This window comes from Nothobranchius furzeri, chromosome 11 (genome assembly GCF_043380555.1).
Source record: "Nothobranchius furzeri strain GRZ-AD chromosome 11, NfurGRZ-RIMD1, whole genome shotgun sequence".
NCBI classification, from domain to species: domain Eukaryota; kingdom Metazoa; phylum Chordata; class Actinopteri; order Cyprinodontiformes; family Nothobranchiidae; genus Nothobranchius; species Nothobranchius furzeri.
In genome coordinates this window covers 33,792,585-33,934,863 of record NC_091751.1, presented here as the reverse complement: position 1 = coordinate 33,934,863, position 142,279 = coordinate 33,792,585, and the positions used below count along the sequence as shown (strand labels likewise).

General features: G+C 44.5%; 6 protein-coding genes across 11 annotated transcripts in view; 1 reads left to right on the top strand and 5 right to left on the bottom strand.

Moving 5' to 3' along the window:
* The window catches only part of LOC107397119 (cadherin-7), a 42,430-nt gene extending 31,756 nt beyond the window's left edge, over positions 1–10,674 (bottom strand). Inside the window, exons 1-5 of one of the 2 annotated variants that reach the window (XM_054737786.2) lie at positions 9,311–10,674; positions 5,814–6,108; positions 5,136–5,255; positions 315–482; positions 45–232 (exon numbers count right to left, since the gene is read on the bottom strand). In XM_054737786.2, coding sequence (XP_054593761.2) covers positions 45–232; positions 315–482; positions 5,136–5,255; positions 5,814–6,108; positions 9,311–9,649 — 1,110 coding nt within the window. In that variant the 5' untranslated portion in view covers positions 9,650–10,674. Of the gene's footprint in view, positions 1–44; positions 233–314; positions 483–5,135; positions 5,256–5,813; positions 6,683–9,310 lie in introns of those variants that run through there. The other variant, XM_070541500.1, reaches the window with a different exon arrangement.
* A 19,613-nt stretch (positions 10,675–30,287) lies between these two features.
* LOC107397116 (inositol monophosphatase 1) lies at positions 30,288–81,651 on the bottom strand. 3 transcript variants are annotated; one of them, XM_070541497.1, is made up of 10 exons: positions 81,530–81,595; positions 56,072–56,250; positions 44,788–44,866; positions 43,392–43,525; positions 32,548–32,652; positions 32,419–32,464; positions 30,951–31,059; positions 30,731–30,839; positions 30,509–30,660; positions 30,288–30,441 (listed from the first exon to the last, which is right to left on the bottom strand). In XM_070541497.1, the coding sequence occupies exons 2-10, from the start codon at positions 56,176–56,178 to the stop codon at positions 30,314–30,316; spliced, it is 969 nt and encodes a 322-aa protein (XP_070397598.1). In that variant the 5' UTR covers positions 56,179–56,250; positions 81,530–81,595; the 3' UTR covers positions 30,288–30,313. The 3 variants fall into 3 exon arrangements, with proteins under 3 accessions (XP_070397598.1, XP_070397599.1, XP_070397600.1); XM_070541498.1 differs by lacking the exon at positions 56,072–56,250 and having other exon boundaries at positions 81,530–81,651; XM_070541499.1 differs by lacking the exon at positions 56,072–56,250 and having other exon boundaries at positions 81,499–81,575.
* A 2,070-nt stretch (positions 81,652–83,721) lies between these two features.
* riok1 (RIO kinase 1 (yeast)) lies at positions 83,722–117,818 on the bottom strand. The gene is made up of 17 exons (XM_015956473.3): positions 117,675–117,818; positions 112,204–112,384; positions 111,944–112,022; positions 111,657–111,726; positions 111,530–111,572; positions 111,370–111,462; positions 94,726–94,838; positions 94,565–94,645; positions 94,406–94,492; positions 94,193–94,330; positions 94,014–94,117; positions 91,384–91,490; positions 89,309–89,374; positions 89,117–89,233; positions 88,414–88,467; positions 84,022–84,138; positions 83,722–83,940 (listed from the first exon to the last, which is right to left on the bottom strand). The coding sequence occupies exons 1-17, from the start codon at positions 117,728–117,730 to the stop codon at positions 83,830–83,832; spliced, it is 1,617 nt and encodes a 538-aa protein (XP_015811959.3). The 5' UTR covers positions 117,731–117,818; the 3' UTR covers positions 83,722–83,829.
* Positions 117,819–117,924: 106 nt separating this feature from the next.
* rpp40 (ribonuclease P/MRP 40 subunit) lies at positions 117,925–121,229 on the top strand. 2 transcript variants are annotated; one of them, XM_015956507.3, is made up of 8 exons: positions 117,925–118,115; positions 118,392–118,533; positions 118,634–118,702; positions 118,776–118,871; positions 119,847–119,969; positions 120,355–120,520; positions 120,588–120,722; positions 120,792–121,229. In XM_015956507.3, exons 1-8 carry the CDS (start codon positions 117,999–118,001, stop codon positions 120,988–120,990), a joined length of 1,047 nt encoding a protein of 348 aa, XP_015811993.1. In that variant the 5' UTR covers positions 117,925–117,998; the 3' UTR covers positions 120,991–121,229. The 2 variants fall into 2 exon arrangements, with proteins under 2 accessions (XP_015811993.1, XP_015811994.1); XM_015956508.3 differs by lacking the exon at positions 117,925–118,115 and adding an exon at positions 118,162–118,299.
* A 543-nt stretch (positions 121,230–121,772) lies between these two features.
* Positions 121,773–133,883, bottom strand: cdyl (chromodomain protein, Y-like). Its single transcript, XM_015956470.3, has 7 exons — positions 133,699–133,883; positions 132,494–133,220; positions 123,017–123,270; positions 122,693–122,865; positions 122,410–122,620; positions 122,196–122,339; positions 121,773–122,118 (listed from the first exon to the last, which is right to left on the bottom strand). The coding sequence occupies exons 1-7, from the start codon at positions 133,720–133,722 to the stop codon at positions 121,960–121,962; spliced, it is 1,692 nt and encodes a 563-aa protein (XP_015811956.3). The 5' UTR covers positions 133,723–133,883; the 3' UTR covers positions 121,773–121,959.
* A 1,872-nt stretch (positions 133,884–135,755) lies between these two features.
* LOC107383720 (protein disulfide-isomerase tmx3a) lies at positions 135,756–141,519 on the bottom strand. 2 transcript variants are annotated; one of them, XM_054743965.2, is made up of 16 exons: positions 141,420–141,519; positions 141,170–141,227; positions 140,492–140,534; positions 139,906–140,029; positions 139,788–139,833; positions 139,537–139,617; positions 138,752–138,851; positions 138,611–138,688; positions 138,471–138,537; positions 137,811–137,909; positions 136,844–136,901; positions 136,719–136,772; positions 136,536–136,592; positions 136,341–136,470; positions 136,195–136,263; positions 135,756–136,119 (listed from the first exon to the last, which is right to left on the bottom strand). In XM_054743965.2, the coding sequence occupies exons 1-16, from the start codon at positions 141,451–141,453 to the stop codon at positions 135,934–135,936; spliced, it is 1,284 nt and encodes a 427-aa protein (XP_054599940.1). In that variant the 5' UTR covers positions 141,454–141,519; the 3' UTR covers positions 135,756–135,933. The 2 variants fall into 2 exon arrangements, with proteins under 2 accessions (XP_054599940.1, XP_054599939.1); XM_054743964.2 differs by having other exon boundaries at positions 138,611–138,851.
* Between the last annotated feature and the right edge of the window lie 760 nt (positions 141,520–142,279).

Here is a 142,279-nt window from a genome sequence, read left to right as displayed (position 1 = left end):
TAAACACCAGAACATTCCAAGCAGCCGCCCAGATAAACCAGTACCTTCTGCAGTGTGACCAATCCTTCCTGAGAGCTCAGATCAGTAAATATCCTGAAGGTTCCAAGTTCATCTGAATCCAGAATCCTGAAGTCCACCTCGGCATTTGGACCCAGGTCCTGATCCAGGGCTCTGATCCTTGCTACCACAGAAGAAGCCATAACTGACTCTGGAACAGTGAACTGGTAACTCTCTGTGGGACGTAGTCAGATATCTGGTCTGGATGATGTCACAGATCATATCCATGATGTCAATAATACCAAAGTCAAACTCACTGCGCAGGAAGCGAGGCGGGTTGTCGTTGACATCTGTGAGCTTCACAAAGACGGTCGTGGTTCCTGACAAAGCTCCAGCCTGACCCATCATGTCTTTGGCCTGAACGACCAGCAGGTAACGGTCTTTAACCTCTCGGTCCAGGCCGGGCAGAGCAGTACGCACCACACCTGCAGCACAGGTGAGAAGTCCAGGACATCAAAGCTTATCGTCGGGATCAGAAATCATTCAGGAACCTTAGAGACGGGCCTCGCTCATAAAGCTGCTCACGCAACTACAGCTTTGTGATCCATGCAGGAAAACCAGGGGAACAGCCAGGGGTGGAGTTAGTATTGAGAATATTCGGGGCTTAGCCCAGATGACAGACACATATTTATCTTTCTTTTAAGATGTATAAATGTCAACTTTCAAATTCTGAGCTGAAGGCAGATAAATGGTTACGTTGGTTTTTCCTCTCGGTAGATTAAGATGAATCTGAGCCACACTCATGTGTTCACTCCTACCCTCCCATCATGTAGTCACCACCTCATGTAGTCACCACTAACACCTCATGAAGTCACCACCTCATTTAGTCACCACCTCATGTAGTCACCACTAACACCTCATTTAGTCACCACCTCATGTAGTCACCACTAACACCTCATTTAGTCACCACCTCATGTAGTCACCACTAACACCTCATTTAGTCACCACCTCATGTAGTCACCACTAACACCTCATTTAGTCACCACCTCATGTAGTCACCACTAACACCTCATTTAGTCACCACCTCATGTAGTCACCACTAACACCTCATGTAGTCACCACTAACACCTCATGTAGTCACCACCTCATGTAGTCACCACTAACACCTCATGTAGTCACCACTAACACCTCATTTAGTCACCACCTCATGTAGTCACCACTAACACCTCATGTAGTCACCACTAACACCTCATGTAGTCACCACCTCATGTAGTCACCACTAACACCTCATTTAGTCACCACCTCATGTAGTCACCACTAACACCTCATGAAGTCACCACCTCATTTAGTCACCACCTCATGTAGTCACCACTAACACCTCATTTAGTCACCACCTCATTTAGTCACCACCTCATGTAGTCACCACTAACACCTCATTTAGTCACCACCTCATGTAGTCACCACTAACACCTCATTTAGTCACCACCTCATGTAGTCACCACTAACACCTCATTTAGTCACCACCTCATGTAGTCACCACTAACACCTCATGTAGTCACCACTAACACCTCATGTAGTCACCACCTCATGTAGTCACCACTAACACCTCATGAAGTCACCACCTCATTTAGTCACCACCTCATGTAGTCACCACTAACACCTCATTTAGTCACCACCTCATGTAGTCACCACTAACACCTCATTTAGTCACCACCTCATGTAGTCACCACTAACACCTCATTTAGTCACCACCTCATGTAGTCACCACTAACACCTCATGTAGTCACCACTAACACCTCATGTAGTCACCACCTCATGTAGTCACCACTAACACCTCATGTAGTCACCACTAACACCTCATTTAGTCACCACCTCATGTAGTCACCACTAACACCTCATGAAGTCACCACCTCATTTAGTCACCACCTCATGTAGTCACCACTAACACCTCATTTAGTCACCACCTCATGTAGTCACCACTAACACCTCATTTAGTCACCACCTCATGTAGTCACCACTAACACCTCATGTAGTCACCACTAACACCTCATGTAGTCACCACCTCATGTAGTTACCACTAACACCTCATGTAGTCACCACTAACACCTCATTTAGTCACCACCTCATGTAGTCACCACTAACACCTCATGTAGTCACCACTAACACCTCATGTAGTCACCACCTCATGTAGTCACCACTAACACCTCATTTAGTCACCACCTCATGTAGTCACCACTAACACCTCATGTAGTCACCACTAACACCTCATGTAGTCACCACCTCATGTAGTCACCACTAACACCTCATTTAGTCACCACCTCATGTAGTCACCACTAACACCTCATTTAGTCACCACCTCATGTAGTCACCACTAACACCTCATGTAGTCACCACTAACACCTCATGTAGTCACCACTAACACCTCATGTAGTCACCACTAACACCTCATTTAGTCACCACCTCATGTAGTCACCACTAACACCTCATGTAGTCACCACTAACACCTCATGTAGTCACCACCTCATGTAGTCACCACTAACACCTCATTTAGTCACCACCTCATGTAGTCACCACTAACACCTCATGTAGTCACCACTAACACCTCATGTAGTCACCACTAACACCTCATGTAGTCACCACTAACACCTCATGTAGTCACCACCTCATGTAGTCACCACTAACACCTCATTTAGTCACCACCTCATGTAGTCACCACTAACACCTCATGTAGTCACAGTGGCTACCTGGAGCCCACTGGCTGATTGTAGACACACGTGATGCTGACTGTGGACACATCTTGAACTAACACTTTCTATGGGTACCATCATTTTTCCAGGCCTATTCTATGAGTTTGTTTTTTTAAATAACTTGAAGCATGGTTAAAAACTAGGGATGCAACGATACCACTTTTTTCCAAACTGATACAATACCGATGCTTGGATCTGAGTACTCGCCGATACCGATAGTTCTACCACACAAAGAAATGCAATGCTTTGGAGTACAGATTTTATTTTCTTCTCTGCTTTCAACAGGAAAAGACTGTGAGGTAGATAAAAAGTAAAATATATGAATGGAAATCATCACAAAACTAAAATATTAGGTGAACAGAAATGACAAGTTACTGTGAAGCCATTTTCAAGCAACTGCATTGGTATTGGTTCCTGGTAACGGTTAACTTTTACCAATACTTGCCTTGATACTGGTATCGGTATCGGTGCATCCCTATTAAAAACCAACAGCTGACTTTCGTTGGTTAAATTTCATAGAATTTTCATTTCTTATTACTTTTGTCAGTTTCAAGTTATTTCTGTGACCATTGTGACGACGTCTGTATGTCATGCACAAGTGCCTGGATTTCAGTCTCAGTTGCCATAGTTACCTATGAAATTCCACCAATTAGCTGGCTTAACAAATCCTTTTTTTCTTCTTTTCTTACACAATTTAGTAAAAACTTGTTTTTACCTGACAAGTTTCAGCTAGTACCTCTACCATCATCATCATCTCCGGTGATGGTGGCGCCACTTCCTTTTAAACGCGGTCACAGAGGATGCTGCGTATGTTGAGTTGCTGTTGTATTTTTTCTGTTATGACTTTGATAAATGGGTTAGGGTTACCGGTTTTGGGTCTTTCTTTTCTATTGTTGCTAGTTCTCCTTTTCTTATCGCCCATGCCGGGTTTCTGCAGGTTTTTATTGCGCTAGCGGAAACATGTCAGGTAAAAAACTAAAACTGTGTAGTAAAAGAACAAAAAATGGATAACAAAGATAAACACAGAATTAACATACAAAAGAGTATTTATAACATAGTTGTAGTGTTGGGAATGTTCAAAGTTATTTTTCCACTGTAATCTCAGAGGTCACTAGACCACAGACTGCTTCATCGGTGCACCAAGGGTTAACTGTGTGCTTTCCACCGCAAGACACGGGCTCTATGACTCTCTTTTCTGCCACTATTTACAAAAAGCTGCAACTCCAAGGTCCACGCAGAAGACGAGACCCTTACTCCATTTAATAAAATGATAGTTTGGTCTCATGAAATAATTTCTTTCAGTCTAGAGGTTTAAGATCATGTTCTGTGTTAAAAAATTAACGTGTAACAGATTTACTCCACATTAAGTGGAACCAGGCTCTTCTGAGTGTCTGAGGGCCATGGTGAACACCTAGACATGTTTATCACATCTGGTTGGTCAAAGATTAAAAAACAACCATTTAATTAAAAGTGAATCACTTCCTACGTTCCCCAGTTCAGCCAGAGCTCCGAGTTCATCCAAAACTCACAGCTCATGCTAAATGACCATCCTATGGGGATTAAACCAGATTATTTAGTGGAATAAATTTAGCAGCATATGAACCATCCTTTTTTAGATCAGTCTATTGACTCAATCCATCATCCACTCATCAGACATGAAAGTGTCCACCAGAGCCACCTGGGAAGTATCTTCTGACCAGCTGTGTTTGCTGAGGGTGTCTACGATCTTCAGTGGTGTCAGAGTGGTTGATATTAGTCTGTTAACTTGTTAAATTACATCAAACATCCAGATTTATTTTATAAAACAGACATCACCCTTTCTGAGTCACTTAGAAAACACACCAGGTCATGTTTCATCAGAGTTCACTCATCGTCTCATTTAACATCAACTGTGTCACCATTTATACTCATCATCGTTAATATAGTAATAAATACATTTTTATAAACTATATTTTTGTCTCTGTGTTAAATAATTATAAAGTGTTGTTTCCCTGGATTAACCAGAGAACCTAGTTTCATCATCGAATATTAAAGGTTCAATAATACTGATAATCCATGTTTTTATGGAGTATTACATTTTATTGAATAACTTCATATTCTATTGATACTTTATTAAAAGTACCCACCTACAGATCAATACATAGATATTATTGTCTGTTTATGACAGAAAGTGGGTGTGTAGGAGGGATGTGATCCAGAAACACCTGAGCTCGTGGAGGACAGGTGTAGTTAATAAAGCAGGAAGTGATTTTATAGGTGGGATTGTTGGTTTGTGCTGAACTTAAGAAGAGCTTCAGTCCATGTTTTATAAATGAGGCCCCTGATCTGTACTGGTTTCTATACTGGTCTAAACAGACGGTGGTTCTGGAGCTAGCTCAGGTCTTGTCTCACCTGTCCTTGGCTCAATAGAGAAGTATGGCTGACCCTGCAGGAGGCTGTAAACCATTCTGGCAGAGTTCCCATAAGTGGGATCATCAGCATCTGTTGCCTCCACTGTAACGACTGAGGTACCTGGAGACAAACACAGGACAAACACCTGTCGTTAGCTGAAGAGGACAGGGGAAATGAAATGGTCCAACAGAGCTGACAGGGACTGACACCTGAGGGAAACCTCGATCATTTAGACATAAAACACATGGATTTCATTTATTCATACAAATCAGTGTGGCCAAAGAGGGTTGTGACTTACTAACTTCATGTTGGTGATCCTCAGCCCAACTAAGCTCAACCTTTATTTATAAAGCACCTGACAGGTACGACATGTGTCACCAAGGTGCTGTACGGCAATAAGAATTAATTCTGGATCTGGAGGGCCGGTATCCAGCACGTTTTAGCTTTTACCTGCTTTTATGCACTTGATTTCAATCAGCAGGTGACTAACCCTAACCAAGAAATGGATCCGTCAGTGAAAGCTCAAATGGAGGTTGAGTGGATGAGACTTAGGACTGCTTCTGGACTCTGGGTTTGGATCATGTTAGGTGTAGGTGTGGTCCTGTGGGTCAGAGGCTCAACTCTTTATTTTATTTTTGTTCTCAGCTACACTAACAGCAGCAACTCATCCAGACCCACCTACAGGAGACCTCTCAGCTACGTGGGCAGTGTACGGGCCATTCAGGAATCTGGGTGCGTTGTCGTTGATGTCCTGGACTTTGATGATGAACTGGGACTCCGGTTCCACAGGCAGGTTGGTGTTCCAGTCTCGAGCTTGAGCTTTCAGAGTGTAGAAGGTCTGCTGCTCGCGGTCTAGCCGCCTGATGGCATGGATGTCCCCCGTCTGCTCATTGATGCTGAAGATGGATGTCGCTCCTTCACCACTCAGGTAATACTTGACTTGACCGTCACCTTTATCCATGTCTGAGTGGAGCTGCAGGACCAGAACAGAAATCAGTCACTCTGATTGCTTATTTAACATCTCAGATTATCTAGACTCTCGTAAAGGTCACAGATCTGTCGACAAGGTGCGTTAATCCAAGAGATTTGCTGAGTACAGAGGAACCAAAGGCACAACACAAATAAAAATAAACGGTGGAAAAATAGTAAATGGCCTGAATTTGTGCTCCATATGTGCTCTTGGCATCAGGATACCTTAGGCCGCAGCTCGATGATCGACTGTTGTTGTTTTGTCTGACCTGCGGCCGCATGTCTTGGTCACTCGGGTGAAGAGAGGGGAGGAGCTGTCAACTGGCCACTACCCGGTGGTGAGTTGGCTCAGATGGCGGGGGAGGATGCCGGTCAGACCAGGCAGGCCCAAACGTATCGCAAGGGTCTGCTGGAAACGTCTGGCAGAGTCTCCTGTCAGAAGGAGCTTCAATTCCCACCTATGACAGAACTTCCAAAATGTTCCGGGGGAGGCGGGGGACATTGAGTCTGAATGGACCCTGTTCCGTGCCTCCATTGTTGAGGCGGCCGACCGGAGCTGTGGTCGCATGATCGCCGGTGCCTGGCGTGGTGGCAACCCCCGAACCCGCTGGTGGACACCGGTGGTTAGGGATGCTGTCAAGCTGAAGAAAGCGTCCTATCAGGTCTTTTTTGCCTGTGGGACTCCAGAGGCAGCTGACGGGTACCGGCAGTCCAAGCGGAACGCGGCTCGGATGGTCACTAAGGCAAACACCCGGGCATGGGAGGAGTTCGGTGATACCATGGAGCAAGAATTCTGTACGGCTTTGAGGAGATTCTGGTCCACCATCCGGTGCCTCAGGGGGGAAAGCAGTGTGCTACCAACACTATAGTGGGAACGGTATGCTGCTGACCTCTACTCAGGACATTGTGGATCGGTGGACAGAATACTTCGAAGACCTCCTCAATCCCACCGACAAGCCTTCCAGTGAGGAAGCAGAGCCTGGGGACTTTGGGTTGGCCTCTCAAATCTCTGGTGCTGAGGTCACTGAGGTGGTGAAAAAGCTCCTCTGTGGCAAGGCTCCAGGGGTGGATGAGATCTGCCCGGAGTTCCTTAAGGCTCTGGATGTTGTGGGGCCGTGTTGGCTGACGTGGCTCTGCAATATCGCGTGGACATCGGGGGCAGTCCCACTGGACTGGCAGACTGGGGGGGTGGTCCCCTTGCTTAAAAAGGGGGGCCGCAGGGTGTGTTCCAACTACAGGGGGATCACACTCCTGAGCCTTCCTGGTAAGGTCTATTCAGGAGTTCTGGAGAGGAGGGTCCGTCGGATTGTTGAACCTCAGATTCAGGAGGAGCAATGTGGTTTTCGTCCTGGCCGTGGAACACTGGACAAGCTCTATACCCTTAGGGGGATCCTGAAGGGTGAGTGGGAATTTGCCCAACCAGTCTACGTGTGTTTTGTGGATTTGGAGAAGGCGTTTGACCGCGTCCCTCAGTGGGCCCTGTGGGGGGTACTCCGGGAGTATGGGGTACCAGGCCCTCTGATTCGAGCAGTTAGGTTCCTGTATGACCGGTGTCAGAGCTTGGTCCGCATTGCCGGCAGTAAGTCGGGCTCATTCCCAGTGAGAGTTGGACTCCGCCAAGGCTGCCCTTTGTCACCGATTCTGTTCATAACCTTTATGGACAGGATTTCTAGGCGCAGCCAAGGTGTGGAGGGCATCCGTTTTGGTGGCCTGAGGATCAAGTCTCTGCTTTTTGCAGATGATGTGGTCCTGTTGGCTTCATCAGAACGTGATCTTCAGCTTTCGCTGGAGCAATTCGCAGCAGAGTGTGAAGCAGCTGGGATGAGAATCAGCTCCTCTAAATCTGAGACCATGGTCTTGATTCGGAAAAGGGTAGAGTGCCTTCTCCAGGTCAGGGATGAGGTCCTGCCCCCAAGTAGAGGAGTTTAAGTATCTCTGGGTCTTGTTCATGAGTGAGGGAAAACTGGAGCGTGAGATCGATAGGCGGATTGATGCTGCATCTGCAGAGATGCGAGCGTTGTACCGGTCTGTCGTGGTGACCATGGTTCTTGAGCGGAAAAGGGTGGCTTGCCAACTCCGGGTCGGGAGAGAGGTCCTACCTCAAGTGGAAGAGTTTAAGTATCTCGGGGTCTTGTTCACGAGTGAGGGTAGGAAGGATTGGGAGATCGACAGGCGGATTGGTTCAGCGTCTGCAGTGATGCAGACGCTGAGCCGATCTGTCGTGGTGAAGAGGGAGCTGAGTCAGAAAGCCAGGCTCTCGATTTACCAGTCGATCTACGTTCGTACCCTCACCTATGGTCATGAACTTTGGATAGTGACCGAAAGAACGAGATCGTGGATAAAAGCGGCCGAAATGAGTTTTCCCCAAAGAGTGGCTGGGCTCTCCCTTAGAGATAGGGTGAAAAGCTTGGTCATTCGGGAGGGGCTCGGAGTAGACCCGCTGCTCCTCCACATCGAGATGAGCCAGTTGAGGTGGCTCGGTCATCTGGTCAGGATGCCTCCCTGGTGAGGTTTTCTGGGCACTTCCAACCGGGAGGAGACCTAAAGGTAGACCCAGGACATGGTGGAGGGACTATGTCTCTCACCTGGCCAGGGAACGCCTTGGGATTCCCCCAGAGGAGCTGGCCCAAGTGGCTGGGGAGAGGGAAGGCTGGGCCTCTCGCCTTAGGCTACTGCCCCCGTGACCCGACTCCGAATAAGCAGATGATAATGGATGACAATGGATGAATGGATGGATGGATGGATGGATGGATGGCCTGAATTTTATATAGCACCATCTAGAGTTCTACAACCCCCCAAGGCACTTTACAACACATTGAGTAATTTACCCACACACACACACTGGTGGTGATGAGCTACATGGAGGCCACGCTGAGGCAAGGCTGCCATGCACCAGCCTCTAACCCTAACCCCACTCGTGCATGCAGCAGCCAGCATTCTGGATTGGACAGCAAGTGTCCAAGAATGTCCTCCCCCTCCTGGTACACGTCATGCTCACGCGCAGATGTGGATGTGTTTGGGAAACAGGAGTTTAGACATACTCTTCACCTCTTGGAGCAACTTTAAACAGGGTTTAGTGTCCACACCGGGGTCTGTTAAAGGGCTGAGACAAATTAGATTGTACTTGTCACACCGTCCCACTGAGACAGACTCTTTTACTTGTTCGACATGGATTTCAAGGTCATCATAAGTTTATTTTTTGTTACCTTTCCAACATACAGAGGTTCATCTCCTGTGAACTCCTCCAGAACAAAGAACTGGTTCCATACCCAGCTCCTCCCCTTTCTCCTCAGGTGAACCTCAACTCCTCCCTTTCGTCCTGATTCTTCACTTGACCCTTGGCGGAGGATCACCGAGTTTATCAATGTTGCCCCACAGTTTGGTTCCTCCCATAAAAAAAAGACAAAGACACTGAGCATGCCCAGGACACAGAGATACTTCATGTCCAGGACAGAAATCAATTTCTCTCTGGGATTAATAAAGTATTTTTGAATTTGAATTTGAAGATGTGTCAAAAAAAAATCAACAAATAACCATCTCACCATCCAGCAAAAACGTCTGAGTCCAACTGAATGGTCTCCAACCTCCCCAGAAAAAAGATTAACCCCATGGTTATGTCCAAAAGGGAAATGTCCGTGATGTCCATTCAGGTCAAACAGAAGTAAAATAACTGCCTCAGAATTCAGACAACATCTGAACCAGTGAAGACCAGATCCACCTGGTCCAGGTTCTTCTGAAGGTTGATGGCATCTAAAAGAATTAACCTCAATAATCCGAGGGGAACGTTGGTTCCTTGTGTCCAGCAGGATCCTGATGTTGGTGTGTCGGTGTGAAGCCAGCTGTTAGGTGTTGTCCCATTTTCAGGATGTTCACAGCTGGAATGATGTTAATCTGGTGATAAAGCAGGAACTAATCCTGTTAATCTGCTCCAGTAATCAGGAGGGATGTGTGACTCACACATATTCTCGTTATGCGTTTGTTGTGAGGACCGTCATTCACTTACATTCATTTTGGTGACTGGATTGTGCCTAACTCTGACCAGTTTGCTCCTAACCTTAAATAAAACTTCATTCCCACCACACCTCTAAAACTAACCAGTAGAGCTCTGGAACATCGTACCAAAGTGAGGACCATCAACTTATAAAAATATGGACATAGCCTGCCCATTGCCCTGCGGGTGGAAAGTCGAAGCCAAAATGGGAGGTTCCCACCTGCTGATGTCGTTAGGTCCATTATACAAAATATTGCTAAGCCCTCCTGTTGTTCTGGCTGCATTTTTTTCCAATTACTTTTTTTTTATTATCAAAATTGTGCAGATATTAATTCAATTCAATTCAATTCAAGTTTATTTATATAGCGCCAAATCACGACAAGAGTCGTCTCAAGGCACTTCACATAATAAACATTCCAATTCACAGTTCAGTAAGCCAATCAGAAATAATGTGTCCTATATAAGGAACCCAGCAAATTGCATCAAGTCACTGACTAGTGTCAGTGACTATACAGCAATCCTCATACTAAGCAAGCATGCAGCAACAGTGGAGAGGAAAACTCCCTTTTAACAGGAAGAAACCTCCAGAGAATCCTGGCTCAGTATAAGAAGCCATCCTCCACGACTCACTGGGGATCGAGAAGACAGAGCAGACACACACACACACACACACACACACACACACACACACACACACACACACACACACACACACACACACACACACACACACACACACACACAAGTAATGTGTCTATAGTTATATTGTGATGTCTTAGTAAATATTGTATTTGGTGAAAGATAAACTTTATTGTATTTATCCTAGTGGATCTATAATTAAACGGATAAACTAGTATTAGCACATCAAAAGTCAATGAAAACAAAAAGTTATTATCAGGAGAGAGAGAATGTATTAGTGGTTAACAGCAGTGTGTGCTAGTCGATGGCCCCCTCCATGAGGCCACCACAGCTCAGCAGAACGTCATTGTAGCTTCTTCTGGGGAGAAAAACACTTACAGAGAAAATAACACACAATGACGACACCTGTGTGGCAGTAGCAGTCGGGAGAAATGGGAGATTTCCCGCTGGCCTGGCCGTTAAACTGGCCCACTCAGTGGTTGCCGACATTCATGACTTGCATGATATCTAAATGAGCAATCCGTCAAGCAGCTCATCAGAGCATCTGCTCACCTGACGCTCACACAAATGGAGAAAATTGGGCACAAAAACACCCCCTCCTCTCACTTTCTCGGGTCTGCCATCCATATTTGGCACGCACTCCATTAAGGGCATAGGGTGCATCACTGCCGTGAGGCGCTCCCCAATTCACCATTGGCTCAGACAGAGGAGAGAAAAATGGGAAGAGTTTTCCGACACCATGCACATTTCCGCAATGACTGACTGAACAAAATGCTCCGACATGCAGATCCATGGAGGAGGAGAGACAAACGCAAGTATGTGTTGAGGGTCTGACCTCATGAGGAAATTACTATGCAGTGATTTTCTCCAAAATGACTGTGCTTAAATTGCTCTGAAAAGCAAATAATCACATAAGCGCCAAGAAACTTCATTTCCCATGATGCTTTGCACACGGAAGCATTGTGATGACGTCACCGCCTAATACCAGAAACACATTCTGTGCATGTGCGGGAGTCACGGAGCTTTCCCGCGAACTCAGACTATAAATCATCAGGAAAGACAAAGGAACCTCGTTCTTTTGCCCAGGATACCTGGCGGTAAGGACACGCTTGTCGAACGCTCCGACTCCCTTGAGCATGCGGAAGCTCTAAGTGCCCAAGTTGAGCCACGCAACCGCTGGAAAGCCACTCCAACTCTATCAGGACCTGACTGGGAACGAGCGGAGCTCCATCCAGCTCTCAGAGACGCTGTAAGTTGTCAAACTCAGCACAAAAGAAACTTCGTTCTCTTTGTGTCCAGCCCGTTGGAGAAACACTCGTGGGGAGAAACAACGGAGAAAACCATCAAACCGACGGACGACGCCAAACTGCGGAGAAACACGGAGAACCGTCAAATCAAACAGTGAGGAGGGACGCTTCACTGTTCTGGTGATCAGAAACTCATCTCCTTCTCTCTCTTTCCTTCTTCCGTTTCCTCTATAGTCCAGAATAAGCAATAAAACCGCGCTATTGCTTAAAAAGTAGCTTCGTGTTTTCCTCTTTCGCTCCCAATACGTCCGTCGGGTCATTTTGAAAGAATAAACTGCTTATTGATCATTGTTTGGTATCTTTAAATGTTTTCTGCTTGGCCACGTGGTTAAACTAAAAGATATTATTCGTGATTAATCTTTTGTGTTGTTTCATGATCCTTTGAAATGTTTTGAGTGAATTTAAGGTTAAGTTACTTATGATTCTAAGTGCCTTGGAAGTTAAAGTGCAAGTTGCCACCCACACTTTAGCCAGACAAAGGGGTCAGCCATCTTGTATACAGGCTCTATTTTAGAAACACACACACACATACATACACACAAAACACCTTGAACATTATTTTGAATATACATCCTTTTATTATATCACATAGTTATTATTCATTTATGCCACTGTTTATTCATTTGACAAATTGTTAATTAAACGTTATAAAATTCAGATTTTCGTCTCCAGTAGCTTTGTTGTGTCGAAGAGAAGTCTCTGCTCCAAGGATTCTACGAACTTCAAGAAAGACTGATAAGAGTTTTGGATTCAATTTTTCCCCGGTAGAACGGGGTGGTGCCCCATAAGATACGTAAGAGTATCTTAATTAATTAATACATCGGTAAATATTCCCATATTTACAGAATTTATTGAAGAATCCAAAAGTAAGTTAAAGCTTACGAATTGTTCGCTCCTAATAACCCCAACATATGGATTGTGAGAAAACACAAGAGATAAAATGTCAAAAGAGGAGTGTGCTTCACTTGAAAGTGGGTATGATGTTGGACAACAACTTTGTGAGCATAAACAAACTACTGAGAGACAGCGAGAGATTAGATCCATCCATCCATCCATCTATTCTCTTCCGCTTATCCAGAGTCAGGCAGAGCTTGGACAGAGTACCTGCGATCTCGTTCTTTCGGTCACTACCCAAAGCTCATGACCATAGGTGAGGGTAGGAACGTAGATCGACTGGTAAATCGAGAGCTTTGCCTTCTGGCTCAGCTCTCTCTTCACCACAACAGACCGGTACAACGCCCGCATCATTGCAGACGCTGAACCAATCTGCCTGTCGATCTCCCAATCCTTCCTACCCTCACTCGTGAACAAGACCCCGAGACACTTAAACTCCTCCAGGACCCCCCAAGGGTATAAAGCTGGTTCAGTGTTCCACGGCCAGGACGAAAACCATATTGCTCCTCCTGAATCTGAGGTTCGACAATCTGACGGACCCTCCTCTCCAGAACCCCTGAATAGACATTACCAGGGCAGGTCAGGAATGTGATCCCCCTTTAGTTGGAACACACCCTGCGGTCCCCCATAGGGGGAAACAGCGCCAACAAAAACAAAAAAACTTGGGATCTTGTAGGCTTGGCGGTGGAATTTCAGCCGTGGCGGCCCGCCACGGCTACGCCTATGTAAGGGAAACCCTGGACACTATTTACTCTGTTACATGTGGAAAGGTCTCAGTAGAGCCTCGGTCTGGCTAGGAAACTGCTCCGGGATTTTGAGTCTCTGTGTTTGTGTATTCTTTTTTGGATATTTTTTGTGCAATTGTTGGACAAAATGACTTGATGTGGCATTAGTTGCACTAATAGAGCGTCCAAGGCAAGGGCGTCAGTTTATTTTCAGAATTGCTGGGGACAATAACCATACACTTGAGTGGGGCTTAAAAATTGCTGGGGACAATAAAGTAGGCTAGCACAGCGGTCGGCAACCCGCGGCTCTTCCATCCATCTGATGTGGCTCTCTGTACTTTTAAAATAATGAATGGATATTTAAATAAAATGCTGTATATTTTACTGCATTAATTTTACATCTGTATGCCAATTCTAAATGTAAAGATTGTCTGTAAACCTGAACAGGTCCAACCCGGTCGTACTGTGAGACCGGGTTGACGCGTCACGCTTGTGCGTAATCATGCGCTTCTGAGCTGCTTTCTGACCTTCCCCACCTACAAAGTTTAATTACAACAATCAAACGTGACAGAGCCTGGATTTGTATTCTGAACAGTCTAAACACGTTTTAAAAAGAAACGTATGACAAAAGTGGCACCTGCTCAGTAAAACCACCAACAGGGTGAAAAATACCAAAATATTGTAGGCAGAGACGGGCTACAACTTCTGGATCATCTTTATATAAATCGTTTTATTGATTATCTTCTTACGAAAGATAACTTTGACGTACACGAGCGACCAGGCGCGTTGCAAGCTTTTCAAAAGTGTGGGAGATGTTGTCTGTGCCTAAAATAAGTTCATGTTATTCATCTTGTTAGTTTAATTTCCATAAGAGCGGAGCAGGTACGAATTTTAGACGCGTCACGCACGTCTCCGTTTTAAACATGTTTAAACTGTTCAGAATACAAATCCAGGCTCTGTCTCGTTAGATTGGTACAACTAAAGTTTGTACTGAATGAAACTTTACATTAAACCATGTTGAAAAGAAAAGGATCCGATTAAATCGTTTCCCCTCACTTACAGTCAGTACAGCGCAGTGCGCGTGGCTCTGGGGTTAATCAGGTTTAATTGTTTCTCTTTGCAACAATCTTCACAAGAAGGCAAAACAGTTAAATGACAGGTTACAGATATTTCCATTTGACTGTTTATTTTGACGGATAAACTCAAGGATGTTGGTTGATTTCCTCCCACTGAAGCGGTCTGGAAACCCGGTCTCTCTGAGGGATGTGTCACTTGGAAAAAAGTTATTTTTATGAAATTATTAAACTTTGGCTGAACAGCGCTTGTTCCCGTCTCTAATATGGAGACGCATGACGCATCCAGTCTGAGGCAGAATCGCCTCTTCAGCTCAGAAAGCACCTGTAGAGACATTTGATTACGCACAAAGTTTATGTGGAGCAGAAGCGGTCGGGCCACGGCAGGTGAAATGTTCCTAGCCTACATGAAGTGAAACTGTTTAATTGTAACATTAATATGTTACTGGACACGCTGGTCTGGTTGGTTAGACCAGTGTTTGATGTGGAAAACACACACACACACACACACACACACACCAATTAACATAATGCTGATAGCGTGGACTAGAAGACAGGTGATGGTTTACGTATTTAAATGATGATCAGGCTGCTGTAAAATGTAATCTCCATCCACATCCAGACACAATTATCCTCTATTCTTTCTCTAGTTGCTCTGCTCTTGTCTGGGCTGACAGCTGACAGTGCGCGCGGTGCGCCTAGTGGCTGTGATGCACATTTTACGCATTTGGAGAGGTGGGCTGGATGCTGGAAGATGGTCCACTTAACGCACGGGTGTAGACTACATATTAATGACAAATGAATGAAAATTAAATTGTGAGTTTTTACTTCATATTTTAGAAATAAAAATGACGGGGGAACACATTTATGACGTGTTTTTAAACGAGATTTTCTGGCGCGACCTGCCTGCTTCACTTAAGTCACTGCTTATTAAGGTCCGTCCAGAATTACCGTGGCCCACCCAAAAATGAAAACCTGGCGCTGTGCCTGTTATAAACCTCTGCAAATTATTGTTCTTCACTTGATCAAACTCAGACTTTGTACAGCTAATGTCAAGATGTAAAATTATGAATTCAGTCGAGCTCTTCCGTCCCTCTCTCTCCTGCTCTCCTTGAACCCGACATCGGCTGTCAGAAAAGGGGAGGTGAAGAAGGAGATGAGGCAAACAGAGTGAGTGCGACCTAAAGAAACCAGACTGGTGTGGAGGTGAGCAAAACAGCTGGAAAAGTGTGGGTGTTGAATCCCCCACGGGTGCGACGCCCATGGTACCGGCTGCTGTCACCTGTTGTGAGCAGCTCTCTGCTGTCTGAGGGTAGGCCCCGCCCACAACGCTGCACTGCTGTGGCTCCCAGTGTTTTCATTACTGTGGGAAATGGGTAATAATGGCTCTTTGATGGGAACAGGTTGCCGACCCCCGGTATAAGATCTGAGCTGGTAAAACAAAAATCCTCATCAGCAGGCTTTTTTGAAAGTGGGGGGGGACACAGCTGCCAATCACAAATTTTGCCGGGGACAAGTCCCCGGCGTCCCCGGTTAAAATGACGCCTATGGTCCAAGGAGTCTCCACTTCATTTTTTTCGGTAAGTAAAATTATATTTATGTACTTTAGGTGACTGACGAGCTGAGCTTAGATTTTAACATGTACTGTTTAACCATGAAATTTAAATGTAATAGGGTAAAACCCAGTGCATTTAACATAATGCTGCACTTTAGAAAATGGGTTGAAATATAACATGTTGGATTGAGTGTCTACAGGTGTAAGTTATAATGAATGAACTCATGTCAGAATAAAAGGACGGGTAAGGCTCCACCCACTATGTGGAAAAGGACTGTCTGTCACAAGCGGTAGCAGATGGCGGAGGTGCAGTGGTGGAGTCCCCCGTCATGAAAGAAGACTGTATGATTCTCTCATTTATTACCACTCAAATTCCAGTACAAGGGCGCAGCCCAAAAGCGACTCTGCTAACATAACAATTTGGTGGAGCTGGGTTCCAACTATCGGCTTGGGGAGATCTCGGGAGACCGATGTTTTCCACCCGTTCTCCCCTCCCCGCAGCTCGGCGCATCTCTGTCTGATCGCGGCTTCTATTTGCTGCGCGGGCTGATGGCTTGTGGAGCTCTGGGATGGAAACCTTTCCACCCAGTTCTCCACAGCGGCAGCTCTGCGCATCTCAGATCGCAGCGGCGCTTGTCTGCTGTGCGGTTGCCGGCTTGTGGAGGTCTCGGAGACCTCTGTGTTCCACCCGGTTTTACCCAGCGGTCAGCCCTGCAGATCTGGTGTTGTGCACAGTTAACTCCAGTTGTAGCTAGGTTGCTACCTCCGTTAGCTTAGCTCCCACCTCCGCATTAGCTTTGGGTTAGCTTCAGGTTAGCTTGTAGCTAGTTCGACCGGGTGTCATCACTTGATCCCAGCCTTACAGCCCCACCCTCAGCTCCACCTCTCTTCCCTTTTTTAGAATTGTCTGTTGCCTTTACGGAACCTGTGACATGGTCAAAATGGCGGTGGTGGCCACCTCCCATTTTAGTACAAAAACGTGATATTTGAGCCTATGGAAAGGAGATGTCCAGTATATTTATGTCGATGAGCTGCACCAGAGTCCATACACGCAAACTCAGCCTAGCCCACTGACTTCTTCTGTTTTTGTTTTTCAGCTTTATCGCAAACTAACCTGACCCACATGAATTACGGCTGTTACTAGTTTACAATTGTTAATGCTTTGTTCTATGCTCCAATTAAACAAGAAAAATATAACTTGCTACATGACAAAGCCTGAATATATCCCGAAATGAAAAGGTTTTTTTTAGCGAATATCTGCCCATAGCTGCTCTAACACAAATGGCATACAACAGCACTTATCACTATTGACTGGGTTCTGGTAGTCCAGTGGCAAGATCATTTCCCTAAAGTTTTGCTTTCCCCTCTGCTGATGCTGGTTCGACTCTCGGTGGGGTCGGCAGCAATCTATTCAGCCAGCTGAAACATTTAATTTGTTTATATTTTAGTTGTAATGTTTATTTTCAGCAAAATATTTATGTCTCGAAAAGTTCTTTGAATTTTGTCATTCCTAAACAGCATTTTAGTTTAAACTCTGCTCACAAATGGACTCACACTGGCTAAATAAACGAATAAATAAATAAAAAACACATTGGTCATTATATTTTAAACGGTATACCAATAAATTGTTGTAAACATAGTACTGGCAAGTGTAGCTAGAAAAGAAGGAAAAAGGTTTTAAACTACCTTCTACTTCCGCTACTGGGAGGCGAACCTGTGCAAAACTACATGTCAGTCTGACACCACAACCACTTCACCTGATATAACAAGTGGCATTACATGTAATTGTGCCATCCAGTGTGTCTTTGTGGATGGGATGTATGTTTATTCCGCCGGTGTCTCAGTAGAAGTCATTTCAGAAATAATTTGTCATAAAATTCACAGAACATCCAAATTTGAGAACCAAGACCAGACCCACTTCGGGGGAGGAGACCAAATTGAAGCTTAGATAGGAGGAAAATGCATGAATGAGGCAAAGTCTCTGCAGGCTGGACCGGGGGCAAAGTCTCTGCAGGCTGGACCGGATACGGTGCGACCTCCGGAACCACCACTGGAACTGGAGACGTCTGAGACGTCGGACTAGAGGGCTCGTCGACCTCTGGACTGGAAAGAGCGTCGACCTCTGGACTGGAAAGAGCGTCGACCTCTGGACTGGAGAGAGCGTCGACCTCTGGAATGGAGAGAGCGTCGACCTCTGGACTGGAGAAAGCGTTGACCTCTGGACTGGAGAGAGCGTCGACCTCTGGACTGGAGAGAGCACCGACGTCAGATGAGGCGCCGACTTCAGATGAGGCGCCGACTTCAGAGGGGGCGTTGACTTCAGAGGAGGCGTCAACTTCAGATGAGGCGCCGACTTCAGAGGAGGCGCCGACTTCAGAGGGGGCGTTGACTTCAGAGGAGGCGTCAACTTTAGAGGAGGCGTCGACTTCTGGCCCAGGGGCGTCGACTTCTGGCCCGGAGGCGTCGACTTCTGGCCCAGGGGCGTTGACCCTTGGACTGGAAGAGGCGTCGACCCTTGGACTGGAAGAGGCGTCGACCCTTGGACCGGAAGAGGCGTTGACCCTTGGACCGGAAGAGGCGTCGACCCTTGGACCGGATGAGGCGTCGACCTCTGGAGTGGATGAGGCGTCGACCTCTGGAGTGGATGAGGCGTCGACTTCAGAACACGAGGAGGCGTAGACTTCAGAACACGAGGAGGCGTCGACTTCAGAACACGAGGAGGCGTCGACTTCAGAACACGAAGAGGCGTCAACTTCAGAACACGAAGAGGCGTTGACTTCAGACCGGTCCGCCTGCTTCCGGACCGGTACCGTCAGCTTCTGGGCCGGAGGCAGAGCGGCTGCGGGAGGGGCTGCCTGGACAGGCTGGACCAGATGCGGTGCGACCTCCGGGACTACCGCTGGAACTGGATGCGGTGCGTCCACTGGGCCCACCGCTGGAGCAGGCTGTGACAGAACGGGTGGTACTGGAAACTGTGAGAGCAGGGAGGACAGACCGTCCAGCTGAAACTCTTTGAGGCTGAGCGTCCGATGGAGCTCGACCAGCTCAGCCCGGAGACAGGCGAGCTTTGCTGGGTGAACCCCGGGCTCACTCCTCTGGCCCTGAGATGAGGAGGATAGAGCATCCAGGCGGGATTCCTGGAAGCTGATGAGCTGGCGGAACCGGCCGAGCACCGCCTGGAGACTGACGAGCTCTGTCAGCTGGGCTGCGGCCAACGCTCCTCCGCCTATGGATGACGGAGGCGCCGATTGGGCCGGAGACAAAACTGCTGGTCTGACCGGGGGCGTGTCCAAGCTGCTGCGCTGAGCAGGGGCAGCGGCTTGCTCACAGCTCCGTCCCGGAACACAGGACTGCGGTGGAGCCCAGCGTCTCTCCCCACGCCGTGGACCAACCCCGGGGGAGCACACAGCCAGACGGGTGCCCACGTAACTGGAGTGATCCGAGTACGGCTCTCGATCCGATCCTCCATCAGGCACTGGGAGGGTGGAAAGGACAGCCGAGGGTGCAGGTCGGCGCCGCCGTCCGCGGCGAGGCGGAGCTGGAGCTGGAGAAGCCGGTTGGTGGCTCGGAGTGAGCCACCGGAGCAGGTACTCCCACGGAAGAATCTCCCCGCTAACGGGTCGGTCCATTCTGTCACGGAGTGTGGGTGAGATGAGCGGAGGTGAGGCGAGGATCCAAACACGAGGAGGATGACAGACAGACAGGTACGACGTTTAATCATAAACTTTAATAAGACATGCAGGACACTGAAACAATGGACCGACACAAGACACAGAACAGAAGGGGTTTAAATACATGAGGGTCAGGAGCTAAGGTGATTGGGAAACAAGAGGCAGGTGGGAGCAATAAACGAGACACAAGGCTGAACCAAAACGGAGAGACAGGACAAGGTGTGACAGTTAGGGTAAACGCTAAGAATTGTCCCCCATTCAACCAGCGAACCATTAGCGAGAGAAAATGCGGTTGAGTGACTCCAAAGTAAAGCAGCATCAACTAAAAAAAACTGTGGTGTTTCTGTGATCTACCTGAGAAATCCACAAGTGACCAGCATGACTACAGCCTCACATTGGAGTCGGTCCAGGCGTGGGCTGCCCCGGGATATGGGAACAGCCAGCCACCTGCTCTAGCAACTGTTCCCAGGCAGGAGCCAGAAGAAGGGCATTTGCTCAAGTTTCTTATCCAGTAGCAGCTCAACTAACATGTCTGACCAAGCAGTTAATGACACAGCACCCCCCCACCACCACCACCACCACCCACACACACACACACACACACACACACCCCACACACACACACCACCCACATTCAACCAGCGAATTAAAGTTCAGAAATATAATTTTACTTACTGATAAAAAGAAGCAGAAACTACTTGGATGATTGGTGCAGTCAATAACAACAGTTCACCGTTTTGTCCAACTAATCTCATGATTAACATCCAAACACAGACACACCTAAGAAACTAAAGTTCAGAGAGTTGAAATGGCCAAACTTCTATTAATGTGAGGCTGAGGCCTTTCTCTGGAGCTAGCTCTGAAGTCAGGTGGCTCTGATGCTAATTAATTATTCAGAATTTTAAGCATTTAATTCCACTAAACTATCAGGCACAGTGCTTGGCTGGTTCCAATCCTAACTCAAAGACAGGGGCTATGTTGTCTCTATTAGGGACTACCAATCAAAGTGGATCACCATGACATGTGGGGTTCCCCAAGGCTTAACTCTAGGACCACTACTCTTTAATCTCTATGTGCTCCCCCTGGGTCACGTCGTCGTCGTCGTCGTCTTCCGCTGGTCCGGGTCACGGGGGCAGCATCCCAGCTAGAGAGCTCCAGACCGTCCTCTCCCCGGCCACCTCCACCAGCTCCTCCTGTAGCACCCCAAGGCGTTCCCGGACCAGACAGGAGATGTAACCTCTCCAACGTGTCCTGGGTCGACCTGGGGGCCTCCTGCCGGCAGGACACGCCCGAAACACCTCCCCAAGAAGGCGTCCTGGAGGCATCCTGACCAGATGCCCAAACCACCTCAACTGACTCCTTTTGATCCGGGGAAGCAGCGGTTCTGCTCCGAGTCCCTCCCGAATGTCCGAGCTCCTCACCCTATCTCTAAGGCTGAGCCTGGCCACCCTGCGGAGGAAACTCATTTCGGCAGCTTGTATCCGCGATCTCGTTCTTTCGGTCACTACCCAAAGCTCATGACCATAGGTGAGGATTGGGACGTAGATCGACCGGTAAATCGAGAGCCTGGCTTTCTGGCTCAGCGTCCGCCTCACTGCAGACGCTGAACCAATCCGCCTGTCGATCTCCCAATCCCTCCTATCCTCACTCGTGAACAAGACCCCGAGATACTTAAACTCCTCCACTTGAGGTAAGACCTCTCCCCTGACCCGGAGTTGGCAAGCCACCCTTTTCCAGTCGAGAACCATGGTCTCAGATTTGGAGGTGCTGATCCTCATCCCAGCCGCTTCACACTCGGCCGCAAACCTACTCGGCAAGAGCTGAAGGTCAGAGCTGGATGAAGCTAGGAGGACCACATCATCCGCAAAAAGCAGAGACGAGATTCTCCTGCCACCAAACTCGACACACTCCACACCACGGCTGCGCTTAGAAATTCTGTCCATAAAGGTAATGAACAAAACCGGTGACAAAAGGCAGCCCTGGTGGAGTCAGACCCTCACCGGGAACAGTTCCAACTTACTACCGGCTATGCGGACCAAACTCACGCTCCTCTGGTAAAGGGACTAAATGGCCCTTAACAGAAAGCCACCCACCCCATACTCCTGGAGCGTCCCCCACAGGGTGCCCCTGGGGACACGGTCATAAGCCTTCTCCAAATCCACAAAGCACATGTGGATTGGTTGGGCAAACTCCCATGCCCCCTCCATCACCCTTGCAAGGGTATAGAGCTGGTCCACAGTTCCACGGCCAGGACGAAAACCACATTGCTCCTCCTCAATCTGAGAGTCAACTATCGATCGAACCCTCCCCTCCAGTACCTTGGAGTAGACCTTTCCAGAGAGGCTGAGGAGTGTGATCCCCCTATAGTTGGAACACACCCTCAGGGTACCCTTCTTAAAGATGGGGACCACCACCCCGGGCTGCCACTCCACAGGAACTGCCCCTGATGACCACGCAATGTTGCAGTGACGTGTCAACCACGACAGCCCTACAACATCCATAGCCTTGAGATACCCAGGACGAATCTCATCCGCCCCTGGGGCTCCGCCGCTGTGTAGTGTGAACAACTCACAGCTGCTCTTGATGAACATAACATCTATGATGGCTTCCAGTCAGGTTTTCGTAGAGCTCATTCTACTGAAACAGCTCTTCTTAGAGTCTCTAATGACCTTCTGAATCACAGTGATGCAGGGGACTGTTCTGTTCTGGTCCTGCTGGACCTGACTGCAGCCTTTGACACTGTTGACCATCACCTGCTACTGGAGAGGCTGAGAGACTGGGTAGGCCTATCAGGATCTGCTCTGGAGTGGTTCTCCTCTTATCTCTCTGAGCTCTCCTTTTCTGTGGCTGTCTCCAAATTTGGGTCTTCCACCACCTCTCTTACCCATGGTGTCCCACAAGGTTCTGTGCTGGGGCCTCTGCTCCTCCTCCTCTATCCTCGCGTGGTCGACTGTGTCAAAGGCTGCCGTCAGATCTAACAACAGAAGCACCACAAATGTACCCTGATCTAGTGATAGATAGATGTCATTTAGGACCCTCAGTAGAGCTGACTCTGTGCTATGGCCAGAACTGAACCCTGATTGGAAAACCTCAAACAGATCAGAGTCAGCTAAATGTCAGACCAGCTGAGTGGACGCTGGCACATTTGGCTGCCGCTGCTCTCTGGTCTTTCCTGTCCGTTTTTAACTTAGACGGTCTTTATCTGATTTTATTTTTTATCTGTCTTTATTTTTTATCTGTTTTTAATCTCTTATCTGGATATCGGTATTTTTCTTTAATTAGTTTTTTGTACCAGTGGCCTCTTGCTCCCTGTACCACCTGGACAACGCCCTAGCAACCTCATCCACTGTGCAACAGATGCTCTGAGTCACTAAAATCTGACTACTTCCTGAACTATTCTTGGCTTCAACACTGACTTTACAAACACTGCACCGTATCCCTGTGGCCTGCTCTACTCACCATACCGAGGAATTCAGGGATCTTGCGGTCAGCCTATCCGCTGCATGCCCAGACTCCCACCGACGACTGGATCAAGCCGCAATGTGGGCCACCAAGATCGTCGCTCTGTATATATTCCTCTTCGTCCTTCTCCCTGACTGTCTTCGCCCGGTGTCCGGCCTGTACCAGTATGTGGCCGCAGAGATCCTCAGACTCCAGTCCTCACACGCTGGTCCTCCACCTCCTGGGCTGCTGCTACATCCCGACATCGTTCTCCCTCCTCGGCGGAGATACACACACCGGGGGGCCTGGAGAAGCTACAACATCAACGGAAATAAACCTCCATATTCCATCTGGTCTGTTACACGTCACCCTTCCAGGAGGCCTCCACGCTCCGTCAACCACTCTGCAATAGCTTACCCAGCTAGGACGGCTAACGCTCCGGCTGGCCAACAGCCCTCCGTCGCCAACTTTGGCCTCCTCAATACCCGCTCCCTGACGAACAAGGGCCACCATATTCACAACCTCCTCTCCGATAATAACCTGGACTTTCTCTGCCTGGTTGAAACGTGGCAACATCCCAATGACTTCTCCTCGCTCAACGACGCTACTCCTCAGGGCTATGTTTACACATCTAAATCCCGCGGTCTCGCTGTAATTCATCGCAAGAGTTGGAAAGTCCTCTCCGTGCCTGTCCCTCCGCTCAGCTCTATGGAGTGTCTGGCGCTTCAGCTCCCTGGACCCACTCCCACCATCATTGCTGTTATTTACTGTCCCCCTAAACCGCATCCTGACTTACTATCCCAGTTTGCTTCACTCCTAGCCCATTTATTCACTCTGTCATCCAAAATAATGCTGCTGGGTGACTTCAATATTCACATGGACAATAACACGCTCCCCATCAACAAGGACTTTTCTTCATGTCTCCATAGTCATGGATTTCACCAACACATCAATATTCCGACCCACAACAAAGGACTTAATCTGCTGCTCCGGTCTCACTCCTCTCAACTGCTTAGCTACTGATCTCCACATATCCGACCACTTCTTTCTTTCATTTTCTCTCCAACTACCTGTTAGCCGTACTAAGACACCACGTCTTATTCATTTTAGGAAAATCAACGACATCAATCTAGACACTCTCTCTTCACATCTTTCAACTATTAACTTCACCGACAAACTCTCCTCTCCCGATGAACTGACTAACCACTACAATTCCAGCCTACAAAACATCCTTGACACCTTGGCTCCATTAAAAACCCATACTGTCTGTTTTTCCACCTCTGCCCCCTGGTTCACATCTAACCTCAGAACATTAAAAGCTGAAGGACGCCAGCTGGAGCGCCTCTACAAGAGAACGGGCCTCTCTATACACAAAGACCTGTACATCGCCCACCTAGCCCGTTATAAGGATTCTATTTCTCACACCAAATCAGATTACTACTCCAGTATCATCAACTATAACAACGGAAACTCCAAAACTCTTTTCTCAGTCCTCCATAAAATTTTCAATTCTCCCTCTATACTACCCCCTCACTTCTACTCCACTGACACCTGTAATAGCATCCTTTCCTTTTTTAACCATAAAATCACCCAAATCCACCAGAGTCTTAGCCCGGCTGACCCCCACATATTTCCCCCTGACGATCTCACGTTCTTTGAATCCTTCTCAGACTTCTCAGTTCCTGATGCCTTTTATATCTCAGATTTAATATGCAAATCCAAGCCCACCACCTGTCAGCTTGACCCACTCCCATCTTCCCTGGTTAAATCCTGCCTCTCATCCCTGTTACCCTTCATTTGCTCCATCATCCATGCCTCCCCCCGGACTGGAATCGTTCCCTCAGCCTTTAAAACTGCAGCTCTAACCCCGTTTCTCAAAAAGCAAGACCCAAACAATTTTAATAACCTTCGCCCCATCTCCAACTTACCATTTATCTCTAAGATACTTGAAAAAGTTGTTGCTAACCAACTACACTCTCATCTATCCAGCAACTCCCTCTATGAAGTCTTCCAGTCTGGTTTCCGCCCCCACCACAGCACAGAAACGGCTCTGATCAAAATCACAAACAACCTCCTTCTTGCAGCAGACTCAGGCCAGATTTCCATTCTCATCCTACTCGATCTCAGTGCAGCATTTGACACCATCTCACACACAGTTCTACTCCATAGACTATCCACCATCGGCATTTCAAAAACTCCTGGTTTTCTTCTAACTTTCTACAGCTCAACAGTAATAAGACTGAGATCCTCCTCACTGGCACCAAGTCATCTCTATCCAAGACCAGTTCATTCTCACTCAGCTTCAACAACACCACACTTCTCCCCACCGCCAAAGCTAAGAGCTTGGGTGTCATCTTAGACAACACCTTATCTTTCATTCCTCATATTATCAACACAATAAAAACTGCTTATTTTCATCTTTGCAATATCAATCGGCTCCGCCCCTCCCTCAGTCAGCACTCCACTGCTATTTTGGTCCACAGCCTGGTCACCAGTCGCATTGATTACTGTAAAGCCTTCCTCTCCGGTCTCCCTCTAAAATCACTCAACAAGTTACAGTTAGTCCAAAATTCAGCTGCCCAGATAATCACTAAGACCTCCACTTTTGATCACATTACCCCTGTCCTGCAAAAACTTCACTGGCTCCCTGTCAAATACAGAATTGACTACAACATACTTCTTCATGCCTTTAAAGCCATCCATAATCTCGCTCCCCCATATCTTTCTAATCTCCTCCACATTGTCACTCCCACTCGCTCTCTCCGATCATCATCTTCACCTTCCCCGTCTGTTCCTCGCACTCGTCTTAGTACTATGGGAGCCAGAGCTTTCAGCCACTCAGCTCCAAAACTCTGGAACACTCTACCGCCTGACCTCCGCAATATAAACTCCTTCTCAACCTTCAAGTCTCAACTCAAAACTCACATGTTCCGCCTGGCTTACTCACTGTAACTGTCCTCCTGCCATCTACTCTTTTTAGTCTATTATCCATCGCACTGCTCTGACTCTACCCTTGGGAATTTATTTTTAATTCTCTACTTTTAGCATTTATTTCTTGTTGTTTGTATTGCTTGCTTGTTATATTTTGTCCTGTACAGTGACCTTGAGAGCTTTGAAAGGCGCTTGAAATAAAATGTATTATTATTATTATTATCTATCTGCTTCCTCTTCAGCACATCCTGAGCTCCTTCAAAGGAATCTCCTACCATCTTTATGCAGATGGCATCCAACTGTACATCTCCTTTAAGCCCCATGAGATGTCTAAGCTGCAGCTGTTACACACCTGCTTAGACTCTATCAAAACCTGGATGGCTGGGAGCTTTCTTCAGCTGAATGAAGATAAGACTGAGATCCTCATCTGTGCCCCAGACAAGCTGGTTCCCAAAGTCAGAGACTCTCTTGGTCAGCTTGCTTCTCACACCAAACCTTCTGTCAGGAATCTTGGCGTGACCTTTGACCCAGCTCTCACCCTGGATTCTCATGTCAGTTCTCTTGTTCACTCTTCCTTCTTCCATCTCAGGAACATTGCTGAGTCCCATTCTGTCCCGCTCTGAACTTGAGACAGTTCTCCACACCTTCATCTCCTCACGCTTAGACTACTGTAACTCTCTTTTCACGTGTCTGAGCAGAACCTCCCTGAACCGTCTACAGGTGGTTCAGAATGCCTGTGCTCGGCTTCTGACCAAGTCCTCCAAACACACCCACATCACCCCGCTTCTCCTCCAGCTTCACTGGCTGCCAGTCAACTTCAGGGTTCATTTCAAGATCCTGGTTCTGGTCTATAGGGCCTTACATGGACAAGCACCATCTTACATTGGTGATCATCTTAGTCCCTACACACCCAGCAGGTCCCTGAGGTCCAGTGATCAAAGCCTACTGGTTGTGCTATGCACCAGGCTAAAGACCAAAGGTGACAGATCATTTGCTGCTGTAGCCCCCAGACTCTGGAACTCTCTCCCCCTGAGCCTGAGATCAGTGGACTCAGTGGTCTCATTTAAAAAGCAGCTGAAAACTCACTTGTTCAAAGTGGCTTTTGTATGACCTGCTTCACATATTTTTTCTTTATTCTGCTCTCCGCACCTATTCCACCTTCCTCAGGATCCACTGATTTCCGTCTTTCCTATTCACTCTCTCTCTTTCTTAACGTTTTTTAATCACAATAGTATATTTTTTGCTCATTTTAAATATATATTTTTAACCATTTTCTAAATTCTTTTTTTATATTTTTACATTTGTTTTTGTGAAGCGCCTCGTGATTTTTATCTTGAGAGGCGCCATAGAAATGATGTTTTCTTCTTCTTCTTCTTCCTAGTGTTGTTTAAAACAAAACATAAACATACTGCTCCAACAGCCGTGAGTGGACTGGAGACAGAGGCTAAGCTATGCTATGTAGCACAATGTGACTATACCATTAAAGTCGGGAGAAAACTGGTGTACTGGTCAGCCATGCCAATGCTTCCTTATGGGAAGCAAAGGGCCTGGTAACACTCCCATTCAAATAACCCCGCCCCCTGAGAATACTTACCGAGCCAATCAGCGCTGAGCAGCTTATGTCACCCACTGCAATGCTCAGTTTCTCATAAACAACGAAGATGGTGTAGCGAAACCTACATTTTATATCCTCAGCACGAAGGAGAACATAACTATTTTCACAAAGTTTTCCTCTCACATTTAGTAGAAGAAAATAAAAAGGGGAATTTGAAACTGGCCCGCAGTTTGAGCATTCTGGTTAACTCCTACATTTTTCTCCCAGGAACGTAAATTTTACCAAGTAACTTGTTAAGCCGGACATTATCAGGACTTGGTCTGTCTTACCTCAACTTGCCAATAACTGACTCTTCCCCCAAGGCCGGGTGCTCGTAAGACTTCTCAAGGGACTGGAAGATTCCAGGATCTCGCTTTTATCAAAACCCTGGTATTTTTCTGTTTATCTATAATCAAAGAAGGTGTTTAGGTTGTTCAACCTTAAAACAGAAATCAAGATGCTCTAAGTTAAAATCTTATCAGCCACAGACCTAAACAGTTTGTTTTGAGTTTTCTTTTATGTTAAACCCCTGTCATTTGGTGTTTCTCCAGTTAAAATTCATGCTAGTGGTAAAACTGTTCAGTTTTAAGACATGAATTTTATTCTTTCCCATTTAAATGAATACTTTGATGCTAAAGTAATACTTTTTGAGGCTTTATATGAATAACTGTGTTAAATTGTGATCATGGACTTTCCATCTTGGAGAAGGTAGAGTTTATTTGAAAGAGCCACAGTGCCCTCCAGTGGTTTTTGAGTAGGATACAGGTGGGCGTGCCCAAAAGGTTACATAAGCACCCATCCGAACCTCGTGGCGGCAGTTTAGAACAAAGGATGCCTTAAGCTCATTCCCTGCTGGCTGTTTTCCATCTGGCCTAGCAGAACCCGGTGCTTTAAAGTAATTAGCTCTCAAAAGTTACAGTAAAAACTTAGAAGCAACTCCGTTGTTTTGTTTTGACTTCCTACATGAAACCGGAAGTCTGCGTTTTCGTCAAGTTTTCATATTAAGAGTTAGAGCAATTTGGAACAGTTTGATGATTCGGCTCCGTTTGGAATAATTTGGGCCCGCGATATGAATTCCACGTTTCGAGGCCGCTGAAGTGAAGGAACCTAAAGTCCAGCCACACTCGGGGAATGAGATTCTCCTGAACCACAGACACCGTTGACCTAAGCTGAGGTGCCAAAAAGTCCTAGGGCCCCTGAAGGCCGCATTCAAGCTTCTGGACCGGCTGAATCAGCCCATAGGACACCTCTTTTGGCGACGGAAAAAGGTCTTTGAAACATCTCATCTGGCTGACTTCTGTGCTAAGCCCGATTAGTGGATTCAGAGTAGTCCATTTCTTTATGGTGTGTTTTTATTTTGATCCCAGATTCATATTAGCCTTCAAGATCCCCTTTCTTCTGCCATAACGAGCCCCCTGACCGCATTCACACACACACACACTCCTGTATTCCTATACCCATAAGGCACACACACACACACACACACACACACACACACACACACACACACACACACACACACACACACACACACAGACACACACACACACACACACACACACACACACACTAACTTGTTCTCCTTACAGAAGTTGTTCCTAATATTTACTATAATCCTATGTGTCACCAAAGTTCCACTTTTATTACAGACTAGTTATGTCATAGCACTGCCATAAAGCCTTGTGTTTATCCACTTATTCTCATGCATGAAACAATAAGCTGTGTTTGGTTCTCTTTGTCAAGTGTCACAAATGATGTTTGTAATAAATTCACAAAACTTAAATCATGCCTGATTATTGCCTAGCGATCTCGAGAATAGCCAGCGCATTCTGACAAGAACTCAGCTTTCAGATTAAAATGTGGTGTTAACTTTGAGAAGATATAAATATTAAATCCAGTGTCCCAGTTCACACAGACAAAACTGGGTGGTGCCCCAATTATTTAATATAAGATCAAAAACAAGCTAAATCTACACCACATTTGAAATATAGATATAAATCTATATGTATCGCTACAATGGCGTCGGAAGCGGAGTTTGCTGTGGCTCTTTCCTTCATTCTAAACGACTCGGACACATCTTTAAAACAACAACAATTTTCTCCTTTTTTCTGATTGGTTATTTTTGAGCTGGCTAGCCCCGTCCCTCATGGTGCTGTCTGGCTCTGGTATCCAGACTCGTCCTCTGTGTAGAATAGACAGAGGACAGACTAGGTGTTTACAGCCAGATATGTGAAATGTAACAAATCCCACTCAACCAGTTCAGTCTGGAACCAACACCCCCCAGGTGTGGAAGGGATTCAGCAGTATGGTCGTCACCTGTTTTCACACTTGAATCGGTCAAGTGAGGGAAGGAAAAAGCACCTTTTAAATAAAATTGAACTTTATTGATTATTGTTTGTGATCTAGAGCATCGTCCCTGGGGGGTCTGAAGAGGACAATCTCCTTCACTATTTTCTCTGCAATGCTTCTGTTGTTGGCAGCAAGCACTCTCCTGGACATCAGGTCTACTTGTCCTCCTGAACACAGAAACATTATTTAGGACCAAGTGAGAGGTTAGAGTAGGTGCTGTCAGAGCGTTCTCACCATCCACGTCCAACACAAGTCCTCCGGCCTCAGACACGATCAAAGACCCGGCAGCAATATCCCACACGTGCATCCCTATCTCGTAGTAGGCCTCCACACAGCCAGAAGCCACCAGACACATGTTGATGGCTGCCGTCCCGGCACTGCGCACACTGAAGACATGCTGTTAAATTTCCACAGGGTCAGAAAAAACCAGTTAATCATGTGGTTCTGATGTGATACCCATGCACTGGCAGTTTCAGGACATTCTTCATGCTGCAGAATATTTTGTCAACAACTTCCGGGTCTCTGTTTGACCCAAACTCTGTGGCGATAATCGACTGATGGACATCTGATGACATCAACAGCATAAAGAAGATCAATGACATCATTAACTACATCACAAATTCCATCTCAGGCTACATCCAGTAGAGTATTGGTAACCTGTAGATCCACCACTGACCTGTCTGCTCAGAAACCTGCAGCGGCTCTCCGTTACAGAATGCTCCTCTCCCCCGCCTCGCCGTGAACATCTTGTCTTCTAGACAGCTGTAGACCACTCCCACCTCCACCTATTCATGGACACATTGAAGGTATTAAGTTCCCAGGAACTAGAACTATGCCCTTGTTTGTTGCCCATTTGAATAAAGCACTTTTTGAATTAGAAGAGAGCATGCAACAATCTTACATGAAGACACAACTTTTCTCCGTGAGCATGTATCGTTATCACAAGCTCTGAAAGTTGGCATCTTTTACGCAAATGATGTCACTATGGTAACATAAACGAAAGCCTCCCTTGAGCAAGTGTGTGTGTGTGTGTGTGTGTGTGTGTGTGTGTGTGTGTGTGTGTGTGTGTGTGTGTGTGTGTGTGTGTGTGTGTGTGTGTGTGTGTGTGTGTGTACCGGTCGATACATCAAAGTGAAAACAACAAAATTTGTGTACCTGCAAACTGCGGATATTTTGCTGGTCTTCACTTTGGTAAATATGTCAAAAACCTCACGGAGGTTTGGTGTGGGTTAAGGTTTACGTAAGGTTAGAGTTAGGAGTGGACTGGTCACGGGATCGGGTTAGACACAATCCAGTCACTAGAACGAATGGAAGTCAATGACGGCCCTCACAACACATGCTGAACTACAGTGTGTATGTTTTTATGTATGTACACTACAGTGTGTGTGTGTGTGTGTGTGTGTGTGTGTGTGTGTGTGTGTGTGTGTGTGTGTGTGTGTGTGTGTGTGTGTGTGTGTGTGTGTGTGTGAAAGTCTGGGCAGGCTTGTTAATCTTCATGATTTTCCTGAATAAATTGTTGGTTGTTACAATAATAAATGACCCGCACTTGTATAGCGCCTCTCAGAGTAAGGACTCCAAAGCGCTTTACACTACAGTGTATCATTCACCCATTCACACACACATTCACACACTGATGGTGCGAACTACAATGTAGCCACAGCTGCCCTGGGGCGCACTGACAGAGGTGAGGCTGCCGAGCACAGGCGCCACCGGTCCCTTCGACCACCACCAGCAGGCAAGGTGGGTTAAGTGTCTTGCCCAAGACAACAGCAGAATTCTCTGTCCGGAGCCGGGATCGAACCTGCAACCTTCCGACTACTGGACAACCCGCTCAACCTGTTGAGCTACTGCTGCCCCCTAATAAATCACATAGGAGACATACACAGTGATGTTTGAGAAGTGAAGCGAAGCGAGTAACACCCAAATCAAGTTTAACTGCTGATAACCTGTGTGGATGGGTGTCTAGTAGTGCTGTAGATGGGAAAAAAAGTGTATAGGATTTACAGAAAGTGTGCAATCATTGTTTAAACAAAATTAGGCAGGTGCATAAATATGGGCATTACAAAAAATTAATTTGTAGATCCTCCTTTTGCAGAAACAACAGTCTGCCCCTTGTGAGGTGGTATGGTGAAATGTCAGCTCACCTGTTTGTTTACAGAGAATCCAATAGAAACGGCCACAAACGGAAACCTTTAAACAAACAACATGTCACACAGTTGTGGAGGTCCAAGGGAACATGTCTGCTTAGCTAAGAAACATTAAGAAAAACTCACGAGTGAACAAAGTTAGTGGTTCCATCGATGGGGTCTATGATCCAGGTGGGTTCGTTGGTCAGCTCACAAGCCTCACCTGCAGCGACTGACTCCTCCCCTATGAACCTGATGCACAAAAAAGCAATCATCACCATCATATTTCATCACCATCACCACTATGTTCCTAATCATCCACATCATCATCACCACCATTATTATCATCGTCGTCATTGTCTATATCATAATCTGTATCATAATCATCATCGTCATCCTCATCATCATCACCATCATCATCACCATCACCATCATCACCATCAATATCATCATCATCATCATCATCAACATCATCATCACCATCATCACCATCAATATCATCATCATCATAATCATCATCATCATCACATCAAGATCATCATCACCATCACCATCGTAGTCATAGTCTATATCATAATCATCATCCTCATCATTCCCATCTTCGCTACCACCATCATCATCACCATAATCATCGTCATCATCACCACCATTATTATCATCATCGTCCTCATCGTCTATATCATAATCTGTATCATAATCATCATCATCATCCTCATCTTCACTACTACCATCATCACCACCATTATTGTCATCTTCATCATCATAATCATCATCATCATCCTCATCTTTACTATCATCATCATCATTATTATCATTATCGTCGTCATAGTCTATATCATAATCATCATCATCCTCATCTTTACTATCATCATCATCATTACCATTATTATCATCATCGTCATCATCGTCTATATCATAATCTATATGATTGTTATGGACAAATTTATGTTTATTAATTCTTGATCATGGACTCAATCAACTGAATGTAAATGTATTGCTCTATGCCTCTCTGCATGCTCACTTATTCAGACACACCCACACAAGACACACACATTCTTGACTTCCCACACACAGACACAATCTCTTCTCTCTCTCTCCACTCCCATCTCTATGTAAATAAAGTCTGTGACCAGATGTTCGGGGCATTTTGCCTCATGCATTATGTCACATTTATAACCGTTTGACTTGTCTGCTCATTGTCTCCTTCTCTCTTCACTATAGGAAATGGGTTATCGATAAACATATTGATAAAATCCATGACAATCATAATCATCATCTTCACCATCACCAACATCATCATCACCATTATTATCATCATCGTCTATATCATAATCTACATCATAATCACCGTCATCCTCATCATCATCATCTTTACTATCATCATCACCATCACCATCATCATCGTCACCATCAACATCATCATCACCATCACTGTCACTATCGTCATCATTACCATTTTCATTGTCATCATCATCATCATCATCATCACCATCACCATCATCATCGTCACTATCACCATAATCATCATCACTATCCCCATGATCATCATCATCACCATCAACATCACCACCACCATTATTATCATTCAAGTTTATTTATAAAGAGCCAAATCAGGACCAGAGTCGTCTCAAGGACCTTCACACAGTAAACACTCCAGTACAGTTCAGGTCATTAAACCAATCAGTAACAAGTTTCCTATATAAGGAACCCAGCAGGTTGCATCGAGTCACTGACTAGTGTCAGAGTATTTACAGCAATCCTCATACTAAGCAAGCATGCAGCAACAGTGGAGAGGAAAACTCCCTTTTAACAGGAAGAGACCTCCAGAGGATCCTGGCTCAGTATAAGCAGCCATCTACCACGACTCACTGGGGATGGAGAAGGCAAATACTTCGTGAAACATACAGTGTCTTCGTATGAAGATACTTCTTCAGGCATAGACAATCTTGATGGAAAAAACATCAAATGGCTGCCATTCAGCTCTCAAAACTGATATGCCATATTTTTAATATGTCTATTTTAAGTGGTACTTTTCTGGATCTCTGGAAACAGTTAAAAACTATTCCTCTGCTCAAAGATGCAAAGGCAGGCTTCACTGGATCTAATAGTAGACCAACCAGTTTACTGCCAGTGTAGCATGGAAAGAAAATGTGCAATTCATTCCACCAAAAATCCCTAATTTTATTTAATTAACTTATTTAATTATTTATTTTACTTACCCCAAACAAATGTTTAACATTCAAGATTCTCATTTAAATGTATATTTTTAGACATTTTGAGAAAAGTTTGTTTGGGTCTTTTATTTTGAAAAGCCTCGTTCTGTGACACACTTCCTCCAGCTCCAGTCTGTTTGGAGCGGTAATGGAGGTCACGGAGCTCCTGCTAATTTACTGTTTAAAAGTTGCACTAAAGGACAGGATGTTGTATAACATTTTAGCTAACATGTTTATGAGATGTTTAACTACTGTTGCACAGTTTGATGGCGAATGGGACGGTTTCATCAAGGTTATATCCTCACAGTCGCAGCATACGTGTGAACGAGCCGACGCAGTTTTTCCCGCGCTACGCAGCAGCTCTTCGTGTGATTCTTTTATCATTGACAGATGAGCTGAGATCGGCTACATGATTTTCACTGCTGCTGAACTGTGTGTTATCCCATTCTATGCAGCTGGAGAATAGAAACGCCATCAGTTGGGTTGAACCTGAACCTGAGTCATTCGTCATTTACACAATGCTGAACGTTTCTTAAATGGACGAAGCAGTGCGGCTGACTCGGTTAAAAACTCCGGATTTCATCGTGGATCAACAACAGCTTGGTCACCGAAGGTCGCGGCTCATCAACTTGAGGTTCACTTGAAGAAGCTAACATTAAACCTGTTTTAACAAACAGTTGAAAGGACAAAAAAAAATAAACAAATAAAAGGGATTGTATTTTTGTGTTCAGTTCTATTCCTGTTGTGAAACGGCAATTTCGAGTTGCTACTTTTTAAAGACTGCTAACTTCTCTATAATACAGAGATACATTTTTCAAGATGGCTTCCGGCCATTTTTAACACTATTGAATGCAGATCAAAGGGAAGTAACGGCATTCTCTGACAGAACTTAAAAACAACATTCAGGAGGTTTAACTTTGAAATGCAAATTTGGCTGCAACATCTAACAGAAATAAAAAAGTGCCCGTTTTGTTTTGTGGCTTAAAATAAAGTATACAAAATTAGATGTCCCAGGCACTGTCATTTCACTTTCACACACAAGAATAACTGTGATTTATAACTCGGTCATGTCCTTGTCCTTGCAAGAAAAACCAGCATGTTAACATGCAGTTTGAGAGAGGATCTGAGAGGAGTGACAACATTTCCAGCGACACTAAAAACCCTCTCGGATGGTGCGCTTGTTGCGCAAATACACATGTACTTGCGTGCGACTTTGGAGAGCAATGGAAATCTCATGGTTGTTGCGCCACCATGTCAGAGGGTTTTCATTAGGGTCAATGGGTTCCTCCTGCAGGTAGCGAGTGAGCTCCAGCTCGGCTCTAATTCTCTTCAGGGTGGTTGCAGAAGACATGCTTGTCCGTGACTTCAGCAGGTCTCCAAGTGTTTTTTTTTTCTTTGCCGCTTTCCTCGTTTTACTTGAACCGTTTTGCCGCAGATTTTACTGACTGCCTCATTTAAATTCTCTGGCACCCCCTTTTCATTTGGCTGAAAGCCGAAATGTTCTCAAAGGGGCAAAGTAACATTTCGTTTTGATACCAGTGCAGCCATCCTTCTCAGCATGCGCTGTCGCGAGATTTAATCAAGTGCGGTAATGGTGGTGGCACGTCATGCAGCGCGGTGCGTTTCTTAATATCGCGATATTTCTTCTTGCGGTTACTGCGACAGCCCTAGTCTACACAGTCATTGACAAAGATCCTAAAACACACATATACAAGTTGGAAGACGATGGAGGGAACACCAAAGTAGTTCACCATAGCCTCATGTTGAACATCAGCTTTCTGCCAGTTGTATCTGCTGATGAGGACAGCAATGAAACTGTGCAACTTTGATGAGTCTGAGGCTGGGCCTTTTATGGTGGATACCATCGGCTCCATGGAGGAAGTGGATTCCGGAGACACAACCAGTGTGTCAACACACAGTGACACATGGGATGTCAGTGCTGGTGAGCCAGAGGAGAAGCAGCCATGTCAGAAATAAGCCGAAGGCACTGGCAAAGGGTCACATGGTGGGGAGTGTGAACGTATGAACAGCTAAGTGTTTGAGATAGAAGCTTCTAGTCCGACAGATTGTGATGGTTTAGTTGAAAAGCCATCAGCAGAATCAGACAACAGATGTTACAAGTACAGTGGTCGTAGATATAGATCAGGGTTCGACGGGTGAAGCTCTTCAACAGCAGATGCCCCAAGTGTAGTGACAACACGTGTTGGTAGGGTTGTTAAAAAGGTTGACCGTTTAGTAGAGTCTATGGCTCAAAAGTCATTCAACCTCAGACAGTTTACCAGTTCACTTGGCAAGAAATCACATGCTCTCCTCACGTTATTCTAGTGTGGTTGTTTTGATTTATTTGATTATATATATATATATATATATATATATATATATTAGTGTTGTCAAAAAAATCGATACCTAGATATAAATCGATACTAAAAGTGGTATCTAAATGAGATATTCCATCCCTGTGGTATCGATATTATGGACTATTATACACAGCCTTCTTCAAGTACACCGACACGCACGACAGCCAGATGCCGTAAAGCAGCCTCCGCCTCCCAGACAAACAGAAGAAGAAGACGCCGCATGGCTACATTGCAATTTCCCACGTGAGTTGTCTCCGATCCAAGTTTTGTCTGCCAAATAAATAAACAAAAACATAAACAGCGAATTTGGGAGGCGCTCCACAGCCCAACTTAATTAGCATACCAAGTCCGACACGTAGTTGTATATTCATGCTTATGTGCTTAAAGGACACTCCCGTTTATTGCAACCTGGACTTCATTTCTAGCATGCAGTACGTTTGTTTACTCACGCTGACAACTTTGGTGCTACTTAGATTGCCCGGGGTATTTAGATCCATCGGCGAATCGCCGTCAGTGTATATCCATATAACCGGTGCGGACGGGCACCCATGGTGCAGCCTCGAAATAAGACATTATCTGCACCAAAACATCTCAATGTCGAAAGGTTTTGTTAGGAATCATTAACATGATTCCCCTGTTCGTTTGGAGCAAGTCTGGGATTTCTAGGCGTAAACAGACTAGCCGCGGCTAATTAACCGGCGCTTTTAATGACGTCACTGCCGTGCGCCAATCTGTTTTTATTAAGATTACCGGTAGATGTACCTTTGTCCTACTGTGGAGAAATTCGTTTTCTCCCTTTATTGACCAACAGAATTGTTCAAAAGTACAGAACAAAACATATGGCATTACAGCTTATGACAAAAATGCACCTTAAACAGAGTTTAAGCAGCAAAACATCACTCTGCAAATAGTGTATATATAGTGAGACAATTCATGATTTAAAGTGTTAACTTTCGCCAGTTTTTGTATGCACGTTTTAAAAAATGCTGATACTTGAAAGGTTTAAGCACTTTACACACTTAATTCTTAACATTTAATTTTTGCAATATAAATTCAGGAATGTTATTTTTTGAATAAACTTGTTCAATAAATTGGTGTTTTTAAATAGTATCGAAATCGAGTATCGAGTTTTTTTTCCAGTATTGAATTGAGTTTGAAATTTTAGTATCGTGACAACCCTAATATATATATATATATATATATATATATATATATATATATATATATATATATATATATATTATATATATATATAGCAGTTGTTTGGGTCCACTTTTATTTTCTATATATATAAATGATCTTCCATATGCTGCTGGCAATGCTAGTGTGGAAATGTACGCTGATGATGTCACTCTCTCCACTGCCACATCGATAATACCTGAACTGAATGAGCGTTTACAGCAAGAGGTACACAGTACTGGACAGGGTGAAGAAGAATTAATTGGTATTCAACATCTCCAAAACTAAGTGTATGACATTTTGCAGCAGCCACATGTTACCAAGGTGGGGCAGGTCACCAAATTTAAACTGTTGGGCATTAGAATAGACAACTTATTGTCCTGGTCGGATCACATTGACCATATAGTCAATATGATGGGCCGAGGAAACTTTATGTCAAGAAAGTGCTCTGCATATTGTTCAACCACTGTATTGAAAAATGTTCAAAGTCCTGTTTTATCTCATTTACAGTACTGTACAGTAGTTTGGTCCAGGGCGGCCCAGAAACGTCTAAGAAAACTGCAAATATCCCGAACAGAGCAGCCAGAGTAGTTTTGAACTGTCCTCTTTGAACTAATGTGCACGAGACGCATCTCAAGTTGTCGTGGTTAACTGTGGAGGCAAAAGTAAAATATAGTCTTCTGATGTTTATGCAAAAAGCTATGACTAATTTTACTCACCATCGTTTGAAAGAAAGAATATTACTTAGTGGATATTGCCATGAGTACGTAACACGCCTGGTAAGCAATAACATGGTTATAGTTCCAAGACCTAGAAGTCATTTTATGAAGAAAACCATTCTGTATAGAGAGACTGTTGAGTGGAATACACTACCATGTTGTGTTAGGGAAATCCGAAACCAGAGTACTTTTAAGAAGACCATAAAAAAGGCTAAGCATTGTCTGTTTTGTTCTCTCAGTTGTGATAGTACGAGAAGAAAGGTGTTTTCAGACAGCAATGTAAGTTAAGGGTATCTTGTCGATGGTATTGGTTGGTCACAACAGCTTTTAAAATCCTAATGTAATAATTTATAACATTTTAATCATATGTATTGTTAAATGTATTTTGTATTTTGAAAATGGACCCCAGGAAGATTAGCAACCACTGCTGTGGAAGCTAATGGGGATCCAAATAAAGCAATTAAGCAATCATCACCATTATCACCATCATCATCGTTGCCATCACTATCACTATCAACACCACCACCATCATCACCATCTTACAAAGCCCCTCCCATCCACTGCATTCCACTGTGGAGACCATGGACAGCTCCTTCAGAGGCAGACTGAGACATCCCAGATGTAAACAGAATGCTACCGTAGGTCATTCATCTCCTCTGCAGTAAGAGTGTAGAACTCCTCAGTTTAAAGTCTCTTTCTGGAGTATTTCTCTCATCCGGGGTCACCATCTAATGGCTGACAGGCATATCACACAAATAATTTCTTCAGTTATTTCAAGATGGCGACTTCACGTTTCTAGTTTATTTATGTCTTTTTGTAGCTGACAAACAGATAAAACACGTTGTTTTACAAGTATTATGCTCATGTCATGCTGTGTTCTCATATATTTATATTTTAGAGATTTACTTGTCCATGAAAAGTTCATCAACTCTGCATCAGCTGAGGTATTCCTTACATTTGAAGCACGTAAGCGGTAGTTTAACACTATTGGTTAGTTCTTGTCGGCGCTCAGTTTCCTATTGCACGGAGCTCTGCGGGGCAGGGGGCGTGGTTAGCAAAAAAACTAAAAATAAAAGACGTATTGCTTAAATTAAATCACAGTACAGTCAGCCTAAAGTTTTGAGAATGACACAAATATTAGTTTTCACAACGTTTGCTGCTGAACTGCTTTTAGATCTTTGTTTCAGGTGTTTCTGTGATGTACTGAAATATGATTACAAGCACTTCATATGTTTCAAAGGCTTTTCTTAACAATTACATGACATTTATGCAAAGAGTCAGCATGATACATGTGACAGACCCATCTAGTGGACAACTTTTGTTTCTGCGCATACCTGTAGATATCGTCCATTTATCGTTATTGAGGTGAAATCCTCAATATATAGTGATATTGATTTTAGAGCTCCAAGTCCCAGAGTCCCCCTTCTCGAGAGGTGTAGAGGAATGCCCCAGGGGGTCACAACCAGCAGCCGGCAGAGTCCCGGGAGATATCAGTGGCAAGCCCACAGGCCCGCCCGCAGCCCCACACCTCCAAGCCGGCCGAGCCTGGAACCCAGCGACCCGGTACCCAGGGGCAACCAGCCCCGCCGGGGACCCAGCAGAGGCCGGGGACTCAGATCCCACCAGGCAGATGCCAAAAATCTTAAACCCCCTGACCCGGTAGCCACAAACATTCAGGCAGACCAAGGCAGCACACTCTACACCAAATGTGGCAGGGGGAGGGTAGGCAAAGATGTGTAGTAGCACAAGAAGTCCCAGGCGAGGGGAGGAGTCCAAGACCCCACCTGACATATACAGCCATACACAAACACAGTCACACACTCCCTCCCTCATGCTCACACATACACATACAACCAAAGACTTACAAAAATGCACGCCGGACATCCACTCATGCTCCCCATACACACCCTATTCACTCTGGTCCCGGTACTGCTGCACATGGGGGACAACCATCACCGGTTCCCAGAGTTCGACCCTTTCTGCTGGAGTGCTGATGAGCAGGCTCCCCCGCCCAACGCTGAGCAAAGCAACCCACCACCCCAGACCCCAACATGACGGCCAGCTTCCCCTCCTAACCTCTCTCCCCGGAAAGCCAAGCGACAACAGAGGTGTGCTAAGACCACTAGTCTCCCTCCGCTTGCTCCAATACAGTGTTAGTGCATGTTGATGAGGTGTATTCCATGGCTGTGGTGAGCAGGCAGTGCAGGCATTGTCTGGCCTATGCCAGCTGATGCAACCACACAACCACACTTCCCCCCACAGCCCTCTGTGTCTAAGTGCAGTTTAAAATTGGAAGTGGGCACCAGCACTCGAGATGAGGCTGAAAGATCCCCTTGCCAAATGCCGTTAAGTATGCTCACTCCCAAAGCCCTAAGGGGGTGTTTGCGTGGAATGTCGTTGATGGAAGTGTTTAAGGTGCAAATAAAATTGGGGGGCAGGTTGCCACAGGAATGCGGAAATGGGATCCATACCCGCACCCCTGACTTGCCCACCCCCCAAGGTCTTATTGGCATGATTGTGTGTTGACGTGAAGGAGCAGGAGGAGAAAAATGTATGGGGATGGGGAGGAATGGCTGGTTGGCCTAAGCCCTCCAGGAAGCCAGCTCCCCCACTGGCCCCAATAGCTACCTCCGTTCCCAAAATGCCCCCCAGGGCACAGAGACCCCAGCCCATCTCGCCAGGACCCAAAGCAGCAGCATCGCAGAGCCCCACGAAGTCCAAGGGCTCCAACCCAGCCCCACCCCAGCAGAATATCTACTCCCATCCTTGCATTTGAACAACTTCCAGAATATGTAAGACATGAGACATCCAGGTAAGGTTGGGTCCTCCCCCTCCTGGACATCCACCTCTCCCGTGATGGGACAGAGTTGTTATTATTCCAGAGGAGCCAAGGTCCACCTGAGGCCCTTGAGCCTGGGCCATGCACTGCCGCTTGCTCCTGCCTTCCTCCCGGCAGCTTACGAGTCAGGACCTAATCCCTAAGTCCCCGCCCAGATCCCCACACGGGGCCTGCCACCCTCACATTTCGAGTCCCCAGGCCCCCACCCAGACCTACTCAGAAGCAATGCAACCACTGTATATCTGTGTCTCCTGCAGTATGCTGCATTGTGTTGGAACCAAAGTTTTTTTCCTTTTTTATTCGTGGGTTTTAGTGGTCGAAGGGTACAATACTAGACTACTGCCTATGTGTACACATGTACCTTTGTTAATATTCTCTTAAGTGTTGGTGCTGCTGTAACAAGTGTATTACCCCACTGTGGATCAATAAAGTCTATTCTATTGTATTCTACTCTGTGACAGATACTGTCACTTTCTGGCCTCTAGAGGGCCTCAGTACTCTGCCTGCACAGCTGCAGGCAATTGGGTTCATGGAGCCTCCCTGTTAAAAGGGAGCTCTCAGAGTCATTCAGGGAGAGATGTCAGATGGGCGTTGGTGCGGAGGTGTTAATTCTCCTCTCTCTCTCCTCGGTTAAGACGTTAAAGTCTCCGTTTGTTACCTGAGTGGTATTTCTTGTTTTGACACCTAAGTGGTAGTTCTCGTTTCGTGACCTGAGTGGTATTTGTGTTTATATTTATAGTAGTTCGTGTGTCCTCATTTCATGAGAGACTTAGCTCACCTTTTTGGTGCAGATTTTGTGTTATTTCGTTTAGCTTCATTTCCAGCCCTTTCGTGCTGCGCCTTCAGTTTGTTAGAATTTATTGAGTTATTTAGAAACCCCTTTCGTTTATTTATTCCCAGTAATTGGATGACCCTTTTGTTTCCTTTTTCAGCCCAGAGCGCTGTTTGTGTAATAAACTTCCTTCTAAGAGTTTTAATTTGGTTTGTTTCATTCACGTACATATTTTCTTTACTCCCTTAAATCACAACGTGCTCCTAGCGAAGCCAAGGGACGTAAAATACTCTTAACACAAGTAAAACTCCACGACTGACTCATTATTCGCATCACACACATTTCACTGTAACATCCAGTTGTTGGCCAGCTTGAAATATTTTCAGAGCAGTCAATTTGCTTCTAATTCACTGTTAGCATTGTTAGCTGAACGTTAGCCTCTAGCCTGCTTCACTCAATACCATAGTAAAACCAAAAGATGCAGTGGCTTCTTAGGGGTACAAGAAATAACTTCTGGGTCGCTCCTGTTTACTGGCTTGGCTCTGGAGCTTTTAGCCTGCTGGTGTTGAATTACAAATGCTGGCACTGCTGCCTTTGCTTGGGTTAGGGTTGGGGAATCTCAGAAACCCACAGATTATAAACTACGTCTGTTTTATTTTTGTTGAATGAAGAAAAACTGGCAACCCCCCCAGCTGTTTCATTACAACGTTTCTTCCAACATGCCCGAGACATTAGACTCTTTTCTGATTATGTCACAAGAGATTTCTAACTTATTGCTCTTTTAAATGTTTCCGTAGCAACTAGTCAGTGTGACATCATCGTCTCCACCGTAAAAACCAACAAACTGCATCCTGAAGTCTTTACAACACGAGCAAAACCAACAGATCTCCCAGCCATCTTCAAGTTTTGTACCTGTGTGTGGGGAACTTCTCCTTCACTGATTGGATAATGAGTTTCTCCACCTTCTGGTCAGTTTGAGTCACCAAATCCACGGCTGAACTTTTCGTCATCACCTTCCTGTCACCAGCCAGGGCCGTCTGCACCACCTAATCAATGCATGAGTCAATAAAAACACCAAGGTTCATTGTTATGACATAGAAACAGCAGGGAAGTCCTAGTTTACAGTTCTCCATCACGCACAAAGACCTTTTCCTTTGTACTTCTTCGAAGCGTTTTACCATTAGTGCGAGGAAATTATAGCAGGATCTCGTAGTAATGATGTATAAAAGTAATTTCAACAAGAATGTTTGAAATAGCATGTTTAACATCTCGTAATAATCAGATTGTTCTATAGTGTGAAACACGGATGTTTGAATCTTTGTCCAGAAGAGACAAAGGAAGGAAACAGAGTCAGGGACAGCCTCTTTATGCCTTTTTAAGAAAAGCAACAAGTCAGAGGATCACATTCATGCAGGCCGAACATGAGAATAGTCTCCTACACCTATCTCCTGCTCTAGCTTCTGATAGAAAACAGACGGTGAAACTGCAGGATAGAAAATCCTGACAGATTTACATCACACTGTCACTAACATTCATGGACTCAACCATCTGGACTCACGACGGGGAAGGCTGTTGTTGGTTTAGCGTCCAGGAAACAGCAGAGAATGCCTCGGCTAGTAGAAGCTAACTTTTAGCATTAGCAACTCCACCACACAGCAGAACTCCTCCAGGCTTGTGTTATTGGTGGAGATGAAACATCAACGTTGCAGAGCAAACAGAGTCAGTGGTAGAGTCGTGTTGCTGTTAGCCAATCAGAGGAGAGATGTCCACATCCCGCTGTGTGAAGCTACTGTCTCCTCCAGCGGATATCTGAAAGCTTGTAAACACATATCCACTTGGTTGTCATTGAGCTGGAACTGAATTCATCCAGAATGAAGGAGACTGAATGTCTGTTCAGTCTGTCAATCGCAGATGTGAGTGCGCTCTCCATCACTTTTATAGTTAAAATTGGGCTCTACTCCGTCCGTCCTAGCGTGCCCGTCTGAGGCGCTTGCATCAACGGATCATGGCGCTGTGTGAAGTATAAACTGGGATTAAGGAGGATTCGCCTTGTGTTCGTGTTGAGGATGGTCTCAGCCTCAGATGTGCTGGACAATGGGTTTCTTCCTAAAACCAATCTACACTACAGCTGCAGTAACAACGAATCTCTGGAATCGGAACAACTGCTGAACCTCTGCAGCAGCACACGTGCGATGCATGAGCGCCTGACAAGGAAGCACAGTCCTGGAGAAGGTGTCCATCAGCAGATCACTGAACTCTATTTAAACAGAAATACAACCGGGGAAGGGGGGGGGGGGGTTCATCTTACCTCACCAGCTTTTCGTGCGACAGCAACTGCATAATCCATGACGGTCTGGAGGGAGTCAGCCATATTGGAAGGGTGGCTCCTGTAAGGGGACAAGCTCAGGTCAGCTTTCTAGCAGAGGGAAGTTGTTAATTAATAAGCATCAGAGCCACGTGAGCTAGCTCATGTTTATAGAGGCTGAAGGTCACAATAATAGCTTACAGCCTTTGTGTGTTTACAAGTTCTCTTTTTGGCTCTTCCTTCTTCCATCTCAGGAACATTGCTAAGCTGAGTCCCATTGTGTCCCACTCTGAACTTGAGACTGTTCTCTACACCTTCATCTCCTCACGCTTAGACTACTGCAACTCTTTTTCACTAGTCTGGGCAGAACCTCCGTGAACCGTCTACAGGTGGTTCAGAATGCCTGTGCTCAGCTTCTGACCAAGTCCTCCAAACACACCACATCACCCTGCTTCTCCTCCAGCTTCACTGGCTGCCAGTCACCTTCAGGGTTCATTTCAAGATCCTGGCAGGGGCAGATTTAGCAATTTGGGGGCCCAAGGCGAACACAGACATGGGGCCCCTTACACAAAATTTTCGACAATCTTACCTTCAGCTGGATTTGCGAAACTCTCCCCTCTTCTGACATGAGTTATTTTCCCTTTTTATTAGTCCTCTTTTTTTCTGTTTTCCCTCCCTTTGAGCACTTTCAATATTTACTCTGCTTTCTTTTTCCTGTCAGTGCTCCTGTGCTTTTGCCTTTTTTTTTTTTCATTTTGATCTATGTTTTCCTCCCTTAAAACATTTTCCATTGTCTTTCCTTTCTGCTTCCTTTTGATGTTTACATCAAAAAACGACGTCACTTTCAGAAGTGAAAATAAAAGCTTTTATGAAGCATGCTGCTTTTTCTCTTAAGCTGGGCGGACACTGTGCGACTTTTTCACTCGTAACACTCAGCTTCAGCTCAAACTGTACGACTTCCTCGCAGGGCAGATCTCACGAGTCATGTGCTCACACTGTACGACCCCGTTCTCGGATGCGACCTGACTGCTCACACTGTACGTCTGGTAGCAACACGTCGGCCCTAAAAATATGCTAAAAATAGCAGTTTTTACACAACACGTCAGACTTTTTTGTCTTGTTTTGCCTGTTGTCCTTCGGGAGTGCTGCAGGAGGACACAGGGGTTTATGGGGGTTGGATGAGGAAAACAAAATAAAGAAAGTAAATCTGTGTTTTGTGATCAGTTTAATTTGACATGAACACGACAAACATGCTTTCTTGACAATCCTTGTCACTGTGTGTAAAAAAAAAAGTGTAGAAATAAAACGAACAACGTGTGTTATTAGGGAAATAGCGGGTGAGCGGCGTTGATGCATGATTGCGCATGCGCCGTGAGCGGTTCTGGTACTTTTTGGGTTGCAGCTGCTCGCTGCACCGCTTCAACCCTCACGAGGAACGAGCAAAATATCAAACACTCCAGAAGTCCGTGCAAGCTCACGACTGCTGATCGGTAGCTGGTCACGTGGTGTTAATCGCCTCTCGTAACCCCCTGTACACTACACGACGCTCAGTGCAAAACTCGCCCCGATCTTGTGGATTCTCGCACGAGTGGAAAATCAGCTCAAAAAAGTGAAAAAGTCGCACAGTGTACGCCCGGCTTTATTGGAGCCACTAGGATAACTTCATTTCATGCTTAATGTTTTGACTATCGCATTGAGTTTGTTACGAACGCTCCCACCTCTCTTCTTTTTCTGCTTTCTCTTCTTATTATTTGTGGTCTTATGGCACTTGGCAAACAACAATTTGGTGCATTACCGCCACCAACTGGATATGAGAGGAATGACTACCACTCACTTCACGTGTGTGCATCACCATCTTAACCATAACCCCTTATGACCGTAATTATAACAGGGCCACCTGGTTCTTTTTTTTATCTTATGGCTGTAAAATAGTAATAAAAGTACAAAGTGTGTGTAACTCTTCTCCTTTTTTCTGAAGAAACTCAGCTTTCAGTGTATGGTTTGTATGCGCTCTGGTTCTGCGACGCGCTCCAAGCCCCTCTCCACATCTTCAGCTCGCTGTGTACCTTATGTAGTGCACGCTGACAGCGAGCTGCGCTGAGCAGTGTCCAGCTCAGATGTTCAGATGGGAATCTTTTCTTGAGCGATTCAGCTACATCTGCGATTTGCGTGGAATAAAATATGTTTGTCTGCATGCGTCGGGGTAATTCATTCTCCGTCAAAATAAACGGTCAAATACGGGAACTGTCCGATCAGCACAAGCCCTGCTTTTAACTGTTCTGTTTTCTTGTGAAAATAGATAAAATTAAACTTGATTACCACCAGAGCCAGGTGCACTGCGCCGTTATCTCCGTCACTGTAAATGAGGGAAAAACAAATTGATCGGATCCTTTTCTGACCTTCCCCACCTACAAAGTTTAATTACAACAATCAAACGTGACAGAGCCTGGATTTGTATTCTGAACAGTCTAAACATGTTTTAAAAAGAAACGTATGACAAAAGTGGCACCTGCTCAGTAAAACCACCAACAGGGTGAAAAATATCAAAATATTGTAGGCAGAGACGGGCTACAACTTCTGGATCCACTTTATATAAATCGTTTTATTGATTATGTTTTTATGAAAGATAGCTTTGACGTACACGAGCGACCAGTACTGGCTGCTGTCACCTGTTGTGAGCAGCACTCTGCTGTCTGAGGGTAGGCCCCGCCCACAACGCCGCGGCTGCTGTGGCTCCCAGTGTTTTCTTTACTGTGGGAAATGGGTAATAATGGCTCTTTGATGGGAACAGGTTGCCGACCCCTGGTTTAAGTGTTTCAATTTTTTTTTTTATGAATTCGATTAAAAATAAAGGTGCCCGGCCCGGCCCGTGTCCGAGGTAATTACACAGTCGTTGGCCTGAAGCCCGGCCCGAGGGCCTAGGGCTTCAGTGCAGGGCTCTAGCCCATAGCATTTGCTGGCAGTAGCTTTAGCAGCAGAGAGTGAGGTAGTGCCAACTCAGCGACTTTGTCACTGTTCCTACCGCCTAGTGATGAACCTAGCTACATTCATGAGGACCCTTAGCTACTTTCTTCTAGATATTTCCTGCAAATTAGCAACAAAATAGCCATTTTCGCTGTGAACCGTTCTTTGAACGTTGTTTCAGCTGTCATCAAGGATATAAATGTTACAGATACAAAAGACGTTACTGGCGCTTTAGCTCATCTAGGACGACGGACTCCGGAGCAGAAGATCCGGGTTCGAATCTAGATGTGAACATAATTTATTTAGAGTTTATTTTTTACATTAATGATATATTTTTTTACAGTAAGATGCCCAAATTTTTATTTGAGACTCGCATTGAATTCACAGATAAAAAAGATGTGGGTTCAACTTTCATTTTGAACAATTTTTCAAGCAAGGGAAGGGAAGCTCTGTGAAGCTGACGGACTGACCCATCTTAAACCTTTGTCGGCTGTGCTGAAGAGAAAGGTACAGAACCAAATTATTTAATTAATTAGCTGCAGGTTCTCCCGTCCTCTGTCCTCCGGGCCACACACACACACGGGACTGTCTCAGCTGTTATTTTCGTTAAGGAGTGTGCACGTACAGCATGCGCGCCTCATGCACGAGCCTACTATTGAAGCTGCCGTTACGCTTTTTGCCTGAGGGGGATATTGCGAGCATAAAAATTCAAAACTCCGTAAAGTCCCTTTAAACAACATTTTTATGTCTCTACATTCATCTTTTATGATGATTAGTTCTGTAATGTATTTTAATTTTTTTCGCCCTAAATGTTCTTGATCTTTAAATTCAAGTACATATTTGTATGCTTGCTTTGCAGATGATAGCAGATCTGTCACAAGTCGAAACAACAGAACAAACTCCTGAAGTAGCTGCATCTCCTGTGACACAATGTGACAAGATGGATGACTGCATGTCTGGTCACAAACACTCCTCTACCACAGTGAATCGTGCAACACAGTATGGATTCAGACAGCTCATTCCTTATCGTTCTACAGGTAAACTATAACATGCAGAGCACAAAATGTCTTCACAATTTAAAATTTCCAAGATTTCCACAAAACTGTTTGATTCACAAACTACGTTGTGATGGCTAATGTAACACAAAATCATTACATTAAAAAATGTCTATTCTCAGCAACACAGGTTGACCTACATCCATCCACCAGGGACATGGGGACTCAGTATGAGGAGAGTGATGTGTTGTGGCACTCAACACCGTTATCATCGCCAGTATCGGCACTTGAGCCCCTAGATGACCAGGATGAGAGCTACGATCCATTTGGTGAATCTGAACCACCCACCCTCCACTGGTAGGACAGGACCGGAACAAACAATGGCTAATTCCAGGTACCTGATGGACACACCCTAGGAGAAGTTATATAATTATGTGTGATTTATTTCAATGTATCTTTCGGTGACCGACAGGATCAAGTGCAGCAGTTAAACTGGAACAAGTAGCATGCCAGCCGTTGTTTGTGAAAGATGTCAGACAGCTGTCACCACAGCATCAGACATATTCACTCGAAGCATTCCACTCCCTGATCCTGAAATTTGCTCCGAAGCATACAGGGTTCTCGTTCCTGGTCATGTACACTAGGCAAGCATTATTGAGCGCGTGTGTGTGTGTGTGTGTGTGTGTGTGTGTGTGTGTGTGTGTGTGTGTGTGTGTGTGTGTGCGTGCGTGCGTGCGTGCGTGCGTGTGTGTGTGTGTGTGTGGGCTTGTGACTATGTTTTCTGTTCCAGTTTCTCTATTTCAGATTGCTGCTGGCTGCTCTCCATTGTAACAGCAATGGCAACAGAGACATGGCCAGAACCAAGGCTGGTGTGGACAGATATGCAGTGCGCTATCTGCGCTTTAAAAAAGGTGGATGGTCTGTGCAGCCAGTCAAAGATAAACCGACTTATGGTAAAAAAAAAAAAAATTTGTTTAGTAAATATTCCGTTTATATATAACTGATTCTTAAATTATTTTGATTACAGAGTATGCCACAGCTCTGCAGCAGGCTGCAGGAGAACTACAACAAGAACCCTCAGCTACCGAGCTCCTCAGTAACTACAATGAGGGCTGCAGATCCTGGACCCTGGCAGCTCTGTGTGACAGAGTAGAAAAGCACGAGGCTGTTGGGCAGTACATCAGGAAGTCAAGGTTTTCAAAACAGGTAGATTTTAAATTCAATGTATTGACCTAAGTTGTTTTTTTTGGATAATTTGCAGTCGAGTAAAATTTCCAAAAGTACACTTGTTACGGTCTCTGTAGTTTGCTCCAGCCCTCCGGTCAAAAAAAAAAAATCAAAATCAACTTTATTTATATAGCACTTTTCATACAAAAAATGCAACTCAAAGTGCTTTACAGATTAAAATGGCCCCATAGATCCCACATTCCCATCCCAGCCCCCCTCCCCAAGTATAAAACAATTAAAAATTACAGTTCCCCTCCCGCACCCAATTTCCAAAGTGGACATACAATCACCCGCACACTCGTCCATGCACACACACACACACACACACACACACACGCACACGCACACACTCGTGAACACCAGAGTAAACAATAGGCTGAGTTCAGATGGGTCAGGTAATGAACGACACATCATCAGCAGAGCCATCTGCCCTGGCAGCAACAGATCCACGGCAGCAGCCAAGACACCGGCCCATGACGCCCAGTGGCGTAGGGCAGAAACCCCCACCAGTGCCCGGGCACTACCCGAGGAGCACCCCGGCCGCCGCCGCCCCTGACCACCGGCCCCAAGGCAGAGGGCTCCGCAGAGGAAACACTGGAGGATTTAAGATATATAACATATAAAATAATAAAAGCTAATAATGATAAAAAGTAACTGATAAAAAGTGATTATAAAGATAGTAAAAGAAAACATAATCATGTAAAAACACTAAGATGTAGATAAAATGTTAAAATAATAAAAGAGATAAATACCATAAATCCTCTAATACAGGCCGGTATTCAATTAAAAGCCTGGTCTCCAATTTTGGCCGGTGTCGGAGTTAGCGGAAGTAAATAATGGCCGGTCTCTTATTGTGGCCGGATGGAATGTGGTGACAAGCAAGTACAGCGTCCCAGCGGCAGAGTTATAGTCCCCAAATCAACCAGCAGGAGGCGGTAGGGATTCACACATACCTTTATTAGGCTTTTTCTTCAACGCTTTGTAACGCTACAGACACGATCCTCTATCACGCTCCTACCACACAGAGTCACGGTGTCAGTTAACCATGCTAATTCAAGCCGCTCCACAGAACACACATCACCTTCCCTGTGGCTTACATAACACTCACACAACACGCAAATCAACACATAGGAACTAGCAGAACGATAGGAAACACATATAACACAATACCCAGAATGCACCTGGCTTACAACCCCAGCCAGGTCATTACACTATCAAGTTCAAGGAGAACGTGCTGATTATGCTGCAGAACACTCTGGAGAGCAGCAGTAGGGGGTGTATGAACTACAGTAATCCCTCGTTTATCGCGGTAGATGCGTTCCAGACCTGGCCGCGATAGGTGAAAATCCGCGAAGTAGGGACTCCCAGCATGCCCCTCGCGGGGATTCCCTCCACGTCGCACCTACGTCACAAACCGCGGCTATAAACGGAAGTCGCCTTTCCAGCTCACCACTCAGTCATCGTTTCTTCAGATTCATGATCAGAGTTTCCAACCTACCAATCAATCCAACGAACTATCAGCTCATAGTAAGTTATCTTACTTACTTCTGGAAAGCCCGGCATTTCCGTGTCACTTCGTTGACGCTCAAACGCTCGGGGGTTTCCTAGAGCAGCCGGCGTTTCACCGACGCTATCACTTCCGCGTCTGCGAAACCACGCTCCCTATTGAATTATCGTATGATCACATTCTCTGTGATCAGCAACGCGCTGTGCCAGACCGTAGGTACTGACACGCGATCGTTGATGTCGGTTCATTTCCTTTAATGTTTTCTGTCTTTTATATGCGCCTGATGTGTATCGCTGCTGTGGAGCGGGGCGCATCAACTTGTCCTCCGACGCACAGATCACTGATGCGGCCGGCAAGCAGGGAGCGCTTCGCTGTTTTCGCGGTCGGTAGATCTGCCTCCTGAGCACGGCCACAGTAACAATCAGGTGTCGCCACCTCAAAAACTAATTTAACACGCGATCGTTCATGTCAGTTCATTTCCTTTAATGTTTTCTGTCTTTTATTTGCGCCTGATGCGTTTCGCTGCATGCTGTGGAGCGGGGCGCTGCGGGCATCACCTTGTCCTCCGACGCACTGATCACTGATACGGCCGCCAAACAGCAAGCGCTCCGCTGTTTTTGTGCTCGGTAGATCTTTTAGAACTGCAGTTCAAAGGTAACTCATAAGGTGAATATATATGAACCCAGGCAGCAGTTTTTCTTTAGGATTGAGAGGAGATGCAGGAAGATAATAAACAGACAGGACAGAAAAATAGTCAAATAAAAACAAGTTAGTTTTTGTACCTGGTGGTTGCAACAAACAGACACCATTGAAGGTAATCAGAAGTGAGGAACAGAAAATGAAATAATTATTTTAATGTTTAGAGCAGCAGGAACTCCGAGAGGCTGCAGGCGCATCAGTGAGTTTGCGGCTGCAGCGCAGGGGGAGGGGGGAGAGAGCTGAAGCAGAAACTACCGTTGTTAAAAGAAATGTGTTTAACTTTGAAAATGTGGGCGCAATTTTAATTGTCAAAAACTCCAGCGAACCATTAGTTCATTTTGCTCAAATAGAAATAGAGGCCTGCCTCTAATACTGGCCCTCCTTCCAATAAAGGCCTGGAGCTTGATGAGCTTGAGTCAAATACAGGCCCGGGCCTGTATTAGAGGATTTACGGTATGTATTTATAGATAAATAGTGATCAGTTAAAAGCTAAGCTAAAAAGGTGGGTCTTGAGCCTATTCTTAAAAGCCTGGATGTTCCCTTCGGACCTGAGGTCCTCCGGCAGCCCGTTCCAAAGGCGAGGGCCGTAATACTTGAAGGACGCCTCGCCGTGGGTGTGAGTCTTAACTTTAGGGATAACTAGGAGACGGCTGCCAGAGGAGCGCAGAGACCGCGAGGGTTTATACAGTAAAAGCAGTTCTGAAAGATAAGAAGGCCCAAGACCATTAAGACACTTAAAAACCGTTAAAAGAACCTTAAAATCGATCCTGAAACATACGGGGAGCCAGTGCAGTGATTTCAAAACCAGAGTGATGTGCTCCCGCTTCCTGGTCTTCATCAGGACACGTGCTGCTGAGTTTTGTAAAAGTTGTAAACCTGAGATGCTCTTTTAGGGAAGACCAGAAAGCAGGGCATTGCAGTAATCAATTCTACTGGTTATAAAAGCATGCATCAGCGTCTCCGTATTGGCCCGAGAGAGAATGGGTCGGACTCTGGCGATGTTCTTAAGATGGTAAAAACCTATTTTTGTGATGTTTTTAATGTGGGGGACAAAAGTCAGCTCAGAGTCGAAAATAACGCCCAGATTCTTCACTTGTAGTGATGGATAAAAAGACATTGACTGTAGTTTAGGTAAAAGTTTCTCTCTCTGGGCCTCAGGACCGATGACTAAAACTTCAGTTTTGCCCTGGTTGAGCTGGAGAAAGTTTTCAGTCATCCATGATTTAATATCTAAAATGCAATTAAAAAGTGTTTCCATTGGCTGTGCGTCATCAGGAGACACGGAGATGTACAACTGTGTATCATCAGCGTAACTGTGGAAATTCACCCCATGTCTCCTGATGACACTGCCCAGAGGGAGCATATAGAGGTTAAAAAGCACTGGGCCTAGAATTGAACCCTGAGGCACACCGCATGTGATGCTGTGGACCCCAGAGGAACAGGTATCCAGACTCACCATAAAAGTCCTGTCTGTGAGGTAGGAAGTGAACCAACTGTGAACAACACCAGAGAGGCCGATCTGTTTTAAACGGGTTAAAAGAATAGTGTGGTCTACTGTATCAAAGTCAGCGCTTAGATCCAGCAGAACCAACACTGTTGCCCTCCGAGCATCATAATTTGTTCTAAAATCATTTAAAATCTTCAGAAGGGCCGTCTCAGTGCTGTGGTTCACCCTAAAACCAGACAGAAATTTCTCTAGGACATGTTGGTGGTTGATGAAATCATTAAGTTGTATTAAAACAAGCTTCTCTACCATTTTGCTTAAAAATGGTAAGTTGGATACCGAACGAAAATTGTTAAAGTCATTAAAATCTAAATTGCTCTTCTTCAACAGGGGCCTGACCACCGCCCGTTTAAAAGCAGCAGGAAAGACCCCCGTCTGAAGGGAACAGTTCATCAAAGTTAAAATCTCATCTCTAAAAGAGTCATAAAATTGTTTAAAAAACCTTGTGGGAATAGGGTCCAGAACACATGTGGTGGGCCTCACTGAGAAGAAAACTTTATCAATAATCTCAGCTTCAACCAAGACAAAACTGTCCAGTGTTTCCTCAGGTAGACACACACTCTCAGATTGATCGGGAGCAGCATGACATTGGGAGGATAAAATGTTACGTCTGATGGTGTCTACCTTCCCTCTGAAGTGGGCTGCAAACTCCTCACAGAGAGCATCCGAGGGGGTTTTCTGGAGAGAACTAAATTCACGACCCAAAATATTTGTGACTGTAGAAAACAGAATTTTGGGATTATTTTTGTGTTCCGAGATTATTTTAGAAAAGTAATTATTTCTGGAATTTCTAACAGCTTTGTTGTATGATTTTAATAATTCTGTGTATATTTGTTTATTAATTGTGTTCTCAGATTTCCTCCATTTTCTCTCTGCCGCCCTGCAGGATCTTTTCAAGATTTTTAAGTTTTCATTGCTCCAAGGGGAAGCCGGTTTTGGCTGTAGCTTTTTAATCTTAGGTGGAGCGAGCAAATCCAGAGTAGATTTAAGTCTGCTGTTAAAATCATTGAAGATAAAATCACAGGGAGCATTTGAATTAATAGGAGGGATCTTTTTAAAAGTTTCCAGAAAACCAGCAGCCACTTCAGGGGTTAGATGGCATTTCATTACAGTTCTCACAGAGGTCTCCTGCTGAATTATGCTGGTAATGCCAAAAAACACACAGAAATGATCTGAGATCATTAAATCCACGACAGAGGACACACCGGTGGACAGACCATACGTGATGACCAAGTCCAGGGTGTGTCCTCTGTCGTGGGTTGGTTGTGCAACATGTTGTGTAAAATCCATATAACTCAAAATGTTTAAAAATTCAGTGGTAAAAGGGTCTGCAGGGTCATCTATGTGTAAATTAAAATCACCAGCTAAAATAATACTATCAAAAGAGTTGTGCACAATTGATAAAAACTCGGAAAATTCCTGTATAAAAAGTGCACTGTGCCTTGGAGGCCTATAAACAGTAACACATAAAATCTGAAGATCGCTGAAAATGGCTGCACAATATTCTAATGTGGTGTAGTTATCAAATAAAACATGTTTTGCGGAAAGTGTGGAAGAGCTTATAAGAGCAGTTCCGCCTCCCTTTTTCCCATTTCTTATTGAATAAGTAAAATTAAAGTTTGGTGGGGAGGCCTCTGTGAGAACAGCAGGAGCATCTGAACTCAACCATGTTTCTGTCAAAAATAGACATTTAAGGTGATTATCTAAAATGAGGTCATTTACAATAAAAGTTTTGTTCAGCAGAGAGCGAACATTTAAAAGAGCCATATTGATAGTAACTAAAGATGGAGTGACTGTGTGATTGACTGGGGGTGAGATTATTGACAACTGTTTAAGATTATTAAAATTAGACAGGTTAGTTTTATGTTTATGTGATCGCTCTCTGCTGATGACAGGAATGTGAGAGGTGTGCAAGGGTCCAAGTCCGATATGTGGGTTACTGTTAAAATCATAACTGGGTTCATAGGCTCCTGGACCAGTGGGACATCATGATGTGGGGAGAGGAGGTTGGGGCGTGGGGGCAGCTGGGGGTGGTGTGGTGGGTAAAGGTGGTCGTGGGCAGGCCAGGCTCATTTTAAGTGTATGGGTACCCTGTCTATTTAGATGGAGTCCGTCAGGCCCAAACAGATGCTTCCTGCCCCAAAAAATGTTAAAATTGTCAATAAAAGCAATGTTGTGCTGCACAGTGACAGAAGAAAGCCAGGTGTTCAAAGATAAAATTCGGCTAAAGCGTCCAATTCCTCTGTCAACCGTGGGGATGGGGCCAGAGATAAAAACACACAGATGGGTGCTTTTTAACAAGTTAAAAAGATGAATAAAATCACGCTTGAGGAGTTCAGACTGCTGCATGCGGGTGTCGTTGGTGCCAGTGTGGATTATTATTTTACTCACTGTTGGGTGATTGTGGATGAGCTCTGGGATCCGTTTGGCAATGTCCATGACTTTCGCTCCGGGAAAACTGTGAAAGCTGGTGCTGTTTCCTCCCATTTCCCTGTCATTCAGCCCCAGTCACAGCTCCAGTTCCTCCATTCCTCCTCTCAGCCGGTTCATCACCAGAGCGAGAGCCACACCTAGGAGCAGCAGCAGCAGCGGTGCTACATCACCAGATCAGCAGCCTTCACCTCGGGCATAATTAAGTAGAGCAATTCAGGGAGACACAGTCCGAATCTGGTGATCTCCTTAGCTGTGACTGTTTGAAATTTAGTCATTGATCTAGATTGTAGATCTTTAGTCTGTCATTTGGAGTTTGTTTATAGTTATTGAGCTGTGGGCCTTTTTTTTTTTTTTGCTTTAACAGTTTTCATATTTAAATTTAGGTTAGTTTGTTTACACACCCTCGTTTATCAAGAGGGAGTTGTTATAACATTTTGTATGAACTTGTATATGTAAGCCTTTTGTAAAATAAAACATTCATACCATCACTAAACACCTCATTATTTTGCTCACACTGTGTAACTAACCCTAAAATGACATCTTCTTTTGCTTGTATTTTAATTTGGCACAACTTGCCTTTATTTATAATCCGTTTTTATCAACTTCCTGTTCGAATGAAATGCTTTTATTTTGAAGGGTCTATTTCCTGTTCTAACAGTTAATGCAAGCTAGCTTAACAGCGATAAAACGGCCAAAGCAGCTTTGACGGAGATCTAACATGGATTTTGCTATTAGCAGCCCCCTTGATAGAGGCACAAGGTAAATTTAGTATCTTAATGTACTTATGTTTTAAATATTTTTTGTTATAAAATGGTTAGATCCAAATGCATTGATTTATCTTATAAAGCTAAGGAAATTGTAATTTATGGTGTATGTTGTAAACTGTTGTAAACTGTTAATAACAGTTGAATTGATGTAAGAGTATGGATCAATTTACATGGTTTCTTTTGTACACATCTCCAGCTCTTACGGTGAAATTGAGGGTCATCGTCATTAAATCCAAAACTTCATCAGTAAAGTGTCATCCTTCATTCGGGGGGGTATGCTACAGTAAGAGCTTACCTCCGGGAAAACTGACAACTGGGAAGCAAGAAGCATCACCCCATTTGCTACAACAAGCTGCCTGCGCCCTCAAGGAATGACACGGTACCAACACAAAGTAGAAAGCTGCATCAACGATCTGGCAACAAGCAAATTCTCTCAAAATGGAAAAGATACAGGATAAACAGTTAAACGAAAAGGAACAACTAAAGGAATTTCCAGTTCAAATGGATGAGAAGTTACTAAGAAGATCAGAACGGCTTAGTGTGCCCACAGAAAAAATGATCCTTTATCAAATGGATGAACAAACTAAAAGAGAGAAAAAACTGTTAACTCTTTATGAACACTGGAAAGGCCAGGTCAGAGTCTACAGAGAAGACCTGAAATGTGATATATCAGATGTGCAGTTAGCAGAAATGGCTGACGATATTGAAAAGACAGTAAATAACATGACAAAAGCATACAGTGAACTAAGAGAGTGTAATGTACCATCACAGGTTATACGGCGCAAAATGGATTCTTGTGAATCTGTGACGAAGGATATTATGAAAATAATTTCTGAGCGATTAGCAGCCATAGATGAATATGATGCAGATAGAGAAAGGCAGCGCCTCCATCAGCTCTTAACTTATGAACATGCAAGGTCCATATTTGGTACTGTGTCACAGTCGTGTTGCCACTCTGATGCAAGCATCACAACCAGAAGAATCGATGCAGCTGCAGAATTAGCTGCTAAGGAGGCTCAGTATAAAATTACACAAGAGGAAATCAAACAAAGGGAGAAAATAAGAGAAATGGAAGAGAAACACAGGCGGGAACTGGATGTTCAAAAATCTAAACTAGAGCATTTACAAGTAGAAAAGGAAAGGCAAGCTGCACGTGCAAAATTTGAGACTTATGACAAGGAATTGAAAGGTGATATGGAAAGTCAGCTAATGTTACAGAACTATGGGACTTCTTTTCTCAACAATAATTTTGCACAACCAGCCCCAGTGCTCTCTACAGGTTCATATATCCCACCTGTGCAACAAAATGCATCCATTCCCCTCATCAACTCTCCACGACAACCACACTCTCAAATTGCCACTCCATGACCTCCAACAGACATTTCTCTGCTGGCTAAAGCTATCCAAGATACCATAGCTGTAAGCAGAATCCCAGTACCAGTGCCCGTCATATTCAGTGGAGATCCCATAACCTTCATTGAATGGAAGTCTTCCTTCAGCTCACTAGTGGACTGTAAAAGTATACCTCCTGCTGAAAAACTGCACTTATTAAAAAGATACATTACTGGTCCTGCACTTAAGTGTCTTGAAGGAACATTTTATCGTAGTGATGAAGAGGCATATGAAGATGCATGGAAAAGACTTGATCAGCGCTATGGTCAGCCATTTGTTGTCCAAAAGGCATTTAGAGACAAACTGTCTAAGTGGCCTAAAATCCACCCAAAGGATGCAGAAGGTTTAAGGACATTTTCTGATTTTCTCACAACCTGTCTTCAAGCAACACCACATGTAAAGGGCTTGGAGATACTAAGCGACTGTGAGGAAAACCAAAGGTTACTGCAAAAGATTCCTGAATGGGTTGCAACACGTTGGAATCGTCAAGTCACAGTTGCTCTCATGGAAGGTAAAACTTTCCCTTCTTTCAAGGATTTTGTTGAGTTTGTAGCACTTGAGGCGGAAATTGCTTGCAATCCTGTGACTTCTTCATATGCACTCCATTCGTGTGGCTCATCTTCAGAAAATAGACACACAAAGGAGATTAAACCAAACAGATCAACAACTCAAGTCTTTACAACACAAGCTACAATGCATGAAGATAAAACAAAGTCAAATTACACAAGATTAAAGGTAGCTTGCATGTTCTGCAAAGATGAGGACCATCAGTTGTCAAAGTGCCCAAGCTTCACAGAAAAGTCACTCGATGACAAACGGACATTTGTAAAGGAAAATAAACTTTGCTACGGGTGCTTAAAAGTGGGCCATAATGCCAAAGACTGTCATCATCGCCACACATGTGACTTGTGCAAAAAACGGCATCCTACTTGTTTGCACAATGAAAATCATAAACCAAATGAAAGACCCCAGAACTCAACAAGCATCACTCCAACCACAGAAAATGGTACTACGGCAGCCACAGCTCTAAATGTTACAAAGGTGGGTCAAACAGGTAGTACCTCCATGATAGTTCCTGTATGGGTTTCTACTGCCCAGAACCCATCTAAAGAGCAGCTAGTGTACGCTTTATTAGACACACAAAGTGACAACACATTTGTCAGTGAAGAATTATTCAATCAGTTGCAAGCAGACTCCCATCCAGTAAAGCTAAAGCTAACCACAATGCTGGGAGTTCACATGACGGTCAAAAGTCAGAGAGTAGCAGGGCTACGAGTGAGAGGTTATGCTTCAGATGTTCACATTGACCTCCCACCGTCTTACACAAAGGATTATATCCCATTTAACTATGATAACATACCTACGAGTGAAACCGCAAAGCAATGGCTTCATCTGTAAGAGATTGTTGATAAAGTACCTCCTCTCTTGAGCTGTGATGTTGGACTACTCATTGGATTTAACTGTCCCAGAACTCTAGCTCCAAAACAGGTTATACTTGGAAAGGATGATGAACCATTTGCAATCCAGACAGATCTGGGATGGAGCATTGTTGGTGGCTTAACATCGGAGTCAAATGAATCTGAAACAAGTTTTTGCCACAAAGTTATGGTAAAGGAACTGCCTCCAGTAACACCAGTGGATGTAATTAATGTTCTGGAATCAGATTTCAAAGACACAAAGGAAAACGAAAAAACAGTCTCACAAGAGGATCTCATTTTTTTGGACAAACTCAAGGAGGGAATAAAGAAGAACAAACAAGGACACTATGAGATGCCTCTTCCATTCAAACAAAGGCCATATTTACCATACAACAAAAGGCTTGCAGAAATCAGACTGGAACACTTAAAGCGAAAGTTTAATAAGGATGAAAACTACAAAAGGGACTATGTTGCATACATGAACGAAATAATAGAAAGAGGAGATGTGGAAGAAGTATACACTGAAGGAGTACCTGGTGAACAATGGTACATTCCCCATCATGGGGTTTACCACCCCAGAAAGCCCACAAAACTGCGTGTCGTATTTGACTGTTCTGCCAAACACAGTGGAACAAGTCTCAATAATCATCTCCTCCAAGGGCCAGACTTGACTAACAACCTGACAGGCATTCTCTTGAGGTTCAGGCAACATTCTATTGCTGTAATGTGTGATGTAGAAAAGATGTTCCATCAGTTTCATGTCAATGAGAAGGACAGAGATTATCTACGGTTCCTCTGGTGGAAAAATGGTGATACAAGCACACAACCTCAAACCTACAGAATGAAGGTACACCTTTTTGGTGCAGCGTCATCTCCAGGCTGTGCAAATTATGGACTCAAGTACTTAGCAAAAGAACACTTCCACTCACATCCAGCAGGTTCACAGTTCATAGAGAGAGACTTTTATGTTGATGACGGAGTAACAAGCACAAAAACAGTAGAAGGAGCAATCCAATTAGCACAAGAAGCCAGAGAAATTTGCAACAAAGGCAACCTTCGTCTCCACAAGTTCATTTCTAATGATCAGACTGTTTTACAATCCATCCCTCCATCAGAATGTGCTGTAAACCCTAATACAAGAGACTTGACATTCAATGACTTGCCGCAAGAAAGAGCTCTAGGGATTCAGTGGAACATTAAAAGGGACTGTTTCAAATTTGACAACATACTAAGTGTCCAGCCAGCCACACGCAGATGCATTCTGTCTACTGTTGCGTCAATCTATGACCCATGTGGATTCTTAGCACCATATGTTTTAAATGGAAAGAAAATCTTGCAAGAAATGTGCCAGCATGGTATTGGATGGGACGACTCCCTACCACACACACTTATGCCAAGGTGGGAGAGTTGGCAAAGTGACCTTGTAAATCTAGACAAGATAGGCATTCCTCGCTGTTATTTTCCTGCTAGCTTTGGTGAACCTAAAGAAATAGAGTTACACCACTTTTCGGATGCAAGCTCAAGTGGTTATGGACAATGTAGCTATTTGAGAGCAAAAAATGCTAAAGATGAAATATACTGCTCTCTGGTAATTGCAAAGGCACGAGTTGCTCCAACTAAACTGACCACGATCCCCAGACTAGAACTAACGGCGGCTACAATTTCAGTCTCAGTCAGCAACATGTTACGGGACGAACTGAGTTATGATGTGAAAGAATATTTCTGGACTGACTCAAAGGTTGTACTGGGCTACATAAACAATGATGTACGCCGTTTTCACACCTTTGTAGCCAACAGGATCCAAAGAATCAGACAAAGTACGAGCCCTCAGCAATGGTTTTATGTGCCATCAGAAGTGAACCCGGCTGACAGAACTTCAAGAGGTGCAACTATCAATGAGTTAATTAAGTCTAACTGGTTCACTGGGCCTACCTTTTTATGGGAAAATGAACTACCCACACCACAAACTGTTGAGCTAGATCTGACCATAGAGGATCCAGAAGTCAGAAAGATGCAGATAATGCTAACAAAAGTCACACACGTTGTGAGTCTTGCTGAACGCTTGAGTAAGTTCTCGTCCTGGTCAAAAGCAATCAAAGCTGTTGCACATCTAATAAGAAGGGCCAGACACATCAAGTCAAATGCAACAGCTACAGTGAGTGAACAGAAAAATGCTGAACTTGTGATCATTCGTGATGTACAAAATCAAACATATGGACTGGAAATAAAACTACTAAACAAAGACAAACAGCTCCCACATCACAACAAACTGTTTAAACTGGATATCTTTATGGATAAAGATGGTCTCCTAAAGGTCGGAGGAAGACTCCAACATGCAGCAAGTGACACTTTCAAACACCCGATTGTGATTCCAAAAGATCACTATGCAGCCAAGCTCATTATATCTCACTGTCATGACAAAGTAAAACACCAAGGAAAAGGATTCACCATTAATGAAATCAGATCTAGTGGCTACTGGATTCCTGGAATGAGTAAAACAGTTGCTTCATTCATCCGTCAGTGTGTGACCTGCCGCAGACTTCGCAATATTCCAGAGGGTCAGAGAATGAGTGACCTACCTCCACAACGCTTGGAGCCCTCTCCTCCCTTCACACAATGCGGCATGGACTGTTTTGGTCCATTTATGACCACAGAGGGAAGAAAACAACACAAAAGATATGGACTCTTATTTACTTGCTTTTGTTCTCGTGCTATTCACATTGAGCTATTAGAGGACTTGTCCACTGATGCATTTATTAATGCATTAAGGTGTTTCATTTCAATCAGAGGTGCAGTCCAACAAATCCATTGTGACCAGGGAACAAACTCTGTTGGTGCTCAAAATGAATTTAAGGCAGCTTTAAATGAGCTTGACACTCTGAGACTTAGCACTTACTTGTCTGACAAACATGACTTTGTGATGAATGCACCCCACTCTAGTCATGCAGGAGGAGTGTGGGAACGCCAAATAAGGACTGTCAGAAGTGTTTTGAACATTACTCTGTCACTGGCTCAAAGTAGACTCAATGATGCTTCATTAAGAACTTTTTTCTATGAAGCCATGGCTATAGTCAACAGTAGACCACTGACTGTAGATAATCTCAATAGCCCTGACAGCTTAGAACCACTTACACCCAACCATCTCCTTCACATGAAATCCAACGCACCACTGCCCCCACCTGGCACTTTTCACAAGGAGGACCTGTATTGCAGGAAACGATGGCGGCGTGTCCAGTTCCTTGCTGAACAGTTCTGGAGCCGCTGGAGACGAGAATACATTCACAACATAATTTCAAGGCAAAAATGGCACTCACCCAAAAGGAATCTAAAGGTTGGTGATGTTGTGTTGGACATGGATGAACTAGCACCTAGAGGTGAATGGAGACTTGCAAGAGTTCTAGAGACTGTCAATGGAAAGGATGGACTTGTACGAAAAGTAAAGATCTCCCTCGGAGAAAAGAGACTCAACAACAAAGGTCAACGTGTTAATAAGTTATCAGTTGTAGAGCGTCCAGTACAAAAACTTGTTTTGGTGTTAGAAAGTACTTAAGTTCTTCTTGGGTCATTTTGTTTGAGAAAATTCTTCATTTCTCTTCTTATGTAAACCAGTCATTCATAATTTTGGTGGGAGTGTAACTAACCCTAAAATGAAATCTTCTTTTGCTTGTATTTTAATTTGGCACAACTTGCCTTTATTTATAATCCGTTTTTATCAACTTCCTGTTCGAATGAAATGCTTTTATTTTGAAGGGTCTATTTCCTGTTCTAACAGTTAATGCAAGCTAGCTTAACAGCGATAAAACGGCCAAAGCAGCTTTGACGGAGATCTAACATGGATTTTGCTATTAGCAGCCCCCTTGATAGAGGCACAAGGTAAATTTAGTATCTTAATGTACTTATGTTTTAAATATTTTTTGTTATAAAATGGTTAGATCCAAATGCATTGATTTATCTTATAAAGCTAAGGAAATTGTAATTTATGGTGTATGTTGTAAACTGTTGTAAACTGTTAATAACAGTTGAATTGATGTAAGAGTATGGATCAATTTACATGGTTTCTTTTGTACACATCTCCAGCTCTTACGGTGAAATTGAGGGTCATCGTCATTAAATCCAAAACTTCATCAGTAAAGTGTCATCCTTCATTCGGGGGGGGGGTATGCTACACACTGTATTTTTCACTATAGGTTAACCTACCTTTTATTTTCTCATTTCACTCTGTTGTACTTACACACACAAACAGCTAGACTGCCAGTGGGGTTGTAAAAAACTTTACAATTTGTAAAAACTTTGTCAGTCAAAAGATGTTTTGCAATGGCCAAGTTCAGGAATGACATCATTTAATGTTTGTTTCAAGTCAGTGGATTACAAGCAGCAAATACTAACATTTTCCTGTTGGATTATGTACAAAGTAATAGTTTCTGAGCCACACTAGTCCAGACTAGGCCACAGGAAGCCTTTGTGGTGTCCAGCTTCATCTGGGAAGGCTGCTCTGATGGCGTTCGCCACACAAGATGGCAGAGGTTTGCGGATGTCTCGCCCAATGATGTCATGTGTCCATCAGATCATCTGTCTATAAGCAACATAACAATACTGTCTGCAAAATGAAGAAGTGGAATTGTCAGCAATGTTAAAGATTTGTCTTTTATTGTTAGCAGGACATTTTTAATGACTATTTTCAGTAGCATTTTGTCAAATATGGATGATGACAGTGATGCACTGTTGCTAAACTTTACACTTATGACATTAGTGGATCAGTATGTTCTTACTCATTGAACTGCAGATGTAGGGGTCCATGTTGCCCCTTAAATGTTTGATAAGCTAGCATCAACACAAAAGGATTCGAGCAGCAGCCCTCAAATCCAGGATGGCCCGTTACACAGAGGAGATGTGGTAGCCTACTGGTGGGTCCAGAATCAACAAGACCTCCCTGAATGGTTCCAGTTCCTGAAAACAAATGCTGTGAATAATGCTGTCCATTGGCCCACACTGGCCACACCGACACCTAATATGCAGTAAAAATAATAATAAGCAAATGAAATAAGAGAATGATCATGACTGAATCTTGACAGAAAACTTTATCCCACAGAGCATTACATTATGGCCAATTACATTCATACATACAGCACAATAAGTTAATTATTGTTAAAATGTCAAATTAATTAAGTGAAGCTACAATAGGTCACAGTTTTAAGGTGGAGACTTTTTGGGACATTAGATCTGCAACGTTTCATTTGTACAACCAGAATCCCAAACTATATGAAAAGGTTTGTGGAGGAATTATGAATAATGTCATCAGCCTAGAATCTTTGTTGCTGAATCACAAGGATATTTTCACATGGATGGCTTACCAGGCTAGGCTAATGTAATAACAGCTAATGAAACAAAGCTAATTTAACAAAGGGGTGCTAGGGCTATGAAGAACTTTGACCCAAACTTTGTATAAATTAACCATTTTTAATTTGAGTTTAGTATTTCTTTAAGTTAAGGTATTTGATGTAATCTGTCAGGACATTTTCTGTCGAAGTATCTTTAAAAATAAAACATGCTCTTACCAGTTATCAATTCCAAGTCTGTGTGCATTTTGAAGTTCCCACGTTTCTATAGCTCTTCTTTCACCATTTAAATGACCTGTTTTCTCTTGCTGCTGGCTCAAAACTGTATGGCTGTGCACCCTCAGTATTATAAATAACTGTAGATTCGTGTTCAAATTCTGACGCCTCGTCCTGCTGCTGTGAATCCATTGCTTAGTAGAGTCGGAAATGTTTTCCTCCGTGTGCATCACTTCCTGTTTCCAGCTAGAGGCGCCGTTTTAAACCGGATTAAGCAGAGTTGTATCATTAATAACTCGTCTTATTTTCAAATATCTTCCTTTTATTCAATGAAAATATAAAGTTTAGGCATATTACTATATAAGCACTTCATTATGTGTTTAAAATGAAAGATGGCCTTTAAACTCACCTGTTCAGGCTTTGGTGGGAGCTTCATCACCCTCTCCTTATTCTGCTCTCCCTACCTACTCCACCTTCCTCAGGATCCGCTGATTTGATGTGTCTTAGCCACGAAAAGACCCGCTCTTTTTAGGTAACTGGCGGCCGATTTCTTTGTTGAACAATGATTATAAAGTATTAGCAATAATTTTATCAAATAGAATTAAATTAGTTATTGATCCCATTTTTGATGAATGCCAGTCAGGTTTTATGAAAAACAGACATATCACATAACATTAGGTTAATACTAGACATGTTGAATTATCCTGAGCTTATAACTGACAATAGTTTAATTCTCTCTCTGGATTTGTATAAAGCGTATGATACATTAGAACATGACTTTATGCCAACTACACTTAGGAGGTTTGGATTTGGGGATTTTTTCTGTAAGAGTGTACAAACGCTGTATGTGGGAGGGAATAGCTCTGTTAAACTGCCTTTTGGTACGTCTCCTAGGTTTACTCTTCAACGGGGTGTTCGACAGGGATGCCCTCTGTCTCCGTATCTTTTTCTGTTAGCAGCAGAGATTTTAAATATTCACATTAGGAACAGCTCGTTACAGGGAATTAGTATTGCAGGTCGAGTTGTCTCCATAAGTCAAATGGCTGATGATACAGCTGTTTTTAAAAGATGTGTCACAGGTTCCTATAGCCCTTAACACTATTGAAAGTTTCACTAAGGCATCTGGGTTATATCTTAAAGGGACTTTACGGAGTTTTGAATTTTTATGCTCGCAATATCCCCCTCAGGCCAAAAGCGTAACGGCAGCTTCAATAGTAGGCTCGTGCACGAGGCGCGCATGCTGTACATGCACACTCCTTAACGAAAATAACAGCTGAGATAGTCCCGTGTGCGTGTGGCCCGGAGGACAGAGGACAGGAGAACGCACAGCTAATTAATTAAATCATTTGGTTCTGTACCTTTCTCTTCAGCACAGCCAACAAAGGTTTAAGATGGGTCAGTCTGTCATCTTCAGAGCTTCCCTTTCCTTGCTTGAAAAATTGTTCCAAAATGAAAGTTGAACCCACATCTGTTTTATCTGCGAATTCAATGCCGTTCAGCGAGTCTCAAATAAAAATTTGGCCATCTTACTGTAAAAAAATATACCATTCATGTAAAAAATAAATACAAAATAAATTATGTTCACATCCAGAATCAAACCCAGGTCTTCTGCACGAGAGTCCGACGTTTTACCAGGTGAGCTACAGCGCCATTGAAGTCTTTTGTATCTGTAACTTTTCAGAATCAGAATCAGAAATCAGAATCAGAAAGAATCTTATTGCCAGTGCTCCAGCGATCCAGAGCATAGGAACTTGACTCCACAGTACAGCCTGACCAAGACTACACACACACTAATAGACAGGACAGATACAGGCAGACCGCGAGAGCAGCCATAACGGCGCTCATTTCAGTAGATGAAGAGGGGATTACATGAGGAGAGTTCGGGGAGGGAGAAAAAGGCATTAACAGAGCTACAACGGCAGGGTGTAGCTCTACTATGCAAAAAAACACCCAACATACAAGCACGAACGTCACAGTTCACAACATGAGACCCGGTAGGTAGGGGGAGGGGCTGGGACCCTGGTTTCCTCAGCGGGAGCAGCCTGTGTGGCGCTCGGCCAACTGAATCCACAGGTGGGAGGGAGGTCACGGGAAAGCACAGAGCACAGCGAATGCCTCCAACTTGATGACCTCGGTGCGAGACCACAATCTGAAGGCGGGGGGGGGGGGGGGGGGGGGTCACAGCATTTGTCTGCATTCCTCCCATCGTGGGGGTTTTTGCACACAACTCCAAGGCTGCTTATGGCGTCAGATTCGATAACAAGACTTTGTTTGGGTCAGGCAGAGATAATTTTCCTCTCTGCCTTAAAGTCTGCATTGATCATTCAAATCCTCAAGTGAAGCCAATTCGGTGATTAAACATCTCCACACCGTCCGGTGACCCTTGCCGAGATGAGATCCAATTTGCGCACTAACACCGGTAACGCAGCTAAGACATTGTCCAGCTTGCGATTCACCTCGAGTAACGTCCCATTCTGTAAGGTCTCCGCCCGGATGGTGCCGTCCCTGGATGCGGGTCACCCTCCAATCGCTCCCGTCATCCCAATTTTACGGAAAACCAGATATCCTCCCATTCCAATCAGCAGAAATCCAGTGATCATCAGGCCAAATATCCACACATCTTCGACGTCCTCAATGGACAGCTGAGAGAGACAGATGACATTCCACTCCTTCTAGGAATCGAGCATATATCCCGCTGCATGTGTCCCGTGAGGGCAAGCGCGAGTCCCCTCCTCCGTTGTCATTGTAGAAAAAATCTTATCAATCGCGTTGAATGACCAATTAATTAAATCCATTTCTGAAAAATAGTGATTTCCAGAGGAAATGCAGGGAAGCGCTCTGTAGGCAGACGGGACAAAAAGAGCCTTGGGAAAAGCAGATAAGGGAGCAAAGCAGAAGCGACAGTGCTCTGTGAGTGCCAGAAGAAAAATATCCTTTATGACAGCTGAAACAACGTTCAAAGAACAGTTCGGAGTGAAAATGGCTATTTTGTTGCTAATTTGCAGGAAATATCTAGAAGAAAGTAGTTAAGTGTCCTCAGAAATGTAGCTAGGTTCATCACTAGGCGTTAGGAACAGTGACAAAGTCGCTGAGTTGGCACTACCTCACTCTCAGCTGCTAAAGCTACTGATAGCAAATTCTACGGACTATGCCTAAGCGTGAACGCGCATGAAGCAGCCTGCTCGACCTGAGCAGCTCTCTTTTTCTGTGATTTTACAGAAAAACAGGCAATCACAGTAAAAATGCCAGGGCTCATTCTACAGGACCAGGGCATTGCAGGAGAATGTTAGCCTGGCAAGCCAGACTAAACTAGAAAAATTGCATTTATTGCACAAATGCTGTTTGAATGCTGGATAGCTGAAACTGTAAGCTGAAGCTGCTGAACAGCTGAACTGAAGCTGCTGAACAGCTTAACTGAAGCTGAAACAAAGCAAAACTGTCAAAATGAGCTGAATGTCTTGAAAGATGTAGAAGCAAAAAGCACCACCAAGCAAATAAAGCACAAAAAGTAAGTGAAGAATAGAGAAAAATAATGCTAAATAGCAAAAAAAAAAAAAAAAAACTTTAATCTGTGAACATTGTATAAAAATCTGGACAGCTTAAATGTCTAAACACCTGTTATATCAGTTGGACAAGTTTAACTGTTTAATCTTTACATTTAGCTGAACTGTGAAATTAGCAGTATATGCTAAATTTGCTAACTGATTGCTGAAGTTGTTGAACAGCTGAAGTAAGCTGAAACTAAGCTAAACTGTTAAATGAGCTGAATGTAGTGAAAGATGTGAAAGCAAAAAGCACAAAGAAGAAAAAAAGCACATAAAGTAAGTGAAGAATCAAGAAAACTAATCCTAAATAGCAGAAAACTCAAATCTGTGAACACTGTTTAAAAAAATTGGACAGCTAAAATGTGTAAACACCTGTTATTTTAGTAGGACTAGTTTAACAGTTTAATTGTTACATTTAGCTGAACTGTGAAATTAGCAGTATATGCTAAATTTGGTAACTGATTGCTGAAGTTGTTGAATAGCTGAAGTAAGCTGAAACTAAGCTAAACTGTTGAATGAGCTGAATGTAGTGAAAGATGTGAAAATAAAAAGCACAAAGAAGCAAAAAAGCACAAAAAGTAAGTGAAGAATCAAGAAAACTAATCCTAAATAGCAGAAAACTCAAATTTGTGAACACTGTTTAAAAAAATTGGACAGCTAAAATGTGTAAACACTTGTTATTTCAGTAGGACTAGTTTAACAGTTTAATTTTTACATTTAGCTGAACTGTGAAATTAGCAGTATATGCTAAATTTGGTAACTGATTGCTGAAGTTGTTGAATAGCTGAAGTAAGCTGAAACTAAGCTAAACTGTTAAATGAGCTGAATGTAGTGAAAGATGTGAAAGCAAAAAGCACAAAGAAGCAAAAAAGCACAAAAAGTAAGTGAAGAATCAGGAAAACTAATTCTAAATAGCAGAAAACTCAAATCTGTGAACACTGTCTAAAAAAATTGGACAGGTAAAATGTCTAAACACCTGTTATTTTAGTAGGACTAGTTAAACAGTTTAATTTTTACATTTAGCTGGACTGTGAAATTAGCATCAAATGCTGAATTCAGAAACTAATTGCTGAAGCTGAAACTAAGCAAAACTGTTAAAATGAGCTGAATGTTTTGAAAGATTTAGAAGCAAAAAGCACCAAAATGTAAATAAAGCACAAAAAGTGAAGACCGGACAAATCAATCCTAAACAGCAGAAAACTGAAATCTGAACATTATTTAAAAATCTGGACAGCAAAAAGGTCTAAACACTTGTTGTTTGAGTAGGACTAGTTTAACAGTTTCATTTTTAGTTGAACTGTGAAATGAGTAGCATAAGCCGAATTCAGAAACGGATTGCTGAAGTTGTTGAATAGCTGAAGTAAGCTGAAACTAAGCTAAACTGTTAAATGAGCTGAACGTAGTGAAAGATGTGAAAGCAAAAAGCACAAAGAAGCAAAAAAAAGCACAAAAATTAAGTGAAGAATCAAAAAAACTAATTCTAAATAGCAGAAAACTCAAATCTGTGAACACTGTTTAAAAGAATTGGACAGGTAAAATGTCTAAACACCTGTTATTTTAGTAGGACTAGTTCAACAGTTTAATTTTTACATTTAGCTGAACTGTGAAATTAGCAGTATATGCTAAATTTGGTAACTGATTGCTGAAGTTGTTGAATAGCTGAAGTAAGCTGAAACTAAGCTAAACTGTTAAATGAGTTGAACGTAGTGAAAGATGTGAAAGCAAAAAGCACAAAGAAGCAAAAAAAAGCACAAAAAGTAAGTGAAGAATCAAAAAAACTAATTCTAAATAGCAGAAAACTCAAATCTGTGAACACTGTCTAAAAGAATTGGACAGGTAAAATGTCTAAACACCTGTTATTGTAGTAGGACTAGTTCAACAGTTTAATTTTTACATTTAGCTGAACTGTGAAATTAGCATCAAATGCTGAATTCAGAAACTATTTGCTGAAGCTGAAACTAAGCAAAACTGTTAAAATGAGCTGAATGTTTTGAAAGATTTAGAAGCAAAAAGCACCAAAATGTAAATAAAGCACAAAAAGTGAAGACCGGACAAATCAATCCTAAACAGCAGAAAACTGAAATCTGAACAGTATTTAAAAATCTGGAAGCAAAAAGGTCTAAACACTTGTTGTTTGAGTAGGACTAGTTTAACAGTTTAATTTTTTGTTGAACTGTGAAATGAGTAGCATAAGCCGAATTCAGAAACGGATTGCTGAAGTTGTTGAATAGCTGAAGTAAGCTGAAACTAAGCTAAACTGTTAAATGAGCTGAACGTAGTGAAAGATGTGAAAGCAAAAAGCACAAAGAAGCAAAAAAAAGCACAAAAAGTAAGTGAAGAATCAAAAAAACTAATTCTAAATAGCAGAAAACTCAAATCTGTGAACACTGTCTAAAAGAATTGGACAGGTAAAATGTCTAAACACCTGTTATTTTAGTAGGACTAGTTCAACAGTTTAATTTTTACATTTAGCTGAACTGTGAAATTAGCATCATATGCTGAATTCAGAAACTAATTGCTGAAGCTGAAACTAAGCAAAACTGTTAAAATGAGCTGAATGTTTTGAAAGATTTAGAAGCAAAAAGCACCAAAATGTAAATAAAGCACAAAAAGTGAAGACCGGACAAATCAATCCTAAACAGCAGAAAACTGAAATCTGAACAGTATTTAAAAATCTGGAAGCAAAAAGGTGTAAACACTTGTTGTTTGAGTAGGACTAGTTTAACAGTTTAATTTTTAGTTGAACTGTGAAATGAGTAGCATAAGCCGAATTCAGAAACGGATTGCTGAAGTTGTTGAATAGCTGAAGTAAGCTGAAACTAAGCTAAACTGTTAAATGAGCTGAACGTAGTGAAAGATGTGAAAGCAAAAAGCACAAAGAAGCAAAAAAAAAAGCACAAAAAGTAAGTGAAGAATCAAAAAAACTAATTCTAAATAGCAGAAAACTCAAATCCGTGAACACTGTCTAAAAGAATTGGACAGGTAAAATGTCTAAACACCTGTTATTGTAGTAGGACTAGTTCAACAGTTTAATTTTTACATTTAGCTGAACTGTGAAATTAGCATCATATGCTGAATTCAGAAACTAATTGCTGAAGCTGAAACTAAGCAAAACTGTTAAAATGAGCTGAATGTTTTGAAAGATTTAGAAGCAAAAAGCACCAAAATGTAAATAAAGCACAAAAAGTGAAGACCGGACAAATCAATCCTAAACAGCAGAAAACTGAAATCTGAACATTATTTAAAAATCTGGACAGCAAAAAGGTCTAAACACTTGTTGTTTGAGTAGGACTATTTTAACAGTTTAATTTTTAGTTGAACTGTGAAATGAGTAGCATAAGCCGAATTCAGAAACGGATTGCTGAAGTTGTTGAATAGCTGAAGTAAGCTGAAACTAAGCTAAACTGTTAAATGAGCTGAACGTAGTGAAAGATGTGAAAGCAAAAAGCACAAAGAAGCAAAAAAAAAAAAAGCACAAAAAGTAAGTGAAGAATCAAAAAAACTAATTCTAAATAGCAGAAAACTCAAATCTGTGAACACTGTTTAAAAGAATTGGACAGGTAAAATGTCTAAACACCTGCTATTTTAGTAGGACTAGTTCAACAGTTTAATTTTTACATTTAGCTGAACTGTGAAATTAGCATCATATGCTGAATTCAGAAACTAATTGCTGAAGCTGAAACTAAGCAAAACTGTTAAAACGAGCTGAATGTTTTGAAAGATTTAGAAGCAAAAAGCACCAAAATGTAAATAAAGCACAAAAAGTGAAGACCGGACAAATCAATCCTAAACAGCAGAAAACTGAAATCTGAACATTATTTAAAAATCTGGACAGCAAAAAGGTCTAAACACTTGTTGTTTGAGTAGGACTAGTTTAACAGTTTAATTTTTAGTTGAACTGTGAAATGAGTAGCATAAGCCGAATTCAGAAACGGATTGCTGAAGTTGTTGAATAGCTGAAGTAAGCTGAAACTAAGCTAAACTGTTAAATGAGCTGAACGTAGTGAAAGATGTGAAAGCAAAAAGCACAAAGAAGCAGAAAAAAAGCACAAAAAGTAAGTGAAGAATCAAGAAAACTAATTCTAAATAGCAGAAAACAAATCTGTGAAAACTGTTTAAAAAATTGGACAGGTAAAATGTCTAAACACCTGCTATTGTAGTAGGACTAGTTCAACAGTTTAATTTTTACATTTAGCTGAACTGTGAAATTAGCATCATATGCTGAATTCAGAAACTAATTGCTGAAGCTGAAACTAAGCAAAACTGTTAAAATGAGCTGAATGTTTTGAAAGATTTAGAAGCAAAAAGCACCAAAATGTAAATAAAGCACAAAAAGTGAAGACCGGACAAATCAATCCTAAACAGCAGAAAACTGAAATCTGAACAGTATTTAAAAATCTGGAAGCAAAAAGGTCTAAACACTTGTTGTTTGAGTAGGACTAGTTTAACAGTTTAATTTTTAGTTGAACTGTGAAATGAGTAGCATAAGCCGAATTCAGAAACGGATTGCTGAAGTTGTTGAATAGCTGAAGTAAGCTGAAACTAAGCTAAACTGTTAAATGAGCTGAACGTAGTGGAAGATGTGAAAGCAAAAAGCACAAAGAAGCAAAAAAAAAAGCACAAAAAGTAAGTGAAGAATCAAAAAAACTAATTCTAAATAGCAGAAAACTCAAATCCGTGAACACTGTCTAAAAGAATTGGACAGGTAAAATGTCTAAACACCTGCTATTGTAGTAGGACTAGTTCAACAGTTTAATTTTTACATTTAGCTGAACTGTGAAATTAGCATCAAATGCTGAATTCAGAAACTATTTGCTGAAGCTGAAACTAAGCAAAACTGTTAAAATGAGCTGAATGTTTTGAAAGATTTAGAAGCAAAAAGCACCAAAATGTAAATAAAGCACAAAAAGTGAAGACCGGACAAATCAATCCTAAACAGCAGAAAACTGAAATCTGAACAGTATTTAAAAATCTGGAAGCAAAAAGGTCTAAACACTTGTTGTTTGAGTAGGACTAGTTTAACAGTTTAATTTTTTGTTGAACTGTGAAATGAGTAGCATAAGCCGAATTCAGAAACGGATTGCTGAAGTTGTTGAATAGCTGAAGTAAGCTGAAACTAAGCTAAACTGTTAAATGAGCTGAACGTAGTGAAAGATGTGAAAGCAAAAAGCACAAAGAAGCAAAAAAAAGCACAAAAAGTAAGTGAAGAATCAAAAAAACTAATTCTAAATAGCAGAAAACTCAAATCTGTGAACACTGTCTAAAAGAATTGGACAGGTAAAATGTCTAAACACCTGTTATTTTAGTAGGACTAGTTCAACAGTTTAATTTTTACATTTAGCTGAACTGTGAAATTAGCATCATATGCTGAATTCAGAAACTAATTGCTGAAGCTGAAACTAAGCAAAACTGTTAAAATGAGCTGAATGTTTTGAAAGATTTAGAAGCAAAAAGCACCAAAATGTAAATAAAGCACAAAAAGTGAAGACCGGACAAATCAATCCTAAACAGCAGAAAACTGAAATCTGAACAGTATTTAAAAATCTGGAAGCAAAAAGGTGTAAACACTTGTTGTTTGAGTAGGACTAGTTTAACAGTTTAATTTTTAGTTGAACTGTGAAATGAGTAGCATAAGCCGAATTCAGAAACGGATTGCTGAAGTTGTTGAATAGCTGAAGTAAGCTGAAACTAAGCTAAACTGTTAAATGAGCTGAACGTAGTGAAAGATGTGAAAGCAAAAAGCACAAAGAAGCAAAAAAAAAGCACAAAAAGTAAGTGAAGAATCAAAAAAACTAATTCTAAACAGCAGAAAACTCAAATCCGTGAACACTGTCTAAAAGAATTGGACAGGTAAAATGTCTAAACACCTGTTATTGTAGTAGGACTAGTTCAACAGTTTAATTTTTACATTTAGCTGAACTGTGAAATTAGCATCATATGCTGAATTCAGAAACTAATTGCTGAAGCTGAAACTAAGCAAAACTGTTAAAATGAGCTGAATGTTTTGAAAGATTTAGAAGCAAAAAGCACCAAAATGTAAATAAAGCACAAAAAGTGAAGACCGGACAAATCAATCCTAAACAGCAGAAAACTGAAATCTGAACATTATTTAAAAATCTGGACAGCAAAAAGGTCTAAACACTTGTTGTTTGAGTAGGACTAGTTTAACAGTTTAATTTTTTGTTGAACTGTGAAATGAGTAGCATAAGCCGAATTCAGAAACAGATTGCTGAAGTTGTTGAATAGCTGAAGTAAGCTGAAACTAAGCTAAACTGTTAAATGAGCTGAACGTAGTGAAAGATGTGAAAGCAAAAAGCACAAAGAAGCAAAAAAAAAAAAAAAAGCACAAAAAGTAAGTGAAGAATCAAAAAAACTAATTCTAAATAGCAGAAAACTCAAATCTGTGAACACTGTCTAAAAGAATTGGACAGGTAAAATGTCTAAACACCTGTTATTTTAGTAGGACTAGTTCAACAGTTTAATTTTTACATTTAGCTGAACTGTGAAATTAGCATCATATGCTGAATTCAGAAACTAATTGCTGAAGCTGAAACTAAGCAAAACTGTTAAAATGAGCTGAATGTTTTGAAAGATTTAGAAGCAAAAAGCACCAAAATGTAAATAAAGCACAAAAAGTGAAGACCGGACAAATCAATCCTAAACAGCAGAAAACTGAAATCTGAACAGTATTTAAAAATCTGGAAGCAAAAAGGTGTAAACACTTGTTGTTTGAGTAGGACTAGTTTAACAGTTTAATTTTTAGTTGAACTGTGAAATGAGTAGCATAAGCCGAATTCAGAAACGGATTGCTGAAGTTGTTGAATAGCTGAAGTAAGCTGAAACTAAGCTAAACTGTTAAATGAGCTGAACGTAGTGAAAGATGTGAAAGCAAAAAGCACAAAGAAGCAAAAAAAAAGCACAAAAAGTAAGTGAAGAATCAAAAAAACTAATTCTAAACAGCAGAAAACTCAAATCCGTGAACACTGTCTAAAAGAATTGGACAGGTAAAATGTCTAAACACCTGTTATTGTAGTAGGACTAGTTCAACAGTTTAATTTTTACATTTAGCTGAACTGTGAAATTAGCATCATATGCTGAATTCAGAAACTAATTGCTGAAGCTGAAACTAAGCAAAACTGTTAAAATGAGCTGAATGTTTTGAAAGATTTAGAAGCAAAAAGCACCAAAATGTAAATAAAGCACAAAAAGTGAAGACCGGACAAATCAATCCTAAACAGCAGAAAACTGAAATCTGAACATTATTTAAAAATCTGGACAGCAAAAAGGTCTAAACACTTGTTGTTTGAGTAGGACTAGTTTAACAGTTTAATTTTTTGTTGAACTGTGAAATGAGTAGCATAAGCCGAATTCAGAAACAGATTGCTGAAGTTGTTGAATAGCTGAAGTAAGCTGAAACTAAGCTAAACTGTTAAATGAGCTGAACGTAGTGAAAGATGTGAAAGCAAAAAGCACAAAGAAGCAAAAAAAAAAAAAAAAAGCACAAAAAGTAAGTGAAGAATCAAAAAAACTAATTCTAAATAGCAGAAAACTCAAATCTGTGAACACTGTTTAAAAGAATTGGACAGGTAAAATGTCTAAACACCTGCTATTTTAGTAGGACTAGTTCAACAGTTTAATTTTTACATTTAGCTGAACTGTGAAATTAGCATCATATGCTGAATTCAGAAACTAATTGCTGAAGCTGAAACTAAGCAAAACTGTTAAAACGAGCTGAATGTTTTGAAAGATTTAGAAGCAAAAAGCACCAAAATGTAAATAAAGCACAAAAAGTGAAGACCGGACAAATCAATCCTAAACAGCAGAAAACTGAAATCTGAACATTATTTAAAAATCTGGACAGCAAAAAGGTCTAAACACTTGTTGTTTGAGTAGGACTAGTTTAACAGTTTAATTTTTAGTTGAACTGTGAAATGAGTAGCATAAGCCGAATTCAGAAACGGATTGCTGAAGTTGTTGAATAGCTGAAGTAAGCTGAAACTAAGCTAAACTGTTAAATGAGCTGAACGTAGTGAAAGATGTGAAAGCAAAAAGCACAAAGAAGCAGAAAAAAAGCACAAAAAGTAAGTGAAGAATCAAGAAAACTAATCCTAAATAGCAGAAAACAAATCTGTGAAAACTGTTTAAAAAATTGGACAGCTAAAATGTCTAAACACCTGTTATTTCAGTAGGACTAGTTTAACAGTTTAATTTTTACATTTAGCTGAACTGTGAAATAAGCATCATATGCTGAATTCAGAAACTAATTGCTGAAGCTGAAACTAAGCAAAACTGTTCAAATGAGCTGACTAGCGTTAAAATGTCAGCTATGCTTCTACTTTAGTTTTAAGTGTATGGGGTTGGTTGGTTGGTTGGTTGGTTGGATGGATGGTTGGATGGTTGGTTGGATGGATGGTTGGATGGTTGGTTGGATGGATGGATGGATGGATGGTTGGTCGGTTGGATGGATGGATGGATGGATGGTTGGATGGTTGGTTGGTTGGTTGGTTGGTTGGTTGGTTGGGATGGATGGGATGGATGGATGGATGGATGGATGGATGGTTGGATGGATGGTTGGTTGGTTGGTTGGTTGGTTGGTTGGTTGGTTGGATGGATGGATGGATGGATGGATGGTTGGTTGGTTGGTTGGATGGATGGATGGATGGATGGATGGTTGGTCTGTTGGTTAGTTGGTTGGTTGCTTGGATGGATGGAGGGATGGAGGGATTGAAGGATGGATGGATGGATGAATGGATGGTTGGTCTGTTGGTCGGTTGGATGGATGGATGGATGGTTGGATGGATTGTTGGTTGGTTGGTTGGATGGATGGATGGATGGATGCAGGGATAGGACGGATGGATGGATGGTTGGTTGGATGGATGGATGGATGGATGGTTGGTTGGCTGGATGGATGGATGGATGGATGGATGGTTGGTTGGTTGGTTGGATGGATGGATTCCTTGAGCCTGGTTTATGCTTCTCCGTCAGCTCCGCAAGGGACAGACACGCACGGATTGACGGAAGCGTTTTGCTCTCATACTTCTCCGTCTCCTGGAGAGTGTTGCAAAGCAATTGCCCGGCAGGACAGCAGAGGGCGGAGAGCTGTTCTGTGGTATCCTGTCATGTATCGGTCCAAGATAGTGTGTTTATATTGTGTTTTTTGTGTATATAAGAGACTTTTAACATGGACATATTTGTCTCTCATTCTCCCACCGCTTCATGCGCTCCCCACCTCTAAACCCACGTTTCCTGTCATTTCCGTCCACAAATAAAACGCTTGCTGCACATCTTTTCACTCCTCCAATCACGGGAGAATTAAACGTTCACATTTTTAGAGTTTTTTCGTGAGGTATTCGTCAAGCTTCTCCGTGTCTGCCTCTAGTTATTCTCGGCTCTCTTTATGTTTTTGAGGGTGCAATGGCGGCGCTGTAAACAACAGCGGCGTCCTGACCAATCACAAGCTTGCGTAATCCGTCTCGTTCGACGGATGTTTGAAAAAGTGGGCTCGACTCCGTACGTACTTGCGTGCCTGCCGGAGCCCTACGCAAGGACGGATAATGGCGTTGCGTGTCTCCGCATTGACGCAGACGGAGAAGCATAAATCAGGCTTTAGGCCTAGCCAATCGATTTGATGCCTCACATGCGTGGGTGTGTTATTCCATTTAGCCGGAAGATGATTGACCTCTCTCAACCAATCAGGGAGCTGGGAGGGAGCGGGGCACTTTCCCATCTTCTGACGGTCAATCAAATTGAACATGTTTCTAGTTTGAAGTACAAATGGTTCAAAAAGATCAAAAACAGGAGTCTGTTATTGGCTCAACATTCAGCTTTTTAATATTCATTCCTATGAGACTTGATTAAAGTGATATGTAGCTTCTTGTGTTGCCATGGTAACAGATAACGCATTTAAAATTGAATACAAGATTCCTGAGACCAAACTGGTCGATTTGATGTGTCATTTGTGTGGGTGCTGGATCCTGATTGGACAGAAAATGGTTGAACACTCTCAACCAATCAGAGAGCAGCACTGTTTTCCCGCCTTTTCCCCTTGGCTGTTGGAGGCCTGCAGCTGTACTCCTGTTAATGAGAGAAGCCTTAAAATCTGTCCTTCAGAAGTGAAATTGGACCTGTCAAACTTCTCATCACCATTCGAAAAGTACTGCACCGATTTGAAAAATTCAAAAAGCGTGAGTGGCAGAAGACTTTGATGATCATCTGTGCCGATTTGTATGTGCCTACCATGAATTGTCTAGAAGCTATGACGAGAAACTTTTAGCTGTGTGAAGCCGATCTCAGGAGAAAATCTCTCTTCCTTTAACATGGGTTTCAATGAGACAGAATCTGGGTCTCTCCTCCTTCTGAGGCTTGTAGCTAAAGAACGGTAACACCTACAGAGAAAATGAAACCCATTCTGAAAAGCTGACAAAAATTCCTACTTTTTGGGTTATAATTTGTTTTGGTAGTCCAAACGGTCTGGGGGTAGTAAAGAGTTGTTCACAGAAGATGTGAAGTTCAAAAGTTAGAGTGCGGAATCTTCAGTTTACAGTGGGGAGAGACATTTTTTTAAATTTGAATTTTCTCAAACAAGTTAACCGTACGACCACAATGTTTGGAGTACAGTCATGGATTATAGCTCAAAACGAAGGTATTTTTGTTAGCTGTAAGCCAGTGTGTGTTTCATTTCAATCGGACCTACGGTTCTCTTGCTACAATGCCAGAAATGGAGCAAGGGAGGGTCACTGCTCCTATCTTTCCCCATTATAACTTTTGTGAATTTTTCTGAAAATTTCAAGTCGTACCTCAACTTCTACCTGCGATTTTAGAAAAAGCGTAAAAGATATCAAAAAGCCTCTTTAATATGTTAAACAGGAAAGTCTTGTGAGTTTGTTAAACTTTGAATGAAGTCTCTGAGTTAAAAGGAACCCAGTAGAGTTTTAGGTCAAAAAGGTGATAGGAATTTGCTGAAAATCGACCAATCCCATTCATTTCAATGGGAATTTTTTTGCAGAAAAAGCTTAATAACTCGAAAAATTTTAAAGATATCAATGCCAAAAGTAATAGCCGGAAAGAGCTTAACGAGCTGAACGTTTTGGTATAAAATAGTTGAAATAGCTCAAAATTTGAAGGAGAAGAAGCGGTTCAAAAAGTGTACGGAAGCAGAATAAGAAGAAGAAGAAGAAGAATAAAGAGAAACAGGAAAACAATAGTTTGAATGCTTAACAGCATTCAAACAATAAATGTATTATTTAGTCTGGCAACACTCCATTGACGGCTCTCGTTTGTGGGGCAGGTTCTATCGTTGTCTTTCAAATAATCTCCGCATTCCACTGGACAATGAATGTGACATACTCTTGTTTCACTCTGTTGCATCATCCCACCCACCAGGCATTTAGAGTGCCCTGATTGGCCCACAAAACGGATAAAGCTCTGTGATTTGTTCACTAAGCAGATAGAGCACTATGATTGGCCCACCATTATGGACCAATCACAGCTCTTTATGTGTTTGAAACCCCTCTAGAGAGCTGTGACTGGCCAGCCAGAATGCTGTTGGGGCTGCAGAGGTTCCAGTGGAGCATTCCTAGACCAAACTTTGCAAAGCAAGAATTTGGTCTATTTCACTAGGCTAGGAGAATGTATGAAGAAGAAATGTATTATTTCTACACATGTTTTGGCTGTCAAACTTCCATAATGCCCCTTTAATGTTAACAAGTGTGAACTATTGCCAGTGCATGAGTGCCCATACTCCTCTGTTTGCGGCATTACAGTTAAAAATACTGTTACATACTTAGGTATTAATATTTCTACGGACAGCAGAAACAGAAGCATAGATAATTTCACTCCCATCATAAATAAATCAAAAAGGATTTTTAACAGCTGGCTACAAAGAGATTTGTCCCTGAGAGGTAGAGTTCTGCTAACTAAAGCAGAAGGTTTGTCCCGTTTAACTTATGTTGATAAGTCAAAATGTAAGTCTATTGACAGGATGTTATTTGATTTCCTATGGAAGAACAAAACTCATTATTTACGTAAGTCTGTTGTTCTAAATAATGATAAGTCAGGTGGCCTAAACTTTATCGATTTCGACTCCCTTAATAATACTTTTAAATGGATAAAAAAATTACCTTAAGAATCCAACCTCTATCTGGAACTTTATTTCACAGCACATTTTTTCACATTTAGGTGGTCTAGAGTTTATCCTTCTCTGTAATTATAGTATTCCAAAAATACCTACTAAACTTTCTAATTTTCACCAACAAGTACTTTTAGCATGGTCTGTCATCTATTAGCACAATTTCTCTCCTCAAAAATGTTATATCTGGAACAATTTTTCTATTCTGTACAAGAACAAATCTATATTTTTGCAGACATGGTTTATTAATGGTATTAACTTAGTGCATCGCTTGTTTAACAGCAAACGGTTTTTATACGGATACGCAGAATTTCTTAACCTTAAACAAATCTCGACACAACACCCCTGGCTGAGCTAGAGACAGACGCTGTGTTGGGATGGAGGCAGAGGTTTCTACCTACTAGGTTCTACAGGGGTTCCTAATTCAGCTCATTCTTATCAGCTGATCCTAGTTCTGCGTTGCTAAGCAGTCGGGTGGCTACGAACAGGAAACAGCTGATTTCTGAACATGAACTGGAGCTATCTGACCAACCAAACAAGTAAACAACAACACTAATAACTAATAAACAACCCAAAGCGTTCACCTTCAACATAACTAGGAAAGAATCTGCTTACTTCCGGGTTGTCTTCTTCCCTTGCTCTGTGGTGGGACAGATCACTGCTGCCTTCTGCTGGCTCAGTCCGGTCTAGTGTTCCGACCACAGATATGTATGTATATTAACGTGTGGTTTATATACATGTCTATGGTTCCGACTGCTGGTGAGGGTTCTCAGGCCCAACCTCAATACTCGCCCTGCGGACTTCAGCAAAGTGCACTTGGAGAAAGTGCGCAGAAGGCTTCGAGTGTGTAGTGCACAAGTGTGCAAAGAACTTTTTTTCCCTCAAACTTTATTTTCAACTTGCAGCAGAATTACAAAGAGGATAAACAAGCAAAAACAGATTAGTGACAAAAGTATAACATGAATTAACATGAGGTGCCAGGGGTTTGTTGACATGCAAAACCTGATATTTGCCAATTTTGGTTGAAATAAATAAAAGAAGAAAGAGAAAAGAATAACGATACATGTTTAAAGTTGTCCGGGTGAGAGCAAAGTCATTATGATATTATAATCAGAACATACTTTCATTGTCTTTACAGCTTTTATATTTTGTGAGGTAGATAATGTGTGCAAGTATCTTCCTTTTTGAAAATGCAGAATAAAGGTTGGATTTTCAGCACTTTGCATTTATGAATATAAAATTTAGCCAAAAGTAAAAACAAATTAACCATAAAAAAGCAGGTTCTCATTATTATTATTATTTCTTCATATTTTGTACATCCAAACAGCACATTTTTATATTGAAGTTGGAAGGAAGGCAGAATTTTTTCTTTCACTAACAAACAGAAAGCCTTCCATAGTTCTTGAGTAAGTGTACATGACCAAAATATGTGAGTAACAGTCTCTGGGTCTGAGTTGCAAAAGGTGCAGGCTGTATCAATGTCTTCCTTGTATCTAGTCAGGAAGGATTTAGCAGGATAGCACCGATGGATGATCTTATATGATATTTCTTCAACTTTGTTAGTCAATAAGTACCTGGTTGGAAGTGTCCACGTTGTTTTCCAGTCAGTATCAGGATACATGCTGTTCCAATGTGCAACCACAAAAGAGATAGACACAGTCCATCTGAAATAAATTACGAATACTTCTGTTCTTGTTGCGGGAGTCAGTTAAATACAATTTCCCCACAGGTGTATCCAGTGGATCCAGAGATGAAAATTGAGTTGTATGCACCTTTTAAAAGCATCAGCACCCCTGAAAGAATGGCATCAAAAACAATTGCGTATTGTTTAGGTGTCACTGGCATATTGTATTTATCAAGGAATTGAGTATAACTCATAAGCTGACCATTCTTATCAAGCAGTTGTTTCGCCATTAAAATATTGTTCCTAAACCAGTTCTCAATATACAATGATTTGTTCTTGTAAAGCAAATCCCTATTATTCCATCTAAGATACTTGTTTGGAGAAAAATTGTGCTTGTAGATAAATGACCATGCCAGTAATGCCTGTTTATAAAAGTTAGGCAGAGCTACTGGAATCTGTTTTGCATATTAAAAAGAAATTTAATCCACCAATTTTAGAGAATACATGATGTGGGATGAAATGCCATGTCGATAAGGGGTTTTTCAAACGATATTTAATCCAGTTGACTTTCAATGTGTTATTCAAATTGGTGAAGTCAAGAAAATTTAGACTGCTGTTAGCATAAGTATTCATTATTACAGATTTTTTTATGTATGGGTTTTGTTTTTCCAAACAAAATTAACAAGAATTTTATCAATATCTTTACATATCACTTTATTAATAGAGTATAAGGACCCATCTTTCGTCAAACATTTTGACAGGTCTATTGTTCTTTGACCTCATGACCTTGGCCCCCTTCCCTAGCATAAATTAAATTGACAGGTCTATTGTTCTTTGACCGGACGACCTTGCCCCCCCCCCCGCCTTAGCCTAATGGGTGTAATGGTGCATGGTTTCCTTTAGTGAATCATTTTAGTTACGCTTGATAACTGCTTTGTGTTAGCCCCACAGTTCCCACGACCCCTCCCTTTCATACATAATACTTAAGTGAATTTGGTGTAATGGTGCATGAAGTTTCCTTTCGTGTTAGCCCCGCCCACAGCCCCTCCCTTTCATACCCTGATCGCCTCTTTAAATGCTCAGACTGAGATCGGGGGGGGGGGGGGGCTGAGGACCACTGCTCTAGAAGGACAATTAGTTTGATTTGTTGTTTCATTTGCTAACAAAACACAATAAAACCAGCTAACAATCTGAAAACTTTAATAACTTCATGGAGATGCCTCCATCTGTCACCATGGTAACAAGTCTAATGCTGCTGCAGACAACTGGACTGTGATTGGCTCCTTTACTATCATCGGCCCTTCTTCATCTTGGACACCTTCTCCTTTCTCTTCTTCACGTGTTTAGGGACTTTGGCCTTCCTCTTCTCTCTCTGAGCTTCTTTCACCATCTTCTTCCTCTCCTGGAACAGTAGGGAGTTAGTTATTCTTCAGAAAAGAATCACACCTTCCTGTTTCTAACATCTGCTTCACAAATTGGACACCTTTTTCTCCATTGTAGTCTCCTTCTCCTCCTCAGACTGTTGCTCCTTCTCCTCCTCCTCCTCCTCCTCCTCCTCCTCCTCTGAGGAAGACCCATTGTTTGTCAGCAGCTCTGGAACCTGAGCAGACATCAGAAACCTTAGTCATGTTTAACAAGATGGATCTCAGGCTTTAAAGGTTTCTGTATTCAACCCTGATCTTGGTTCTAACCGTAGATCAGGAGGTGGAGCTTTCAGTTCTTCAGCTCCTCTCTGGTGGAACTACCTTCCATCACTGTGTAGTTAGGATGAGCCTGGCTTATCCCTTTAGCTATGCAGCTATAGACTTATCCCTTTAGCTATGCAGCTATAGACTTAAGCCGCTTTAATAAGACAACCCATGCAGGCAAATCATTGTAATGCTGCTGCCACTGAGTGTGAGTGCCGCGGTGCATGGTGACATGGGAATCTTGCTGCACTTGCGCCGCCACGCTTGGTGGTGCCCGCCGGACTTTGTAAATGAAAATTACACCAGAGGGCGGTGTCATGATCACACGTTACTGGCGAGCTCTGGCTGGCTACAACGCTGAAAATGAAAGAAAACATGAGCATAAGTTTGGCTTTTGTAAACAGAACCAGCTGAGATGGTAAACTGGAGTGATGTAGAGCTCCGGCTCAGGTCACCAGACATTTCACAGATTGTGGAGGACAAACACATTTAGGAGCAACTGGTCAGAAATACTTCAGGAGCGTGGCTTGGATCACAATAAAACTTTAGTTATCAAACTAAAGGGAAGTCTGTGACAGCACAGAGACCGCCCCATACCCACTTTTAACAGCCATCTTTTGTTAAACGGACATGACTGAGCCACATTACCGCCACAATCTGACCACTGATAAATGACCAAAGCCTGCCTGATGCCTGATGCCGCCTCAGCTTTGTGGCAAATTGACGGTATCGTTTTATAAAAGCGAGTCTAGACTGGTGCTGCTGCCATTTACTTTGTTTACTCTGTTTCTCTCTCATAGGACTGATGGGTGGACCAACCCTGCTGGGTCTGGGTCCTTTTCCTGTCCTCAGATGCAAGTCTGTCCTGGTTCTGGTTCTGCTGGATGCTCTCCCTGGCCTACTGCTGCCCTGTTGCTCAGGATGGAAAACTGTAGTCAAGATTATCTCTGTTGGTTCCTTCCTACAGTTCGTGTCTCTAACTTTAACCGGACCAGATCAGATCTGGACCAGATGTCTCTTGCATGACCTAGACCAGAACGGATCTGGACCAGATGTCTCTAGCATTACTCAGACCAGAACAGATCTGGACCAGATGTCTCTAGCATGACTCAGACCAGAAAAGATCTAGACCAGATGTCTCTAGCATGACCCAGACCAGATCAGATCTGGACCAGATGTCTCTAACATGACTCAGACCAGATCGGATCTTGACCAGGTGTCTCTAGCATGACACAGACCAGATGTTTCTAGCATAACTCAGACCAGATCAGATCAGAACCAAATGTCTCTATCATGACTCAGACCAGATCAAATCTGGATCAGATGTCTCTAGCATTACTCAGACCAGATCAGATCTGGACCAGATGTCTCTAACATGACTAAGACCAGATCGGATCTCGACCAGGTATCTCTAGCATGACCCAGACAAGATGTCTCTAGCATGACTCAGACCAGATCAGATCTGGACCAAATATCTCTAGCAAGACCCAGACCAGATCAGATCTGGATCAGATGTTTCTGAAGTGAACCAGACCAGATCAGATCTGGACCAGATGTCTCTAGCATGATTCAGACCAGATCAGATGTCTCTATCATGACTCAGACCAGATCAGATCTGGACCAGATGTCTCTAGCATGACTCAGACCAGATCAGATCTGGACCAGATGTCTCTACCATGACTCAGACCAGATCAGATCTGGACCAGATGTCTCTACCATGACTCAGGCCAGATCAGATCTGGACCAGATGTCTCCAACATGACTCAGACCAGATCAGATCTGGACCAGATGTCTCTATCATGATTCAAACCAGATGTCTCTAAAGCCCCCTTCAGACAAGCCATGAAAAACGGAAATGTTCCGGACTCTGTCCGTAAGACCTTTGTGTCTGAATACAAACATCCGGATAACGAATTTCGTAATTTAACCGGACGAAGCCCCTAGTAACAGGTCCGGACTTGTTACGGACAAGGTGGCTGCTTCAGACTGGTGAGGTCGAGTTCCGGACAGGGAGGAGGGGGAGGCGGAGGGGACCGGGGGACGCTGTGCGCAGCTAGATAGCCCTCTGCTGTAGCATGCGGCGAACCATGGCAGCTCGCCTCCTACGGTACCGTCTCCGCGCGACGGAGCGCATCACACCGCTTCCGTGATTCCTTTTAACCATTGTAAGTAAGTAAGTAAGTAAGTAAAAGTTTATTCATATAGCGCCTTTCGCAGATATAAATCACAAAGCGCTGTACAACATGAGTAAGATCAGGGCAAATACCTCTAACCAATAAAAACATCAGAAAAACAATAGATAAAATAGTAAATAAAATCATGAGTAAAAACAAAGTGAAGGTGTGAACCCGAAGAAAGCCATCTTTTAGAACATTTAGGGAGGGAACGCCTGGATGAAAAGGTGAGTTTTTAGATGATTTTTAAAGACCTCTACAGTGTTAGAGAGACGGAGATTTGAAGGTAGACTGTTCCAAAGTCTGGCTGCAATAGTCTGAAAGGCCCTGTCCCCTTTGGTTTTCAGTCTGGTTCGAGGAACAGCCAGGAGGTTTTCAGATGTGGATCTAAGGTTCCGAGAGGTGGTGTGTGGGGATAAAAGCTCAGATAGGTAGCTTGGAGCCTGGTTGTTAAGAGCTCTATAGGTCAGGACTAAAACTTTAAACTGTATTCTATATTCTACCGGGAGCCAGTGGAGGGACTGTAAAACTGGAGTGATGTGAGCTCGTCTGCTGGATTTGGTTAGGAATCTAGCTGCTGCATTTTGGATGGCTTGAAGGCGTGAGAGGGAGGTTTTGCTGAGACCAGTAAAAAGAGCGTTACAATAGTCTAAGCGTGATGACACAAAGGCATGGATGATTTTTTCCAGACCATTTTCCAGAAAATTGAGCTTCATCATCCTGGTCTCTTGTGCATCTTCGTGTGCGCAGAATTATGCTTAACATAAGTCCGATCAGTGAGAGGAATTCTATCTCTTCGTCTGTCATGTTTGACAGAATGGCTTTGTTTGAGTAAATGACGCATGTACGCCCGCCGCACTATTTCTCCCACATCCCGACATCTGGAACTTTTCCCTGCTGTGTGAAGGCAGCCGAAAGGACAAGTTCCGGTACAAAAGTGGTGTGTCTGAAAACACAGTTCCGGTTAAAAACCAGATTGAATTGTCCACATATTCCAGAATGTCTATCTGAAAAGGGCCTAACATGACTCAGACTAGATCAGATCTGGACCAGTTGTCTCCAACATGACTCAGGCTAGATCAGATCTGGACCAAATATCTCTAGCATGACTCAGACCAGATCAGATCTGGACCAGATGTCTCAAATGGGCCATTCCCATCTGTACCGGGTCGGCCCAGGCCGGGTAGCCCCAGTCGGCCCCAGCCTGGCCCGGTTGATTCCACACATCCTTGCTTAGGTATGCAAGGAATGCAGTCAGAGACACTTTCAGCTTCTGGGTAATCAGCATGATAATGAATTGAGCATGCCTTAAGCCCATGTGGGCTGATTCTACCCACCAATCAGAGGCTTGCTCTAATGGAAGGTGTGAATTTGCTGTCAGCAGTGGGTGTGTTGGCCCTGGTCGGCCTGAAGCAGACCCCCTCGAGAAGAGGGCTGAGAATGAGCCTTGGTTGGCCCGGGAAAATTCCAGGCCACCCAGATATGTAAACAACCTACGCTGCCCGGCCCGGGCCGACCTGGTACAGATGGGAATGGGGCTCAATGGGCCATTCCCATCTGTACCTGGTCGGCCCGGCCCGGATAGCATAGCTTGCTTACATATCTTGGCCTGCCTTTTTTCAGGGTGCAACAAGACTGTTTTTCAGCCCTCTTTCTGAGGTGGTCGGCTGACCAGGGCCAACACAGCAAATTCACACCTTCCATTAGAGCAAGCCTCTGACTGGTGGGTAGAATCAGCCCACATGGGCTTAAGGCATGCTCAATTCATTATCATGCTGATTACCTAGAAGCTGAAAATGTCTCTGACTGCATTCCTTGCATACCTAAGCAAGGATGTGTGGAATCAACCGGGCCAGACTGGGGCCGACTGGAGCTATCTGGGCAGGGCCGACCAGGTACAGATGGGAATGGCCCATAACATGACTCAGACCACATCAAATCTGGACCTGTTAGAGACAACTTCTGCTATAACTTGGAATTTTAGATCTAAACTGAATTCAACAGAACACATACCGTCTGAACTCCAGAGAGGTCCTTCCTCAGGCCCGTCAGAGTCCGATACAGAACCTACGGCAACACAAAGTTTCATCAAACCATTAGCACCTTCAGTCCTATTCAAGGACATGTCCCCAGCAGCCACATGGTGGAACACTAAAAAATCAGTAGAATTAAAAACACACAGACCATGTTGTTGGTGAATAAAGGCAAAAAATGTGTGATGATGTAATGGCCCGTGTGGGCGGGGCTAACCAGTCTTACATGTGGGGTTTTATTATTGGGTTGTTTTTGGTCTTTTATCAAGGCTGGACTCCAGAAGTTAAGGAAACAGTTTCCACATGGACCCAAGGGATAAACCATCAAAGCTGCTCAATGGCCAACTTTCCTCGTGGGGTCACCATTAGGACAGTGGGAGGGTTAAAGCAGATGGATGACATCTGCATAAAGATGGTAGGAGATTCCTCAGGCAGAGAAACAGGAATAAAGCTGTCTAGGCTGATGGGGCGAGTTAGACTCAGGAGAGGCAGAGATAATGCTGAAGGAGAGATGCGGGTCTCACCACAAATTTGACCTCCTATAACCTTTTTCACCTGTCTGTTTGTCTGAGAGTGCCAACTGTTTTAGAAGACCTGTCCTCGTCTCAAAGAAACAGCTGGACAAAGGTCTCACTGGGATCAGGATGGAGGGATGGTTGTGGGGACCGCTCAGTGTTTCTTACGCTGTCCTCGTGGCCGCTGATGGCTGACTCATCTTCCTTGGCCCTCATCATGTCCACGTCATGCTCATAATGCCTGACTTCCGTCAGTGTACGAGGGATGTAGGCTTTCTTAAACACCTGCAGGGGCCGGAGCCAGAAGTCAGAGGTCAGAGGTCAAAGTTCTGAGAAGCACCATCAGAAACACAAGATCACCTCCTCATCCACACGATCCTGATCCGACCGCTCCTCTGATGTCCGCTCAGCCGCGATCCCCATTACCTGTTCGACCAATCACAGTCGTTAGAGGCACTTCCAGTGTTTGAGTTCATGTGTGTGTGTGTGTGTATGTGTGTGTGTGTGTGTGTGTGTGTGTATACTAGGGATGAGCGAGTACACCACTATCTGTATCTGTTCAACCAACAAAAGTATCTGTATCTGTATCTGTACTCGGAGTGGGCGTGGCATAACCCGGAAGTGGGCGTGGTTTAACTGGAAGTGGGTGTGGTTTACATCAATACATTATTTTAAGTCTGAAATTGATATGGACTGATCAGAAGTTGATATGTGTATTGTTTATTTGAAAACTATTTACAGAGCAGCCTCAGAATTGAGATTAAATATTTTTGATCACAATAGTAAAGAAACTATTTCAGAACAAGTGTTTCAATAAAATCAGAACATTAATATTTAAGTGCATGGATTAATACATCTGAACTCATGCAGTAGGAACTAGGAAATATGAAATGCTAGAACCAGACACAACTTTATATATATATTTTTTTATTTTAATTTGATTAAACTGATTTTTTTCTTAACGTTCTTGGCATTTTCCCCACACAAAGTTAAACAAAACAATGTTGATTAAAGCCTGGTTTATGCTTCTCCGTCAGCTCCGCAAGGGACAGACACGCACGGATTGACGGAAGCATTTTGCTCTCATACTTCTCCGTCTCCTGGGAAGTGTTACCAAGCAATTCCCCAGCAGGACAACAGAGGGCGTAGTACTGTTCTGTGGTATCCTGTCATGTATCGGTCCAAGATCGTGTGTTTATATTGTGTTTTTTTGTGTACATAAGAGACTTTTAACACAGACATATTTGTCTCTCATCCTCCCACCTCTTCATGCGCTCCCCACCTCTAAACCCACGTTTCCTGTCATTTCCGTCCACAAATAAAACGCTTGCTGCGCATCTTTTCACTCCTCCAGTCACGGGAGAATTAAACGTTAATATTTTTAGAGTTTTTTCGCGAGGTATTCTTCAAGCTTCTCCGTGTCTGCCGCTAGTTATCCTCGGCTCTCTTTGCAATGGCGGCGCTGTAAACAACAGCGGCGTCCTGACCAATCACAAGCTTGCGTAATCTGTCTCGTTCGACGGATGTTTAAAAAAGTGGGCTCGACTCCGTACGTACTTGCGTGCCTGCCGGAGCCCTACGCAAGGACGGATGATGGCGTTGCGTGTCTCCGCACTGACGCAGACGGAGAAGCATAAATCAGGCTTAAGGTGTGTGTGTCTGAGAGAAATAGAGAGGGTGAGAGGGAGAGAGATGGAGTTAAAAAAAATAAAAAAAAACGACCGGAGCGGAGGTAGTGAGTGACTTATGCAGAACGTCAGCTCTGTCTTGTCAAATGCACCATGTAAGTTACGAAAAAAGTAACTTTAAATATTCAACTGAAAAAGAGGCGAGCTGAAGAAAACCTAGGGACTACTGAAGAAATGTGAGCAACAGTGAAGCAATCACAGCGAGATCCGTTACTGTCTGTGTGTGTGCGTGGATGAGCTGGACGGACTGCTCTCCCGGCCGGCTAGAGAGTTTTGTGTGTAGGGAGGGGTGGGCGCTCTATGTGACTGGCCAATCACAGAGCGTGAAGACAGTCAGTTACCCAATGAGGATTTTCCTTCAGCACGATTACAGATATTTCCGAGGTTTACTCGTTTCATGCTCGTATTCGTCAAAAATGCTTTTTAATGCTCATCCCTAATGTATACGTGTGCGTGTGTGTATATATATGTGTGTGTGCATGTGTGTATGTGTGTGTGCATGTGTGTGTGTGTGTGTTTGTGTGCATAAGTGTGTGAATGTGTGTGTATGTGTGTGCATGCATGTGTGTGCGTGTGTGCATGTGTGTGCATGTGCATGTGTGTGCGTGTGTGCATGTGTGTGCATGTGCATGTGTGTGCGTGTGTGCATGTGTGTGCATGTGCATGTGTGTGCGTGTGTGTGTGTGTGTGTGTGTGTGTGTGTGTGTGTGTGTGTGTGTGTGTGTGTGTGTGTGTGTGTGTGTGTACCTTCTCCAGGTACTGCTGGATATTCATGCAGGTGATTGACGGATCTGTGATGAAGTCGAACAGCTCTCTGACCGTCATCACTGCAACTCCTCGTTTCACAAAGAATTCTAGGAAAACAGACAAAGGTCCAGATCAGACACAGAACCAGAGGTTCTAGAACCTCTAAAGGTGCTTTACAACACAAACATTCATCTATTCACACACTGGTGGTGATGAGCTACGTCACAGCCATAGCAGCTCTGGGATGCACGGACAGGCGAAGCACCACCATAAGCTGGCAAGGAAGGTGAAGTGCCTTGCCCAAAAACACAACAACCACAACAGATGGGGCTCAAACCAGCAACCCTCGGGTTACGAGTCAGGGACTTGACTCCCCTGCCACCACCGTCTACCCTCTGAATCTGTGCTAGAACTCTCAGGACCAGCCGTCTCCCACAGCAGGGTCCAGCCTGGCCGGGTTATGCACACCCTAAGGAATGAGGACGTGACTGAGCATATGGGCGGAGCAAAGACATCAGTGATGTCATGAGTGGATCTCCAAGCACGTGGGCAGGGCTAAAGGCATGCGGAGAAGTCCACAGTGTCTCCCTAAAATGTAACAATGGCATTCGTGGGCTGTACTTTTTTGGAGACTCTGACTCTGATGTTGCTTCCTGATCTGCTGTCAATCAATCAAACTTTATTTATAAAGCGCTTTTCCTACAAGGAATGCAACTCAGTGTTTTACAGATTATGGCCCCACATAACCCTCATTCCCATCCCTCCCACACCAATTCAGCATTGGCTTACCCCCATACACACACTTAAAAACATCAGTTCAGATGAACCAGATATGGTAGGGCAGGGAAACGCCATCAGAGGAGCCGTCTGCCTCGGCAGCAGCAGCAGCTGAGGTACCGGCACAGGGTGCAGAGGGGAAGGGGGGCATAGGCCCCGCCTCCACCCAAGCAGCAACAGCTGACCACCGCCCCTGAGGCAGAGGGCCCCCATAGAGGAAACACTGGAAGAAAAGTTAATATAAGACGAAATATAAAATAACAGAAGCTAATATAACAGTAAATGTAGGTAAATATTACAACAAGTTATAATAAATAATAAAATTATCCAGAAGTAGAATAAAACTGTGATGAAATGTAATCAATTACAGAGCAAGTAATCAGTTAAAGGCTAAGCTAAGGTGGGGCTGTAGCCTGGAACATGGACATTCTCCAGCAGCCTGTTCCAGAGGCAAGGGCCATGGTGTGTGTGTGTGGGTGTGTGTGTGTGTGTGTGTGTGTGTGTGTGTGTGTGTGCGTGCGTGTGTGTGTGTGTGTGTGTGTGTGTGTGCGTGTGTGTGCGTGCGTGTGTGTGCAGTGGCGGATTTAGCTATTTGGGGGCTCAAAACGAACACAGACACGGGCCCCTTATGCAAAATTTTCGACAATGTTATCTTAAAATAGATTTGCGAAAGTCTCCCCTCTTTTGACGTGTTATTTTCACTTTTTATTAGTCCTCCTCTTTTTTCCTGTCTTTCTCTCCCTTTGAGTGACTTCAATATTTGCTCTGCTTTCTTCTCCCTGTCAGTGCTCCTGTGCTTTTGCCTTTCCTTTTTTTTCTTCTATTTTCCATTTTGGTCTACGTTTTTCTCTCTTTAAACATTTTCCATTGTCTTTCCTTTTCTGCTTCCTTTTGATGCTTACATTGAAAAACAACGTAACTTTCTGAAGTGAAGATAAAAGCTTTTTTAAAGCCAACTGCTTCTTTCTCTTAATGGAGCCACTAGGATAACTCCATTTCATGCTTAATGTTTGGACTACCACTTTGAGTTTGTTACAAACGCTCCCGCCTCTCTTCTTTTTCAGCTTTTTCTTCTTCTTATTTGTGGTCTTATGGCATTTGGCAAACAACAACTGGGTGCATTACTGCCACCAACTGGATTGGAGTGGAATGACTGCCAATCACTTCCTGTTTGTGCATCGGCATCTCAAAGGAATAGTCCATTGTGGCATTAACAGAGGTGCCAGCAGTCAGGGCTAGCGCCCCCCCCCCCAACATAAGAAGGGCCCCAGGTGGCCGTCGACCTATGTCTAATGGTAAAACCACCACCGTGTGTATGCGCTCACAGCACAGACGGCTTCAGTCAGAGGCATGTGTCCTCCACAGTAACCAGAAAGATGAACTGTGCCCCCGCAGGATGATTCCATCCACCAATCAGAGGCGCCCCCAAATGTTAGGTGTGATTTTGAGCAATTAGTCGGCAGAGGGTGTGTTGGACCAGTTTAGCCCAACCCCGCCTGTGAAGAGGCGGGTAGAGCCCAAGCTAGTGGGAAGCCTGATACACTGCTTATGCACAAATTTGTCCTTTCCTACGAAAACCTGCTGATTATAAAGAACACTCTGACCCTGGTGTAACCCCCCCTCCCCACCACCACCACCACCACCACCACCACACACGCACACACACACACACACGCACACACACACACACACACACACACACACACACACACACACACACACACACACACACACACACACACACACACACACACACACACAGCATTGTCTCTGGTTGCCAGGACATGACGATGTGCCCTTGAGCAGGACTCTGAACCGCCTTCCCCTCGCGAGTCCTCCCACTTCCATCTCACCGTTCACGTTGCTGCAGTCTTTCCTGAGGAACTCCAGGGCGCGGGGGTGGTCGTGCTCCACCGACTGGGACACATCGATGATGTAGACGTCTCCGTTGTGGTACCTGGAGACAGATCAGAACTTCAGAGAAACACGGCCAGAACCACACGGAACACCAAGTCTCAGATGCTCTCCTTACAGCATGTTGTACTCGCTGAGGTCAGCATGAACTAAATGAGCATCCTGGAACATTCTTCTCATGTTCTGCACAACCTGAAGGTAGAGTTCCCGGGCCTTGGACTCTGACAGAGCTGCATTCTTCAGCAGAGGAGCCGGTCTGGACCACAGAACACAGAACGTCTGAAGTTAGTCAGAAACCAACTGTCTCAGCAGAAACAGCTGTTCTTCTCACATGCTGTCGGTTCCGATGAAGCCCATCAGCAGAACGTGACTTCTGAGCAGCAAAGGTTCTGGACTCAGGATTCCTGCTGTCTGCAGCCTGGAACACACAAAACTCCCGGTTCTGTCTGGTTCAGATTCTACTGGGTTCAGACAGTTCAGAAGTTCTAACCTGATGAGGTTCCTCATCTCTTTCTCTGCCCAAGTTCTCACCATCTTCCTGGGGTTTCCTTTACAGTAACCGTGTCGGAACCTGCCAGCCAGTAGCAGAACCTTGGTCAGCTCAGACCCAGCTGGAGGTCAGAAGAGAACATCCATTGTGTCCGAGCTCACCTGAACTCCCCGCTGACGTACTTGTCCCGGTCTTTGAACAACAGGATGGAGGTCTTGTAGATCTTGATGGCTCTACTGTCTCCTGAAGAGGTGCTAGCATGATAAACGTTAGCCTGAAGAACAGAGAGGACAGGTAAAAAATAAAAACTAAAGCAAAAGATAAATGACACACAAGTGTGTAGCGCCTTTCAGAGTAAGGACCCTACAGTGCATCATTCACCCATTCACGCGCTGATGGTGATGAGCTACCATGTAGCCACAGCTGCCCTGGGGCATGCTGACAGAGACGGGGATGCCTTAACCAGGCGCCACCGGTCCCTCCGTCCACCACTAGCAGGTGTGGTGGATTAAGTGTCTTGCCAAAGGACACAACAGAAGGATTCTGTGCCGGGAGCCGGGATTGATCCTACAACCTTCCGATTACTGGACAACCTGCTCTACCTCCTGAGCTGCTGCTGGGGCTTTAAAATAAAGCACAACTATAAAATATATCTATGAGTCAGAGGACTTACCCTACAGCATTTGTCACCAACTGCTGAACCTCGGTCCAACTTCAGACCAAGTGTTGGTTCTGTCCAGACTGGGAGGCTAAGTGCCAGAAAAAACCCAGAGTGCTGTTTGATCGGTCTGCAGTAAAACTGTTGGTGCAGCTAATCCACTTATTACGGTAATCATCTTCTGTTAATGGTGTATTTTAGTCAGAATAGCAATTCAAATCAAAGCCTTTAGCTTAGTAGTAGTAGTAGAAATACTAGTAAGTAAGTAAGTAGAAAATATTATTTATATTAGTACTCATCACAGACAGATTACCAGAGTGCTTCACATATATCAAAACAAAATAAAACATAAATCAGAATGATCTCAAAACAGAAATGTATCAACATCAGAAAAATAAAGTCATTAAATTATAAAATACCATAAAACTAATGAAAGATGGTTATACAGTAAACAAGAGTTAAAAATAAGAAAATAAAAGATTGAGGTAAAAGCAGCTTTAAGTAATAAGAGTCTTCAGCTGTTTGTTAAAGTAAACACGTCTGCAGGCTCTCATCTTGTACTAGAAGTAGTAGCAGTGGTTGTAGTAGTAACAATATTAGGGCTGGGAAAATTAGCTCACTAACTATTAGCGTTAATTTAGTTATTTTAATGCATTAAAAGTCGTCTTCCTCCGCTTATCCACGTCCGGGTCGCGGGGGCGGCAACCCAACTAGGGAGTTCCAGACTGTCCTCTCCCCAGCCACCTCCACCAGTTACTACGGCAGGACCCCAAGGCGTTCCAGGACCAGATTGGAGATGTAACCTCTCCAACGTGTCCTGGGTCGACCCGGGGGTCTCCTGCCGGCAGGACATGCCCGAAACACCCCCCCAAGGAGGCATCCAGGAGGCATCCGCTTGTATTCGCAATCTTGTTCTTTCGGTCACTACCCAAAGCTCATGACCATAGGTGAGGATTGGGACGTAGATCGACCGGTAAATCAAGAGCCTGGCATTCTGGCTCAGCTCCCTCTTCACCATGACAGATCGGCTAAGCGCCCGCATCACTGCAAACGCTGAACCAATCCGCCTGGCGATCTCCCGATCCCTCCTACCCTCACTCGTGAACAAGACCCCGAGATACTTAAACTCCTCCACTTGAGGTAGGACCTCTCTCCCGACCCGGAGTTGGCAAGCCACCCTTTCCCGGTCGAGAACCATGATCTCAGATTTGGAGGTGCTGATCCTCATCCCAGCCGCTTCACACTCGGCCGCGAACCTACCCAGCAAGAGCTAAAGGTCAGAGCTGGATGAAGCTAGGAGGACCACATCATCCACAAAAAGCAGAGACGAGATTCTCCTGCCACCAAACTCGACACACTCCACTAGGGCTGCAACAAACGATTATTTGGATAATCGATTAATCGGATGGGGTCTCGACACGATTAATCGATTAATCGGATCACATGGGGAAATTTTTAAAAACTGCTAGGGAAATGTTATTTCTCTCCTTCCTTCACTTTATTTAACACAACATTATTAGAAAACAGTTCAATAGCAGAAAAACAACATGCCATCACCTAAATTGTCTTATAAGGTGTATAGACAGAGACCCTAAGCTACATCTATCTGTGACCTAAAATGCTTGGTCCAAGTTAAACAGCTTTAGGGCAATTCTCATCTGTTTTGTTTGATCTCATCTGTAGACATTTATTATAACTGGGGATGTCAAACAACTAATTTTAAATGTAATTAAACATAAGCTGTGAATTAATCAAAATTGATCACTATTTCCAAAAATGACTGAAAAAATAAGTTGTCACACACTCCATGGAAACTTTCAGAGAATCCACAAATAGTGGCTTTCAAATGGTTTTGTTACTTTTTGCAAGTTTAGAAAAGCAGCAGATGAGAAAGCATGTCTGATAATTTAGTTCTTCATCTGATAATATTAGAACATGTCAGTAATGTCTGAGGGGCTTTTATAAACACTGTATAACTAACACTACTGGAGAGGGTATGAATTACACAGAGGCTTCTGGGGAGCCAAGTTATGGGGGGGGGGCATTTTGCCTTGGCCCCCAAAATGTCTTGAAACGGCCCTGGGTGTGTGACTGAGTGTTGAAGGTGATCTGAATAGTATCAAATGTATAAATATTACATGTGTGTAACTTATTGTTTTATGGGTAAAAACGTGTAGTGGAGATAAATCTACCTACATTTTACTTTTCAACACTTTGTTTTGTTTTCTTGTTTTTATTTAACTATTTTCCTGTCCTGTCTGTCTCTCATCTTCCTGCGTCTCCTCTTAATTCTCCAGAAAAACTGCTGCCTGGATTCTTACTTTTTCACCTCATCAGTTACTTCTGAGCAGATCAAAGGGATCTCCTGACTGTAAAGCGCAGAGCGCGTTTTCGATGCTGCGTGAGGTGACATCACCACAGCACAGGTGATGAGCTCCGCAGTAGCAGAGCGCCAGGCACAAATAAGACAGAAAATAGACAACATGTGCAGACATGAACGATTGTGTGCTAATTATAGTTTTTTGGTTGCGCCACTTTGAGAATGGACCGTGCGCCGGAAGCAGCTGCCTGGATCGCTGCACAACAATGCGCTGTGCCGCTCTCTGCTCAAAAGAGTCCAAAAATGATATAATATAGAAAACTTTTTTCCGGCTCCCTGGATGTGTAGGATATCCATTTCCCCCATAATTCGATCCGTGCTCCTGGATGAAAAGCCGGACATTTTCATCAATACAAGAACCCGCAGTCCCGACGCGCCGGACAGAGTGAAAAGTGGACACGTCCGGGGAAACAGAACGTACGGTCACCATAGTCCTCATAAAGCGGGAAATTATAGATACAGTATTGTGCTCGTGCCCTGGGCCCTTTAGAGTTTGTGGGCCCTGGGCAATTGCCCAGTTAATCCGGCCTTGGGCGGAACCGGTTCACAGCAGCGCGAGTCCCCCCGCTCATCTAATAAGCGTCGCGCTCACGACTTTAGACTCTTTTTTACGAGCTCAGGGCATGTCTAGCCGGTGTAATAATCCGGGACTTGGATGAATCACTTTTGAAAAGTTTTTAATTTACCCGGACACAGAGTTCTCTCCTTCCTCGCTGCTGATCCCGACAAGCTTGCGTTTAAGACGCTGCATCATCCCGTGCCATGCTAAGTCTGACCTAAACATTGCAGGTAACGAATGTCTTCGCCTGATTTAACTGAAAATGCTCCCAAACTTAAAAAGTTTTTACTTTTTTGACTCTCGCTGCTTCTGCCATGTTCCTCTTCCAAACACCTGCCGGCTCTCCTTCGCGCTGATCTGTCTGCGCGCAACGGCGGGCGAGAAGGGGGGGGCGCTTTTGGAAGAGTTGTGCGACACAACGAATCGATGACGCAATTCGTTGCCAACGCTTTTAGTAAACGATTTTCATCGAATTTATCGATTCGTTGTTGCAGCCCTACACTCCACACCATGGCTGCACCTAGAAATTCTGTCCATAAAGGTAACAAACAGAACCAGTGACAAAGGGCAGCCCTGGCGGAGTCCAACCCTCACTGGGAACAGGTCCGACTTACTACCGGCTATGCGGACGAAACTCACGCTCCTCTGGTAAAGGGACTGAATGGCCCTTAACAAAAGGCCACCCACCCCATACTCCTGGAGCGTCCCCCACAGGGTGCCCCTGGGGACACGGTCATAAGCCTTCTCCAAATCCACAAAACACATGTGGATTGGTTGGGCAAACTCCCGTGCCCCCTCCATCACCCTTGCAATGGTATAGAGCTGGTCCACAGTTCCACGGCCAGGACGAAAACCACATTGCTCCTCTTCAATCTGAGATTCAACTATCGATCGGACCCTCCTCTCCAGTACCTTGGAGTAGACCTTTCCAGGGAGGCTGAGGAGTGTGATCCCCTATAGTTGGAACACACCCTCCAGTCACCCTTCTTAAAGATGGGGACCACCACCCCGGTCTGCCACTCCACAGGAACTGCCCCTGATGACCACACAATGTTGCAGAGACGTGTCAACCACGACAGCCCTACCACATCCATAGCCTTGAGATACCCAGGATGAATCTCATCCGCCCCTGGGGCTCCGCCGCTGTGTAGTTGTTTGACTACCTCAGCAACTTCTGCCCCAGAGATTGGACAGTCCATCCCCAGGTCTCCCTGCTCTGGCTCCTCTTCGGAATGCGCGTAGGTGGGATTGAGGAGCTCCTCAAAGTATTCCTTCCACCGCCCGACTATAGCCCCAGTTGACGTCAGCAGCTCCCCATTCCCACTGTAAACAGTGTGAGCGAGTTGCTGCCTCCCTCTCCTGAGGCGCCGGACAGTTTGCCAGAACCTCTTTGGCGCCGATCGATAGTCTTTCTCCATGGCCTCACCAAACTCCTCCCACGCCCGAGATTTTGCCTCGGCAACTGCCACTGCTGCACCCCGCTGGGCTATCCAGTACTCGTCTGCTGCCTCCGGAGACCCACAGACCAGCCACACCCTGTAGGCCTCCTTCTTCAGCCTGACAGCTCCCCGAACCTCTGGTGTCCACCAGCGGGTACGGGGGTTGCCACCACAACTGGCACCGGCCACCTTGCGACCACAGCTAGCAACAGCCGCCTCAACAATCGCAGAGTGGAACAAGGCCCACTCGGAGTCGATGTCCCCCACTGCTCTCGGGACGCGGTCAAAGCTCTGCCGGAGGTGGGTGTGGAAGATCGTCTTGACAGGTTCTTCTACCAAGCGTTCCCAGCAGTCTCTCACTATGCATTTGGGTCTGCCAGGTCTATGCGGCATCTTCCCCTGCCATCTGATCCAACTCACCACCAGGTGGTGATCAGTTGACAGCTCCACTCCTCTCTTCACTCGGGTGTCCAAAACATACAGCTGCAGGTCAGATGATACGACTACAAAGTCTATCATCGACCTGCAACCTAGGCTGCCCTGGTACCAAGTGTACCGATGGGCATCCTTATGTTCGAACATGGTGTTCGTTATGGCCAAACTGCGGCTTGCACAGAAGTCCAATAACGAAACACCACTCGAGTTCAGATCAGGCGGGCCGCTCTCCCAATCACACCCCTCCAGGTCATGTTGTCATTGCCCACGTGAGCATTGAAGTCCCCCAGCAGGACAATGGAGTCCCCTGATGGAGCACTATCCAGCACAGTGTTAAAAGTAAAGGACGTAATTAATTTGACCACCTCTCCAACCCCGAGCCACCATTCTCCAAAATGTCTCCATATTTCCCCCTGGACAATATTGCTAACATCATTTACTGAGCCTGAAAAATGACCAAGTTTCTACCATATTATGGACTCTCAACATCAAGGAATCATCTGAGCGGAGAAGATGAAACGAAGCAGAGCGCTCATGTGCTCCACCGGCATCTGCGTCTTGCCCACGGCCACAGTAACATCCTCAAAGCGGCGCCACCAAAATATATTCAACACACGATAATTCCTAACTGCAATGGTACTTTCTAACTTTTATTCATGGCTGACGCACATCGCGGCTGCGCTAATCACCCGAGTGCCACGGCCACGGCCAGGCAGCGTTTTTTCTGGAGAACTAGATCCAGCATCTGCCACAGGGAGATGCAGGATCTAGTTCTCCAGAGACAGACAGACAGGATAATCAGAGACAGACAGACAGGATAACCAGAGACAGACAGGACAGGATAATCAGAGACAGGCAGGACATAGAAATCAGAGACAGACAGGATATGAAAATCAGAGAAAGACAGGACAGGATAGAGACAGACAGGTTGGGACCAGAGACAGACAGTACAGGATAATCAGAGACAGACAGGATATGAAAATCAGAGAAAGACAGGACAGGATAGACAGGACAGGACCAGAGACAGACAGGACGGGACCAGAGACAGACAGGACGGGACCAGAGACAGACAGGACGGGACCAGAGACAGACAGGACAGGACCAGAGAAAGACAGGACAGGACCAGAGAAAGACAGGACAGGACCAGAGAAAGAAAGGACAGGACCAGAGAAAGAAAGGACAGGATAGAGACATATTAAGAAAACAAAACAAAGAGCTTGGAAAGGAAAATGTAGGTAGATTTATCCCACTAAATGTTTAACGTTGTAAAGTAAATATTATTTATAAGCTCATAATATTCATATATTCCAAACAATTCAGATCACCTTCAAAACTCCGTCCCACCCAGGGCCTTATCAAGGCATTTGGGGGCCATGCCAGCGAGGTGTCCCTTATTTATTTTTTGGGGAGTTGGCAATCCTAGTTCAATCGATGCTGTGGAAAATAGGGCTGTCACGGTAACCGCAAAAATGAAATATCGCTATATGAAGAAACCCACCGCGCTGCATCATGAGCCACCGTGATTACTGAACTTGATTCAACTCAATGATGCATGTTGAGAAGGGTGGCTGCACTGGTATCAAAACGAAACGTTACTTCGCTCCTTTGGGAGCACTTTGGTTTTCAGTACGTCAGCTGCTGCGCAGCCAGAGTCCTTGGCCGAGACAGAGCTGCCACCAGCGGCAAAATAAATAAATAAATAAATAAACGCTCGGAGACCTGCTGAAGTCCCGGACAAGCACTGCTTCTGCAACCGTCCCAAAGAGAGTTTGAGCCGAGCTGGAGCTCACTCGCTACCTGTAAGAGGAATGCATCCACCCTAAAGAAACCCCCCTGACATGGTGGAGCAACAACCGGGAGAGATTCCCTTTGCTCGCCAGTCGCACGCAAGTACGTGTGCGTTAGTGCAACGAGCGCACCATCCGAGAGGGTTTTCAGTGTTGCTGGAAATGTTGCCACCCCTCTCAGATCCTCTCTCAAACCGTATATGGTTAACATGCTGGTTTTCCTTGTGGGTAACAAGGACGTGACCGAGCTATAAATCACCGTCATTCGTGTGTGTGAAAGTGAAAGTGAAATGATAGTGCCCCGTGCCCGGTACATGTAATTTTTTATGCTTGATTTTAAACAACTAAACAAAATGGGGACTTGTTTCTTATTTGTTAGATGCTGCAGCCAAATTTGCATTTAAAAGTTTAACCTTCTCCCGAATTTTGTTGTTTTTAAGTTCAGTTGGACTCCGACTGTCAGAGAAACAAACATTACTGCGATTGTTACTGCCCTTTGATCTGCATTCAGTAAAGTGTTATAAAAGAAGGCACGGCAATTTTTAACCTTTTTTAAATGTGTAAACAATATGTTTACACATTAAAAAAAAAGTGCTGCAATAATATCGCACACCGCAATATTAAGCCACCCTGAAACACCGCAGGGGGAATTCCTCAACTGCGACAGCCCTAGTGGAAAATTTCATTTACAATGAACAACATAAACTAGCTGTGCTAGATTAATTTCCTGTTAATTGTTCACACAATAGACTTTTTCTAAAAATGTCTTTGAACAGAAACTGGATTTGATTTTAGGTTTTCTCTGTTATCAGTGATTTTACACAAGTTATGCACTTTCCTTTTTTCTCCGTGTCCTGTCTGGCTGAGAAGCAAACAGAATTGATGTCTGAATGTTGGTGACAAGCCTTACAGATTTACTCTCAGGTGGAGCATCAAAGCGATACTTAAAACTTTATTGTTATTGTTTTTGAATGCTTTTTAATTCCGACCAGACACGGAGACAGAGGTGAAAGAAAAAGGAAGAGACAAAAGGTGGGGGTGGGGGGTGGGTTCCTCAAAAATAAACAATAATGAACAAGAGTCTGCTTCTAGACCTGCAGAAAGAGAGAAGAAGAAAAAAAAAACAATGGGACACAACAACAATGAAAGATCAAGCTATCACTGCATCAACTTGATGAAGAAATATATAATCAACATTGTTTAACTGAACAATCACACGATAATAAATCACAGTACATTAAGTGCCCACCATAGCCTTAAGACGTGTTGAACGTGCCCAAGTCTATACTTATGAGAGCACCATGTGACCACCTGTGTGTGCACACGCACTTGTTTATGTAAGGTTTCTCTATAGGAGCGTCCAACAGACAGTGTGAGGAGCCACAGATCTGCCCCCTAAAGATGTGCAGGAGACGGAGGGAGCTCCAAGTCCCAGACCCCACCAGGCAACCACCGGGATTGGTCAGGCAGATGCCAAAAATCTTAAACTCCCTGACCCAGAGCCACAACCCAGGCAGACCAAGGCACCGCACTCCACACCAGGTGTGGCAGGGAGAGGGGAGACGAAGATCTATATCATCAAAAGAAGTCCCAGGAAAAGGGAGGAGTCAAAGACCCCACCTGACATATACAGTCATGTTTATGTTTATGTTTATGTTAATGTATTTAGCAGACGCTTTTGTCCAAAGCGACTTACAAGTGATAATCGGCATTTTGCCCTTGAGGCTAACAAGAACAACAACAAATTGACATCAGTCATGGAGAGGAGGGAACAAGGAGTGGACAGTAGAGAGGGGGGGCGGGTGCAAGCAAGGTGCTAGTTAAGAAGATGCTCTCTGAAGAGCAGGGTCTTCAGGAGTTTCTTGAAAATAGAAAAGGAAGCCGCAGTTCTGGTAGTGTTAGGAAGGTCATTCCACATTTGTGGAACGATGCATGAGAAAAGTCTGGATTGTCCTGAGCGTGGTGTAGGCACTGCCAGCCGACAATCCTGTGATGACCGGAGCGGCCGGGCCGAGACGTAAGCCTTTGCAAGAGGATTCAGGTAGATGGGTGCCGTACCGTCTCGGACTTTGTATGCTAGTGTTAGCAATTTGAATTTGATGCGTGCTGCTAGCGGTAGCCAGTGGAGCTCAATGAACAGAGGGGTGACGTGTGCTCTTTTAGGCTGATTGAAGACCAGACGCGCCGCTGCGTTCTGGACCATTTGAAGAGGTTTCACAGTACAGCCTGGAAGACCAGTTAGAAGAGCATTGCAGTAATCGATGCGGGAGATGACAGTAGATTGCACCAGGAGCTGGGTGGCATGTTGTGTTAGGTATGGTCTGATCTTACGTATGTTGTACAGCGCAAAGCGGCATGAACGGGCAACAGAGGCAACATGATCTTTAAAGGCCAGGTGTTCATCAATCACAACACCCAGATTTCGAACTGCCTTTGAAGGAGCCAGCGATAGGAAGTCATTCTGGATTGAGATATTGTGCTGAATGGATGGTTTTGCTGGGATGACAAGCAGTTCAGTTTTAGAGAGGTTGAGTTGGAGATGGTGGGATTTCATCCATTTTGAGATGTCAGAGAGATGGTTTGATATTCGTGCTGAGATAGTGTGGTCGTCCGGTGGAAATGACAGATAGAGCTGGGTGTCGTCTGCATAGCAGTGGTAGGAGAAGCCATGTGATCGAATGATCTCACCCAGTGAGGTGGTGTATATGGCAAAGAGAAGAGGTCCTAGTACAGAGCCCTGGGGGACTCCTGTGGCAAAGTGGTGCACGGTAGAGGACTGTCCAAGCCAAGATACGCTGAATGATCGTCCTGTGAGGTAAGATTCAAACCAGGCGTGTGCTTTCTCTGTGATGCCCATGGTAGAGAGTGCTGACAAAAGGAAGCCATGGTTGACAGTGTCAAATGCAGCCGATAAGTCGAGCAGGATAAGCGCTGAGGATTTGCCAGTCGCTCTAGCTTCTTTTAAGGATTCAGTCACTGCTAACAGAGCAGTTTCAGTGGAGTGGCCCTTTTTGAACCCAGATTGGTAAGGGTCAAGCAGACAGTTTTGTGAGAGGTATTCTGTTATCTGCTTGAAAGCCACCCTTTCAATGATTTTGGACAGAAAAGGGAGGAGAGAGATAGGTCGGTAGTTCTCCACATGATTTGGAGGAAGAGATGGGTTTTTTAGCAGCGGTTTAACCTGAGCATGCTTGAGAGAGATGGGAAATGTACCGGATGTCAGTGATGCATTGATCACATGTGTGACTGCTGCGGCTACTGTGGGAGCAATAGCTTGGAGCAGCTTAGTTGTGTTAGCAGTCATACACAGACACAGTCACACACTCCCTCCCTCATGCTCACACATACACATACAACCAAAGACTTACAAAAATGCACGCCGGACACCCACTCATGCTCTCCATACACACCCTATTCACTCTGGTCCCGGTACTGCTGCACATGGGGTACAACCATTACCGGTTCCCAGAGTTCGATAGCCTGGCAAGCCAGACTAAATAAACGTATTATTTAGTCTGGCCATGCTCCATTGACGGCTCTCGGTTGTGGGGCGGGTTCTACCGCTGTCTTTCAAATGATCTCCGCATTCCACTGGACAATGAATGTGACATACTCTTGTTTCACTCTGTTGCATCATCCCACCCACCAGGCATATAGAGTGCCCTGATTGGCCCAAAAGCGGATAAAGCTCTGTGATTTGTTCACTAAGCAGATAGAGCACTATGATTGGCCCACCATTATGGACCATTCACAGCTCTTTATGTGTTTGAAACCCCTCTAGAGAGCTGTGATTGGCCAGCCAGAGTCCTGGTAGGAGCTGCTGAGGTTCCAATGGAACATGCCTAGACCATTCTTTGCAAAGCAAGAATTTGGTCTAGTTCACTAGGCTAAGAGTTCGACCCTTTCTGCTGGGGTGCTGATGAGCAGGTTCCCCCGCCCAACGCTGAGCACAGCAACCCACCACCCCAGACTCCAACCGGACGGCCGGATCTCCCTCCTAGCCTCCAGCCCCAGGAAGCCAAGCGACAACAGAGGTGTGCTAAGACCCCTAGTCTCTCTCTGCCTGCTCCATTATGGTGTTAGTGAGTGTTGATGAGGTGTATTCCATGGCTGTGGTGAGCGGGCAGTGCGGGCATTGTCTGTCCTACGCCAGCTGATGCAACCACACCACCCCACTTGCACCCACAGCCTTCAGTGTTTAAGTGCAGTTTAAAATTGGAAGTGGGCACCGGCACTTGGGATGAGGCTGAGAAATCCCCCTGCCTAATGCTGTTGAATGTGCTCACTCCCAAGGCCCTAAGTGTGTGTTTGTGTGGAATGTCGTTGGTGGAAGTGTTTAAGGTGCAAATACAATTGGGGGGTAGGTTGCCACAGGAATGCGGAAATGGGGTCCATACCCGCACTTCCTGACTTGTCCACCCCCAAGGTCCTATGTGCATGTTTGTGTGAATATTGTTTAGTATCTGTTGTGTTATTTTTTATTGAATGAAATAAAGATTTAAAAAAAAAAATGCGGGGATGGGGAGGAATGGCTGGTTGGGCTTAGCCCTAGGGCTGTCGCGGTAACCGCAAAAATGAAATATCGCAATATGAAGAAGCCCACCGCGCTGCATCATGGGCCACCGCAATTACTAAACTTGGTTCAACTCAGTGATGCATGTTGAGAAGGGTGGCTGCACTGGTATCAAAACGAAACGTTACTTCGCTCCTTTGGGAGCACTTTGGTTTTCAGTACGTCAGCTGCTGCGCAGCCAGAGTCCTTGGCCGAGACAGAGCTGCCACCAGCGGCAAAAAAATAAATAAATAAACGCTCGGAGACCTGCTGAAGTCCCGGACAAGCACTGCTTCTGCAACCGTCCTGAAGAGAGTTTGAGCCGAGCTGGAGCTCACTCGCTACCTGCAGGAGGAATGCATCCACCCTAAAGAACCCCCCTGACATGGTGGAGCAACAACCGGGAGAGATTCCCTTTGCTCGCCAGAGTCGCACGCAGGTACGTGTGCGTTAGTACAACGAGCGCACCATCCGAGAGGGTTTTCAGTGTTGCTGGAAATGTCGCCACCCCTCTCAGATCCTCTCTCAAACCGTATATGGTTTTCCTTGTAGGTAACAAGGACGTGACTGAGCTATAAAGCGCCGTCATTCGTGTGTGTGAAAGTGAAATGATAGTGCGCCCGCCCCCCCGGCGCGCGCGTGCCCGGTACATGTAATTTTTTATGCTTGATTTTAAACAACTAAACAAAATGGGGACTTGTTTCTTATTTGTTAGATGCTGCAGCCAAATTTGCATTTAAAAGTTTAACCTCATGAATTTTGTTGTTTTTAAGTTCAGTCGGACTCCGACTGTCGGAGAAACAAACGTTACTGCGATCTGTGTTGTTACTGCCCTTTGATCTGCATTCAGTAAAGTGTTATTAAAGAAGGCACGGCAATTTTTAACCTTTTTTAAATGTGAAAACATTATGTTTAGATAGTGCTGCAATAAAAAAAAGGCTGCAATAATATCGCACACCGCAATATTAAGCCACCCTGAATCACCGCAGGGGGAATTCCTCAACCGCGACAGCCCTACTTAGCCCTCCAGGGAGCCAGCTCCCCCACTGGCCCTAATAGGCACCTCTGTTGTCAAAATGCCACCCAGGGCATGGAGACCCCAGCCCATCTGCCAGGGCCCAAAGCAGCAGCATCACAGAGCCTCACGGAGTCCGAGGGCACCAACCCAGCCCCATCCCAGCAGAATATCTGCGCCCATCCCTGCATTTGCACAACTTCCGGATTATAAAAGACATAGGACATCCAGGTAAGGTTGCCCCCCCCCCCTCCCCCCCCTCCTGGACTTCCCCCTCCACTGTGATGGGACAGCAGAGGAGCCAAGGTCCACCTGAGGCCCCTGAACCCGAGTCAGGCACTGCTGCATGTTCCTGCCTTCCCCCGGCAGCATACATGTCAGGACCCCAGGAAGTCTAATACCCTTGGTGGTGTTTGTAATTCCATTTTATTTAGCTTACATTTTTGTTTGACTACAGATTTAATTTGGTGATATTCTGAAAAGCTATTCTTATCTATTCCAAATTGGGAGACTATTCTATTAGATGGGATGAAGTCCAATCCTTCATATATGTGTTCCAGGTATAGGATTCCTTTATTTTTCCAGTCTGGAAGGTTCATCATTTTATTATTTTGGTACTAGTGAAGACTCTGTCATTTTTAGATACTCCCACCATGCTGTCAGAGAGGTGCTGATACTAATACTTTTGAAGCCTTCATGTTTTCTTATGCTTGAGCTAATAAATGGTAAGTCTGAAAGCTCTATCGTATTGCAAAGTGTCTGTTCTATATCTAACCAGGACTCATCTAGTGGGTTATCTTGCAACCATCTTGCAGCCTGTTGACTAAGAAATAATAATAATAATAATAAAAGTTGGGTAGATCCAGTCCTCCTTTGTCTTTGGTCTTCTGAAGTGTTTTTAAGCTAATTCGTGGAGGTTTATCCTGCCAAAGGAATTTGGTATTTGAGGAGTCCAGAGATCTAAACCAGTCAGCTGGTGGTTTGTTTGGGATAAATGAAAATAAGTAATTTATTCTGGGTAAGACCATCATTTTAATTGTAGCAACTCTCCCCATGAGTGATATCGGTAAGGATTTCCATCCTGCAAGATCATCTTCTACTTTCTTTAAAAGTGGGATGTAGTTTAGTTTGGTTAGATCTGCCAACTTGGGAGATACATTAATTCCCAGGTATGTGATATTCCCTGACTCCAATTGTGTATTAAGTAAATTAAGAAATTAATTGGTAGAACTGTGGATTTTAACCAGTTTATAGAGTAATCTGAAACTTTTGAAAAAGAGTTTATCAGTTCTATTGAATGGGAGAGAGAGGATTGAGAATTCTGGAGAAAGAGTAAAACATCATCTGCATAAAGACTGATCTTATGTTCTATTTTCTTACACTTTATCCATTTAATACCTGTCTGAGTTCATGTTTGGCTGTAATCTACCACTCTCTTCGATTTCCCTCACCATTCTGAAAAATATTGGAGCCAGAATGAGCCAGAATTCTTTGTAGAACTCTGCTGGAAATCCGTCTGGACCTGGAGCTTTCCTATTAGTCATGGATTTAAGGGCTTCCTGGAGCTCAGCTGATATTAGTGGCAAGTCCAGGACTGTAACTTGGCTGTCTGATAATTTAGGAAGTGTTATCCTGTCAAGGAACTCATTGATCTCGTTACCTGATGGGTTTATCTGTGGTGAGTACAAAGTTTGGTAAAAGTCTCTGGAAGTGTTGTTTATGCTTTCAGGGTCATAAACTATATTCCCGGTTGAGTGTTTAACAGCAGATGTGGTAGTTTTCTCTTTATTTATTTTAAATTGGCTAGCTAAAAATTTACCAGATTTATTACGATGTTTAACGTTTTCTATTCGTAGTCTTTGTGCTAAAAATTGTGTCTTTTTGTCAATAATTCCATGAAGTACTAATTTAGCTTTACGTAATTTGCTCAGTAACTCTTCTTCTGTGGATGCCTGTAAAGACTTAATGATTTCTTCTAACTCCTGAATATGTTTGTTTTTCGTTTTTAAAGTTATGCACTTTCTAAATAAAATGAACTTCTCTTGTATATTTTTGCTTGTTTATTGCTCACTTTTTCTGGAACAAAATTATAATTTATTGGGATTAATTTTTTTCAGATTTTCGATTAATTTGTTAATTTATTTTAATCGATTCCCAGCCTTAAATAATATTAATACATTTCAGGGTTTACCCCAGTGGCTTTTAAAGGGACTGTACAGACTTTTGAATTTTTATGCTCGCGATTGCCCCCTCAGGCCAAAAGCGTAACGGCAGCTTCAATAGTAGGCTCGTGCACAAAGCGTGCATGCTGTACGTGCACACTCCTTAACGAAAATAACAGCTGAGACAGTCCCGTGTGTGTGTGTGTGGCCCGGAGGACAGAGGACAGGAGAACGTGCAGCTAATTCATTAATTTGGTTCTGTACCTTTCTCTTCAGCACAGCCGACAAAGATTTAAGATGGGTCAGTCCTCCTGCATGCTCAGATCATTCCCTTCGCTTGCTTGAAAAATTGTTCCAAAATCAAAGTTGAACCCACATCTTTTTTATCTGTGAATTCAAAGCCGTTCGGCGAGTCGCAAATAAAAATTTGGGCATCTCACTGTAAAAAAATATACCATTAATGTAAAAAAGAAACTCTAAATGAACTATGTTCACACCCAGAATCGAACCCAGGTCTTCTGCATGGGAGTCAGACATCTTACAAGGTGAGCTACACTCAGGTAGCATTCACAGTATCTGTAACTTTTATATCCTTGACACCTGAAACAAGGTCAAACCAAAGAACGGTTCGGAGCGAAAATGGCTATTTTGTTGCTAATTTGCAGGAAATATCTAGAAGAAAGTTCTACAGAAAGTAGCTAAGGGTCCTCAGAAATGTAGCTAGGTTCGCCACTAGGCGTTAGGAACAGCGACAAAGTCGCTGAGTTGGCACTCTCTCTCTGCTGCTAAAGCTACGGATAGCACATGCTACAGGCTATGCCTGAGCGTGAACGCGCATGAAGCAGCCTGCTCGACCCGAGCAACTTCTGTGATTTTACAGAAAAACAGGCAATCACAGTAAAAATGCCAGGGCTCATTCTACAGGACCAGGGCATTGCAGGAGAATGTATGAAGAAGAAATGTATTATTTCTATACATGTTTTGGCTGTCAGACTTCCATAATGTCCCTTTAAGCCTAAGTGGCTGCAAGAACTTGCTTGGCCACTTGTTAGGCTAAGCACCAAAATCCACATAAAAACATATGGGCCTGCATCATTGAGTATTTCTGGAGAGACTGGGTATATCGGTCTGAACAGGTGTATTTTACTGTTATTGGTTCTTGTTCTCCAATTGAGTACTATCACCTGATCAATACATTCCACACTACAATATAGGTAGAAGTATGTATGATTTGTGCTGATATCGTATTGGATCGGTATCGGTCAATACTGAAGGCCGCAAAATCGGTATCGTATTGGAAGTGAAAACGTTGTATCGGGAGTAGTAGTAGTAGTAGTAGCAGCAGCAGCAGCAGTAGTAGTACTAGTAGTAGTAGTAGTAGCAGCAGCAGTAGTAGTAGTAGTAGTAGTAGTAGCAGCAGCAAAGTAGCAGTAGCAGCAGCAAAGTAGCAGTAGGAGTATAGTAGTAGTAGTAGTAGTGGTAGTAGGAGTAGTAGCAGCAGCAGTAGTAGTAGCAGCAGCAGTAGTAGTAGTAGTAGTATTAGTAGTGTTAGCATGAGCTGCAGCAGCAGTAGTAGTAGCAGCAGCAGCAGTAGTAGTAGTAGTAGTAGTAGTAATAGTAGTAGTAGTAGTGTTAGCATGAGCTGCAGCAGCAGTAGTAGCAGCAGCAGTAGTAGTAGTAGTAGTAGTAGTAATAGCAGCAGCAGCAGTAGTAATAGTAGTAGTGGTAGTGGTAGAAACCCACAGAACCAGTCCAATGGGGTCTTTATGTCGGGTTCTGAGATGGAGGTTAGGTCGGGCAGGATGTTTGGGTCAGTACCTCCTTTCCAGTACTGACACAGCCATTGATCTCACAGATGATTCCCCGACTCAGCATCTTGAACAGAATCATGCGAGTCCGTGGGTCCAGAACCTGCAGAAGAACCATCAGATGATTGTTCATCTTCACTGATCCAATGATAACTTCCCATGGGACTCACCTGCTCCACTGTGGCTCGGTCCGATTTGTCCTTCACTCTGTACCTGCACACAACAGTCAATCAGAACATTATCCAGATAGGTCACATGACCTGACAGATGAACAGAACCAGGTGAGGTCAAACATACGTATCTGTGTCTTTCTGCTTCTGCATTGCAGTCACCTTGTTGATCACAGAGTCATCAAACCTGAGTTTATCTGCAGAAACAAGGATCAATAATCGATAACTAATCACACCTCATCTGTCCGACCAAGGTTCTGCTCTGGGCAGCCTCAGAACTACTGGACTGCATCACTTCAGCAAAACAAACTCAGTGGTACCGGGATCTCTGTAGGACCACAAGTCCAGGTGACACATTAAAAACCCCAACCAAAAACAGAGCCCAAAGTTGGATGGGGTCAGAGGTCAGCTTACCCAGGTTGATCTTGTGTTCGTATTTCCTCAGAACCTTATCAGACGGACCCGTCCTGTTAGACGGGTTCTGTCTGTTGGCCTAAAGAAACACAAAAATTGACCCAAATCAACAAACAGGAAAGAGAAGCGGCCTGCCTGCCATCTGCTGTAACCACAGTAACAACAGTGGACAGTCACCATAGCAACGGTCTGATGGCCGTAACCAAAGAAAGGATCCAAACTAACAACATCTAATGACCTGCATGGTGTGGCAGTCTCACCTGGCTGTTGGTGCCGGTCCGGTTGGCCCTTTTGGTCAAATCTGAAGATGAAGTCCACGCCCAATCATCATCATCATCATCATCATCATCATCATCATCATCATCATCATCATCACCACTGTCATCCCACTGTTCTAATGAAGGATGAGTGATGTCACTCATGACCCACTGTGGTTGGTCACTACAGAACAAGCAGAATTACAGTCAGACAAGAACCAATCAGGAACAGGTGTTGTACCGATATAGGTACCCCTGTTAGAATGTGTAGCCCGCATCCGGAGCGCACAAAGGTTCCAGCTAGCTAGGCGTAGAAAATAAAGTTTTGCTCCTTTATCGTTCATTCTGTGGGTGACAAAAGGAAGTGAGGATTTACGCCCAGAACACACCAGCTGACTTATGATGCTATCTTAGACATAGGCTAAGACATTTCCATCATGTCCCGTTCTCTTTGGGAAAACCACCGCTTGACTGCAGCTGGACAGGGTGGTGTCTTATCACTCACACCCTGCGCCGTGGACATCAGTCCTTACGCTCCGGTAGGGCTGGGCAATAAATCGAAAATTTATCGTTATCAAAATTTCTGACACTTATCGGGATAGTTATTCCCATGTCAATACCATTTGATAATAAAAAATGAAAAGATGTGTGTAGGTTGGCAACGTTCATGTCCCTTTAAGAAGCTGTACCACCCTGAGTCATGTAAAAATGTGACTCAACTATTACACATAACAGCCCCATCTAGTGGACAACCTTTGTTTCTGTGCATACCTGTAGTTATCGTCCGATTATCGTTATTGAGGTGAAATCCTCAATCCATCCATCCATCTATCCATCCATCCATCCATCCATCCATTGTCTGAACCTGCTTTGTCCACATAGGGTCGCCGGTGCCTATCTCCAGCGGTCAATGGGCAATCAGGCGGAGTACGCCCTGGACAGAAAGCCAGTCCATCGCAGGTGAAATCCTCAATATATGGCGATATTGATTTTAGGCCGTATTGCCCAGCCTTATGCTCCGGCTCCAATGACCTTGTTGTCTGTGGGTTTCCTTGATCTTTCAGTGGGTGGCATGTTGGTGCGACACCCAGTGTTCGTGTCTGACCTTGAGTCTTTTCCTTTAATGTTTGGCGAAGACCTGCTCAACCACTTTATGCCTATTGTTGACGTCTGTGGGTGAACGCTCTGGACCCGGCTGACTCAACTGCTGCCCATGGAGCTCCCCCAGGACCTCATTTCTAACTTAGGAGTTGTTAACAACAACGCCGCCCAGATGGCCAGCCGGTTTGGTGTTTCTCTGGTCAATGACCGCCCTAGCGTCTGCACCTAATAACTCTCGCCCTGAGGTGGGACCACCACCTACCGAAGGGGGGTTGAAGGTCACACTGGCCCTCACTAGAGACCCCTCGCCCTGCGGTGGGATCTCCACCTACTAGGGCTGCACGATATTAGGAAAACCTGCGATATTCGATAATATAGATTAATATTACAATGACGATATCACTGTGATAAATAAAAACTTAACTCAGGAACAAAAATTATTAAAAATAAAAAGAAATAAAATCATTAAAATGAGAAAAGCAAAAGATGTGAGGAAAGGGAAAAAGAAAATGATCAAGAAAAGGCGATCGGTGGATCCCGGGAAAAGCAGAGTCAGCAGAAAGAACAAAACAAAGCTAACTCAGGTGTTTGCTAACCATCAAAATGAAGTGCTGCCCGCCTCGGGGGCAGGCACCTAACCTATGAGAACCTACCCAATTGGCCAAATGGGTGAAGAGCTCTATTTGATTTGTTTAAAAACACATAATACTTCTGTTTGATTGACAGAATCTGTGGCAAATAGGGATGGGTACCTTTGACATTTGAATCGATTTGGTACTAATTCCCGGTACCTACGAATCGATACCGGTACTTAACGGTACCAATTTTCGATACTTTTGAGTGTTTAATATTTTTATTCTCTTTTATAATTAAATATATATTTTCTCAATGTATAACAATATTTGATAAATATCACGATAAATAACATACAACTGTTTGTATTTTAACATTGTCCTTGTAGTTTTATAAGCTGATAATTAAATTGAAGCAAACATCTTTACTGTGAACTAAATTTACTGTGTATCTTCATTCCTTTTGCCATCCTTTTTCATTTGATTTTTCCTATTGGGAAGTTAGAATTTCCGAGGAGAAAGCGAACGCACCATTAGCTGATAACAATGGTGGCAATGGAAGCTAACATATCAAGCTAACGTTATCTTAAACAGTTTATTTAGCTGCTGGAGCAGATTAAAACAATGATGCCTCACACTTAGATCGTTGTCGCTGGTTTCGTCTTCACCCAATCACCCGTCGCATTTAGTAAAGTGAAGCCAAACTTTAGAGCGCGTTCATGCTCTTCTAGTCGGAAATTCGGAGTTCCGAGGTGAAAGCGAACGCACCATTAGCGGAACGGAAGCTAACATTATCATAAACATTTTATTTACCTACCGGAGCAGATTAAGATGAGGATGTCTCACTTGGATCGTTGTCGCTGGTTTCATCACCCAGTTACCCATCACATTTAGTGAAGTGGACCCAAGCTTTAGCGTGCGTTCTTTCTACCATGCTGCTCTGTTTACAACTGGCTCGCAGCGACCGACGACATAACGTTCTTACGCATACGCAGCTGTCTAGGCAAGTTCTCGTTATGAAGGACGGGTACCGAAACAAGGCACCATTTCAATTGACGTGAAAATGTGTTCAGTCAGTACTGTGGAATTCGGTCAGTACCTTAAAAAGTAACGAATTCGGTACCCATCGCTAGTGGCAAACATTTATTTATCTGTTCTTTGCGATATGCATATTGTGCATGCTGATATCGCGATAATGATATATTTACGATATATTGTGCAGCCCTACCACCTACTTAAGTGTGGGTCCATGGTGCTTCGCCAGTTTGACTTTTTCTTAATGTTTTAATGATTACTTAGATTTTTTTTATCTTTCTTTTAATGTTCCACAACACTATATTTGTTCCTATTGAGGGACAGCAGTAGCTCAAGAGGTAGAGCAGGTTGTCCAGTAATCGGAAGGTTGCAGGTTTGATCCCGGCTCCGACCAGAGAATTCTGCTGTTGTGTCCTTGGGCAAGACACTTAACCCACCTTGCCTGCTGGTGTTGTCGGAGGGACCGGTGGCGCCTGTGTTAGGCAGCCTCGCCTCCATCAGTGTGCCCCAGAGCAGCTGTAGCTACATTGTAGCTCATCACCACCAGTGTGTACTGACTGTTGTGAAGCGCCTTGGGAGGTTGTAGAACCCTAAGAAGGTGCTATAAAAATACAGGCCAGTTACCATTTATTGTGTGTTTTGTGGTTATGTTCAACACCTTGGCCTTTTTTTTAGAAAGGTTCTATGGACAAGTGTTGCAAATTAGCACTTGTGCTAACACACTAAACAATGCATCTGGTTGGTCCAATGTAATTGCTGTATCCATGTCAAATAGACATCACATCATCATAAGGTCGTAGAAGGTGATTTATAAATAACTGAAGACAAAGATGCTGCATGGCAAATGTCTGGTGTACCACTGCGGTTTACCAGATATTAATGGGTGTAAAAAGGAAGTTTTCCTCTCCACTGTCGCTGCATGCTTGCTTAGTATGAGGATTGCTGTAAAGACTCTGACACTAGTCAGTGACCCGATGCAACCTGCTGGGTTCCTTATATAGGAAACTTTTGACTGATTGGCTTATAGACCAGCGGTCTCGTTTATAGAGCGTGCTTACGCACAAAACGGGGTCAGAAAACTGCGTAAGCAACTTTCCACGCAAACTTTGGGATTTATCAAAGAAACCGTAGAAGAAAAATGTGCACAACTTTAAGTGGACAAAGGACCTTGCTTACGCACATTTTGGACATGGAGAGCACCTGCAGTGCTGCTGCTGAGAAGGATAAAATTATGAAATCCTGCAGCATTATCACTTGTACTGCTTCGTTTTCACACAGAACAAGTAAACCCAAACTGTGCCAGTCTGTGGATTTTCTCTTATTTGTTTTGCAAAAGCACTTACTTTCATTTCTCTGCGTCATCAACAAGTACATCAATTTATGCTTAGGTGAAATTGCACTTCCTTGATCTGCGGTCGCCATCGTTAATGGTGGAGCGCTGCAACGAGCCGGCTTATGTATATGCATGAGATCCACAAGGTACTTTGCAGTGACCATTAAAGGCAGAAAGTGGGCGTGTTGGAAGTGGGACATGATCAAAAAACACCTGAGAACATTTCTAGGTAGTCTCTGATTCATAAAGCGGAGATTGTGTGCAATTGTGCGTACTCCATATTTTATAGATCACAAACCTACTTGGCATAAGTACATTTTTTTGCTGAGTTTAAGTACAGTTTTAGTAAGAATTCTATGCTATGTTTTATAGATGAGACCCCTGACCTGTACTGGAATGGTTATTGTGTGAAGGTCCTTGAGACGACTGGTCGTGACTTGGCGCTATAGAAATAAACTGAATTGAATGTTGGAAGTCCTAGTAAGCTCTGTTTATCCATGTATTTTATTCAAGGAGTGGAAGGAGTTTGGTGAAACCATGGTCCTGAGTCAGAAAAGGGTAGAATGCCTTGTCCAGGTCAGGGATGAGGTCCTGCCCCAAGTGGAAGAGTTTAAGTATCTCGGGGTCTTGTTCACGAGTGAAGGAAAGATGGAGCGTGAGATCGATAGATGGATTGGTGATGCAGGCTTTGTACTGGTCTGCCATTGTTAAGACAGAGCTGAGTCAGAAGGCAAAGCTCTTAATTTATTGATCTATCTACATTCCAACCCTCATCTACAGTCACGGGCTTTGGCAGTGACCAAAAAAATGAGATCGCAGATACAAGCGGACTAAATGCATTTTCTCTGTGAGGTGGCTGGACACCTCCTTAGAGATAGGGTGAGAAATGTGGAGGGGCTCGAAGTAGATCCTCTGCTTCTCCACATATGGTTAGGATGCCTGCTGGACCTGGTGAGGTTTTCCGGGCACACCAACCAGGAGGAGACCTAATGGAAGACCCAGGATACGCTAGAGGGACTATGTCTCTCAGCTGGCCAGGGAACACCTTGGGAATCCCCCGGAGGAGCTGGCCCAGGTGGTTGGGGAGAGGGAAGCCTGGGCCTGGCTGCTGATCAGCAGATGGATGTTCTCTGGTGTTTTTGTCTACAGCTGACTGAACTTCATGATGACGAGAAACAATAAGAGCCAATAGTGTTTAAAACAAAGCTGTTCACCTGTAGAACTCCTACAAATGCATCACTTCCGGTAGTCACCCACAGAACAAAACTAATCTTTATTTACGCAGGTTAAACACGTGGTTAGCTAGAAACGGCGCGCGTTCCCGACGCAGGGTACACGTTCTACCTGGGATACCGACATCAGTACAACACCGGAGCAGGACCGTTCTCATTAGGTCACGTTTCTGATCCAATACGTCACAAATAACAACATACCGGTTGTCCTCCTCCGCGTCATCAAACTGCCCTGGTACGGCAGCCACCTCCACCATGATGTCACGTGAATAAACAGAAACCAGGACCAAGTTCTGCTCGGGTTACCCTAGGTTCGGACCGGAGCGCGCTTTCACCACCGCGTGTTTTCTTCACTTCCGGCGTAGACCACGTGACTACGGGGACCCACGAGGCTCTGAAAACAGCACGACATCCTCCTGCTCAGATCTACAGAACCTGTAGAACATCCAGAACTTCCGCGGTTCCGTTTGGTTTCATGCTAACGGGTTCTCGTCTGGATCCGGTCTCGACGAGGGTACCGTGAATATGTGTTCGGATCTGGACCGGACTCCTCGGACTCTGCTGGTCTGTGATCGGTCCAGTTTCCTGGACGAGAAGAACCGGGTCAGCCCTCAGGTGGAGAAGCTGCACTTCAACCACAAGGTGAGAGCTGCGCGTGCACGCGCTGTGACGAGCCAGTGTTTTGCCCATGCCGTGCATGCCCTGTCGCGGGAGCGCGCATCGCTGCACCGACATCTGAGTCACGAGGCAACTGAAGTATAAACTTTTCTCATCCGGGTACTTGCTGAATAGATAGGTGAAAATAATAACAGAACCCTGCTGCCAGGTACGGGTCCAGGTGATGTCCAGTTTCTGCTGCTTCTACCTGCAGCATCACAAAGTCGTGCTACCTTCTGTTGACTGGGTTCATCTGTGCAGGTATCTGTACTGCTGCCTGGGTGTAGCGTCACCCCCTCCAACCTGGACTTGGTGATGAACACCTTCAGCAGTTTCTACCTGATCAAGAAGCTACCAGTACACGAGCTGCTGGACCCAGGCCTGCAGGGTGCCATAAACCAAGGTAACACAACACCTGTATATACCATTTAGTTATCAGTACACACCTGTGTGTACTTGTTATTTAGTACTTACCTGTACACACTTGTCTGAACCTTCTTCAGGTGTTGTGTATGGTCTGTCCTTTGGGACTCGCATCGATGAAGATACCTGTGTTGCTTTGATGCCAAAAGGTAAAACAGGCGACAGCTTTGACTTCTTCAGTGCAACATGAAAAAAACTGAGTGGTTCCTCTGGTCCCTGCAGGACGTCTGGTTCTGTCTCTGGACAAAGACTCGTACGAACTTCTGGGGGTTGAGGGGAAACCGTCCAGATTCAACCACAGAACCTGCAGCAGATTTGGTCAGGTTTACTTTTGTTTTCTAAAGGTCACCAAGTCCAGATCGATCCTGCAGACCTTCATCACTCTGGTCTGGTCTCTGGTGGGTCTGCAGACCTTCATCGCTCTGGTCTGGTCTCTGGTGGGTCTGCAGACCTTCGTCACTCTGGTCTCTGGTGGGTCTGCAGACCTTCATCACTCTGGTGGGTCTGCAGACCTTCGTCACTCTGGTCTGGTCTCTGGTGGGTCTGCAGACCTTCATCAGTCTGATCTCTGGTGGGTCTGCAGACCTTCATCAGTCTGATCTCTGGTGGGTCTGCAGACCTTCATCAGTCTGATCTCTGGTGGGTCTGTAGAACTTCATCACTCTGGTCTGGTCTCTGGTGGATCTGCAGACCTTCATCAGTCTGATCTCTGGTGGGTCTGTAGAACTTCATCACTCTGGTCTGGTCTCTGGTGGATCTGCAGACCTTCATCAGTTTGATCTCTGGTGGGTCTGCAGACCTTCATCACTCTGGTCAGGTCTCTGGTAGGTCTGCAGACCTTCATCACTCTGGTCAAACATGTCACCATATCACCAGCTGTGATGACACGATTTTCGTCTCCAGATCCAAAGTTTGTTTAAAGTTTCCACATTTTCTGTCAAGCGTTTCTGTATAAACCGCGCGGTTTGCGTAGAAAGTCCCTTACACCGTTTTCTGACCCGTTTTGTGCAGAAGCAGCTTTCTAAAGGAAGTCCCAGGACTATAGGTGTTGGGTCTCCAGGTACCAGGTGTGAAGGGACCCGTGCGGTAGCCTAAAAAAGCCAGTTGACTAAACAGCAGCAGAGCCAGGACACTGGGTGGAGTTTTAGGGTGAATTTATCCTCACTAGAAGGAACCTGCAGGAAAGAATGTCCAGATGTTCCTGACTCAGGTCCGGGTTGTTCAGTCCTGACCTGTTTGCTGAGCTCAGCCTGAACAGAACCAGAAACCAACCGAGTGTGATGTCTCCTGCAGTGGTCTCTGTGGACCTGACGGACAGCAGCATGGCACCTGGTGGACGGGGCCACACCCGGCTCCTTACAGGTCTTCGGTCACACCTTCAGCTGCAGACAGACTTCCTACTGTCCCATCATCCAGGTGACACACCATTGTTAAGGATGGTTACATGTGATCTTCTCCTTACAGGTGAAACTCATAAAAACTAGAACAAGGGGTAAAGGTCACTGTTGTCACTAATCCACCCTGAAAGGTGAGACTAATCAATGAGACAGACTCATCCTGTCAATCCAGATGTTTCCGCCTTTATCTGTTCTACCTGTGATGATTACGGCTTCCAGATGATGACGACCCCACATTTAACATCTCAGAATATCATGTAAAGGTTCAATGTTCTCCAATCAGCTGATGAATCCACAACACAGGCAGAGGCTTCCTGAGCCTTTAGATGGTCTCGCAGTCTAAACTGGACTTATGGACCAGATTCTCTTTTACTGTATCACCTGTACTCCATTCTGCCTCTCAGAGGGTGGGGCCTCTCTACAGCCACTCCTGTCTCGTTATGATTGGTCCAAACACGAACCTGAGGTCAGCTGCCGCCACCTGACTGACCTGACCTGTCCCGACTTTCGGTCATGTGACTGTCACAGTCTTCTGGAGTGGATTGGAGCTGTGGAGGCCGACATCAGCTGGTGAGTGGTCCAGTCAGGGTCACGTGTCCAAGTGTTGTGACTACAAGTCGTTCTTCTGTGGTTTCAGTGAGAGCTCATCCAGCAGCTTCCTGTCATCGTTCACCTGTCCAGAGCCCAATGACGTGCTCAGTCATGCTCTGAGCGTGTCCATCTGTGGCCTGCTGTTGCCACACGATGTGCAGCGACTGATCCAGGAGCTCAGGTTAGCTCTCTCACACAAGCACACCTTTACCTGAACAGCTGACGACAAAATAACTCACCTGTGCTTCAGGTGTCACCTGCAGCAAACTCAGCTGGAGTCCTGGGCTTCACTGACGGTTCACGGTTTCATCGATAGTCCAGTATCATGGGGGGACAACGAGCACGGGGTTCTGAGTGGAGGGGAGAACTTCTACAACTTGCTGATGTTCCCTGACCACACCTACCACCTCCACCTGGCCACAGGAGCATATGACACTTGTCCACCATGAGGTGACCTCTGGGTCACATACCCTCTCACCAAGATGAATTACTGTTGTCATAGAAAAAATCTGCCCCAAGACAGGAAATGGGTCAACAGTGCTGCATGGTTTCTTTCTGCATAGCTCCCTGGAGCGACCTTTAACCTTTACCTGAGTTTTTCTTTGGATTGTAACCTTTGACCTCAGAGCAGAATGTTTGTCTCCCGATTTATGAGTAAACCTGAAAATAAAACAACAATTTAACAACAGCTTCCTGTCGTGATCCCAGTGATGCGTTACCGTGGTAACGTGGACATGTGGTGTTACCGTGGTAATGTGGTTCACGTGGAAGTGTGGTGTTACCGTGGTAATGTGGTTCACGTGGAAGTGTGGTGTTACCTTGGTAACGTGGCTCGTGGACATGTGGTGTTACCTTGGTAACGTGGCTCATGTGTGATTAGTGAATAAAACAGTCGTTTTTTTTCCAGAACAGGGAAAAGTTCTGTTGGACTTTATTCTCTATTACATGTAGAAGTTCTGCTGTCAGAACGGCTCTGCTCCATCTGAGCAGAACTTCTTTAGACTGCTCAGCACAGCAACAAATCAGCTGAACGGACTGGTACCGGCAGAACCAAGCCACACCTGCTGCCAGGAGACCAGCACTGCAGTACAGAGTCACATGATCTCAACCTAAGGAAGATACCCTTACCCAGAATTCATCACTGCTAGAGCATGACTCTCCTCTGGACCAGCAGCGACCCGAGGCCCGGTTTAGCCATCAACCTGAAGCACTTGGAGAACTTGACCCAAGCAGCAACGGCCCAGCAAGACAACATGAACCTGCATGTTCTGTAGAGAACCAGGATGGAAAGGTGGAACTCAAGTCTGCTGTGGGGCCTGAGGAACCCGGGATGTGTCTATATCCTGAATAACAATAAATAACCGAGTGAGACGAGACATGTCCACGTCCTGAAACGGAAAACAGGACTGGTCCTGGTTCTAGAAGAGATCGGCTCTTCTCTGCAGATGCTGCAGGATGGAGTCGGTTCCCTGTGAGGATCCCCACACTCTCTTCAGAGCTTCACACTCACGCTCATTGGCTTGCTCCAGGGCACTACGGCTGGCACTCCTCATCAGGCCTTTGGATTCCTGTAGGACCTGCAGAACCAGAATCAGCTTAGTGTGTGTGTGTGTGTGTGTGTGTGTGGGGGGGGGGGGGGGGGGGGGAGACAAACCTGCGTGTTGACAGCCACCAGCTCTTTGACCCGCAGCATCACTTCCTGTGTGAAGGTTCCGGGCCACAGAACCTGGGACACCAGACCTTTAGAGCACGCCTCCATGGCCGTCAGCTTCCTGCCACCCAGCAGCAGCTCACTGGCCTGGGGAGGGGTCAGAGGTAGAGTAAGGGCGAGGAGAAAAAGTCAGAGGAACAGTGAGGAGGAGACTCACCGCTGCGAGACCCATGACACGAGGGAAGGTGAAGGACGCGCAGGCGTCTGGTGTCTGTCCGTAGGACGTGTACGGCGTCTGGAACCAGGCCTTCTCATTGGCCCACACTACATCACAGAGTGGCAGGAGGGCAGCACCGAGACCGAGCGCCGGCCCGTTCACTGCTGCCACGATGGGCTTCCTGAACTGGATGAAGGTATTTACGAAGGTCCTGAAGATAAGGACAGGATGTGAGACAGGGACAAGGTGAGGAGGACATCACTCAGCATCTCCCTGGAGTCACCTGATGGTTTCAGCCATCCTGATGCTCTCCTTCTTCCTGTCGTCTGTCAGCCGTCTGATGAAGGACAGGAAGTCAAGGCCACAGCAGAAGACACTGCCAACTGCACCGAGCAGAACCAGTTTACTGTCATCAGACGCCGCTGTCGCCATGGCGCTCTGGATCTCCTTCATCACCTGAAATAACCAGTCCAACAGTTCTAAGCACGTTGCGGGTGTGGTCAAGAGGAGGCCATGTACCCTGAATTGGCTGATAGATTTTTGTGGGTGTGGTCTAAGTGAATCTACTCACCCTCTGACCACCATGGCATTGTGGTTGTGGCCTTACCTCAGGATTGAGCGTGTTGTTCTCAGAGCTCTTGGTGGACAACAGGATATGAGTGAAGCCATCCTGCTTCTTCACCACAATGTCACGGTAGCGGTAGGCGCTCTCTGTCTGACGGACGCTGAACCTCAGACGTTTATCGAAGGTGGAGCGTTCCTCCAGGCGCCGCTTCCCCATCACGCTGGTTATCCCGGTAACAGCACTGGAACCAGATGACATCCCACTGGGGGCAAAAGCCTCTGTAGGTCCAGCATGTCCTGGAGAGAAAGACTTTGTCATTTCTTACTGACTCATTAACTAGCTACATAAACAAAAGTAGTAGAAACCAGATGAGTCCTTTTATTTGACACTTAACCAATAAAGGCTTCAAATCTCTAAAACGGAATGTCAGGCCAAAGGTGCTGCTGAGACTGGGATTCAAACCGGTGTCATACAGGTAGGTGCACCATACACTAAAGCCTGGTTTATGCTTCTCCGTCAGCTCCGCAATGGACAGACACGCACAGATTGACGGAAGCATTTTGCTCTTTTACTTCTCCGTCTCCTGGAGAGTGTTGCAAAGCAATTGCCCGGCAGGACAGCAGAGGGCGTAGCGCTGTTCTGTGGTATCCTGTCATGTATCGGTCCAAGATAGTGTGTTTGTATTGTGTTTTTTGTGTATATAAGACACTTTTAACATGGACATATTTGTCTCTCATTCTCCCACCGCTTCATGCGCTCCCCACCTCTAAACCCACGTTTCCTGTCATTTCCGTCCACAAATAAAATGCTTGCTGCACATCTTTTCACTCCTCCAGTCACGGGAAGATGAAACGTTCATATTTTTAGAGTTTTTTCGCGAGGTATTCTTCAAGCTTCTCCGTGTCTGCCGCTAGTTATCCTCGGCTCTCTTTGCAATGGCGGCGCTGTAAACAACAGCTGCGTCCTGACCAATCACAAGCTTGCGTAATCCGTCTCGTTCGACAGATGTTTAAAAAAGTGGGCTCGACTCCGTACGTACTTGCGTGCCTGCCGGAGCCCTACGCAAGGACGTTGCGTGTCTCCGCACTGACGCAGGCGGAGAAGCATAAACCAGGCTTTACCCACCACACCTGTCCCAACACACCTATCCCGAGCTGGCCATTACGCGTGTCTGTGGACAGGACTCTTGTGTTTTGTCCCAACGCAGAAGTAATCAGTCAGAATCTCCACTCTAGTGCGAGTGGAGGACTAGAGCAGACATCTGTGACCTGAAGGTCGTGTTCTTATCTGCAGCATGAAACCAACTGCTCTAGGCCTGCAGCCAGGAGGAAGTGGCTGTTAGTGACCTACTTCCTGGGGAGGCGGGCTCCAGATCAGAGACGAGCTTCAGAGGGAAGAGAGGCCTGATGATGAACTTACCCGGCTTTCCACCGGCCACAGAAACGTGGAGAAATGTAAAAGCTGCGTTTTCCCTGCAAGCTCATTCCCAACCGGAAACGATTCTGATGTGAAGCAGGAGCGAAAGCGTTCCACACAGCTGATCCCGTGAGGTCAAAACATAATGGGAGAACTGCAACACTGCGCGTTATTTCATACATCCACACAATAAAACGCTCGGAGAAAGACGACTGCATGTCTCCAAAAAGGCCTCTTCCGTTTGCACCGGCTACGGGGTTTCACAGGAATGAACGTACTGGATGTTACTTTTATTTTGAAAGTTTCCAGATGTTTTACGCTGCTTTTGTGTTTGACTTCCTGTCTGGCTCGATCTGAACTGTGGAGTTTGCCGTGTTTGAAAGCACAGCGTGTAAAATATAGACTTGAAACGTAACAATGGCATACATTCCTTCTGGGACATGTCCACAAAGCCACCTGTGGCTGCTGGTGAAGGAACCCACTCACTTCATTGGCTACTAGTTACCGTGTAGTACGTTTCTCATCCGGTGGAAAGAAGGGGTTAGTTTCCATCCTCCTGTCTGCACGTCCTCACCTCAGAGTCTGAGAACTTGTGGCTGAGACAGCAGTTACAGCTTAACCTGGTAAGCGCTTTTCATGCAAATGCAGCTCAAAGCGCTTTACAATATTAAAAACAACCAGACAGCAGTCGGTTTCCCACCCCTCCCACACAGATTCACAAAAGAGATCCCCTTTGTTTCTCCCTCCTCCCACCCTCAAAATAAATGAGCTTGTTTGACTAAAACTATGAAAGAAACTTAAGAGGTAAGAATTTAAATCCATCCCATAAACATGAATTTAAAGTTTGGACACGCCCCATACAGAGCTCCGTTATGGGGCGGGGCCTACGGTTGTCTCCACATGCTATTGGACAACGTGACATACTCTCAGCAACAGATGTCAGTCAACGAGGCAGCCCGCCATACTTGATCAAAGAAGACTCAAGTACATCCATCCCTCTTCTGAATGAAGGACTAAGTACCTCTACCTGCTGTGGACAAAGAAAAGCTCATGGGTGTTTCCCAAAGGCCAGGCGCCTGACGCCGTGAGGACACTGTCCTTCCTTTGTCAAAGAAAACGGTTAACGGTAAACAGACTTACCTCACAAGAGCCGTGATCATGTCACTCGTAAGGCCAAGTTATATTTAATGTGTATACGTTTCAATATAAATGTGTTATAATTGTGTTTATATTGGTTATAGGGCTGAAACGATTCCTCGAGTACCTCGAATAATTCGAGTACAAAAAATCCTCGAGTCAAATTCTCTGCCTCGAGGATTCGTTTAATTCATATTTAATTAATTCATGGCTTTGCAGTCGCCCGTGGTCATGTTTCACCCGGACTGAAATAAGTGACGCACATGCCCACTGGACTGAATCGCACACGCGAGTAGGGAATGTAACTTAACTTTCTCTTAAGCTATGGCGGACAACGTGGACCCCGGTGGAGTGCGAAAAAGACAGAAAATGTCAAGATGTGGGACCATTTTTCACGTCGTAAGGTGGAAATTGTAGTCCAGTGAAAATACTGTAAAATGGATTTAGCCTACCACAACACCACATCCTCCGTGCTGCAGCAGCTGTAAATGTCACTTCTGCAAGCGAACTCGGAGCCTCTACAAGATAATGCTTTTTAGCCTGTATTTCTATATATTCTGCGGACACTGTGCGACTTTTTCGTTTGTAGCACTCAAGTTTCAGCTCACACCGTACGTCTGGTAGAAACACGTCGGACTTAAAATGTGCTAAAAAACAGCATTTTTACACAAAACGTCGGACTTTTACTGTGTTGTTATTGATATTTGTTGTCCCTCGTGATTGCTGCAGGAGGACTGGTATTTATGAGAGGAAAACGAAAGAAAGTAAATAAATGTTTTGTGATCAGTATAATTTGACAAAACCACGGCAAACATGCTTTTTCGACAATCCTTGTTATTGTGTGAGAAAAAAAGTGTTGAAATTAAAACGGACGTGTGTTAATAGGGAAACAGCCGGCGAGCTGTTTGCGCATGCGCCGTGAGCAGTTCTGGTTCTGTTTGGGCCGCAGCCGCCCGCAGCGCTACGTCAACAGTTATCCTCTGGCTTGCAGGCTAGCAGATTCTCGCACGAGGGGAAAATCGGCTCAGGTTGTGTACTTATTTTTTGCACAGGCATTTGTTTACTGTGAAGTAAAGTTGAAGTGCTGAAGTTTTGCAAACTAATTTTGAAAAAAACTTGAAGAATAACTGGCAACTGCTTGCTCATTTTAAGAGGTCTTTCATAATTATAACATGCTATTTGATATAATGGTTTACAAACACAAAAGGGTAATTTATTAGAGTACTCGATTAATCGAAAAAAATATTCGATAGAGTACTCGATTACAAAAATATTCGATAGCTGCAGCCCTAATTGGTTAAATTAAATATGTTAGCGAGTTAGTACCTAACCCGCCATAGATAACTACTTTGGATATAACAACAACTGCTACAACTAGTTGACTAACTTACATTTATTTTTTCCCCAAAGTAGCTGCTGGCTCCTGATCCGCCATCCTCCTGAAAGTACTGCGTTGTATTCTGGGAAATTTTTGACAGAGAGAGGACAACAAGATACCTCCCACGTATCCCTGGTCAGCTAGCAGCTAGACAGCTAAAAAATGAAGGACAGACGCCTCTGTAGCACACGAACATTGGAACCGATTGGACCGCACCTCGGCGGTTCCTAATGACGTAGCTCCTAAGCAACTGGGGTGAAACCAAGACATCAAGGCAAGGTTCCTTGACATTGGGAAATAACCCCAAGTCTAAAAATTCCAACGTTGATGCCAAAGCTGTTTCTAATGAGCAATCGCCTTCGTCTTTGTTGTTTTGTCGCTTAGTGGCAGTAACATACCACTAAAGCAATAGAGCGCAGTGATTGGCCCAACACAATATTGACTGGACCAAGGTTTTAGAGATCAAGCGGACGTTGGACTATGTCAACCCGATTTTGGCTGCTACTTTGGTTGTCCGTGGTTTCTAGAATTTAAACTTCTTGACTGGTCTTCAAGGCTCTGAATGGATTGGCGCTGCCATACCTGGCAGAACCTATTACGGCAACATGCCCCGACTCGGACACCTGGTTCTGAGAATCTTCTGCTACTTTGGGTCCCTAGATCACACCTGATCAAGAGGGGATAGAGCCTTTTCAGGGGCTGGCCTGAAGCTTTGGAACAAGCTTCCTCTGTCCATAAGAGCTTCTACTTCTGTGGCCTTTTCAGAGTTTTTTGAGTGTAGTTCAGATGGCGCTCGCGCGGGTGGACGCAGCGAGCTGCTCATCCTCTTTACGCAATGGAACCTTGCGTTTTATTGGCTTTGATGTATTTTTGTTGTCTCTGATGCTTTTTTTTAATGGTGTGGCTTCTCTGGTGACATGATCGAGCTGTGCTGCTGAGGCTTTGTCCTCCTATTGATGTAGCGGGTGCTGTGCACTGGGAACCTCACGGATGGCGTTGTTGTTTGGACTGCCCGTGTGCTCTCTCCCCCCAAGCCGTGATGTGTCGACCCTCTGTCCGCCCCAGCTCGAGAAGGAAGCATCGGAGAATACTGAGAAAGCAAGGTAGCCGGCGTGTGAGACGTCGGGCTGGACTTCCTGGATCCCTGAAGAAGCAACTGGTCTGATTCGGCCCAGCTAGTGACCCGGTGGTTCCGAGACCTCTGATGGTTTCCTCTGCGCCCTGCCTTGTGAACTTGGCCGGCTTTGAGGGTGAGCTGGCACCACACCACAACCAGTCGGCTCGAGGACCTCGCCAGAGTGGGGTTTGCTGGGAGAATCTACGCTCGGTTACGGGCTCAGAGTTGGAGGAGACGGTGCCCGTGCGCGATCCCGGTGCTGCGGCCCCGCAGCAGACCCGGTTTGGTCTGGTCAATGCCAGTTCTGTGCTGAACAAAACTTTTATTCTTCAGGATTTTTTTATTCAACATGACTTGAGTTTTCTGTGCATCTGTGAGTCATGGATCCCGTTTGGTGACTCAAGCGCCCTGCTGGAGCTGGTACCACCTGGCTGCTCCTGCTTTAATATCCCCAGATCACGGAGCAGAGGTGGAGGGCTGGTTGTCGTTTTAAAATCCAGCTTTCCTTGTAAACAGCTTACACCCACCATGTCATTTTCTTCTTTTGAACTGCGCCTATTTGAACTGTGCATACCCCACCCCGCCTGCTCGTTGTGCTGATTTATCACCCTCCAAAGACTGACTCTAACTTCCTTAATGATTTCTGTGATCTTTTTGCAGACTGCATCCTAAAATATGACTATGTCCTATTTTTTGGTGATTTTAACATCCATATCTGCTGTCCTGACAATGTGCTCGCTAAAGGTTTTTTGAATTTGCTAGATGCATTCAATCTAACTCAATGGGTATCATCCCCAACTCATGCCAGAGGTCACACCCTGGACCTGGTTCTCTCTTTCGGTCTCCCTGTCATGAAGCTTGTGACTTTGCCTCCTGTGTTCTCTGACCACTCTCCAATACTCTGTGATGTTACGTTGCTATGTCCTGTCCCTGTGTGTGAAGCTCCAGCTACTAGGTTCAGAGCCCTGGATGCAGAAACTGTTGCAAAGTTTGTGGACTGTATGTCTGTAAGGTTAGAGACCTTTAACCCAGATCCGTCTAACATTGATCACTATTCACAACACTTTGATTTACTTTGTAATCAGGTCCTGGACGTGGTTGCCCCTCTCAAGCTTTGCAAGTCTAGGCCTAGGAGGGAGCCTTGGCTCTCTGATGTCACACGGGCTTGTAGGCGGGCGTGTAGATCCTCTGAGAGAAAGTGGAAAATGGATGGCCTACAAGTCTTGCGTGAGTTGTTCAGAGCATCTCTTGTTGCTTATCAGGATGCTGTGAGAGTTGCTAGAACTGCCTATTTTGCAGACATCATCGAAAAAAACTCCAAGAATCCCAAGATTCTCTACAAAACACTGAACTCTGTTCTGGTGTATCAGGAGCCTAGCTTCATGTCCACTACAGCTGCTGGAAACACTGAAGATTTTCACAAATTCTTTGTTCATAAAGTATCAGGCATTAGAGCAGGTATTTCTGGTAACTATTGACCCTGTTCCAGTTCCTCCATCACCACCCACCCTGAGCTCCCTCAATACTGTTTCTTATTCTGAGCTGAGTAAGCTTGTTACAAGGCAGAAGCCATCTGGCTCTCCACTTGAGGTTCTGCCGCCTCGTCTCTGGAAGGCTGCCTTTACGTGTCTTGGCCCATTACTTGGTCAGATTATCAATGGGAGCCTCAGCACAGGTGTGGTCCCAGCTGCTTTGAAAGCAGCAGTTGTTCGGCCAACCCTGAAGAAACCTGGTGCTGATGTCTCTGTGATAGAAAATTACAGGCCTATCTCTACCCTGCCTTTTACACCAAAACTGCTTGAGAAAGTTGTTTATCAGCAGCTGGTCTCACATTTAGCTGACTCTGATTTGTCTGAGGTTTTCCAATCAGGGTTCAGGTCTGGCCATAGCACAGAGTCAGCTCTACTGAGGGTCTTAAATGACATCTATCACTAGATCAGGGTACATCTGTGATGCTTCTGTTGTTAGATCTGACGGCAGCCTTTGACATGGTTGACCACGAGATTCTGCTTGATCGCTTGGAACAATGGGTTGGGATCAAAGAGTCTGCTCTGGATTGGTTTAGATCGTATCTCCACAACAGGACATTCTGTGTTAAACTGGGTGATGTTTTTTCTTCTTGGGCTGGGGGTCCCTCGGGGATCGATCCTTGGTCCTCTTTTGTTTGCAATTTATCTGCTTCCTCTGGGGTCAATCTTTCGTAAACATGGCCTAGTGTTCCATCTCTATGCTGACGATCGCCAGATTTACTCTCCATTGTGTCAGGAGAAAGGTCTCTCTATCAAGTCCTTTGTGTCCTGTCTTAACGAGGTAAAGTCTTGGCTAATGACCAACTATCTGCATCTGAATGAGGGAAAGACAGAGCTCATTATTTTTCACCCAAACAGCAGGGCTGTGGGTCGTTATGTTGATCTTGGCCCTCTTTCTCCCTACTCAAAACCAATTGTCACCAATCTGGGGGTGAAAATTGACGCTGGACTGAGGCCCTGTCCATACGTAGCCGGGGATCTGCCAAAACGTAGATATTTTCCTACGTTTTGGCCTGTCATCCACACGAAAACGGGAGTTTTTTCACACGAAAACGGATCTTTTCAAAAACTCCGGCCAAAGTGAAGATCTGCGTTTTCTCCGTTTTGGGTGTCTGCGTGTGGACGGACAAAACCGGAGTTTTAAGGTCCGCAACGTCACTTTCCGCGACAAAAAAATGCTGACATCACGTGTGCGACCTGTGTTTACACTAGCCGGCATCATGGAAGCCTTCAGAGCTGCGCTCTGTCACTACCCGATCCATCAATTGTCCAAGCGCTTTTTGCTTGTTTGTTTTTGCAAGCGGAATTACTGCTCCTTGCGGAAGACCACAGACGAAGGACGAGGTTAAGAACGGGGAAAGTTCTGCCGCCTACAGGTCTGGCATGTCCTTAACAACGTGTGGACAGAGTTTGTTTTTAAAACGCGGTGGTGTGGATGCAAGTTTTTGGAGGGGCGGATATTCGTTTTTAAAAAACCCCGGCTACGTGTGGACTAGGCCTTAAATTTGATGCTCACATCAGCTCTGTGATCCGGTCCAGTTTCTTTCATCTGAGACGCCTTGCAAAAATCAAGCCTATGCTGTCGAGAGCCCACCTGGAGCGGGTACTCCATGCTTTTGTAATTTCTAGGCTTGATTACTGCAACTCTCTATGCAGGGTTGTGTCAGTCATCACTGCGTCGCCTACAGGTTGTGCAGAACAGGGCAGCCAGGTTCCTGACTGGGACCAGGAAACGGGACCACATCAGTCCGGTTCTGACCTCCCTGCACTGGCTTCCGGTCTGTTATCATTCACACTTTAAACTCCTCGTCTTTGTTTACAATTACTTCCAGGGTGGTGCTCCCCCCTATCTAGCCACACTCCTGAACAGACATTCCCCATCACGCGCTCCTCTGACCAAGGCCTGCACGCTGTCCCTCGTTCTAGGTGTCATACTCGTGGGGACCGGGCTTTCTCAGTCCTAGCACCGTCACTCTGGAACCATTTGCCACCCTCAGTTAGGCTGCCCCCATCTCTGCCAGTCATTAAGAGTCGCCTAAAAACCCACCTCCTCCGCTTGGCGTTCCCTGAACGTGTTTGAATTTGGCCCACTTTTTTTTTAATTTTATTTCCCTGTTTTCATTGGTCTCTCTATCCCTTGTTTTACCCATTAGTTTCTACTTTGATGTTTTACCTTTTTTGCAGTATTTGAATTGCTTTTATTTTCGATTTATTCATCACGTTTCACATTTCTCATATGTACCATGTTCAGCGCCTTGGGCATCCCGACAGGGTCGCGGAAGGCGCTTTATAAATAAAGCTTTGATTGATTGATTTTTTAAAACGAGGTAAAGACCTACTTCTCTCATTGTTAGTTTTTATACTAAGTTATGCTACTGTTCTTATTGTGTCTGTAAAGTGCTTTGATGCCATGTTTCATGTCTGTAAGGCACTATAGACCTAGCCTAGTGAACTAGACCAAAAGAATTTGGTCTAGGCATGCGCCATTGGAACCTCAGCAGCTCCTACCAGGACTCTGGCTAGCCAATCACAGCTCTCTAGAGGGGTTTCAAACACATAAAGAGCTGTGATTGGTCCATAATGGTGGGCCAATCATAGTGCTCTATCTGCTTAGTGAACAAATCACAGAGCTTTATCCGCTTTGTGGGCCAATCAGGGCACTCTATATGCCTGGTGGGTGGGATGATGCAACAGAGTGAAACAAGAGTATGTCACATTCATTGTCCAGTGGAATGTGGAGATCATTTGAAAGACAACGGTAGAACCCGCCCCACAACCAAGAGCAGTCAATGGAGCATGGCCAGACTAAATAATACATTTATTTAGTCTGGCTTGTCAGGCTACTATAGACCAACACGCAGAGCAAAACCAGCTGCTTAACCAGCTGGTGAACTCATTAACTGATTACCTGACAGGTGAACAGATTAACCAGCAGTTCTTACCTGCGGTCTGTCTGGACCATTCTGAACCACTGAGGGGGTGCGTAGCCAGGTTGATAGGGGCCCTTGTGGGTGGGGGTAGTGGGTTCAGGTTCCGGGGTCTGGTCCCCATTCGGGCCCTTTCCTCTCCAGGGCCCAACTGAACTCCTGCAGGTTTTTCCAGCAGGGCGACTTCAGGTGGAACCAGGTGAGCCTCTTGAGCTCCAGCCTCGCTGGGGGATTCCTCCGAGTCTAGTCGCGAGTTCATGGGACTCTTTGGAACCAGGATCTTGATCCCACTCTTAGAAAGATCCACACTACGGCGGGCCGGGCCAGCTGGAGTCACCGGCACCAGGGGGCTGCTGTAGCTGTCAGTGGGTGGGGCCTGTTGTGGACCAACGAAGACAGGGTGGGGAAGTTGATCAGGGCTGAGAGGTGTTCTCACCTGAGCGGGATCTCCAGGGTGTCCTCTGCTAACATCACAGCTTGGGTCACTGCGGGCAGCAAGAGGCGGCGGCCTGCAGGAACGTTTGTGGGAGGAGCTATTGAGATGGCTGCGAGTGGAGCGCAGTAAGGTGCTGCCTTTCTGCCGCTCGGTGAAGAAACGATTGAACTCATCCACATAGGACATGCAGGTGGACAGGTGACTCTCCGGCTCCCAGGTGTCACCTTCTGGGCCATAACCTTTCCACCTCACCAGGTACTCTATCTTCCCCTTCCTGTTCCTCCTCCTGTCCACGATTGTCTCCACCTGTGGACAAAAACCACTGGTTAGCAGGAGGATGCTAACAGTCCAGTCGTAACTTCACCTGTCCACCAGGTATTTGTTGTTGATCTGATTTGAGGAGACACTGAAGGATGATTATCTGCATCCAGAATCATCACAATAACCGGAAGTAGGGGCTGGAAATTATGCCGGAGATAAAGAGAGCCAGCAGCTAACCAACAAAGCATTCATCAGGAGTAACCAGGTTACTACCAGTTGCAGCTGCATGAACTAGTGAACTTCACTTTAGATTACCTGCTACCGCTGCTTTTACTGCTGTGTGGTGCACTTTTTCCTTTTCTTCCGTTTTTTACGCTTTAATCGCATAGAATGTGGTTGGATGACGTTAATCTCCTCTGATTCGCTGTAACTAGTCGCGCAGCTGCTTACTAGCCACTTAACTTATCTTGCCTACAAACTTCACAAACTTCACGGTTAGCATGTTAGCATTAGCCCGTATTACCTCGTAGAATTCCTCTGTAGCCATGGAGACTGTGCGCGTGCACGAGCAGCTTCCAGATGCTTCTTCAGCGGAACCGCAGCATGAGAGAAAGTTACGTGTCGGTTCGGAGTGGTCAGCAGACGGTGGACCGATACAGTTGGGTCACTTCTTTTCTTCAGCATTAGCCGTTAGCGTTACCATCCCGGAAACGCGCGCTCTGATGCCAGGCCTTCAAAATAAAAGTCTGTTTTAACGTGTCATTTTATAATATGTTGAGGTAGCTATATTCATCAGCTCAGCAGTACACTGGAAAAACGAGTTAAACAGAGAGGCAGCAGCAGCATAGTTACACAAAAGGGCGTGTGGTAGACACCTGAAATGGTTTTCCAGCAGTCTTGAAGGACTACCTCTAGAAGCTCATCAAGAGTGTGTAATGCAGTAATCAGAGCAAAGGGTTGCTATTCAGAAAAAAATAGAATATAAAACATTTTTTCAGTTATTTCACCTGTGTTGGTTAAGTACGTAACTCCTCGTGTTCATTCACAGTTCTGATACCTTCAGTGAGAATCTCCCAATGTTCATGGTCATGAAGATAGACAACACTTTGAATGTGAAGGTGTGTCCACACTTTTGGCCTGTAGTGTATGTTTCCAAGATAAAGTGGCACACCCTAACTACTCATCAGTTGTGCTACGACCTTGCCTATATGCAACTTGGATCGAGGCTGGGTGCCTCCTCTTCCTTTAAGTATTCAATCATATTTTTTTGCAGATACGTCATAGCGATGCAGGTTAGTGCCACTGGTCTAAAGTCTTGTTCTGAATTGGTGCAGCTCGCTTTAGCAATTGGAATAACAATAGATTTCTTCCACAGTGTTGGAATGGTACATTTTGTGGACTTTGATAGTGGTCCATGCTTCTGACAGTTCGGTTGTGCCGTTCTTTACATGGATGATGTTAACACATCAGGCCCTGCTGCTTTATTTTTGGAACCCTACTAAATACACTTTTAACCTGGTTGTCCTCTATAGTTAAGGTACCTCCAGATGCAGTCCAACAATTCAGATTCAAACCTAATTTGATCACAGTCAGCTACTTTTAGAGTTACGCCTTGTGAAATATTAATTCATATCATCCACGGAACTCTCATTCTGATTCTTGGTGGAGTTCATATTTTTATTGTGTCCCAAAGATGCCTGCTATCATTACCAATGCCTTTCTATGTTCATCATGGCTTCCTTCAATAGAATGTAAAGGGCCTTTGTAGCAGTCATTGATCCAGTTCGACCCGTTTTTATGATGACTTACCTTTTCTGATTTATACAGCTTTGAACTTCTCTGGTTATGTGTGATTTGTTGTTGGCATATACAGAAGTGAATATAATCAGTAATTGGTTCTGTGGCCTTATTCAACCCTGACTTCTGAAAGAAACAACAGTCCATGCAACAAAAGCATCTCCTTAATGTGTCCACACTGTCCTCTGTCCATTGTAATATAGTTAAAGAGCAGCTTCTGGTCAGCAGAGGGCTGAAGGACTGTTGAAACCAGTGTGAAAAGTATGAAAAGCTCTTTAGAGTTGCTTTAAAGTGGAAGAGCCCTAAAACGGCTCTATATGAAAGGTACTGAAACTGTCAAGGAAAAAGCATCTTTATGTGATTTCTGTAGACACATTTGGTACTGGCTACAGAACTATTAGGACATTAAACTGATAACAGGTTTCGTTTAAGACACCTAACCCACCCTTGCCTGCTGGTGGTGGTCGGAGGGACCGGTGGCACCAGTGTCGGGCAGACCCCGCCTCTGTCAGGGCACCCCAGGGCAGCTGTGGCTACATGGTAGCTCATCCCTACCAGCATGTGAATGGGTGGATGACTGATTGTGTTGTGAAGCACCTTGGGGGTTGTAGAATCGCCCAGATGGCGCTCCACAAATACAGACTATAAGGGTGTATGTGTATGTAATAATGTGTGTTTTTAGTTTCCTTTTTGTTCCGTGTTCCAGTCCCTACTGAACAGCAGCTGTCTCCACATACACGTACAGAAACAAATCCGCAGCATTCCCATGAAGATCCAACAGGCTTAAGAGACGTCTAAAGTCTTTATTCATGGACAATGTCTTGATTCACCACATCTACATATCAGAGCACTTTGCTGCAGGTCAAGACCTGAAGCTGACCTGATGCTGTTCTGGATCCAACTCTGGGTCCAGCTCAGATCTGGTCTCAGTAATCGGTCATTGCAGTTCGTCTGGCACTCGTCACTCCTGCTTTTTGTGTGTCAGCTTGTTGCGGCGTGGGGGGGACGGCTCCTGTGGCGTAGTGCCGTCCTGATCTTGGGTCAGGTTGGGGCGATTCTTCATGCAGAGGCAACAGATGATGGCCCCGATGATGAGCGGGAAGCTAAGCAACAAGCAGCCAAGTTCTGGAGCTTCTCTGAACAACGGCTGGATGAACAGAGGGAAGAAACAGTAAAGTGGACAGAAGTAGGATCCAGGAAGTGGGCTGATGATGTCACCTACCGTCAGAGTGATTTTGGTTTCATAGACAAAGCGTTTAACCCGCTGCATGAACCCATTTCCTCCCAGACTCTGAGAACCAGATCGGATCAACAATCAGAAACCTCAAAGTGTTTCTTGATTTTAATAATGAAATCAGTGCAACTTGCCTCCACGCTACCATCCAGAACACCGTTCAAGAAGTCCAGCAGGTGGCGCTCTGTCTTCACGGGGCCCAGTGGCAGGAAGTAACCATCATTGGACAGATTAACCACGATGAGCGATGGCACAGTGAGCTCCCTGAATATATCAGCTGAGTCAGAAGCAGAAGCAGAATGGTCCAAAGGTGAGGCAGACCAACTCACCCCATAATGAGTCCATCGATGTAGCTGCTGCCCTCCATGAACCCGAAGTAGAAGCTCCTGAAGATGACAGAGACGTCAGATCCAAGTCTTTAGTTTCCACAGGAATCAAAAACAACCTGTACACGTGTACTGGGCTTTAGCAAGTCAGAGGACTCCAAAGCACCTTACATTACAAAAGCTCACCTGCTGTAAGCCTCTTTGTGGTTGGAAGCCACTTTCTCTACCAGATTTTTGTACCTGAACAGGCGACAGGAACACGTCACAGGACGTTCAAACTCAATATTTACCATTGGAAAGTGGACTGTTACCTGAGGCTTTCATCACTCAGGTGTCTACCCTCCACCAGAGCCAATAACACAAGTTTGCCTGCAGGAGAGAGGCGGAGTCAGTTCACCTGAACCAATCAGTACCTGTAGCTTCTCCAGCAAGGCCCACTAGAGGCTGCTGTGAATGAACATCGGTTTATCAGGCGTGACTTGTTGGTAAAACCTAACAACTTAGCAGCCATCTAAAGCCTAGTTTATACTTCTCCATCAGTGGGGGTGCAGAAACACGCAACCATCATCAGGGTGACGTGATGGAGACGAACTCTAACCTGGGGGGTCCAATGAAATGAACATTTACAACCCTGACTGAAGGAGAACAAAGCTGTGCAGCAGAAATGGGGAGAGTGACTGAAGAGGTGGAGGAGAACGAGGGATACGTGTCCATGTTAAATTGTCTCTGAAACACATGAACACAATATTAATAGAAATCCCAATAATAAATAAACTTTCATGGATCGGAGTGGTGAGAGAACACCCACCCCCTCAAACAGTGTGAAAGGAAAACATCTGCATGGACACATGTGCGTGTCTCCGCTCCCCCGTTGACAGAGAAGTACCAACTTGGCTGCAGGGAGGTGTCTCAGACACTCGAGACTCGGGTCCAGTTTACAGGAAGATGAAGCTAATAAGCTCAGATGCTGTAGAGCTCCATTCATCTTTTGTATCTTCTTCTATTTTCAGTTGCATCCATCTTGTCCCTAATGGGTTGTTTGTGGGTCCAAGATGAAGGTTGAGTTTGTTTCTAACAGATGTTTACAATCAACTCCTTGTCGACCCAAAAGGCTGCAGTACAATACAACAACATACTTCTGTTTGAATATGAAGATACCACCAATAAAACCCAACAGACATGACAAATGGTTACATTACTACACAAACGATGAGCTAGGTCACCGGGTTGGTGTTGGACAGGCTGTTCCCATGGGTGATGACATCATCCAGCACTTACCTGACTCCCCCATGGCATACAAAGTGTAGCTGTCAATCTGGAGAAAGGTCGGGAAGCGTTCTCTGAGGATCCACGACTTCAGGTCACTGTCATGTTCCACTGAAACACAAAACTTTCTGAGTCGTGATCTCCCACCTGAATGACGTCATCATTTGCAGGTGGCATAAACCCTTGAACTGAGCAGCGTATTCCTGCACTGTGGCTGTTTCAGTCAGAGTCTAACGGTGACATCATGCTACATCCTTCTGGTCTGCCGTGTGGGTCTCTACTGCCTCTATCAACACTCCAAACTTCAACAAAAGCATTTGGTTTCCAGAATTATCTGCCTAAAACAAAACGTTTCATAACATCCCCCTTTGTGATGTCACAATCAGGGAAATTAGAACTCAACCAGCCCCCCTTCCCCGACACACCTGTCGACGTTGAAGGAGCAGCGGCTCTACTCCACGCCCCTTCTGGATATCTGAGCTGCTCACCTCGTAGCAGCCAATCAGAGTGTGGGAGGGCGTGGCCAGCAACCACTTATTTTCTTAAAGTTACAGGGCCCCAAACTGGCTCATTGTGGAAGGTGCTAAAACTGTCTAGAATAAAAGTGCTGAAATGGCTTCAGGTGTGAATAAACATGTTTGGTTTAGACCACAGAGCTCCAGATTGTCTCACCGTTGTAGCTGAAGGACGTCCCATCTTTAAAAACCACCACAGCTGGCAGAGAAGTCAGACCCACACCCTGAAACACACAAACTAAAGTTACAACCTCACACTCCCAACACACTAAACACACACTGATGTGTTTGTGGAACCTTTGGCAGGACGTCTCGACTAGCAGAAAAGAAGTAGGTGTGCACAATGAGTTCCTCTGCTACTGATGTGTAGTTTCCCTGGAAACAGATTAGCTGATTAGCTGAGTGTGTGTTAGAGTGAGTGTGTGTGTGAGTGCGCACCTTCAGCTCTGAGGAAGCTCCTACGTAAACAAACATGACATCATGGCGCCTCATGGCATGTTGGAAGAGTTGTGTGCTGCCCAGAGATCTGACCGGAGGCCTAAAAGTCAACACACACAGGTAGACGATGAGGTCATAGGCAGAGGCTCCTCCCTCTCCGGTCGGCTCATGAGTCCCTGAACGGGCTAAAGGAGCTCTGCCTGAGGCCCTGGATCTCCTGTAACATGCTGCATGTTAAAGGGAAACTAATGACGGGTGTTCCCACCACACCTCTCATGTACTTTGAGATTTATCAGCTTGTAAAAGTCGGTAATGGGACCCTAAGCCACGCCCACCTACTCCCGGACCATGGGGCTAAATTCCGATTCCACTTATGTTCCATGGATTTCACTTACGATGTCCGTGAATTCTAAAGAAGCTTTTTGATACCAAGAAAGCATTTATTTTTGACCGGAAACACACTATTTCAGGTTTGTGTGAAAATAAGTCCAGGACTACAAATGTGCTTCACCAAAGTGACGTCATCGACCCAGACCCGGAGAAACACAGAAGGAAAATGGCTGTCAGTTCACTGAACTTCCAACCCTTCCTTCAGGAGGACAGAACCACCAGCCTGGCCATGTGGTAAGTAGCAGCTACACTAGGGGGAGAAGATACAGTGGTGACCTCATATATGGGAGGTACTGACGTCCATGGTCTGGAAGTAGATGGGCGTGACTTAGGCTCCCTGTTGAGATGATATCACCTCACTACACTGACGTTCAGTGTTTGCGGTCTGACCTCACCCTGAAACTCGGTCAGTAAAGTCCAGGATTCCATCTTTAGTTCTTGGACCAGCGTAGTTGTATTTCACATCATTCTTCAACCTGGAGACAAAACACAACAGCTGTCTACATCTGAGGTCCTCATCAGCCAATCAGCAACCTGGAATCCAGGTGTGTGTAAACAGTACACTATTCTGCTTTTATATGTGCTCCTATCATCTTATCTTTAGAACGTGTTACTTGTGCAGAGTGGGGTTACCATGACGACTCACATCAGGATGGCAGGATAGGATCTGACTCTGAACTCTTTAGCCAAAGCTGCAGGAGAACATTACATAAAATGCTTGCTTATAAACAACATTTGATCATTTTATTTTGGTGAGTACAGACCCGTGCTGATGGTAGCGTCTGATTCGCCGACACGAACTACAGATCCGACACTTCTGAGTTCTGATCCGATCTGATGCCAAATAGGATCCAGTTGTTTACAGAAAGTACACCACGGAGTGTAGAACTACAGACAAGATGGTGCACATGAGTTCAGCACACACACACACACACACACACACACACACACACACACACACACACACATATATGAATACACACATATAGACACATACACACACACACACATATATACACACATACCCTTACACACACACACACACACACACACACACACACACACACACACACACACACACACACACACACACACACACATATATGAATACACACATATAGACACATACACACACACACATATATATACACACATACCCTTACACACACACACACACACACACACACACACACACACACACACACATATATATGAATACACACATATAGACACATACACACACACACATATATACACACATACCCTTACACACACACACACACACACACACACACACACACACACACACACACACACACACACACACACACACACACACACACACACTACCTTGATGATCCAGAGCTCATCAGGATGTTTTGTTTCTATGAAGCTGAAAGCAGACGTCACAAAGATCATCACTGTTTTCATCCTGAGGGCCAAGAGGGAGCCTAACGGTGTGTGTGTGTGTGTGTGTGTGTGTGTGTGTGTGTGTGTGTGTGTGTGTGTGTGTGTGTGTGTGTGTGTGCTACATGCTGGGGACATTTTTTTCAGGTTTAACCTACAACATGGGGACACTGGGCTAAGCCCTAAAAGCTGGTTTTGGAGCTTTGGTGCGAATGAACTAGGGTTGGGGTTCAGCATAATTCAGCCACAAAAATGAATGGAAGTCAATGACAAGTCCCCACAAGTGTAATAATCCAAATGTGTGTGTGTGTGTGTGTGTGTGTGTGTGTGTGTGTGTGTGTGTGTGTGTGTGTGTGTGTACCTTAGGACCATACCTAGGCTCCTTTAGGTTTTGATAATATTGGCACGGATGATTTTAGTTACTTTTAAATGGATCCATGTTTCTGAGCCCTAGAGAACGCTGAGATCAGCTGATCTGAGAAGATCAGCTCCTAGACTCAGATGCTCCAGAGAGCCACTGGCTGTGCTCAGACAGAAAACATTGAACTCATCACCCCAAGTCTCACCTGTGATGCACCTGACCCCGCTGTGTCAGAGAAATACATGAGACGGTCTACTCACGAATCATCAAGCTCTTCCACGAAGGCCGACGCCCACAGCAGCGACGCCCACAACAGCACTGAAGAGAAGAAATGGGGATGTTGAAACTCCAGGTGGTTCCAGAATGTCTCTGTCCTGTTCTGGAGCTTAGAACTTGGATTATTACTTTACACCTGAAACTAGTTTTAATCTGAGAATATGGGCTTGAAGTTCTGGTTCTAAAGGTTCTAATTCAGCATAAATCTAGGGGGAGGGGTATTGGAGGACGCACCTGACAGCAGAACTCGGTTCCTTCTGTACGACATGCTGACTAAAACTGGATTAACCACAGAAAGCTAATCTGACAGATTAACAAACCCATTTCAATCTGCTGAAACTTTATTTATAACTGCTGTTTCTGAACAAGACATAACCAGCAGGGGGCAGCAAACCCACCAAGGTGTTGTTAACCCTAACCAACCCTAACCCATGAAACAAAATCTACCGACGGACCTTTTGGACCTTAAATCAGTGAATGCTCACATCTTTCCATTTTTCACCCAAAATCAAGAAACATTTTTTGATTCTTTTATTTGCTGAATCTGAAATGAAAACAAAGAAAACATATTTTTATAACTTTCACATTAGGCTTGGATCAAAAATACTAAGTAAAAAAAACACACGACAGAATTTGGTCTTAATTTTTAATTCGTCGGTAAACCCTAACCCTAAATAAGACCCTATGGCAACGCTGGAACAACACACCAACAGTTTAACATGACACAGAAGGTTCCTGCATAATCCAGCTCTTGGAAATGGTCTTTTTCTTAATCCTAATAGGATTATTTAGCTGCTTCTGTATAAATGCATAAACACATCTCAAGTAGGGAGGCCTTCTGGACACCCACATCCAGGTGGAGATCAGCCTCACACGCACTATTCCTAACCTGAACCCTAGTTCATTCACACCAAAGCTCTAGAACCAGTTTTTAGGGCGTAGCCCAATGTCCCCATGTTGTAGGTTAAACCTGAAAAATGTCCCCAGCATGTAGTGCACACACACACACATACACACACACACACACACACACACACACACACACACACACACACACACACACCAAATGTTGTGCTATTCCAGTATTGCCATGA

Bases quoted from the DNA above. Each gene is read 5' to 3' on its own strand.
- LOC107397116 (XM_070541497.1), bottom strand. From the start codon at position 56,178: ATGACAGGGAAATGGGAGGAAACAGCACCAGCTTTCACAGTTTTCCCG. The intron at 32,653-43,391 runs GTACAAAACTTG...TTTGTGCATCAG, and splicing joins GAGAAGTTCCCCACACACAG to GTTCATAGGGGAGGAGTCAG. The intron at 32,465-32,547 runs GTGAGTTTTTCT...GTTTGTTTAAAG, and splicing joins ACCACTAACTTTGTTCACTC to GTTTCCGTTTGTGGCCGTTT.
- cdyl (XM_015956470.3), bottom strand. From the start codon at position 133,722: ATGGCTACAGAGGAATTCTACGAG. The intron at 122,340-122,409 runs GTGAGTCTCCTC...ACCCCTCCCCAG, and splicing joins GTGTCATGGGTCTCGCAGCG to GCCAGTGAGCTGCTGCTGGG. The intron at 122,119-122,195 runs GTTTGTCTCCCC...CTGGTTCTGCAG, and splicing joins TGGTGGCTGTCAACACGCAG to GTCCTACAGGAATCCAAAGG.
- LOC107383720 (XM_054743964.2), bottom strand. From the start codon at position 141,453: ATGTCGTACAGAAGGAACCGAGTTCTGCTGTCAG. The intron at 140,535-141,169 runs GTGAGTAGACCG...GTCTGCTTTCAG, and splicing joins GTGGAAGAGCTTGATGATTC to CTTCATAGAAACAAAACATC. The intron at 136,120-136,194 runs GTAGGTGACATC...CTGTTCATCCAG, and splicing joins AAACCAAAATCACTCTGACG to CCGTTGTTCAGAGAAGCTCC.
- riok1 (XM_015956473.3), bottom strand. From the start codon at position 117,730: ATGGTGGAGGTGGCTGCCGTACCAGGGCAGTTTGATGACGCGGAGGAG. The intron at 111,727-111,943 runs GTAAGCTGACCT...TTGTTTCTGCAG, and splicing joins CGAACACAAGATCAACCTGG to ATAAACTCAGGTTTGATGAC. The intron at 91,491-94,013 runs GTGAGATGGAAG...CTGTTTTCCTAG, and splicing joins AGACTGCAGCAACGTGAACG to AATTCTTTGTGAAACGAGGA.
- rpp40 (XM_015956507.3), top strand. From the start codon at position 117,999: ATGTGTTCGGATCTGGACCGGACTCCTCGGACTCTGCTGGTCTGTGAT. The intron at 118,703-118,775 runs GTAAAACAGGCG...TGGTCCCTGCAG, and splicing joins TGTTGCTTTGATGCCAAAAG to GACGTCTGGTTCTGTCTCTG. The intron at 118,872-119,846 runs GTCAGGTTTACT...TGTCTCCTGCAG, and splicing joins CAGAACCTGCAGCAGATTTG to TGGTCTCTGTGGACCTGACG.